Genomic DNA, 144,179 nt, shown 5'->3' on the forward strand with positions numbered 1-144,179 from the left:
ATCAAGCTTAGAATCAACATGTACCTTTCAATTACATTTAGACTGGATCTGTAGGAGGAATTTCAGGATTTTCAATGCTGAGCCAGAGAATGGAGTGGTTTGTACACAGATAAATTCTCTTTGCCACTCAGGATAAAGATTCCCACATGGGGTCAACATTCATTCCCTGTTAAAGGTACCAAGAAGAAAGCTGTAGAAGAGAGAGCTATCTTCCTGAAAATCAGCTTTAAAAAGTAAAGATAGAAAACTTCCAGTTCTCATCTCCTCGTCCTCCAAACTTCTTGAATCTAGCAGTATTCCCTATGATATGAACAACTGAATGAGGAACATTCCATATCAGCTTGGGGGTCAAACATCCCTGGTTTCTAGTCCTCACTTCACCACTACAAGCTTCACCACCACCTCACTTCACCACAGACAGAGCCAAGATCAAAGGGAAAACACCTTGGCTCTCATCTCCAGGGGGCTTGGTTGAGTAAAACTTGGCAGAATCCCAGCTATAGTTTTGAACCTGTGGATTTCTAGTGAGCTTCTAAGATCATATGATCTTGAGTAAATTACTTATGCTCTCTGTTTCTCTGTTGCATCATACTTACCAATAATTATTGTGAGATTTAATGCATTTTCAGTGAATGCATTTTCCAGTACCTGAAAATCACTAAGTGCTACCTAAATGTCAGATATATGAACTCTTAGCATCTTATCCTGTTGTGTGACCATCATTTTAACGTCTCTGGATTTGTTGAAGTCCGTGCTCTTCAGGATTGGAGTGGTTTCAATTATATCCCCTTTCAACCTCTTCTTTTTAATAGGAAAGCCCTAATCCTTTTAGAGAGTCCACATTTCTTTGAATGGAATAGTCGCTTGGCAGTTTTTCCTGTGGCTGCCTCGTCTCTCTTTCTGGAAACACTAAATAAGACCTTTCAAAGGTAGGCCTTTCATCTATCCTGCCAAATGCAGGGCCTTGTCCATAATAGGCACTTGATAAATATTTGTTGAATAGATGAATGAATAAAGGCAGCCAAGATATTCAAAAGTAATCGTGGCATTAAGCTAAAAATAAGGGTAGCTTTGTTCCTCTGTAGACATGCAATGGTGCTAAATTACCACATCCCTTTCATAGAATTGTTCCAAATCAGTCATTCATGAGGAACTGTACAAAGCCCTATTAATCATAATGCTGTCACAAAACACAAGGGTGGGAAATGGGACATCTCTGCATTAATCATCTTTTGATTTTTATTCTGGTCAAAAATCCACATCATCTAGACAGAGCCAAAGTACCTATCAGAGGGAAAGTACCTTGGCTCTCATCTCCAGGTGCCTTGGTTGAGAAAACTTGGCAGAATCCCAGCTATGGCTTTGAACCTGTGGACTTCTAGTAAGCTTTCTAAAAGATAAATTAGATTATTTACCTCCCCCCCCCAACCCCCCATTAAAACTGCCTGATGACATTCTGTAATACTTGAAACCTAAACTCTTGGCTGTGGTCTAAAAGGCCCTATGTCACCTGGGTCCTGACTATCTCTTTACTCAACTATCATTTTCTCAGAGAGCCATCTCCTCACCCCACCACCCAGACACTGTCATTTAAGACAGACTTTTTTCTGGACAGTAAATATGTTAGACTTTGGGGACCATATCATCTCTGTGACAACTACTCAACTCTTTCATTGTTGTATGAGAGCATGTATAGAACATGCATAAAATGATGGATATGCTTGTGTTCCAAAAAAATTTATTTACAATAACAGGTAGACATCTGGATTTGGCCCATGTTATATAATTTGTCAACCCCTTCTCTAAAATAAGACTCCTTCTTTAACTCCCTATCCCCATACCCGTCTTTAGTTTTTGTCACGTATTTTCACATTTGTTTGTTACTTGTCTGGCTCAGTCTCTAGAATGTGATCTTCATTTTAGAATGGGGCCTTTGTTTTGTGGACAGCCACATCTCCAGCACCTCGGACAGTTCCTACCACTGCCTGTTGTTCGGTGACTATTTGTGAGTAAGTGACCTCATCTCCTACTGCTTTTGCGGTCACACAGTACTCTGACTTTCCTTCAGTTTTCAGGACACTCTAGGCTCATTCTTCCCTCCTGGCTTTTGCACTTGCTTTTATCTTCTGCCTTAGTATTCTTCCCCCTTATCTTTACACATCTACTTCTTCCATTCATTTGGATCTCAGATCTTTGGAGTAGCCCTTCCCAGTCATGCTAAATAAAGTTTCACAGGAGGCTCAGCTACTCTTGTCTTATTTTCTTACTAAAACTTTTTAAGAACTGGAGTTATTTTTTTTTTTACTTAATTCTTATAAATTCCCTCCCATGAATCCAGAAAGTTTATTAGCTTCTTTAAAGCCTAAAACAATAAGAGTTTTTAAAATTTATTTATTAAAAAGTTTTCAATAAATATGTGTGTAGAACAGTGTTTTTGAAACTTAAATGTGTATATGAATCACCTGAGTGTCTTGCAAAGTGCCCAGTGCAAGTCGTTCAGTCTTTGCGACCCCATGGACTATACAGTCCATGGAATTCTCCCCCTGAGTATCTTATTAAAACGCAGATTCTGAGTTAGTAGGTCTAGGGGGGATATCTTAAATTTCTGCATGCTGAGAGCTTCAAGAAGATGCTGATCCTGATGGTCTATGGACCACTCTTTGAGCAGGGAGAGTCTGGTGAATATTTTTAACTGTTTCACCTATAGGGCAGGAAATGGAATTTAAGCTGAAGATCCTTGAAAAAGTATTAAAGATGTTTGCTAGCATGCCAAAGATCAAAGTAAAAGACCAATCCCATCCTTAAAAGGCACATCCAATGCAAAATGATAAGGATAGATTTTCCTGAGTCACTTAAGTGGTTTTGGCATCAGGCATCAAGTCTTCAGTGAATGGGAACTGGCAACATTTCCCATATTAAATTCACCTTGAAAATGCTGAATCACCCATGAGGAATCCAAATGAATCTATCTTCCTTCCCTGTTCAGTTATCTCTACCTTTCTTCGGACCATTCTGTTGCATGGCTTAGGGAGTTACCTGCTCAACACCTCAGTGTTTCTGCAAAGTGCAAAGTACAGAGACCTCAAGTTTCTGTAGAAGCATGGAAATACTGGTAGTGTAATATGGTGGTGTTTTGACATAAAAGAAAACTCCTCACCTCAAAAGTAAAATGACATGTGTCCAATAGGGGAACGTAATATGACAGAGTGATTAAGAGCTATTCGTCTGCAGTGTGATTACCATTTAATCCCTGTGTAACCTGGAGCAGGGTACCTACACTTTTAATGCCTCAATTTCTTGCTCTTAAATGGGATGTAATTGTCCCTGAGTGATAGCATTGTTGTGATAATTAAGGGAGGCAGTTCTTGTAAAGAAGCTTGGCATAGTTCATGGCATGTGTGCATATCAATGAATGTTAGCTAGAGTTCTTATTCTGGTCCTCCGTAAAATGTTGTTAATATATTTACTATAAGTTATGTTTTAGAATCCAACAATTCCAATTCTAGGTAAATATCAAAGGGAAATAAAAACAGGAGTTTGACTAGATATGTACATTCTCATGTTTATCACAGCATTATTCACAATATTCTAGAAATGAAAACAACTTAAAATGCCCATCAACAGACTAATGGATAAAAAAGATGAGCTATATACACACAATGGAAGATCATTCAGCTGTGAGAAAGGAGGACATCTTGCCGCATGCAATAACATGGATGCACTGTATGATATCACTTATATGTGGAATCTAAAAAGTCAAAAGCAGAGTAAAATGGTGGTTACTAAGGGTTAGAGGATAAGACTGATGGTATTTAAGGGTACAGACTTGCAGCAAACACTAAATAAGGGATAGAGATCTAATGCGCAGTATATTGAATATAGACAGTAATGTTGCTCTATAAGTATGTAATGTGATAAATATCATTATTACAGCAACCATATTGCAATATATAAATACATCAAAGTAACATGGTGTACACCTAACATTTACAGAATTCTGCATGTTGAATATATTAAAAAAATTTGCAAGTGGCTTTGAATACAACATTCAACACAGTGGGTATAACATTAATAGTTAAGACTTGGTATGTTTACTATGTACATAGCAATATATTAAGTGCTTCTTTTTCTCATTTAATGCTGAAAATAAGTCTATGAAGTATATATGGTTTTCTGCTTCCCTGATAGCTCAGTTAGTAAAGAATCTGCCTGCAGTACAGGAGACCCCGGTTCAGTTCCTGGGTCAGGAAGATCCTCTGGAGAAGGGATAGGCTACCCACTCCAGTATTCTTGGGCTTCCCTGGTGACTCAGCTGGTAAAGAATCCACCTGCAATGCGGGAGACCTGAGTTAAATCCCTGGTTTGGGAAGATCCCCTGGAGAAGGAAAAGGCTACCCACTTCTAGCCTAGAGAATTCCATGGACTGTATAGTCCATGGGGTTGCAGAGTTGGACATGACTGAGTGACTTTCACTTCCACTTTGCACATAGGGGAAACTGGAGTATAATGAAAAGGTATAGTGAATGAATTAGTATAATGAAAAGGTTTCTAACAGATCACTCAGCTACTAGGGTGGGAATAAATATTTGAACCCAGGTTTGACTGAGCTCAGGGCTCTGGCGATACTCTACCATCTGCTAGTTAAGTCATTCATTTAAGTATAGACTTGCATGTCTTGCTCCTGAACAGGAAATACTTCCATCACAACACCAGTTCTTGGGGAGAGTCTCTCATAAATGAAAGAGTTCTGGTGGTTGATCATCAGAAGTACTAACAGTTCTAACAACCTAATGTTCTGAGTTCTATTCTGATGGATTTTGTTAGTTTCTTTATCATTCGTTTAATGTTTTCCACTATAGATATATGCCCTATTTGACAGAGCTTTGGTCCAGTGAGTATCATCATGAACATCATCATATCTTCAAGGTAAAGGGTGCTCCTTGACGGCTATGCTGTCCCTGATGTTCTAGTTATCTACTGCTAAGGAATAGCAGTCATCTCACATTTTAGTGGTATAAACAAACGGCAGATTACGAGTCTAGAATTTGGAAAGGGGATAACAGGGACAGCTCTTTTGTGCTTACAACATTGGCAGCCATAGTTGAAAGTACTTTGGGGCTAGGAGATGACTGCATTGTCTAGAGACTGAAGGCATCTAGAACTATCTTCACTCATGTGCCTAGCACTTGGACCAGAATGATTCAAAGGCTGGGACCATGCACTGCACCTACATGGTAGGCTTTCCATGTGGCATGGGCTTCTCCCAGCATGGCAGCTCAGTTCTGTAAGATACTGTCCCAAGTGGGAGCACCTGGAAAACAAGTGCTCACTTGAGACTTCAGATTCAGCTTCAGTGTCACTTCTTTTGTATTCTGTGGTAAAAGTAGATCCCTAAGAAATGCCCAGATTGAAGGGGAGAGGAATTAGATTATACATCTTGATGGAGGCAAGCAAGTTCACAAGGCTGAAGAACATGTATAATGAGAGATATTGCTGTGTCAATCTTTGGAAAGTACAGTCTGCTACAACCTTCACATTTACACTTTCCTCATTTCATCATATTGAACATCAGACACCTTGCAGGAGTCCAGTAGATTCCCTGCCAGCCTCAAATGATCTGGCAATGAGGAGAAAAAGAGCTTAGCCAGTCTCTTGAATACTCTCAGAAAAAAATTTCCCTCCCTATGGAACATGACTTGATTCATGATTAATACTATTTAATGGAGGCTTTTGGAATTATCAGGAGGTCTTAGGTAACTGAAGGTGGTCAAGAATGTCCAAAAGTGATAAAAATTCCTATAAAAGAACTTTAGTAACTCTACCATTCATTTGCACTTTCATGGCTACTGTTAATGTGTGTATAATCCTCACAACCCAATGAGGGAAATAATATCCCAAGTTCTCTATAATAAGATGAAATTGAGGATTGAAGACCTTAAGTAACAGTTCAGATTTCACCCAGATAAGAAGTAGTAGGGCATGGGTTCAGACCTAACTCTTTCAGACAACTTTAGACATTCAGTGACAATCTGGTGATACTCCTTTGGATATCAGTTCATCTCAAACTCTTTTCAGTAAGGAATTTTTGTTTGTTTCAGGTGTCAAGAACATAACCACCATTGGCTCATGTGAGTGGCAAGTCACACTAATTGCAAGAGCTTCAGGCATGGCTGGATCCAGGAGCTCCAGCTATATACTTGTGAGTCTGACCCTCTCCAACTCTTGGTTCTCTTTCCTTTGCTTTTGGTTTCATTCTGAAGTAGCATCTCCCAGGTGATGGTAAACATGGCCAACACCAGTTACAGGCCTACATCCTACCATTTGAGCAAAGCCAACAGGTATTTAATTTCCCTTCTCTATAAATTAAGAAAGCCTCTTTGAAATTAAAGGGGCAATTTGGATTAAAATCTAACTGATCTCAGTTGAATCACAAATCAGTTCCTGAATCAATCATTTGTGATCTGGGAGATGAATAAAGGTGGTTGACCATAATGAAGACAGACCTTCATAATCACCATGGACTATATATGGAAGAGGAGTAGTTTCCCAAAGGAATATCAGGGTAAAGGATCAAGTAGCAAAGGAATGGACATCAGACAGACAAGAATATCAGATGCTGACAATATCCTCATTTTGCAGATGGATAATCTTATAGCTAGAAAACTAATCCTTATTCTGTTTTTATCAATTCCTTCCCTCTGGCTCTCAGTGTTCTATTATAGCATCTGTTCCTCCTTCCTTAGAGGAAAAGAGTTGACAAATTTATACACATTGAGGTGTGAGTCACTCAATCACCAAGAATGCTTGCATTCTAGTTTCTATTATAGGAATTCACTTATTTGACTAGTATCTGTAGCGTATTCACTATGTGACAAGCTTGTGCTAGGTAAGGATTGCAGATGCAGAAGTGAAATAAGACAGGTCTGACATATATATATATATGGTTTGAGTATGTATTAATATTTTAAGGGAAAAAATAAACTGTATTTTCATTTTTTCAATGCTAAGGTCATTAGGCAAAGGGGAAATACTCAGGTATTTTCAAACTGGAGGAGTTCATAAATATCGCTTGGAGCTGCTTTCTGTTCTCCAACACCCAGAGATGTGATTCAGTCTGGAAGTTAAGAACCAGGAATCTGGATTTCTATAAAGCATTCCCAGGAAAATTTGAAGATGGTTCAGGGAACTTACTTTGAGTCCCACTGGCTTAACCTGAAAGAATTATTCTCTAATGGCTGTAGGTCTAGAATATTGAAACCTCTGAATTTATCTGGAGAAACAGAAATTTTGGAGCAAGAATGAATGCCTTTCCCTTCAAAGCATACTGCATAAGCAGTATGAAATCCAGTCTTTTCATAAAGCATCCACCCTGACCTCCTTTGCATTGAGCTTTGCAAGGTGGGTAAATGATGCTATCAAGGCCCTGCCCATAGTACCTATCTCTTCACAGTGAAGGCTGCTCACTGTGATGCATGCTGCTGCTGCTGCTAAGTCACTTCAGTCATGTCCAACTCTGTGTGACCCCATAGATGGCAGCCCACCAGGCTCCTCCATCTCTGGGATTCTCCAGGCAAGAACACTGTAGTGGGTTGCCACTTCCTTCTCCAGTGCATGAAAGTGAAAAGTGAAAGTGAAGTCGCTCAGTTGTGTTTGACTCTTTGTGACCCCATAGACTGTATCCCACTAGGCTCCTCCGTCCATGGGATTCTCCATGGACGGAGTACTGGAGTAAGAGTACAAGAGTACTGGAGTGGCTTGCCATTTCCTTCTCCACGTGATGCATGAGACTCTCTCATTGTTGTGTTGGTTTCTGCTGTACAGCAGGTGACTCAGTTATGCACATATATACATATTTTGTATTCTTTTCCATTATGGTTTAACCCCAGGATTTTAGTTCCCTGTGCCATACAGTAGTACCTTGTCGCTTATCCATTCTATATACAGTAGTCTGCATGTACTAACCCCAAACTCCAGTTCATCCCTCCTGCACAGCTCCTCCTCTTTGGCAACCACTAGTCTGTTCTATATAACTCTGAGTCTGTCATAGATAGGTTTATTTGTGCCATATTTTAAATTCCATGTATAAATGATATCATATGGCATTTGTCTTTTACTTTCTGACTTACTTCACTTACTATGGAAATCTCTAGTTGCACCCACGTTGCTGCAGATGGCCTTATTTCATTCATTTTATGACTGAGTAGTATTCCATTCTATATGCATACTGTATCTTCTTTATCCATTCATCTGTTTATGGACATCTAGGTTGTTCCTATATCTTGGCTATTGTGAATAGTGCTGCTATGAACGCAGGGGTGCATGTATCTCTTTGAATTATAGTGTTTTCTGGATGTCTAAGGGGTTTTGCCTGGCCATGGGAACATACTTCACTCAGGTTTGTCCAGGTACGAGACTGGAGAATGAATGCTCCTAAGACTGCCCTCAACCAGTGTAAGTTGGGGAATTGTAAATACATACCCCAGCTTCCTTCTTCTTCATTGTTCTACACCATCTCTCAGGATCCTTCCCAAAGTATCAAAATTCCAGTTGTCCACCAAGGTAACTGGCTTTTGAAAGTTTCCTCCAGTGGCTTTCTTTCCCATTCCTCTGTTTCCTGTGATCACTTTCCTTATAAATGGGCAGAACTCTAATCCTTATATCAGAGTCATCCTCCTGGGAAACCCTAAGCAAACACTTAAGTATGTCTAATTCTAAAATTCCTGTGTTGTCCTTTCATTGTTGTTAGAGATACTAATTTCTAGTAGTTGCCTTCAGATTACATCAAGGAAGGGGTTCCAGTCAAGTGTCTGAAGGAATCAAGCCAAGCCTTAAATTACAATGGATTCCTCAACATGTGACATGGAAATGATTACACATGCACTCATCTATAAAGCAGAGGATGGAGACCTTATTACTCTTATTACTACTTTTACCATTAACTTTGAAAACAGCATTTAGCCCAAATCATGCTATATGGTTATTCCAAAGAAGGATGTGGAGAAGGAACAGACTGATATTAAAATGTTATTGTACTAAAATAGTCGTTGAAAGTGCAAAGAGTATGTTTATTATGCAGGATGCATCTCAGCATGATTAGATGTTTGGCAGAGAAGAAATGAGGAAGAAGTAGAAAAAAAATGAGAAAAAACCACCCAGACCCAATGATTTACTCAAAATTGAATGCATAGAAAACTGTTTCTTGGGATTTGAATGTGATGAATAACTGGCATCTCTGTTCTTCATCTACTTTCAAATGGTAACAAGTCATTCTGATGATAATTGCAGAATGTGTCTATTTTTGGCAATCTGATGGCCCAATAGAGATGATCCCATTTTGTGTTCTATTCATTACCACCCCCCAAACTGATCCATGGACTTTTAGAAGAATCCAAGATAAACAGTAGCATCATAATTTGTTCCCTGACATAAAGAGAAAAAAGAAAACTACTTGTTGAATAATGAACATATAGTAAGAACACAAAACCTTAGGTTTGGAGGCTATATTAATATATAACAAATATATACACATATATAGCAGGGGAGGGGTTCAGAGTGCTCTTCTTAAACATTCAGAGTATCTGATTCTATTCTTGCTAGAACCCCACCAGGGAGAGATCAATTTAGAAATGTGTTTTCAGTTCTAGAATCTAGGCATCCATTGGATTGCAGAGGAACGTATACAGTTGAAAAGCTCCTGAAAACAATTGTGCTGCATTTTTTCCCCCTGAGAATTTGCTAATGCTATTCTTCTGAAACCATTGATTAGCTATTTTAAGAAAGCATATCATTAAATCCCTTCTTCTACATCTAAATTATAGTAAAACCAACAATTTCAGTTAGGAGTCTTCGTTTGCAAGCAACAGAAATTGACGGATCTGTCTAACTTGAGCACAAAGTAAGCCATTGAGAGTTCTGAGGAAAATATTCAGACTTAAGGGAAAGGCTGAGGAACCAGACAGAGAAAAGGCTGTCAGGAACTAGTGATGGTCTGAGAATCCTGGCAGCAGGAACAAATGGACAAACTCATCAGTTGAAGAAGCTGGAATGAACCATCTCCAGCTGCTTTTGTAGCCTTTCTGTCATGCCATTAAAGATTTAGAACATTTGGGCTACAGGTCTGCCTCCTGACAAGGAGAGAGTGGTGTACCTGCAATGACAGTTGCGCCAACTGGCATGCAGTGGAAGAAAACTCATTCCCCAGAAGAAAATTAGGTATTGGAATCAGAAGAAGGGGGCTGTAGAGCAAGAGCTAGAGGTATCGATAAATGTTCAATGAGATAACAAGTTTGTATAAAGAAAGAACAAAGATCAGTATTAGAGTTTTGTCTGACTATTTCATGGTCTTGCTATTTTTCTGCCTTGTCCAATACTTCCTTTATAGCCCTAACAATTATCACAGCAACACTAGAGTTTTTTGGAGAGGCATCACTTTTGGAAACACTCCCTTTTTTATCACTAGCTGTCTTTAACCCTCAAGCTCTGAATCGTCACTGTTCTTTTTCATTTATCCCTCCAAATTCTAAACACGGGGTAGCCCTGCCTGTCTGTTCAACTTCTGCATGCTGTGGTCTTAAAGATTCACATTTGAGGCACAAACTGTGAATCTCTGAGTTCAAATACATGACCAACTGCTATGTGCTAGAAATTTGACATTATATTCCCTGTGCTAAGTAAAATACAAATACAAATTTTACATTTATATTTACCATTGTGTGGGAAAACTCTATAGTGTAAAACAAACAAACAAAAAATAATGATGCTAATACAACAGCCCTTGAAAGTCCAGTGGGATATATTCTGAGGCCTTTGAAAACCACCAAATTCTCAAGCATATCTCTATGAATTATATTTTTGCCCACAAAATGCAATAAAGCATAGCACAGAAACTATAAATAATCCCCACAGTCTTTAATGATTCTATAAATATGGGACTAAAGTCATTTGCACAGCCATTAAAATAAATACTGGCTGGAGCACTCACTGAAACAAATCACTCGATTTTGCTTTCCTAATAGTGGAGAGATCTGCCTCACTGCCAAATATAACACCTCCTCTTAAATACCTTCAATACATGGAATTTCCAGAGAAGAACTCTGAATTGTGTAAACCTCTTCCTTCCTACCACAAATGCTAGAAGGAGGAGGGCTCCAGAGTTTGACTTCCCAGGTTCAGATCCAGGCTTCACCACTTAGTACGTGTGAACTTGACAAGACCTCTCTTGAGTAAGTCTTGTTTCCCCCACCTGGGAAATTATGTCATGACAATTCATTTTGAGTACCTAGATTAAGTGTCTGGCACTTTGTAAATGCTCAATATACATTAGCTACTACCTTTTAAAAAGGCTTTAAAAATTATCTTAGGAAAGCAATTGCTTTCTGCAACACCAAATAGAGAATAGCAAAGCCCCTTAAATTGTATATGCTGGGTTTTCAATGAGGTTCATTTACCAGCTAGGTAACTCATTCCATATTCAACTCATATTTGTTGTCCTAGGAAAATTAAAAATTCCTTTATAGTATCATTCTTCAGGGTCACTTACAAATAACTGAACTCCTAAATCCATATGCACCCAGGGTCTAATGCAGAGTTGACAAATATCTGGGGAGTAAAATAGTAAACGTTTAGGAGGAAAACCCCTGAAATACTGTCTGGCTTTGTAACAAAGACAAAAAAATATTCATGCCTGTGACCAAATAATTTAAAACATACCTGAGCTACAGAATACGGTGCTGTGAAACTGTATAATCCTCTGAGTGACTTATGAGAACTTCAGGATTAATATCAGACCAAGTAGATGGTTCAGCTCACTGAAGCAAGCATCTCATAATGATAATGTAGTGTTCCCCAGAAAACACATCAGAGATGCCAAAACAGAGTCAGAGCATAAAAATAAGTCAAAGTTCCATGATTTTTTTCATCATGTGATTTTAAAATATCATATGAACCATATTCGTTGTAAAGCGTACATTACTACTAATTCCACAGTAAAAGCACTAACTGGTGACAGCTATTTGGCAAGAATTTCCCATTAATTTCCATGGAAAGTATTCTCCTGAATTTATAATAGAAAAGTATAAATGTGAACTCAAACACAGAACTTGTCTCTGTACAGAATTTGCATCAGTAGAATGTGGTACAGTTTATAAATGGCTTTAGAGAAGATATGTGACTCCAATTAAATAAGAAACCAAAAGATGACAAATAAATATTCTTCTCAAGGACTCCTCTCAGCCCAAGAAGCCCAGGAGATTTATCTTAGTAAGCAGTTTACCTCTTTGGCAACACTACAGAGGAATAGCTTTCCAGCAGTGGAGCTTTGTATGATCTATTGCTGGGCCTTGCCACACTGCCTTGGGTCTCACTAATCCACAGATATCTCTGCTCCTACATCCAGGTGTTATAGCAACAAAACTTACCAGCATCACCCCTTCACTCCTTGGGATTACCCCTTCTCCTTGCACGGCTGCTGCTGCTGCTACTAAGTCGCTTCAGTCGTGTCCGACTCTGTGTGACCCCATAGACGGCAGCTCACCGTCCCTGGGATTCTCCAGGCAAGAACACTGGAGTGGGTTGCCATTTCCCTCTCCAATGCATCAAAGTGAAAAGTGAAAGTGAAGTCGCTCAGTCGTGTCCAACTCTTAGCGACCCCACGGACTGCAGCCCACCAGGCTCCTCCATCCATGGGATTTTCCAGGCAAGAGTACTGGAGTGGAGTGCCATTGCCTTTTCCTTGCACTAGATCTTACTTAAAATGCAAATACTCCTGGGAGGAGGTAACACATTATTACTATTGCCTTTATTGTCTGTTGTTCAGTTGCTAAGTCATGCCTGACTCTTTTGCAACCCCATAGACTGTAGCCCGCCATGCTCCTCTGTCCGTGGGACTCCCCAGGCAAGAATACTAGAGTAGGTTGCCATTTCCTTCTCCAGGGGATCTTCCTGACCCAGGATCGAAGTCACATCTCCTGCACTGGCAGGCAGATTCTTTACTGCTGAGCCACCAGGAAGCCCCTAGTGTGAATTAATTCAAAGTAACCAAATCCCATTAACACATTCAGAAAAGGCATAAAATGTCTGTTTGTGCTATAGAAGGGATAGTGGTGCCATTGTGAAGCAAACAAGGATACAGCAAAGATAGTTAGGTGGACACTTAAAGAAAGTGCTGTTTTACTTGGATGCCAGATTTCCAAATTATAATTGGTGGGATTATTTTCAGCAAATATTACTTCCCTGCTTTGAGTGGAACACTTCATCCCCCACTGACTTTGACCTGGCCATGCGACTCATTTTATCCAATAGAAAGTGGATATACAGTTAGTATCTTATATGATATCATGCTTTGGTTTGCTTTCTTACACTCCTGTAATTCATCATAAGAAGAAACATCTCCAGGTAGGCACTGATCCAGTGAGGATAAGCAGAACTGAACACAAACCATCACCTTGAGGGTCCCAAGCCCAGTCAACCGACAGCATAACACAGAACCATTCTAACTAACCCTAAGGCCTGTGAGCCAGTAAAAGAAATGCTTAGTATTATAAGCCATTGAGTTGGGTGACTTTTTATGCAGCATTATTGCACAATAGTTGATAGACTATTAGTTAGTTAGTTCAGTCACTCAGTCTGTCCGACTCTTTGCAGGCCCATGAATCGCAGCATGCCAGGCCTCCCTATGCATCACCAACTTCCAAAGTTTACTCAAACTCATGTCCATCGAGTTGGTGATGCCATCCAGCCATCTCATCCTCTGTCGTCCCCTTCTCCTCCTGCCCCCAATCCCTCCCAGCATCAGAGTCTTTTCCAATGAGTCAACTCTTCGTATGAGGCGGCCAAAGTACTGGAGTTTCAGCTTTAGCATCAGTCCTTCCAAAGAAATCCCAGGGCTGATCTCCTTCAGAGTGGACTGGTTGGATCTCCTTGCAGTCCAAGGGACTCTCAAGAGTCTTCTCCAACACCACAGTTCAAAAGCATCAATTCTTCGGCACTCAGCTTTCTTCACAGTCCAACTCTCACATCCATACATGACCACTGGAAAAACCATAGCCTTGACTAGATGGACCTTTGTTGGCAATGTCTCTGCTTTTTAATATGCTATCTAGGTTGGTCATAACTTTCCTTCCAAGGAGTAAGCGTCTTTTAATTTCATGGCTACAATCACCATCTTGCAATGATTTTGGAGCCCAAAAACATAAAGTCTGACACTGTTTCCACTGTTTCCCCATCTATTTCCCATGAAGTGATGGGACCAGATGCCATGATCTTCATTTTCTGAATGTTGAGCTTTAAGCCAACTTTTTCACTCTCCTCTTTCACCTTCATCAAGAGGCCTTTTAGTTCCTCTTCACTGTCTGCCATAACGGTGGTGTCATCTGCATATCTGAGGTTATTGATATTTCTCCTGGCAATCTTGATTCCAGCTTGTGCTTCTTCCAGCCCAGCGTTTCTCATGATGTACTCTGCATAGAAGTTAAATAAGCAAGGTGACAATATACAGCCTTGACATACTCCTTTTCCTATTTGGAACCAGTCTGTTGTTCCATGTCCAGTTCTAACTGTTGCTTCCTGACCTGCATACAGATTTCTCAAGAGGCAGGTCAGGTGGTCTGGTATTCCCATCTCTTTCAGAATTTTCCACAGTTTATTGTGATCCACACAGTCAAAGGCTTTGGCATAGTCAAGAAAGCAGAAATAGATGTTTTTCTGGAACTCTCTTGCTTTTTCAATGATCCATCGGATGTTGGCAATTTGATCTCTGGTTCCTCTGCCTTTTCTAAAACCAGCTTGAACATCTGGAAGTTCACGGTTCATGTATTGCTGAAGCCTGGCTTGGAGAATTTTGAGCATTACTTTAGTAGCGTGTGTGAGATGAGTGCAACTGTATGGTAGTTTGAGCATTCTTTGGCGTTGCCTTTCTTTTAGCAACAGCTAATACCAATTGAGCTCTCCCACTGTGCCAGGCATTGAACTAAGGACTTAACATTCATGATTTTTTTTTAAATTCTTAAACAATCTGGTGGGATAGGAATGATTCTCCTATTTAAACAGTTAAGGAAGTGGAAAGATACCAGAAAGATAGCATTGTTAAAGCTCTTGAATAAAACCCCCAAAGCTCTTCAGATGCCTTAAGCAAACAATAGATGTCCCTGTGGTTTAAGCTTCAATTACTTGCAGCAGGATGCATCCCTAAGTGCTCTATGTCCCAACTATAGAGGCAGCTGCCATTCGGCTTCTGCTGACTACTGATTACGGGAATGTGGACCTGCTGTTGCCACATCTTCTATTAAGTAGAAATCTGGATTTTTAAAAACTGTGAAATCATCTACTTTTAAAATATTGGCAACTACATCAAATTAATAAAACATTTTGCATTCCAAACAAAATATACCTTCAAAGCCAGGTCTAAGAGCTACAATTCTGCAGTTCTTGAGCACTGTGGGTATCAAAGTTATAAACACTGTCTTAAATTAACTACCTAGTTTTTCAGGCTAGTTTTGTAAGAAACCCAGATAAGAAGTATCAAAAGGCAATTATTATGTGAACACTAAATCCTCCAGATAAAAGAAATCTGTTTTGCCTTCCTAGACTGAAGTGGAAAAGCAGCAACTTCTCCCCACAATTCTAGTCTTGGATTTGAAAAGAAAGTTGAATTATTAGGTCATAGAGAAGACTGAATCTGTTCAGACATTTCAGTGGGTCTGTTTTCCAGATTGATTTGTCATCCTTTTGATAAGATTTCAGAAACTGATTGCAGAGCTGCTTGGAGCTCAGGCTTCATGTAACTCGTCAAAAGAGGAAGAAAAGAAAACCCTCTTTGTGTCAGTAATCAAACCAGGACTGACTGCTAATCTCAGGTTTATTGTGTGGCTTTGAATATTGCCCTGGAGCTGGAATAAAAATAGCAGTGGTACTAGTAACCACAACAGTAACTGCAATGGCCTCCATCCAATCTAAGTGCTGAAATAGATCTCTGTTGTTTTCATGTTGGGAAACTGCCCTCCCCTGCCCCATATGGTACCAATGGAAATGTAAATCTCAGAAGCTTTCCTACCTTACACTTGCAAGGGAAAGCACATGATCTGGACATGGCCAGTTGTCTTCCAGTCCATGACAACACCATGTAATCCCCAAACCCAATGGTACCTTAAAGACTGAACATTCCATTTAGGTAAGTCAATGAATTCCCAGAGAGATATTGCTAAAGAATCAGAGCAAGAAGTAGCCATGTGCTGAGATGATGCTGCAATTACATGTGGACTATATTTGACTGCCTAGGATGGGTGGAAGGAAAATTTTAGTCCAAATGCCTATCAGAGAATTCTCAGTGGAAGGACAGGGAGCATTGCTAGGAACAAAAACAAAAAGTAGTTACACAATACATAGAGATGACATATGATAATAATAATAATAATAAATCTCAGCTCCCTATTCTTAACAAACAACTCTATCTTGAATTGTTGTCTTCTTTTTACTTTTTTCCCCACTCCCTCTGAATGTGGTTTGTATTCTGCAGACAAAAAGAGTATGATCTCCAGTGGATGATGATCTGTGGACAGGCATTCTGCAGGCCTTGGGAAATCTTTGTCTTTCTGATGCTTTACTGGTTGTTAACAAAGTATTGCATTGACAAGGAGTCTTAGTCATACTGAATCTAGGCATTAGGGTCAGGGAGATTTTGTTCAAAGTCTCAGCTCTGCCCCATAACTAGCTATGATTCTTAGGTAAGTTAAATAAATTCTATGAGTCTTGGTCTTCTCAGCAGTAATACAGATTTTGGTGAGCATTATATAAGCTATTGTGTGTAAAAACACGCAACATAATGCCTTGTACATTGTCTGAGCTCAAATCAAATCAATCTTTTTCTCTCCATTATTTCTTTTTTGTCCTCAGACTCTAAATCTTTTTTGTCCTCAGACTCTAAATCTCTTGGCTTTCTCTTCCTGTTATTTCTCTCTTGATCAAACTTTCTGTGACCATATTTCTTTGTTTCTCTCCCAGAATAGAGCATAATGGAGAACAGAGTGGTGTTCCATAAACCCCTGCCCCAACACATGCCTTGAGCAAACATGTTCTATCTTCAACTACATCCTTGATGTGTCTCCACTTAGATCTCCAGTGAAAGTGAAGTCGCTCAGTCATGTCTGAGTCTTTGCAACCCCATGGACAGTAGCCTACCAGGCTCCATGATCCATGGGATTTTCCAGGCAAGAATACTGGAGTGGGCTGCCATTTCCTTCTCCAGGGGATCTTCCCAACCCAGGGATTGAACTCGGGTCTCCTGCATTGCAGAAAGACGCTTTACCATCTGAGCCACTAGGGAAGCCCTAGATCTCCAGTAGCTAAGTCACTTCAGTCGTGTCCGACTCTGTGTGACTCTATAGACGTCAGCCCACCAGGCTCCCCCACCCCTGGGATTCTCCAGGCAAGAACACTGGAGTGGGTTGCCATTTCCTTCTCCAGATCTCCAGTAGGCCACCTCAAATTTAATACAGCCATAATAGGACTCTAGATTTACTTCCGGTTCCAAGATTTGCCTTCCCTCAGTCTTCCCCAGCTGAGAAAATGGCACCACCATTTACTCCATGCCCAACTGAGTTGGCTCTCCTCTTCATCCCCCATATTCGAATGAGCAGCAAGTCTTACTGGTCCTACCTCCTAGATACATAATGATGACACCTTATTCCATTATTGTCAATGCTATCACCCTAGTTCAAATCACCATCACCTCTTGCCTGGTCTTCTAGCACCCCAACTAGTCTTATAAGTGAGCTCCAAGTTGACCTACATTGATTATCATGTGACAGTTCTGATAAGGACAGAGTGACTTCCAACATCACAACAGTTTTCTTTGGACACCTTGAAGATCATACTCAACCAAGGATTATTCACTGCAAGCTATAGGTCAAAGCATTGTGTAATGATTTTTTCTCATGTAGGACAAAGTTTGGGAATTCTTGAGAATCAGGAACCTGAGTGTCATGCTGAAGAAACTTGAGTTGACATAAACTGGTGCCAGGTCACATATATTCTTTCCAGCTTAGCCATTCTTTCTAGGGTTTTTTTTTTCCCACTCCCATAACACTAGGAGGGAGACCTGGCTTCTTAAGCTCTTGAGAAGTTCACCAGAACCTGGTGAATTAATTAGACTCTCGTGAAGTTCAATCAATTGCTTCCCAAAGTATTGAAAACAAAAGTAGTAATTAACCCCAGGTTTCTACTGCTGAAACACAACAAGAGCATATAAGCTACCAGGTTCAGTTCGGTCACTCAGTCCTGTCCTATTCTTTGTGACCCCATGAACTGCAGCACACCAGGCTTCCCTATTCATCACCAACTCCTGGAGCTTGCTCAAACTCATGTCCATCATGTCGGTGATACCCTCCAACCATCTCATCCTCTGTCATCCCCTTCTCCTCCTGCCTTCAATCTTTCCCAGCATCAGGGTCCTTTCCAATGAGTCAGTTCTACGCATCAGGTGGCCAAAGTAGTGTAGCTTCAGTTTTAGCATCAGTCCTTTCAGTGAATATTCAGGACTGATTTCCTTCAGGACTGACTGGTTGGATCTCCTTGCAGTCCAAGGGACTCTCAAGAGTCTTCTCCAACACCACAGTTCAAAAACATCAATTCTTCAGCACTCAGCTTTCTTTATAGTCAAACTCTCACATCCATACATGACTACTGGAAAAAAACCATAGCTTTGACTAGACAGACCTTTGTTGGCAAAGTAATGTCTCTGCTTTTTAATATGCTGTTTCAGTTGGTCATAGTTTTTCTTCCAAGGGTCAAGCGTCTTTTAATTTCATGGCTGCGGTTACCATCTGCAGTGATTTTGGCTACCAGGTTATTAGACACAGAATCTTGGAAATTACAGCTACCCTTTAGGAATAATATTCAGTGGAGCCATGTGAAATTGCCATCTTTGTAGGTCAAAATGGTTGAATAATAGCAATTTATATTATTTAACCTAATAATAACTAATGTTTATTCATTGCTTACTATGTGGTAGGAAATATATCAAGTGCTTTATATGCATTATATGAAAGGGCTTAACACAATTAAAGAGATTTATAATTACTGGCAGTAATTACAGTAGTTAATAATGCATCACTCAATCCACTAATAATCTTACAGAGTGTTATTACCTCATTTTGTAGACTAGGAAACTGAGACTGAGAGAAGGTGAAAGAACTTGTCCAAATCTAACCTACTGATAAGTGACTGAGTTAGAAATACTCACAGGTCTCTGAGAAGCTAAATGCCATGAGCTGCTGCTTTCTTAAGATTCTACTATGTACTGGGTACTTAAAGTATACTATTTCTAATGTCCACAAAAGTACATGACACGTAAAGATCATCCCCATTTTAAAGAAAAGGGAAGCTGAGCCTCCAAGAGTTTAAGCAGTCTAAATCCAGATAATACATGACAGAGCTGTGATTTAAATTCAGAAGTGTCTGATTCTAAAGCACTTACTTTTTTCAGTATGCCAAACTGCCTTTCTGTTTTGGGGATGGGAGATCCAGACACACACACACACACACACACCCGTTTTTCATTCGCTGCTGCTGCTGCTAAGTCACTTCAGTTGTGTCCGACTCTGTGTGACCCCATAGACGGCAGCCCACCAGGCTCCCCTGTCCCTGGGATTCTCCAGGCAAGAACACTGGAGTGGGTTGCCATTTCCTTCTCCAATGCGTGAAAGTGAAAAGTGAAAGTGAAGGTGCTCAGTCGTGTCCGACTCTTAGCGACCCCATGGACTGGAGCCTACCAGGCTCGTCCGTGAGATTTTCCAGGCAAGAGTACTGGAGTGGGGTGCCATTGCCTTCTCTTTTCATTGGCTAGTCATGTTCAATCTTTGCGACCCCACAGACTCCAGCACACCAGTCCTCCCTGTCCCTTACTGTCTCCCGGAGTTTGCCCAAGTTCATGTCCATTGACTCAGTGATGCCATTCAACCATCTCTTCCTTTGCTGCCCTCTTCTCATTTTGGCTTCAATCTTTCCCAGTATCAAGGTCTTTTCCAATGTGTGTGTGTATGGTTTGTTAAGATGAATCAGCTGGATTTTTAACAAAAGAAACCCACTTCCTTTCATTTTTGGAGACTGTATGATTTGTATGATTGTTCCAAGAGTACAATGTCCAAACTAATAAACATGGTGATCAGTATTGAAAGGCAGGACCCTGTGCCCCAAGTTTGTTCTGGATAAGAGTGCAGCTGGTGGTTTTCTGTTCCCCAGTGAATTTCCAAGCCCTTCACTCTAGCTTGGAAACCTTCCTTCTCCACCTCCCCTCAGGAATCAGTACTGACAGTGTGTGTGGAATGACTCACTGAAATGTTGTAAAAAAAAAAAAAAAAAGAAGAAGAAGAAGAAGAAGAACAGATCTTTCTGAGGCTGTCAGCCAACACTGAGAAATTTGGTACAGACCGTCAACCACATGGAACTCAATTCATCTAATATTAGGATGATGAGAATGAGTCAACTCTCAGGAGCCTTGAACTTTTTATTTCAATTAGTCCCAATAATGTAAAGCAAATGCTTTTAAACCACTAGAATTCAACAAGCTGCCCACATCTTCCCATAAATACTCCACCTCTTCTCTCCCCATGCTTCCTTTTTCACAGACACAAGAGAATGCTGAAGTTTAAGCATGGCCTTTAACTAGAATCAGTTTTTCTTTGCTCACATGATGACCAAAGTCTAGAATTGCCAGCATTCTCATCCTATTAGCCACAAGACCACCCCAGGTTAAAAAACTCAGAAGATTAGAATTAGGAATTTCCCCTGAAATCAAAAGAATGTGGTTTGGAGTAATTCTTTACATCCTGGATATATTATCCATTATGTGAAGGTATTTGCACATTTGTTCCTTTTACTAACCATAATGTTGAGGTAAATATCATGATTCTGAAATCAGACAGACCTGGGTTCAAATTCTGCCTCTATTACATACCATATAGACATGGGTGGTTTTCCTAAAGACACCTCACCTTGATTCTCTCTCACCTGGGATATGGGACTTAATAATAGTTTCTAGTTCATAGGTCTTTTGTAAAGAATAAATGAAATATAAAACTTGGGAAGTGTTTAGAACTATATCACATAAAAAGTGCTCGACAGGTATTTCATAGTATCTTTATTATCATCCAGATGTTAGACAGTAATCTCTGTGTAAGAAAGAGAAACCAAGCTTAAATGAATTAAAGCCCTTTAAGGTCTGAGAGTGATGAGTCTCCAAAATACAATTGAGATGCCTTCACCAGATTGCAGGAGGCATGGGGCCAGAAAGGCAAAAGTAGCAGATGGTCACTCAGGTCCCCAGGAGTTAAAACAGGCTTGAGATGTAAAGTCAAGTCAGGCAAATTTCTTGTGACTCATCATGTAGAAATCAGAGAAATTTTCTATAGGATGATGAGAAGAATCTTTTCTTCTCCATAAGCCATTCTCCATTTTGAATCCTTTTTTAATGTACTAGATCAGATAAACTGTCTTTAATCAATTCTTTTCAAGGCTGCTGTAATATGACTGGCCACATACAGAATGGCATGTTCAGACCAGTTATTAATAAAATCTCTCATAAATATATAAAAATCTGGAGACAGCTTCCCTCGTGGACAGAAAGGTTATAGCCTGTATCACTAAGTAGGTATCGTTATCAGCATTTTACAGATGAGGAAATTGACATTTGGCATCTTTGAGAGAATTGCCAAAGCAATGCAGATGTAAATATGACCCGGTTGTTCTTCAAGTTCAAATTCATCAGATGACAAAGTTTATATTTTCTGTACAATAATTAGCCAACACACTCCTTGGCAGCCACCATGAATACATCCTTCCCTTTTTGGCTTCTTGTTCCATACTTGAAATGCTTTGTAAAAGGGATGGCATAAACTCGAATGAATCTGAGACTCTCCACACACAAGCAATCTTTGTGTATTGACACCAAACATAGGTGAAAAAGCCTTTTCATGATAGCTGAGGCTCTGCCACTTCTGAAAAAAGACAGCTACCCTCTTCAAACTGGAATGTCTCATTCTCCATCTCAGCTCAAGGATGGATGCTCTTTAAACCTGGCAGGAAAATCCTTTCAGCCATGTTGAGTCAGGCAAGTGGAAGAGAGCAGACATTCTCCATTACACAAAGAGCCTGTTACGGTGGAAATTCCAACTCTCAAAACAACTAGCTTGACATAGGCATACATTGAGCTGAAAGGAAATACATCTCGCTTTAAGAATTGTTTTGAGTAGTTGTTGAAGGATTTCAGTTTTATTTATCGTCTTTTGAGTGGACAAGCGCAATGGTCACAGGCACCTCTTGCGTTGATGAATAGGGGTAGGATGTTTCTGGGAGATTTTACAAATGAGGAATTCCTGATTGAGGAGATTGTTTGTTGGTGATGATAGTTTATCTGAGACAACTGCTTTCCTTGATATGTGACTCAGATCATTATCTGTTACTCAGGAAGATCCCTGCCACTTAATACCTCATTGACATTCTCCATTAAGATGTAGGAAGCTTTAAAGCCAGATTTCCTGCCTACAGAAGAACTGAAGAGCATTCTAGCATGTGTCACTCATCCTGTGAGGCTGAGACCAGGCACCATCCATCCATCTCTTTTTTTTGAACTTTTTGTTTTGTATTGGAGTATAGCTGATTAACAGTGTTGTGATAGTTTCTGGTGAACAGAAAAGGGACTCAGCCATACTTATGCATGTATCTGTATCATATATACAGATTATGTATATTTAGGGGAGAATATACCTAAACTCCACTCCCATTCAGGCCATCCATTTCTTTATTCACTTTATTTCTAGCGCTCCCAGCGGCACGACTATACATAACCAGCTCTCCGCTGGTGACAGATGTGGCAGAAAGGTTGCTGAGCATGGTGACCCTAATGGTTACCTTGATTACTTTTTTCCAAAAACTCTTCAGAAGTGAAATGGATTGGACCTTGGGGAGTACACACATGAAAGCTGAGATTAACAAATAACTGTTTGAAAAAATGCTACATGTATTTCCTGCAACGTGTGTGTTAGGTGGCACAAAGATATATACACATACCTATCAGATACATAGATAGTCCACCAAGTTAGTGAATATAAACACTATCAGGCTATAGATTTTTCTCTCAAGCCTATAATTAACACAAGAACTAAAAATAAATGATAATTTCCCTTTTTTTGTCATTTTGAAGCAGGCCATGAAGTGCAGGAACTGACTTTTTAAAATTGGGGGTGCTCAATTGTACGTGTTGTGTGTGTGTGGTAGTTGCTCAACAAATAAATACTAAATGGAAGAAAGAACAGCTTAAATAGCTGTGTGATTCCTGTTTTAGTGATTTCTTCTGGTATTTCTGAAATGTGTAAGAAAAGTTTAACGTTTAAGATTTTCTTAATGCTATTAGCAGTAGTGCGAGACACAAGGACTAGAATTAAGTAACTTGAGAGGTGACTGCAGAGGTACCAGGAAGGAGAGATAGTTAAATAGGTCTGTGGGTGATGAGGGGTGAGACGATGGCTGGAAGCTAGTAAAGGGTGCTTTCACAAACAGGTTACCACCCTGGGGAATTAGAGCTCGGTGCTTCCAGGGCATCGAAGAAGCCATGTAACCAGTTTCCTGGGATATTTATTCAATGACTCCCATCCTTTACTGGTTGCAGTCTGTTCCTGGAGGCATTATCTCCCCAGCACTCTGGTCTGTCCCATCTGTGAGCCAGGCTTGCTCCTGTGGCCAGAGAAGGACCTTGGAGTGGTTAAAGTTCTTGAGGTTGTTTGCCATCACATATGCTAGAAATGTGCATGCAATTGTACCTGCGATGTATTCACAGCCAATAGCCTCCAAAATGACTCCCTGTACTGCTGCCCTTCCTGGTATTCATACTCTTGTGTAACCCTCTTCCCTTGAGTGTGGACTAGACCTAATGGCTCACGTTTAAGGAATAGAATATGGCTAAGTGACAGGAGGCTATATATGGGGTGAAGTTATAAAAAAAAAAAAAAAAAAATTGTCTTGCTCACTCTGTCTCACTCTCACGGGAAAAGTGAACAGCCTTGCTGTGAGCCATCCCAGGGGGAGGCCCATGTGACCAGCCTTCAGACCAATTGCCCTCAAGGGATGAAGCCTGCTGACAACAGTGGGAGTGAGCATAGATGTGGATCCAGTCTTGAGACAACCATAGCCCAGATTGGCAGTTTGACTACAAACTGGGAGGGAGGGACCTTGGACCAGAGGCACACAATTCAGTCACACCCTGATTTCTGACCTACAGAAGCTGTGAGATAATAAATATTTGTTGGTTTTAGCTGACAAATTCCGGGATTGTTTGTTATACCTGTAACTCATAGTGCTGCACTATAAAGAAAAGTGCTGCACTACTATAGCTTTTGAAAGACTTTCAAAGAAAGAATTTAAGTAGATCAGTGGAATACTTACCCAGCTTTTCGTATTTTTTAAATTGATTTAATTGGGCCTGACTTACCATCTAGAACAATGACTCATTTATTGGACACAAAAACTGCAGTTATAAACCGAGCAAATGTATTAGTGTTACAGTCAAACAAGACTCAATTAACTTTACACAAGTGATTCCTGACTTACATTTAGTGTGTGTTTGTCAAAGCTATTGAGTGATACCCTGAGCCCTTCTACTGTTATTCGTGAAAAACTGAAGCTAGGAAAAGAGCCTTTAAATGACATAAAGTCAGGGTATATACAATATTGAAATACAGTTTTGTTGTTGTTCAGTCGCTAAGTCATGTCTGACTTTTTGCAACACCATGAACTGCAGCACGCCAGGCTTCCCTGTCCTTCACCATCTCGGCAAAGTGATGTCTCTGCTTTTTAATATGCTATCTAGAGGAGAAGGCAATGGCACCCCACTCCAGTACTCTTGCCTGGAAAATCCCATGGACGGGGGAGCCTGGTAGGCTGCAGTCCATGGGGTCTCGAAGAGTCGGACACAACCGAGCAACTTCACTTTCACTTTCACTTTCATGCATTGGAGAAGGAAATGGCAACCCACTCCAGTATTCTTGCCTGGAAAATCCCAGGGACGGGGGAGCCTGGTGGGCTGCCGTCTGTGGGGTCACACAGAGCCAGACATTGACGGAAATGATTAGCAGCAGCAGCAGCAGCAGATTTGTCATAGCTTTCCTTCTAAGGAGCAAGCATCTTTTAATTTCGTGAATATAGTTTAGAAAGTCATAAATTTGAGAGCCTAGGAATTTGTTTCTTAACTCGGGGCAAAGCCATCATGTAACACTTCTTCATTTCACACTTGAACAACCTACCTTGTCCTTAAAGGCAGTTAGTAAGACAAGTTATTTTATCATGAAATATACCTGTTTTGTGTACCTTCTTTTGATTCCATTGGTGAAAGAAAGGTTATGGTGGTAACCAAAGACGTGACACCCTACACTGGACAGATGAGACTGACCGCAGTTTAGGCTCCTATGTTCATAGTCTTGGGGTGGAGGATACCATATGCCAAACAGGCCACGTGGGGGCTGTGCTTGCGGGAGGCAGGCTTTGTAGTGTCAAGAAGATGGAGTGACCCTGGTTCCTATGAGAAGATGTAATTGTCCAGTTGGAGTAATTCCATGGGCTGGCAGGAAACTGAAACCTACCATTCAGGAGAAGCAGGAACTGCATTTGGTCCATTTAATCCACTTTCGGAAGTTGAAGAGGACCTTTTCCCTGTAGCAAAGTGAGGCCATTAGAGACTCTCCTTATTTCATCAGATTTGAAGGAAGGGCATTATGTTCATTTTAAGTCTCACACTACAGGACCTGTGGTACATGTCTCCACAGAGGACCCAGGAGCCTCTGTTCACAGTTCCTCTTGAGATGCCAATGGGATAGACTTACAAGCTGTTAAGTTTAAGCAAGACATAATGAGATTTACTTGAAACAAGCCCAAGTACCAAAGGACATACATGTTCTTTTTACAAATCTCTTATTCACATCTCTTTTTGGTTTACAAAATTTACTTACTTGATTTTTATGACTTTACAAAGAAGTTCAGACTTGCAAAGTCATCCTTCAAGGTTGCAGATGACATTAAAGACTATTATTTTATAAGGCCTAGGCCCACAGTTTAAGCCATGCAGGGAACAAGGCAGAAGGTTGCGTTTGCCTGGTCACGTCCACAGTCACAACTGCAGAGTTGCAGGCAACCCCTCTGCTGTCTGCCCCCAACAGTGAGACAGCATGGCTTGATCTGGTGTCCAAGACCAACTGGGAAAATAAAGAATTCACAAAGAGCAGTCCTGGAAATTCTCTGGATATTGCCAAGCACTAGATTTGATGGGAAACAGAGACATAGTCAATCCTTTTGACAAGTTTCTCTCCCTTCTTAGTCCTGATAATGAATAATAGTTATAAACTTGCCCTAAGAAATGAGGTGTTCTTAATTGGGTTAAATCACCCCTGATTATATAGTCAAGAAAACAGACCCAGAACAGTAAAAATTGCTTGAAGATTCCACAGCTGGTCAGTTCTCTAGGACACTGGGTGACATGTTTAGAGGAACAAGGAATGAGTGCTGAAGTAAATGTCATCTGAGTTTGAATCCCAGCTCTTCTGTCTATACATAATAAGCACACTGAGCTTGCAGTTTGAAGTCTGAGCCTCAGTTTCCTCAGTGTGAAAACTTTGACATAGTACCATGCATGACACAGGGATTGTGTATATATTCACATACTTATATTTTCACTGAGGTAAAATGACAGTAAAATGCCTGAGATCAGCACAGTTGAGGCAGAATTTGATGCCTGGTGTATGTGACTCTGAATTCCTAAGCTCTTTGTCCTGTGTACATACTTTCTCATGGAAGAGCAACCATGCCAACAATCAAACCTCTTAGAATGTTTTATCATCTCCAGAGTCACAGACAGCAACAGCATCACCAGAAAAAGTACTGGGGCTGTATATTAGGACCTGGAAATTGGTGCTTCTTTCACCAGTAACACTGACACTCTCTTTCTGACGCTTTGAGGAACTCTCTCAAGGTGATAAGTGAGTATTTATTTTTATTATAAAATATAAAGTGGAAGTTGCTCAGTCATGTCTGACTCTTTCCAACTCCATCGAGTATACAGTCCATGGGATTCTCAAGGCCAGAATACTGGAGTGGGTAGCCTTTCCCTTCTCCAGGAGATCATCCCAACCCAGGGATCAAACCCAGGTCTCCCGCATTGCAGGCAGATTCTTTACCAACTGAGCCACAAAGGGAACAGCAACCTATTCAAGTATTCTGGCCTGGAGAAGTCTATGGACTGTATAGTCCATGGGGTCACAAAGAATCAGACATGACTGAGCGACTTTCACTCACACTGTTTTTATTATAAATGTATCTAAAGCTGGAAAGCAAAGATAGATGATAGGTTAATGGGCAGATAAGTTGTATAGATCTGGAATCATCTGAATTCAAGTCTTTTGCACGTGTAATAGCACTTTATGCTTTGCAATGTATCTTCATAGAGTTTAAAAAGTTTATTCCAGGGATAATCATTGCATGTCTGCTACGCCTGCTACGTGCCAGGCACTGTTCCAGGTGCCAAGAATATGGCAGTAGACAAAATAAGACAAAACGCCCTACCCTCATTCAGCTTAAATCTCAGTGGACATGTAGAGAGGCTATAAATAAGGGAATAAATTCTCATTTGTAAATAGAGAGGCTATAAATAAATTAGGAAATAAATTCATTATCCAACAGATGGTGGTTAGTGCTATGTTGGAAACCGAAGCAGGAAAAGAAAGTAAGGGGTGTTGAGGGTGGGGGCTGCAATTTGAAATATGGTGATTTGAGAAGAATGATCTGGGAAGACATATGAGTAAAGGCTGGAAAGGGTTAAAAGATCAAGGGTGTTTCTGAGAGAGGCAGAAGCAAATGGAGAGGTCCTAGAGCCAAAGCTAAGCTGTGCTATTGTTGTGTTCCAGGAAGAGCAAGGAGGTCCATGTGACTGAGGGAAGTAAGCAGCTGAGGGTAATAGAAGAGGCCGTAGACGGAAGGCTGGGCCAGACTGTGAAGAACTTATAGGTCATGGTGAAGACTAGCTCCTGGTCCAATCAAAATAGGAGGATTAGGACATGAAAATGGCATGGTCTGATATGTGTTTTAAAGGATCACTGTGGTTGCTGGGTTGGGAGTAGATTAGGAGATGCAGGATAGAGGGAGGAAGAAATGGGATAGGGGACGAGGGCAGAATCCAAGTGAGATATGCTGTTGGTTTTGATCACAATGGGAAAAGTGGAGTTGAAAAAAAGTAATGAAATTCTAGAAAAGTTTTAAAGGTAGAACCAACAAGACGTGCTGAGATGAGAAGACAAAAAGGGATAGAAGGAAGTTTTCTGTCAGAGCAACTAGACAAAGCAAGCAACATACCTAAGCATGATGAGAGGAAGGTTTCCATGAGGTGGGCCGAGGAATTAGGAGGTGGTGGTCTTGTTAAGTTTGAAACGCCTTTTAGACGATCCAGTGGAGGATTCAAGGAGACGGCTGTTAGGAGTCTGGATTTCAGGCAAGAGGGCCAGGCAAGAGATTTCAATTTGAAGATGAGGGCCTGAGCACTGGGGCTTCGAGTCTTCATGAGGGAGATGAGAACCTCACTCACATCTTCTTCATGACCTACAAGGGCTTATATTCTTAGCAGAGCATGTTCTTCCCAGAGCTCCCATTTCTCTGCAGGGGCCAGGAGAGGACTGGATAGGAAGCCTGGCTGGTGAATGATGCTTCTCAGGCAAGACTGAGACAAATTTGGAGGCACCTGTGTTGGTGCCCTGTAGCCTGGAGCCAAGCCACCGCAGACCTGGCTCCCCTTCACTTCAGGTATAGCAAAGGGAAAGGGACTTATTTATTTGGGGCTTGGGGACAAGAAGGAAGCCACCACCATCACTCAAGCCCCCGCTCTCCCACCCCTGCACTCAGGACTGCTGCAGAAAGCACTGGGTATTTTTCCACTGGAGGAAGGCTTAGAGTGTATGTGGTGATAAAACTCCTCCTTGAAGATGACTCAGCTGTTCTGATCTTCTGCCAAAGTCCTATTCAAGAGAGTTGAAGGAGGCTCCAGACAGGGAAGGTAGACTGCCTGCAGCGGGAAAGTTCTCTGGTAAGGAAGTCTACCTTTTACACACACCCCGTATCCCTGGGCATCCGTGTAAACACTACTCCTGTTTCTCCAGTGCACACTGGGGCCAGATACACAAAATGCCATCTTAGAGGTGAGAAAAGATGGCTTGGAGAAGTTGTCAGCTGAGCCATCCACGGTCCTTCTGAGCCTGTGCTCTGGACCTCTGTGCTTTTGGCCTTTCTGAGCATAACCGATATCTCCTGGTCCGCTGGCACCTTCCCTCAAGGGTCCTGATATAAGTAACTCAGACCTCTTTCTCTTTCTCTTCTCAGAGCATAACCAAGCTTTTTACTAATGGCTCAGCAGATAACTCTTTTCTAGGGAAACAAGTTGCAGGGTAGGATGGGGGTGGAGGTGCAAAGCACACTTCTAGATAAATCATTTCTGGATAAATCATTTGCAACACTTTCTGTGATATAGAACAGACTTAGATCCCCAAAACCTACCTGAGTTTTGAACTCAAAACATTGGTAGCATGACATTGTTTGTTTGCCTAAAAAAGAAAAAACAAAGTATAATATCACCTAGAAAATCCCTCTGTTTGGCTTGATACTTGGTTCACCATTTGACCTCAGTTCTCCAGTGTATATCATTGCCACCATAAATAAAGAGGTTCTCGCAAGTAAGAGTGTCTGTCATTGGAAGCTGCAGGGAATGAACAGGTCTCTTAGCTATGTCTCCCTACCTGCTCTGTCCCTGCCAGGGCCCTGAGCTGCACTGTTCTCATATTCAGAGTGAAGAATGATTTTTTACCCCAAAATGGAACAATGTTTCTGTATTTATAAATCCCAGAGACTCAGACACATCTGCTCATATTTATATCCATTCTGCTGCTGCTGTAAAATTGCATATGCTATTTTGATGAAACTTTATCTTAATTTCATTACCAGCCTGAGCAATGATGTGATAATTGCCTGATTTCCAAGTAACTGGGCAAAAATGATATTTTGGGTTTTTTTCTGTTTTTAAACTCATAACTTTATAAAATATTAGGCTATTTTACTTTCCTAGAAGGAAGTCAAAATAATACATTTTCACACTGCTCATGACTCTACTTTGAAGGGAAAATTGTCGACTTTACCTTTAAGAGGGAGTCATTGCTGGTCTTAGTGATGGTCCAATCCAGGCACAGAGAGCATATCAAAGTCCATTTAAAGTGAGAAAATTACAAAAAAGAGCTCAAGATTTTGCACATCTGGGGCAGCACTCAAGTGCTTTCGCTAACTAATTGGTCATGTTATCTTAGGAAAATAAATCTATTAACTTCTGAGCCTTACTTTTATCATCTATAAAAATGGACTGAAAATTCACACCTTCTGTGAATCTTAGTGATTACAGATATCAGGTGGTTTGGATGATATCTGCCTGTTGTAGGTGCTTGATAAATGGTAGCTCTTAATTTTATTATCGCCTTTCAAACCAGTGCATCTTCCATTGTATCCAAACTGCTTGGTTTGTTGTGGTGAGAAATTTCACTCAGTTCTTCTGGGTGAGACAGTATGTTGCTTTGCTGATTGCTCTGCACTTCACTTGCTGAAATAGGAGCCAGGGCCACCATGCAGCACAATGCGCTCCAGACCATGCCAAGGCTTCCAGATGAGAATACTAAAAGACAGTCTTGAACTGCCAGCAATAATAGTGGCATCTAATGTTTATTAAGCTTCTACTGTGTGCCGAACAATGTGCCAAGACCCTGCAGCATCATCTCCCTGGTGCATCTCAATAACTGCATGAGATGGGTACATTAATTATCCCCATTTAGTGGATGGAAGAAGTGGCTTCCTGAGGTGGAAGTAGCTTACCAGGAGTCACGTAGCTAGTGAGTGGCAGAGCCAGGCAGGCTACCCATAGACCTGATTCCCCCATTCCACTGTGCCATACAACCTCCTGATGATGCCACTGTTAAAGCAAAGGAAACACAAACACAACTTCCTGAAAGACATTCTTCTGGAACACAGCAACCACGACAGAATATTAAATCCAATTTAAAAAGCCATGCAAAGAGAAAAAAAAAATAGAATTAAGCTCTGGTTCTTTCCTCTTACATTTTCTTATCAAAATCCACAGTCCCATTATGTGTCCGGCTCCCTTTGTTCCAGTTTCTTCTTACAACAAAGTTTTGATTGACAACTTCTTGGAAGTCACTATAATTTAATCTACTTACCTTCTCTTTAATCATTTTGCTTTGTTTCCTCTCTCAACTGTCTCTATACAAAAGGAAAAAAATATCCGTTTTCTTTTGCTTTTTCTGCTTTCTTCTTTTTTTTTTAATCCTGGACAGCTTTGTATATATTTCTTTACTTTTCCAAATTCCACCATTTCCAGGAAGAAAGTCATGTATTCAAGAGGATGAAAAGCAGGGGAGCTTGGCTCCAATTATTTGTTTTTCAAGTGAGAATGAAAAAACCACTAAAGGCGGAGGAATATTCCCACTCACTTGTGCATTTGACACATATTAATACTTATTACAAAGGGCTTGGTCCTTTGATAGGTTTATTGGAACATTTGGTCTGTTGAAGGACAGAGACATAAGTTATATAAATTGATAAATTGACAGTTGCTTTGAGAATGTAAAGGAGAGTTTCAAGGTCCAGTAAAAACTTAAAACAGGGGAGTTGACCTCATCAGGAAGATCAGAGAAGCTTTCTGAGGTAGAGAGACTTGAGCTAAGTTAACTAAAAGAAGGAAATCTAGGGGCAAGAATGTGCTAGGCAGAGAGAATTACTCATGTAAGGGCCCTGTGGGGAAAAGGGTTTAAAAGAAGCCCAGAGTGGCTACCACAGAAAATGAGGAGGTGAGTGTGCTGTGAAGGAGAGCCAGACAGCCTTGCTGAACATGGAGATCAGAATGTGGACTTTGGATTTTATCTTCAAAACAAGGAACACACTGAAGGATAATAATCCGGGGGATGGTGTACCCAGATTTGCATTGTGCCAAGATTACTCTAGTTATAGTGATGTATAAAACAGTTCCCCATAGAAAGACCTTACTCATCATCATGTCTTGACACACAAAGCCATGTCTCAGACAACTTTTTTTTTTTTTTCCCCAGTAGACAGAGATCTTGGCTTAAGTGGAATGATCTCAGGAACCTTAGTTCTTTGCTACTGAGTTGAGTGGTGAGGAATATCCCCAAATACCACATCATTAACAAAGAAGACAGCATCTGAAGCTCCCAGGAGCTAAGATGACCTTAGCCTGAATTTGTTTCTCAATTTCTTGCAGTCATCAGGCCTTTTGGAAATCATCGTGATCATCAGCAGCATATCTACATTTAAATGGCTCTCACAGAGTTTCTGAAACACTTTCACAAACATTACTTGAAAGTAATAATTACAATCTACACTTGTGAGAACTAATCAGGTACTTCAAACTGCCCTTTTTTAATCTTTAGGTAAGGAACACACGCTCATTTTAGAGATGAGGATTCTGAAATGCAGAGACATGCAGGAATGTTGAAGATAGCTTACAGCTAACCAGCCCAGGGCTTGACCCTAAGCCTGCTGACTTCTAGTCTGAAACTTCACAACTCTGTATGTCAGCAGTTTATAGGTTGCCTGGACTTAATTCTTTACCATTTACTACCCATGTGAACATGGGCAAGTTTTTAACTTTTTTGAGGTTCACTTTCCTGATCTATAAGTGTAGTAATAATAGAACTTAAGAATCATAAAAATTAGATAAGTTAATAACACATAACACACTTAGAACAGCTTAATACATAGTAAAAGCTCAATGAATGTTATTATCATTATTATTATTTATTCCCCTATATGGTGCTATTTTAGGTGGAGCAGGTAAATGCCTCAAAATAATAAAACTTATCTTAAAATGGCTGAAATTCATCAGTCAGATATTTTTAGTCTTTAAAGTGTTTACAGTGAGGTAAACTTAAACTGAGGAAGAAATTGAAGCACAGAGATTAAAAGTAGCTTATTCAGAGCCTCTGAGCTGAAATGTGGCAGGACCAATATCTGAAACCAGATTAATCTAACTTCCAAGGCAGCAGGCCTGGAAATCTTCCTGGTCTGCCGGAAAGCTAGTGGATCTGTTGAGAGCACCACTAATGTGAGAAAACCCAGGTAGCGAAGACAGCATAAGGGGTACCAGGAACTGAGAGCTGGGCTGAGGTGGGGAGGGGCCGTGGGAAAGAAACTTATTGGAAATGTCTTTTCCTTCTGGCTGGTTGAGTAACCTGAGAAAGTGTTTTAAAGGCTGAGAATTTTAAGGACATACACACCTATAAAGAAGAACAGATTGATAATGAAAACAGAAAACATCTTTGTCAACGAGAGATTAGTCACTTTTAGATGAAATGTACTATAAGCTATAACTTATAAACTAAGGTCTATAATACTTCCCAGCTAGGAAAAACAAAAAAGAATATGTTTTCCATTGAAGGAATTATCTTGTGATTTAATATGGAATTGATTTTGTTTCCAATCCTTCTTAAAACCTTTTCTTGCTGTTTACCCTGGCTCCATGTCTCAGGTTCAGTTCAGTTCAGTTCAGTCACTCAGTCGTGTCTCAGGTTAAAAAGGTTTAATTAATTACCATTACTTGTTCAGTAAGGTAGCTTTTGTTCCCAAGTTTGTGTCAAGCAATGCTAGTCCCACTTTTTTAAATGACTAGGTAATAGAAATATCTTTGATGAGCAAACTGCATATTCATTTGACTGAAGAATGAAAGTCTGATGTCTCACACTGAAGTCTATCTGTTCTCTGGGCCATCTGAAGCTGAAAGATGGTTTTATGGAATTACTCTCCATGCCACCCAATTTTAGGATCATTTCCATTTTGCTCTCCATAATGCTACCAAATTTGAGATTTAGTCACAGACATGTGAGCCTCTGTTTATGGTGGGAAATAATCACTGTCAATACTGAGTAAAATAATTAGATGAGAATCAACAAGGGAGCAACTGTCCTTGTTGGAAAAAAAGCATTTATGAAATTTTAATACAGTTTGCCCATGTGATCAAGATTGATTTATTTTCAAATACTTGGGATTGGAATACAAAAGTATATATTTTTCCATTTAGAGCTTTCATGAAGACTTTGTTATATTCAGGCAATATTATCATGTCCCATTTCCTTTATTTGACCATTAATCATATTTTGTCCTTAAATGTTAACTTACCTTACCATGAAGTATAAATGAGTTGAATAAATATGCAGTCATTTCATAAAGCAGTTTAAATAATTCTAAATTATACTCTTACTGTAGTAGGAAATGCTTTGTTCTTTCAAAAAGATCTTATTTTATATGTCCATGTCTGAGTATATTTGCCATCTATTCTGTAATTGATAGAAGTTAAGACCATCTCAGTTTTACCTAAAATACATGATCTTTCTTTTGTTTAATTTAAATTTGTTTATTTTAATTAGAGGCTAATTACTTTACAATATTGTATTGGTTTTGCCATACATCAACATGAATCCGCCACGGGTGTACACATGATCCCAATCCTGAACTCCCCTCCCACCTCCCTCCCCATACCATCCCTCTGGGTCATTCCAGTGCACCAGCCCCAAGCATCCTGTATCCTGCATCGAACCTGGACTGGCGATTCATTTCTTATATGATATTATACATGTTTCAGATCTTTCTTATATAAAGGCAAAGCTAAAGACCCATTGGTTCATCAAGACACATGCATTAAATTTTCTCCCACTAGTAATTATAGGTCACAAAAATATTTTTAAATTCCCACTAAGGTATTTTATTCCCTCTAAAAAGAATGTGAACTACCATGAGAAACAGCGTGAATTTCAAGATGGTGGATCAAGGTTAAGGGGGAAGTGAATGATCATAAAGGCTCAGTCTTTTTGCACTGTGAACCTTATCAGCTATGTAAAGTATCAAGTTTTGACTTCATTTAGAACGCATTAGCTGAAAATCAAAATTGTATAGACGAAGCCCTTCTTGCAATCTAAGAAAAACCCTGTTATGTCTCTTATCCTACCCAGTAATTACTGGTTGCTAAGCTGGGTTGTATGCTTGTAAAAATAAAAAAGAATGTATTTGAGTGTGGCTAAATATAGAAGAAAAGATCCAGATTCTATTGTATTAGAATTTCACATGACTCAACCAGTTCCCATAGGTTAACAACCAGTCTAATTTTAAAACCAGAGAATTTATAGCTGTAAAAAGTATTTCCTAATTAGGTAAGGAATTCTCCTGTCATTCTCCACTCTTGGTAGTTACTCTAAGGAAATCATTTATATTTTGAATTTAACATTCAAATGGAAACTCCAAGAGTTTTCAGTTTTGTTCCAAGCCCCATTTGACTTCCAAGAAATGTGCCTAATTATTTTAGCTGTGATGTAGTCACTAGATCAGGGTGGAACTAAAGTGGAATTTTTGGTAAGCAGAGATGTAGCTACAATAACAAGACTTAACTGTCACTCATGCTGACCAAATCTCAAAAGCATGATAAATGATAGAACCTCATTTAATTACCATTTGTTCTTTCAAGACAGTAAAAATTATTATAAATTATGCAGATAAGTAATTCATTATGGGAATGTGCCAAAACAATCTAAGCCTGTGATGTTAAATAATGTTGACTCAAGGCTTTGAGAAAATTAAAATTATAGAACAAGAGGATAAAATTTGCCCTAACAATACAGAGGAAGTCACCTTTCTTGTTTGAATATCTCTAGTCTTATCTGCTCGACAATCATTATTCAATTGTGCAGTGCAAAGAGACACTAAAACATTCACAGAAATGTACTTTAAACCAGATGATGAGGTATTTGCTCAGTGTGTGCTGTGCATAAAGCCTTGCAATTAAGCTCTAGCTTATAGGGCCATTTTGGTCTCACTGGTATTCAAGGTTATGCTGCCTGTCCATTGTCTAGAGTGGTAAGAGTGGTAAATGGGCTTCCCGTGTGGCTCAGTTGGTAAAGAATCCTCCTGCAATGCGGGAGACCTGGGTTTGATCCCTGGGTTGGGAAGATCCCCTGGAGAAGGGAAAGGCTATCCACTCCAGTATTCTGGCCTAGAAAATTCCATGGACTGTATAGTCCATGGGATCGAAAAGAGTCAGACATGACTGAGCGACTTTCACTTCACTTCAAAATGGTAAATAATAGCTCTTCCCTTATCCAAACAAAATTTCTCCTAAATTCTTAATATTTCAGCTTTCCAAATTCGGAAGGATTTATTAAATTTTTTTATTTTTGCTTATCAAAATTTGAAGTCCCAGCTCATGTGTGAGTGAACGAGATGTTTGCCTTCAAGTTCAGTGCATTTTCCCTTACACAAAATGTGCTGTGCTTAGTCACTCAGTCATGTCCAACTCTTTGCAGCTTCAAGGACTGCAGTCTGCCAGGCTCCTCTTTCCATGGGGCTTCTCCAGGCAAGGATACTGGAGTGGGTTTGCGTGGGACAAGCAAACTCTGATAAGGAGTAACAAAGCATTGTGAAGGGGAGAGAAGTCTAGGGGTGACACCACTAGGGACTATAGGAGAACCAGAGAGGCAGCAGTAGCATGGAAAGGCCTAAGAAGGGGGATGCTCCTTCAAGGAAAGAACGCTGCCCAAGGAATGATGACACCAACGACTGGTACTACCGGCATTTTTGAATACCTAATGCCCCAAGATTGTACTCAGCCTTTTCCGTTCATCATCTCACTAAATCCTCAAATTAACAGGCATTCTCTAATGCTTGGTTTTCAGGTGAGAAAACTGGGCCTTAGAGAGATCAATAAACTTGCCAAAGGACACACATTGAGAAGTGGCAGAGCCAGGATGCAAACCTAAGTGTGCCTCCAGAGTTCAAATTCTTATTCACCACATTCAAATCCCTCACAAATACAGATTTCACAAATCCGAGGATTGGCAAGATCTGGAGAAGACAAAGACTACCCAATGCAGTACTCTGGCCTAGAGAATTTCATGGACTATACCCATGGGGTCACAAAGAGTTGACACAACTGAGCAACTTTCACTTTCACAACTTTCAGGGTTGCCTCTGCTTAGATTGTGACAGTACAGGGTGTGGGTTTAGTCTCTCCCTGGTAAATGACACCTCATGCATGTAGCCCAAGTCAAAATCTAGGAGCAATCCCTGAATGACTCTATTCTATCTTTTACTCGCTGCAGTTTCCAGTCCATCTTGTCAGTTCTACCTGCAAAGAGTATCCCAAATCTGACTATCAGTCTCCAGCTCCACTGTGTTGTCCTGGACCCCTGAAGCCATCGTCCTAGACTACTAAGTCGTCTCCATGCTTTCACACTCAACTTCCTATTCATCCTGCCAGAGCAATAATTTTTTTTTAAGTAAAGCATATTATGACAGTACTCTGTTTAGAATTCTCCAATAGCTTTCCATTACTCATAGAATAAGAGTACTATTTTCCAGTTTGCCAGGTCCTTCAGCATCTGCTCTGTCTACTTCATATTCATCTCCAATAACTCATCCTAATTCCCTTTAATCCAGTTACAGTCATCCTTCTGTTCCTTGGCAGTGCCAAAATGGGTTCCATACTGGAGCTACTGTTCCTCCCTCTGCTAAGTGTGCTTTTCCGCCACATCTTTGTCAGACAGGCTCTTGTTTGTCACTCAGATTCCAGTTAAAACATCATTTCCTTCATGAATTCTTCTTTGGACCTCCAGTCTCATGGTCCCCATCCTCCTAGACACCTTGTTTTTGTTTCCTCATAAAACTTATCACTACTGATAGTGTGCCATTATGACATATTTCTTATCTGCCCCTCCCATTTTCAAGTATAATTTCTATGACAGTGGGTCCTAGTCTGTCTCCACACCACCACCACGACCCCACCACCCCGCCCCGCCACAACCATTTTCCAACACTAGTAACACTACCTGGAAAACATTAGTTTCTCACAAAATACCAAAGATTGTATGAATGAAAGAATAAATGAATGGAGAAACTAAGGCTTAGAGAAATTAAGTGGCACTTAATCTGTGGTTTCTTGGCCAGTACAGGGTAAAGCCGGGACCAGCAAGCTAAGGCCCTGAGATCTGGAAGTGCTAGGAAACACAGAGTTCAAAGGATCAGCAGAAAGTTGGTATTTAAGTCTTAAGAGAGTAGGATTTTGAAGCGAAATCATTGAGTGTGGGACCATCTAAGATGAGGGAACAGCATGGGCAAAAGCAGAGACATAGAGAGGTTTACCACTAGCATTTTCCCCGCCAAGAACAAAATATCAAATAGGCTGAGATAAGCAAGGAAGAGAAAGAGGCTGATGCGACAGCCTCCTACTCTATAGCCTTCAAGCTTGTGGGAGAGTTTTTGCAACTGACACTTAAGAGTTTAGAGATTCTTAATTGTACCTTTTTATTTCTTAGCTCATCTATTGCCTTGCCTAGCCTACTTCTGTTCTGCCTCCATGATGAAGCTCTCATGCAACTCAATTTAATTACCACTACTTTGCTTTAGACTCTGACAATACAGTTCCATTAAAACCTGATGGTGGGTGGGACGGAGTGGGCATCAAGAGATGTAGGTTCTTAATTTACTTTGGGGCATCAAGCAGATGTTTTCACCTCTATATATCTCAGTGTATTCACCTAGTGAGATCTAGCTACATGTTAAATTTCTAAAACTCTGTGGTTTGGTGTAGAAAATTGGTTACCCAACACTGAGTCCTCAGGTCATTTATTTATCTGTTCATGCATGCCATGTTTAGTGGTTCTCTGCTTTTATGGGGAATGTATTCACTTCTTAGAACTGCCATAACACACCACCACAAATTGGGTGGCTTAAAACAGTAGGAATTTACTTTCGCATAATTTTGGAGACCAGCAGTCCTGAATCAAGGTTTTGGTGGGACTACACTTCCTCCAGTGCTCTAAAGGAGAATCCTTTTTGCCTCTTGTAATTTCTGATGGCTCCAGGCATTCCTGGGCTTGAGAAAGTAGAATTCCAGTCTCTGCCTCTATGTCCATATGACCTTTTACTCTGTGTGTTTTTCTGTGCCTTTTCTTGGCTCAAAACCTGCTGCCACCACTTCCTCAGTGTGTGACTATTGAACATGGTACTCAACGTGATAATCTAGTGTTGTTCAGAGGATTAAATGTGACCATATACATATATATGTGTGAAAAGTGAAAGTGAAGTCGCTCAGTTGTTTCCGACTCTTTGTGACCCCATGGACTGTAGCCTGCTGCTGCTGCTGCTGCTAAATCGCTTCAGTCGTGTCCGACTCGGTGCAACCCCATAGACGGCAGCCCATTAGGCTCCTCTGTCCCTGGGATTCTCCAGGCAAGAATACTGGCGTGGGTTGCCATTTCCTTCTCCGGGGGCCTTCCGGACTCAGGGATCAAACCTGGGTCTCCTGCACTGTTGGCAGACTCTTTACCGTCTGAGCCACCAGGGTAGCTGTGTGTGTGTGTGTGTGTGTGTGTGTGTGTGTATTCGAAAGTGAAAAAGTGTCAGTCACTCAGTCGTGTCTGAGTCTTTGTGATTCCATGAAGTGTAGCCCACCAGGCTCCTCTGTCTATGGAATTCTCCAGACAAGAATACTGGAGTGGATTGCCATTCCCTTCTCCAAGGGATCGACCCAGGGATCAAACCCAGGTCTCCTGCACTGCAGGCAGATTCTCTACCGTCTGAGCCACCAGGTGTGTATTTCAAAAAGAAGAGTGAAAATAGTTAACTGGGAAATTAAAACCCAAAAAACTTAAAATGGATAAAATGGGCTTGAAGTACCCAGACCTTATTCTCTACCTTGATCGTGTGATCCAGATCAATGTTCAGTTGCCAACTTAATGACATCCAAATAGAAAAAGGCAGGATTTGAGATTCATTCAATACCCTTTACTCTCTAATGGGCAGTTTCAGATTCACCCAGAACTGTTAGAAAGATGGTTAATATAGTAGATTTCTTAGTGTAAGAAGCTTATTATGCTTAAAACAATCATTTTTATTCCTTAAAATTTTGACAGTGGAAATCAGAATCAAATTTGTAGAGATATTGGCTCCTAAGCTTGCATGGTTTATACACAGAACCTCAAAGAAGGCTTACCCTGATCACCATAGCCCAGAGGATTTCTATAGCTGAAGAAGCTGCAGTTTCCTTCTAAGATACAGGACCTGGTGTCTGCTTGCTTCTCTAGCCGTGTTTTTTGTGCATTCATTCAGTACCTATCCTGGAGCAACAAGGCTGATGTACTTTGTGCCATGCAATCTTTTAGACACTGAGCACACTTCCAGTAACTCATCAGTGTTTTCAAATAAAGATTTTTCTAGAAGTTTTGAACTCTGTCACAGAATCCCAAGGAATGGATCATGGCCTCTTTAGGCTAATATATGACATGATCTCTCAAGATACAGCCCTAACATGACAGACATGTTCTGTCTCTTCTAGAAAATTACACATTCACAGTATTGCATCAAGAGGAGGAAGAGTAGTGTGTGAATTCTGAGAGTGGACCGGAGAAGGCTATTGATTTGGAGCTTATCAATCATTACCCAGGTGTTCAGATTTGGTCTGTGTCACTGTCCTTGTGTAGCCATTAAGATCCTGACATTGAAGCAAACGCCTTAATTTGTATTACCCAAGCGCTCCGGAGACCAAGGTTAGAGCACGGCCCTGGGACTTTTCCATTACCTTCATTTGACTTAAACCTCCATAATGATGGCAGCAACTGTGTCTGTCTTGTTTATCATCATATCTGCCTCCTGGGATATAGTCAGTGTTCAGCAGCAAGTGTTCCTTGTGAAAAGAAGAGATGAGCAAGAAAGTAAAAATGGAAGGAAGAAAAGAAAGGGGAAAAGGAGAGGATTATGTAAGATACTCATGACTGAGCTATAGGCCTTGCTCAACTGTGACTTCCTGGCTGTCTGCTCTGTTGCTATTATCCTCATCTTCTAGCTAATAGTTTGTTCTGGTTTTAGATTTAGCTGCAGCTCACTCCAGTCTAGCCCTGCTTAACCTACAGCCTTAACTCCTACTAATTACCTCCTACCTTCTCTGTCTCCCAGTTTAAACTCCCAAGAGAAAATTACATTGGCTCATTTTCTCTCTCTCTCTCTCTTTTTTTTTAAATCCTACCATGTCACCAGTCATTAGTCATTAATGGCTTGACTAAATTTGTGTCAGATGCTCACCGTTAGGGCAATCAGATGTGGTTAGATTTATTAGGCAGTTTACAAGATACTTACTTTATGAACATTTTCCAAAGAGAAACATAAAGCTTCCAAGATGAGTCCACTCAATGGCATACCAGTTTTTAGCAGCAGTAGCTCATTGCCATGTTGGCCAATATATTTTAAAAAGACAGATACATCTGAGACCAAAATGATCTTATTAGAATGACAGAGAAGCCAAGAAAATACATCATCCATATAGCTTAGGAGACTAAGCCTGACTCATTCCAAGAAAACTGGCCCAGTGGGAACACCTATAAAATCCTTTTCTGTTCCTCCACTAGCCACTCTGCACTGTGTCTACATTAGTGAATTATAGTATTTTCACATAGTGAAAGTACCTCCAAATGTAAATATAATCACCCCCATCTGAAGAGAACTTTATTGGCTTATTTCTCAAAGCACAACTTATACCATTTTCCCTGTTGCTCTGGCCACTGGCACCAGTGGAGAGAACCAGGCATGAAATAAATTGTCAGTTCCAAAGGTGTCATTGCCCTTTGGATAATAAAAAGGCCTAATGTTGGGGCAAACTTGAAAACAATGAATTTTTCTAATTTTAAATACTGATATGTGTGTCTTAAGTGATGAATTTGTGACAATTAAGGGAGCAGCAAAGCTGAAATTATGCAGTGTGGTCCTTTTGTAATGATACCAGAATCTGTGCTCAGCATGGACTGAATTCAACTCTCCAAACCTCCCTTAAACTTACAAATGATATTTCATTTATTTTAAATCAATAAAGTGTCTCCAGAGGATTTCACCAGAAACCCAAATATAATTACATAAACACACAGGCTTCTTAACTATGCACATGTTATGCCAACAGAAAAATATATCTTAAGAGCAATGCAGGAAAAATAAAGGCTTATAAAATGCATTTTAGTGTCTTACGAAGAGCAGTATTAGAATTAAAGTTGCATGTTACATACACATACCTTAGCAAAACACACACACACACACACACACACACAACAAAAACAAAGAATATGCAGACAGGATACGAGTAGATCCTTAGTGTAGTTGGAATTACCCAAGAGTACCCTCTTTTCATTTAAATGAAGTTCACTATTTCGCTTAGTCTTTGTTTCAGTAACATTCAAACGTCTAGAAAATGTCTAACTTCATCAGCACTAGGCAATACAAGGGCCTGAGGATATAGTTAGTCTTTTATTTATTCATTAGATTTATATAGCATCTCTTTCCCAAAGAGCTCCAGGCACTGTAGAGAATGTTTAGCTGATGTTGTCCAAGGTCTTACAGAAATGAGAAGTAGAACTGTGTCTCTAAGGAGAGGTGGCAAAAGAGAAGAGAAAACCAGAAGGAAGAGGGAAAGGAAACGGAGAAGCCTACGATGAGGGGAGGACAGAGCCATTTTTAAAATCCCATCATGAAAATGTAATGTTCCAATGGCAGCTCTCTGTGGTGGGTCCAAAAACAATATGATGATAGAAGTTCTCCTATGAAGGAACACATTAGAATCTTTCTTAGAATGACACATGTAGATTAAACTTCTAGGAATCTCATCTTTAACAGACATGTCAAATTCACAAGCTATATGCTAATAAACGTTATTGGCTTTAAACATGCAATTTTATGTCAGCACATTTTAATATGTCCTTATTTAATGAATGGGCTTCCCTGGTGGCTCAGCTGGTAAAGAATCTGCCTGCAATGTGGGAGACCCGGGTTTGATCCCTCGGTTGGGAAGATCCCCTGGAGAAGGGAACAGCTATCCACTCCAGTATTCTGGCCTGGAGAATTCCATGGACTGTATAGTTTCAAAGAATCTCATCTAGGAATTCTAGGAATCTCATCTTTAACAGACATGTCAAATTCAGAAGCTATATGCTAATAAACATTATTGGATTTAAACATGAAATTTTATGTCAGCACATTTTAATATGCCCTTATTTAATGAATAAATTTTCACCCCACTTCTCCTGGGTCTGATGTGATTGGTTTTTTTTTTTTTTTTCTCCACACCATTTAGGAAGTTCTGAAAGTCAGAAAGGAGAATGGATAGACAGTGGCAGAGTTGGTATTTATTAGACTGTAGTAGTCTGTAATTAACTGGAAACTCTACTGTGGCATGCTTCTCCCATGTGGCATGCCCTTTCCCTGGGCAGACAAATGTAGGGGGGACTTGGGGTGAGATTCTTCACATAGAACTCTTCCCTGGTGGTTCAGACTGTAAAGAATCTGCCTGCAATTTGGGAGACAAATCCAGATGATCCCTGGGTCAGGAAGATTCCTTGGAGAAGAGAATGGCTATGCATTCTAGTATTCTTGCCTGGAGAATTCCATAGACAGAGGAGCCTGGTGAGCTGCAGTCCATGTTGTCACAGAGTCAGACATAACTGAGCAACCAACACTTTCACTTCTTCACAAAGAAGAGCTTTGAACATCCTATAGTGACATTTAATCTCAGCAAAACTTGGTGAATATTGGCTCCAGCCAAGCTCATGCCAGTTTCAACAGTAAAGATACAGTAAAGGAGAGGATTTTGATGAGATGATGGGAAATAGCTAGCATTTTAAAACTTTTATTTGTGAGAAAAACAGGAGATTAAATGGTTTACACATTTTACATCCCTGTTGATATTAAACATTATTTATTAAAGCACTGATAATCACTTGCTTTAAAAAATTGAACACTGACATTTCAACAAATTACATGGAAATAATTAGATCTAGTACTGTTGAGGTGGAATCAGAAAGAATAGATGCTGGGACTTTTACTTTGAGAGCCTGGCTTCTGGAAGATAAAGTACGAGGATGTGCTTACTCTCAGACAAATGTTTCTTTCAGAACCACTTTTGGGAATCATGGAGAGACCAGTGCTTTTCTCTTGGACTAGCATACTGAGTCAATTTAATTTAGTGCTCAGTTCACTATTTGTTGGATGGCTTCCGTGTGCTTGGAGCTAAGGCATGTCCCCAGCTCACATTGCTTGAAGTATGAGTGGTGCTAAAAAGACGTTTGAAATGCCACACGATAAAATGTCTTCAGGTTTTCTCTCTCGTTCTCTCTCTCTCTCTCTCTTTTTTTTTTTTTTGTCTTTTCAAGCCAGCCCTATTATCAGGACATTATGAGAAACCAGTAAAATAAGAATCTTCATTTTCCATGAACATTTTTTGAATGCTTGAACAAATTGTGTGACAAATTTTTATTCCCTTCTTTTATAAAACAAATTTATCTTTAGTGACTCTCTAGATAAAACTCATGTTTTAATTCATAGATCAATTAATGAATTCCAAATCAGAAGAATTAATTAGTAATGGTTTATTTCATTTAATAAAATTGAAAACTTTTCCAATCCATTATCTACCAATATATTGACCCAACAAAATATTTAAGAATATCAATGGCAAAGGGGATTCAGCTAACTGAAATTAAAGACAGAAACTTTAGCTGTTTTCTATTCCTTAAAAAGAGACTTAAAATCGAGTCCTTATAAAGAAAAGAACCCATTAGAAAGCTGGATTGGGCTAAAGTTGGCTTCATATTACCTAAACTCAGGCATTTAGGCTCTCTCTTCCAGGTATGTGAATCTTGAGTCAGTAGTAGAAAAGCAGAACAAATGACTGATGAGGACTTACCTCAACAAGTGTCCTGTGACGGATTCTCTCTGCCCCAGCAATCATGTCCTGGGTCCCTGCTCTCTGTAGTTGCCACAGAGCTTTCCTGGGCCCAGATCATGTCCCTGCAGCCTTCACAGGTTCCCCAACTTCTGGTGACCTTCCAGTACATTCCCTTTTGCTTAAGATAGGATGCCTAGATTTGGTTTCTTTTGCTTAAAACCAGGAAACATGGTTAAATCTGTGTGAAATGGTAACCTGACTTTTTGCTGATTTCCAAATGATGAGATGCTTTCATTTTATGGGCTTCCCTGTCATGCTTCTTGGGGTAGTATGAGTCAGAGGAAAAGAGGAGCTTGTCTATTTACTGACAAATGTTACTCTGCAGTGTGGTCAGTGAAGAGCATGAGAAGACCATTGGGTGTCCTTCACTCAAGCAGTCACCCTCCACCCACCTTCTTGGTGGTTTCTGACTGGCTTGCCCCTTTCAGTTCAAACTGCACCCAGGAAACTGAAGCCAGTGATCAAAGCTGCTGCTGCTGCTGCATCGCTTCAGTCGTGTCCGACTCTGTGCGACCCCAGAGACGGCAGCCCACCAGGCTTCCCCGTCCCTGGGATTCTCCAGGCAAGAACACTGGAGTGGGTTGCTAAAGAGATCAAAACTTACCTCTAGGAAACTTTTACTCAGAAAGATCCAAATCTGGGTTAGGATGGGTAGATTGAGGACTAAGGAAAGGAGCTTCCTGATTTGTGCGCATTAAATTTGAAGAAAAAAAAGAGAGAGAGAGAGAAAGTGACAAAATGGCAGGCCTTAAATATAATTGTGATACTTCTGTATTTCTTGACAGTTGAAATGGTGTCATTTTACCCTCCTGTGATGTGTGGGGTAAAAAACGGAATGTTAAATTATATAACATGTAGTTAGAAATGTTTAACCCTAGTAAAATGGTTGATGTGTCTCCGGGGGATTTTAAGACATTTTACACACTTGTTTTTTTTTAAAAAAAAAGCAATCTTCAGAATATTTTCAGATCATGTGGTAATACAGTGTTTACACAGGTAATGCAGTCTATTTTAAATTTTAGCTGTTCTTATTTTCCCCCTTCCTTCCATTTTTAATTCACTGGTGAAAACTTTTTTTCTTAACTAGAATTCCACCTGGACCTTCCTTTCTTTTGAGCAGAGTCAGACTCAAAGGCAAACATTGCTTTCACATTCCTAGGTTGTTCCTTGTTTCCTCTTACCTGCAGTTGATCTCAATAGAGACTTAATTCTCCATTTACAAGCCAACATGCTAAGATTTCTAATTAATGGTGGCTTGCCTATCAAGTTAATGTCCTTGCAAATTATCTCCTTCTAGAGGTTATTGCCATTTGCAGATGCAGATCCGTTATTTATTATGTAGGGACCTTAACAGACATTTTAAACATCAAGCAGAGGTGTTTCTAACCAGGAGGACATGAGCTCCAAAGTCAGAATGTAAGATGAAAAATGTGTGTAGTCAAGCCCCTTGACAAGCCATTCAGTGGCACTGCGTGGGAAATCAACACTCGGGAGTCCATCAGGGCTGCCTGCCCACACAGACTACCCTTTTCTCTTGAGCAACAATGTATTTGCATTTACAAGACATGTTAAACGAAAAAAGATTATTTTTAAACATTGGAATCACATTCAGCATGGCAAGGTGCCCACCTTCTGAGATAAACACAGAAACAGTAGATTCCCATCACAGCTCAAGATCAATTCAGGGGAGGCACACTGATGGAATATGGCCTGAATTTCCTGCATTATTTAAGTTGTTCACTTTTTCTATCACCTCTTTCCCACTCACCACCCTTTTCTCTTTTTTGCTAAACTTTTACAGATGAATTTAAGTAAGTTGAATAGGTACAAGACATGATATCACTGTGATAATATTTTTAAGCAACAATAGTACTGATAGTTTCATGGCTTAATTTTAGCTTTCAGAGATTTCCCTATTTTTATATTTGTATTATTGTTTGTTTCATTAGTAAAACTTACACTCTAATTTCAAATTTCCCAGCAAGAGCCTGTGTATCAAAGTTTCAGAAGAAACCTAAGAATTTCAGTCAATTGGGATGAATGGATACCAGTGGATTGTCCATGATCTGAGATCCGGTAAATAGTCCATTTGGGAGAACCCCAAGGCTAGTTGAGAAAATTACTTTCAAAACTCATAAGTCATCTGCAGCTGAAAATGTTCCCCTCACCTCTTTCTCCCAGAGATTTATAAGACATTGGCATCCCTGTAGGTTCTCAGATGACATTAATTGAATGGGAAAGGAGGGAAGGGAGAGAGGGAGGGAAAGAAGAAGGAATGAAGGAAAGAGAAAGAAGGGAGAGAGTGAGGAGAGAAGGAAAGAAAGAAGGGAGGGAGTTAGTGAGTTTGAGGACTGGTTCTGCACTGTGGAATCTGTGATCCTGGGGAAGTTACATTTCCTCTTTGATTCTCAGTACGTAGACAGCAGTAAAATGCCTGCCTGCAGGGAGTCAGTAAATGGAAGTTCAACCTGCTGAGCCATTATCACTGGGTCATATTTAGCATTCTGACCATTAGGAAACCTCATGTATCTGCTCTATTCATAAAAAGTAAATTTATAAATGTTTATGTCTGCAGACTAAAGAGTTGGCCATTAAGTAGTGATGTAGTCATGAAGAGTCTGCCCCTCAAAGACCATCACAAAGCAGAAAAAAAACTGAAAGATGATCAAAAGACTCTGCCTTCGCAGGCAGAGCTGCTGCTGCTGCTAAGTCATTTCAGTCGTGTCCGACTCTGGAGTGGGTTGCCATTTCCTTCTCCAATGCATGAAAGTGAAAAGTGAAAGGGAAGTCGCTCAGTCGTGTCTGACTCTTCGAGACCCCATGGACTGCAGCCTACCAGGCTCCTCCGTCCATGGGATTTTCCAGGCAAGAGTAGTGGAGTAGGATGCCATTGCCTTCTCCTCGCAGGTAGAGCACGTAGTCAAAAACAGTGATGTAACAAAAACCTACTAATGTTACTGAATCATTCCTAACATTACTTATGTTAGATCGTTACACACAAGTGCACATGCCCAATACACAGTGAGGCCAAACAAACCAAAACATCAGAATTTAGAGCATAGCAAGTTTTACTGCAGAACCATGCAAGGAGATGGATGACTTGTGCGCCACAGGCCCAAACTCCTTGCAGGTTTTGGCAAAGCACTTTTAAAGGCAAGGTGAGGGAGGGGCATGGTTAGTTGCCAGCTTCTTGGTGTCAGATCCCTTGTTCTTGTATCTGTCCACATAGGTCAGGTCACAACATTCCTGTAAACCTCTGATAAATGTTTTTTTTCTCTTTTCTACAACTTTTTATCTCTGTATGAATGGACTCTTAAAGGTTAGAGCCTTGAGAATAGGCTATCCTTATATTTCAGGCCATAGGCAACGTTCTTTTACAAAAGATGCAGAGCCAGCATGACTAAGCACAGACACCAGAGCACAGTTTAAAGTAAAGAGGAATAGATCTAGTATGGAGTCAGATTTGTTCTTTCCTATTACACTAATAGGGCTGTCACTTGCTCCCATGGCCACACATGTAGTCATCATGCTCACATCACTCAGTGAGGGAAGTGTAACTATTCTCATTTTTCAGATAAGGGAATGGAGCTCAGAGAAGTTTAGTAACTTCCCCAAGATCAGTTTCACTTCCCCTGACAGCACCATTCCCAGGCTGCTTCTACACCATCCTCACACTCCTTATTGTAAACTAGCCATTTAACTTTATATAGAGTGTTCAGTCTTGAGAAGCAGACTATTGAAGAAGTAGCACTAATAAAGAGATTGAGTATAGTTATAGGCATTGAAAGAAAGAGCTAAACAGAATACAAGTGTATTCATGACTGGGTGTCATTGGAGGATTTCTGTGTTTTACAATATAAAGTGCTGGCAAGTAATACTGAAAGACCCTGAACACACGGGTCCTTGAGTACATATTATGTATCAGGCAGTATTCTACACAGTCTTCTAGGTAGTAACTGATTTCACCCTTACAGTTAACTATTTAGAGCAGGTTCTGAAACCCAGAATGTTGGTGTAACCTGTAAGTAAAAGATTAGAGTTGATATTGAAGCAAAAGCAATCTGGCCCCAATGACTTTACTCTTAGCAGCAATATGGGTTGGTCTGATGGTTGTTTTCGTGTACCAGGGCTGCCTCGAAGGGCTGGTAGGTAGATGGAACAGTACAACATAGGCGTTACTGCTTAGGCATGAGTCAGGACTTCCTGAGAATTCTGACATGGAAGTCAGAAAATCTGGGACCCATCATCTTCCCTTTGCTAAACCTTAATTATTTCATTGGTAAAGCATGACCGATCATGCCCAGCTACACTACTTCCATAGGATGGTCATACATATAAAAACTCAATAAGATACACAAAATGTAATTGTTAAAGCATAAGCGCCAAATCACACTGCCTGGGTTTGAATCCTGATTCTACAGTTTAGTATCTGTGCAAACCTTGCATAAGTTACTTAACGTCTCTGTGCCTCAGTTTCCTTATCTCCAAATAGTATCTGCCTCATAGGATTGTTTATAATATTATACATTCAGTGACTGGGGGGCAGGGATAGGAAATAAAACAACAATATGAGTATCATTAGTATTCATTTTGAAGGATTTATACATTTAGGAAGGGAGCACCATCATTATTTCATATATGTCAAGTTTAGATCAGCAGTGTAAGCAGTCCCTATTGTTACTTGAAGCCCTGTTGTTTTTTCCAAAAGCACTTGAAGCTGAGATAATGGAGAGAAATGGTATGAGGAGGAACAAAGTGTGTGAAGGTCTTGCCGAGATGGAAGTGGGAAGGGGTCTTTCATCTGCTCTCTGCTCTGATGTCAGAAAGAAAACCACTTCAAACTTGTCCTCTACTGCTTGACATCCACTGTTTTCAAAGCCAGGTTTATATCTTATCTGGCTATGTTAACACACTTGCGATGTCCCTCTCTGTGCAATAAAGAGATGGCAGCTGAATGCACTGAGAATGGTTTCCCTAATGCACTGAGCTGTTAGAGAACCGTTTGTAGTATAAGCACAGTAGGACATTATGAGAAAATGTGGGGGAGAGAAAGGGGGAGAAGGCTATACAATCTATACAGTCATCTCCTCTTTATTTAGAAACAGCACCCCAAATTTCTTCAACAAATAATCACCCTCCCACAGTCAGTATGGTTGGGGGAAGTTAACATTACTCAAGACTTCTTCCTTAACTAATGGGCAGGAATTGATGCAAGACTGATCACTCAGTATATTCCGTCCCCCTGGTGACCAAGAATGGTCTGGGGTACGCACTTGAGCCAGGGTAGGACACTGAGAAGCAACAACTCTAGAACACTTTTTGATAGAATTAGCAAAGAGATGTTCTTCTTTCTGCTGAGGTCACTAGCTGGATGAAATAGGAAGTTGGAGAGATGGGTAGCCATTGTGCTACCAGTCTGGGGACAACCTCATTGAAAATGAAGCCAAGCATGAAGAAGGTATAACTTAGAGAAAATGAGATGTCTTCATTTGAACCTCTGAATCAAACCACACCTGAACCAGACCTAACTCTGGACTTCTAGGTTACAAAATTAGTGTGTTCTCTTCTGCTTTTTCTTTCTCTCTTGGCCTTTCTCCCTCTATTCCTCTCCCTTTCTTTCTTGGTTGTGACAGGGATTCTTGTCCCAGTGGTGTGTGTTCTCAGTTTCACCTCCTGTCTGGCTCCAGCTTTCCCAAGATTATAGAAAGGCTGCATCTCTCTGTGGACTCTGCAGCTCTACTCAAAAAATCCAAGCACAAGACATCAGAATGATTGAAAGGCCAACCAATAGCTGAGGCAGAATTTCATTTTCCTGGGGAAATCAGTTCTTCACATTAATAAAAAAAAATATCCATGACTTCATTGCGGAACACAAACTCATTTTCCCAGGTTTATAAAACCCGACTCTATTAAAATGCTGCTGGCTTTTATGAAGCTACACTGAAAAGGGGGAAAACGAATGCCTCCCTATGCAATAAACTCGTGGGCCCCTTGAGTCCCATTCATCATTTCAGAGGCAAGGCCAAGAACAAGAGGGTGTTAGAGAAGTGAGGGGAACAACGTGGGGTCCTTTTCAAATCAGTTCACTGTTCAAGCTGAAGTAGGAAAACAAGAAACCCCATCTTCATGTTCTCCATCTTGCCTTTCAGATGGAGAACACAAACTAACTTAGATTTGAAACATGATCAAGGAGAGAAGAAACTGCACATAGCTTCCTGGAAGTCTGTGTCCTGTTGAGCATTCCTAATGAATGACCATAGCTGCTGGGTAGTATGCAGCATTGTGACTTTTATAGAAGACCAATGCCATTACTTATCTTTATAGATTATTTTTTAAGTTCTGGGGTGATTGGCACACAGTTAAAAACTTAAAAACAGAAAGGTTTTACTAAGAAAATTATTGAATTTTCTTCTTTGGCTTGATGTCAGGCATTGATTTCACTTTTTCATTCAATATGTATTTACCTGTTGAGCATTTATCACATGCCAAGCACAGTTCCAGGTGCTGGGGTACAGCAGAGGCCAATACAGTCAAGACCACTGTCCACATGGAATTCATTTTCTAGGTGGAGACACATCTGAAACAGGAAAGCCCTACAAATAATCACAAATGAAAGTAAAAGGTAACTTCAGAAAATGTTAGTGCTTTGATAAATAGAGTATAAAGATATAATGACTAGCGGGGGTGGCATCTTTAGAAAGGTGATTAGGTGATGCCTCCCTGAGCAAGTGAGAGAGGAGGGGGCCAGGCTGAGGAATAGCACAGTGTTAAGAGTCCAGATTTAGCCAACTAAAATCTAGGACACCCAGTTAAATATGATTTTTGGATAAAAAACTTGTCATACTTCTGTTAACAAAGGAGCTTTTTAAATGTAGCAACTCTAAAAGGACAAAGGCTCAGAGGCAGGACTAAGCATGATATAATCAGCAAGGCTAGTATGGCTAGAGTTAGAGGGGAGGAGGAGAGTGATGGGATATGAGGTTGAAAAATGGATGTAATCAAGGTTAGAGGCTGGGGTCTTAGTGTTAACATGATGGAAAGCCACTGAAGGACTTTAAAGGGTGAATGGCCTAATCTGACTTGCAATTTTAAATGATGAAGGAGGATAGATCAAGTGGGAACACAGAGGCACAGAGCCGGGGAGAGGCTACTATACCTGGTCCAGTTGTGAGATGGTGGGTCCTCAGTCCAAGGGGGAGGGAAGTGGGGAAGAGAAGTGACTTGCATCTGTCAGGGGTTATAGTTGTAAGTTCTAGAAACTGACTCTAGGACCTTGAGGACCAAAGGGAATTTTGGCAGGGGTTGAGAGGAGGGGGTATATATATGAAGGCTAAAGAAATAAACTCTATAGATACTTAGGAACTAAAGAAATAAAGGCAGCAAGAACCAGCCAAAGCCATGCCATGAAAACAGCACAGGTGCCAGCAGCTCGCCTTTGCCCTTCAAAGCTGCATTCTCCATGTCATCATCTCACTTTTTATATGTTTGCACTTTCCCCGCATCTCTATGTAGTTTTCTTAAGATTGTAAGGCCCCGGCAGGATCATCTGTGTGGCCAGCTCAGTCACAGGGCTGCACCTTGGCTTCCAGGAGAAGGGAGCAGAATTGTTTGCCACCTTTGGGTTCTGCAGAAAGAGGCTGGGGGCTCTGCTTCCCACCATGATTCAGGCTCATGATTTACCCTAAAGGAATTGAGTCCAAACTGAGTAGTTCCAAAAATGGCCAATATCCACTACATGGATGATTGTTTTTCAAGACAGAAAAGTGACCAACACATCATGCTTCTTGCAACTGTGTAGAGTTTATCAAAGAACAAAGACCATAACAATGAGATGGATATTTTTAATAAAGCTAAACATTAGGATTTATGTCCCAAAGTGTCACCTATGTGAACTGGAGGAGCCTGGTGGGCTACAGTCCATGGAGTTGCAGAGTCAGATACCACTGAGCGAGCAGCCAGTCATTTTGAGGGGAGGAAACAGTCCCAGCAAAGTTGAGATGCTCATCAAAGGCCCTAGAACTTTTGATGGCAGAGCCAGAACTATGGCTGAGGACTCCCCAGCTCCCAGGCCTCTTGATCTTGGCCTCTCTCACCAGATACGCCTGTGGAAACCTAGAATCTAAAATATGCCTGAGGTGGCTCAGTGGTAAAGAATCCCTGCCTGCCAATGCAGGGGATGCTAGTTCCATCCCTGGTCTGGGAGGATCCCACAGGGCACCAGAGCAGCTAAGCTCCTGTGCCACAACTACTGAGCCTCTGCTGTAGAGCCCTGGAGCCACTACTACCCACTACTACCAGTACCCACTTCTACCACGAAGCCCGAGCACCCGAGAGCCTGTGCTCCACAACAAGAGAAGCCACCACAGTGACAAGCCCACATACCACAACTGTAGAGTACCCCTGCTCGCTGCAACTACAGGAAAAAAATGTGAATAGATCAGGGAGAAAATAAGACTGCTCAGTAGAATGACCCTACCATGGCCCTGCCTGCCAGAGCAGAGCAAGACCTAGTTTTACCCACAGCCAGTCCCCTCCACCAGGAAGCTTCCACAAGCCTATTATCCTCATCCATCAGAGGACAGACAGAATGAAAATCACAATCACAGAAAACTAACCAAACTGACCACATGGATCATAACCTTGTCTAATTCAGTGAAACTATGAGCCATGCTCATAGATGGACAGGTCATGGTAGAGAGTTCTGAAAAAATGTGATCCACTGGAGAAGGGAATGGCAAACCACATCAGCGTTCTTGCCTTGACAACCCCATGAACAATATGAAAAGGCAAAAAGATATGACACCAAAAGATGACATCCCCAGGCCGGTAGGTGCCCAATATGCTACTGGAGATGAGCAGAGAAATAGCTCAAGAAGCAATGAAGAGGCTGAGCCAAAGAGGAAACAATGCCAAGTTGTGGATGTGTCTGGTGGTGAAAGTAAAGTCCAATTCTGTAAAGAACAATATTGCATAGGAACCTGGAATGTTAGGTCTATGAATCAAGGTAAACTGGATGTACTCAAACAGGAGATGGCAAGTGTGAACATCAACATTTTAGGAAATCAGTGAACTAAAATGGAGTGGAATGGGAAAATTTAATTCAGAGGACCATTGTATCTACTACTATGGGCAGGAATCTCTTAGAAGTAGCCATCATAGTCAATGAAAGGGTCCAAAGTGCAGTACTTGGGTGCAATCTCAAAAACGACAGAAGGATCTCTGTTTTCAAGGCAAACCATTCAATATCACAGTAATCCAAGTCTATGCCCCAACCATTAATGGCAAAGAAGCTGAAGTTGAACAGTTCTGTGAAGACCTACAAGACCTCCTAGAACTAACAGCAAAAAAAAAGGTGTCCTTTTCATCATAGGGAACTTGAATGCAAAAGTAGAAAGTCAAGAGATACCTGGAGTAACAGGCATGTTTGACCTTGGAGTACAAAATGAAGCAGGGAAAGGGCTAGCAGAGTTTTGTCAAGAGAAAGCAGTGGTCAGAGTAAGCACCCTCTTCCAACAACACAAGAGACAGCTCTACACATGGACATCACCAGATGGTTAATACCAAAATCAGATTGATTATATTCTTTGCAAAGATGGAGAAGCTGTATACAGTCATCAAAAACAAGACCAGAAGCTGACTATGGCTCAGATCATGAACTCCTTATTGCCAAATTCAGACTTAAGTTTAAAGAAAGTAGAGAAAACCACTAGACCATTCAGGTATGACCTAAATCAACCACCTTACGATTATACAGTGGAAGTGAAAAATAGATTCAAGGGATTAGATCTGATAGAGTGCCTGAAGAGCTATGGACTGAAGTTCGTGACATTGTATAGGAGGCTGTGACCAAGACCATCCTCAAGATAAGGAAATGCAAAAAGGCAAAATGGCTGTGTTAAGAGGCCTTACAAATAGCTGAGAAAAGAAGACAAGTGAAAGGCAAAGGAGAAAAGAAAAAATATATCCATCTGAAAGCAGAGTTCCAAAGAATATCAAGGAGAGATAAGAAAGCCTTCCTCAATGAACAATGCAAAGAAATAGAGGAAAACAATAGAATGGGAAAGACTAGAGACCTTTTCAAGAAAATTAGAGATGCCAAGGGAACATTACATGCAAAGATGGGCACGATAAAGGACAGAAATAGTATGGACCTAACAGAAGCAGAAGACATTAAGAAGAGGTGACAAGAATACATAGAAGAACTATACAAAAAAGATCTTAATGACCTGGATAATCACAATGATGTGTAATCACTCACATAGAGCCAGACATCTTGGAGTGCTAAGTCAGGTAGAACTTAGGAAGCATCATTACGAACAAAGCTAGTGGAGGTGATGGAATTCCAGTTGAGATATTTCAAATCCTAAAAGATTGTGCTGTTAAAGTGCTTCACTCAGTATGCCAGCAAATATGGAAAGCTCAGCAGTGGCCACAGGACTGGAAAAGGGCAGTTTTCATTCTGATCCCAAAGGAGGGCAATGCCAAAGAAGGTTCAAACTACTACACAATTGCACTCATCTCACACACTAGCAAAGTAATGCTGAAAATTCTGCAAGCCAGGTTTCAATAGTATGTGAACCAAGAACTTGCAGATGTTCAAGTTGGATTTAGAAAAGGCAGAGGAACCAGAGATCAAATTGCCAACACCACTGGATCATTGAAAAAGCAAGAGAGTTCCAGAAAAACAATTACTTTTGCTTTGTTTACTATGCTAAAGCTTTTATGTGGATCACAACAAACTAGGGAAAATTCTTAAAGAGTTGGGAATACCAGACCATCTGACCTGCCTCCCAAGAAACCTTGCTTCTTGGTCTGGTATGCAGACCAAGAAGCAACAGTTAGAACAGGAAATGGAACAACGGACTGGTTCCAAATTGGGAAAGGAGTATGTTAAAGCTGTATATTGTCACCCTGCTTATTTAACTTATATTCAGATTACATCATGGGAAATGCCAGAATGGATGAAGCACGAGCTGGAATTAAGATTGCCAGGAGAAATATTAATAAGCTTAGATATGCAGATGACACTACGCTTATGGCAGAAAGTGAAGAGGAACTAAAGAATCTCTTGATGAAAGTGAAAGAGGAGAGTGAAAAAGTTGGCTTAAAACTCAATATTCAAAATACTAAGATCATGGCATCCAGCCCCATCACCTCATGGTAAATAGATGGGGAAACAGTGGAAACAGTGACAGACTATTTTCTCGGGCTCCAAAATCACTGCCAATGGTGACTGCAACCATGAAATTAAAAGACGCTTGCTCCTTGGAAGAAAAGCTATGACCAACCTAGACAGCGTATTAAAAAGCAGAGACAGTACTTTGCCAACAAAGGTCCTTCTAGTCAAAGGTATAGTATTTCCAGGAGTCATCTATGGATGTGAGAGTTGGACCATAAAGAAGGCTAAACACTGAAGAACTAATCCTTTTGAACTGTGGTGTTGGAGAAGACTTCTGCGAGTCCCTTGGACTGCAAGGAGGTCAAACCAGTCAATCCTAAATGAAATTCATCCTGAACATTCATTGGAAGGACTGATGCTGAAGCTGAAGCTCCAATACTTGGGCCATCCGATGTGAAGAGCCAACTCATTAGAAAAGGCCCTGATTCTGGGAAAGATTGAAGGCAGGAGAAAAGGACGACAGAGGACGAGATGGTTGGATGGCATCACCGACTCAATAGACATGAGTTTGAGCAAGCTCTGGGAGATGGTGAAGGACGGGGAACTCTGGCATACTGCACTCCCTGGGGCTGCAAAGAGTCAGACACAACTGAGCAACTGAACAACAGCAACAATAACTCAGTAGAATGCATTAAAAAAGGATAGGGGATTTTAATAGCTGATCTGAATCAACAGTGACCTGTGGGTGAAAAAAACAGCATAAATCCCCATAGAAACAAAATCAAAAGAGTTTAGGAACCTAGAACAGAAAGCATACTTGAGGCTCTTGTCCAATTCATCGTTGACTCAGGTTTCTTCAGAGATGATTTTTATGGCTGAACTAAATCATCTTAATGCTCTGACCATCACTGAGCTCCCATTCTTTCTGGGATTATGAGGCTAAAGAATAAAGTTGAAACCTTTCAAGAAGTTAATATATAGTCAGATCTGAATTGGCCAACAAATTTAACCTCAGTCTTAGGGGTTTTTTTAACTGAACTATAGTTGACTTACAATATCACAATAGTTTCAGGTGTGCAACGTAGTGATTTGGCAGTTTTATAGATTATACACCATAAAAAGTTATTATAATATATTGTCTATATCTCCTGGACTGTATATTACAGTCGTGTGACTTATTTTATAACTGGTAGCTTATACCTCTTAATCCCCTTCACTTGTTCCACTCAGCCTGCCACTCCTCCTCTCTGGTAACTTCTAGTTTGTTCTCTGTGAGTCTGTTTCTGTTTTGGTGTGTGTCAACTTGTCTTGGTTTTTAGATTCCACATATAAGTGAAAGCATACAGTATTTGTCTCTCTCTGTCCAGTTTATTTCTCTAAGCATAATACCCTAAAGGTCCATCTGTGTTGTCACAAATGGCAAGATTTTTTTTTTTTTTCCTGATGAATGTTCCGATGTGTGTATATATGTAAATATCATACTTTTAATCCATTTTTTAACCCATTCATCTGTTGATTGGAAGCCCTTAGGTTGCACCCATATCTTGGCTATCATAAATAATGCTGCTGTGAACATTGGGGTGAATACATCTTTTCTAATTAGTGTTTTCTTTGGCAGCTAGGAGTGGAATTGCAGGATTGTATCCAATTTAAAAAGTGGGCAGAGGACCTGAAGAGTATTTTTCCAAAGAAGACGTGCAGAGAACCATGCATGTGCAGCCACATGAAAAGACGCTCAACCTCATGAATCATCAGGGGAAGCAAATCAAAACCATAATGTGACATCATCTCATACCTGTCAGGATAGTTATTGTGGAAAAAAAAGAAACAAGAAATAACAAGAATGGCAAGGATGTGGGAAAAAAGGGAACCTTAGAACAGTGTTGGTGGGAATGTAAATTAGTATAGACACTATGGAAAACAGTATGAAGGTTCCCCCAAAATTAAACATAGATCTATCTAAGTCTTAGGTTAAAGAGGACCCAAACTGGTAGTTATTATAAGACCTAAAGGAGATAATACACAGAAATTAAGGTCTAGTGCCTAGCATGTAGTAAGTTTTCAATAAATGTCAGTTGTTGCTTTCACAAAGAATGTTTTACGGTTGGTAATAGTTATTTGTGTCTCAGAATTTGACCAACATAGACCAATGAATACAGCCATTGAGTATGGGCATTTAACACATCCAATTAATGTGTTAATTGAGTTGAAATGTCTCCTTAGACTTGCCTAGGGAAAGAAATGGAGATTTGGAAAACAAATACATACACAAAGGAAAGAACCTGAATGACCCAATGGTAATGCATTTCTCACCTCAGTAGAAGGGTCTCTTTGAATTGACGGGTTATTACTCAAAATTTATTTATCAAAATCATTGTTTCTGTGATTCTAACACAACTGATAGAAATCCTGCAAACATCCCAATAGGATGTAGCCACAATTAAATGTATGTTGTATGCATGGGCATTGACCTTGGCTCTGGGTCATATCCTATCAATTTCCACCTGACCTTTTCAACCAGCTACCTAGAAATCTATAATGAAATAATCATAAACAAAATTCACAATATGCCCTTCCATGTTCTCTTCATACCGTATTTTATGAGAATTTTAGCAGACAAAATGGAAAAGCGATTGTTAAATTTGATGCAACAAGGAATATTTTATAGAGGGAAAATGTGCCTAATTATAGCAAAAGCAGAATATTGACAGCAGAATTCATCATATTCATTTACTGTCATGTATATTATTTATATATCCTGCTCTATACTTTATACAAATAAATCCTTAACTTTTGTAAGAGTTGGACAATACTTGTCTTACTCAATCTGGCACTTCAGTTTTTCATTAAAGAGAAAAATTAATCAATAGACTAACTGGAAAAGAAAGCAGTAGGCAAGTTTTTGAGCTTGAGAGCAGCAGGCATTCTAGGAGAATATGAAATAACAATGCATTAAATTGTAAGCCACAGCTCCAGAAAGTATATACATCTTCCCACAACAACAACAAAAAATGTTTTTTAATAAGCCACCAGCAAAGGCACACTTGACTTAGCTGTATTTTCTGTTGGCTATCATGTAAACTATCTTTAATATCAAGTTTCTTTTTATCGTCTACATTCAGACATTCAAGCAGGGCTTATACTCTTCTCTGCAGGGCACTTTGATGGAATCAATAAATTGGATTTCCAGCACTGGTAAGGAGAAATTAGATCTAGGAAAGAATGTTTTCCTATTCAGCTCCATGTCAGAGATTCAGCAGAAGGAAGCTTTTTGTTTTATTTTGTTTGTTTTAATGTTTCCAGTGAACAATAATGAGTTTTACCTGACTTTAGTTTATTTATCTCTGAACTATAGCTTTCCTCTATTATTTTGGTCACTGGCTTCTTAATGACTACTCTTTTGTCCTAAATATAATGATTGAGTTCTTTCTTTTTTCATTTACCCATTCATTCATTCAGTAAAGATTTGAGGACAAAATGATAAGGGAGTATGCTGTGGGCTGGAGAGGCATAGACTAGACCCTACCTTCCAACAGTTCTTAAAAAGTGAATTAAACAGTTTAAAATTAAACACTGTACTCATGATTTTATTCCTTCTGGACCTATTATTATTGTTTTAGTCATTGAGTGGTCCTGTGGGCTGGGAGTCTGAAGCCATGTTTGTAGTGTCAGATCTGTTATTGCTCTTCCCTAAGACCTTAGATAAATCAATGCACTCATCTAGACTTCAGCATTTCCATCTCTGAAATAAGTAGGTGGGATTAGAAAGTCTCAAAAATCTCTTACACTCCAAGATTTCAAATCCATTTATATTTCTAGTGCTAATCTTATATAGGACTTCTCCAAATCTTCCCAGCTGGGGAGTGGAAAGGTGAGACTGAAAAGTAAGCCTCCTGACATTACTTACCAAGCCAGAGGCAACATCTTGATAGGGAGCTGGTTAAATACAGCCACAGACCTAAGTTATTGATGTGGAAGGTTATCTTGCTGGCTTGTTTGTTTAGTTGCATTGATAGTATGTAAATATGGGATATTTAATAAAACATGGATTCATGGCTTCTCATGCAAAATAAGAATCTAGAAACACTGAGTTACATTCCCATGTGTCAATAATTATCAGGAGATAATCAGCAATGACCCCTTCAAGTGATCTATTTGGGCAAGTTTGCTGTAGTCCTCACTACTCTATATTCTTACACAGAGCTTTTGTTCCTCTCTTGTTACGTACCTTGTCTTTAAGGCAATGAGTCTGGCAAACCCTATGCTGCTGCTACTGCTGCTAAGTCTCTTCAGTCGTGTCCGACTCTGTGCAACCCCGTAGACGGCAGCCCACCAGGCTCCCCCGTCCCTGGGATTCTCCAGGCAAGAATACTGGAGTGGGTTGCCATTTCCTTCTCCAATGCATGAAAGTGAAAAGTGAAAGTGAAGTCTCTCAGTCATGTCCGACTCTTAGCGACCCCATGGACTGCAGCCTTCCAGGCTCCTCCGTCCATGGGATTTTCCAGGCAAGAGTACTGGAGTGGGGTGCCCTTGCCTTCTCCATGGCAAACCCTATACTAAACCATAAATGGATACGTGAGTTTGTGTGTGTGTGAGTGTGTGGGAGTGAGGAGGAAGGGCATATATTTTCATATGGGATTTACAACTAAGTCTGAAATAAGAAAAGAACTAGAGGGGGAAAGCACAGATAGGTTTTATCTCCACCTAAAAAGTAATTAACGTTTTGGACTTAACATCTTTGAATCAACAGAACAGAAATGAAAATGCCATTCAGAACTTAGTTATCATTTAAATTACTCATCAGCTTAGCTTTATAGATGTTTCTGCTTTGTTTCATCCAATCCAATAACCACAATACATATACAGATATTTTCAGATAAAACCCACACTATAAAGGTAGACAACTTGATTTTGAGAAATGGTAGACTTCCCATTGTTTGAAATTGTTTTCTTTAATGTCTGCCTTTGTTACAATGATCACATAGCTACAGTGATCATTTTCAATCTCCTTAAATACTTCAAACAGATTATCTTGCTACCAGCTCAGGTTAGTAGTTAATTAAAGAAGGAAACAAAGAAAATGTTCTCATCTCATTTTAGTTTGACAATTCTTTTTTGTTGTTTTTTAAGTGCAAGCCATGTTCTTTATAGTTTTTATTAAGTATTTCACTACTGGTTGGTGTCAACGTAACTTAGTATTTGTTTTCTTTTGGACTTTTATCTTTTTTTTTCTCAGTAGAAAATAAAGTAGTTAATTAAGTGTTCATATGCATTTCCCTGATGGCTCAGTTGGTAAAAAGTCTGCCTGCAATACAGGAGACTGTAGGCAATGCAGGAGCCCATGTTTGATCCCTGGGTTGGGAAGATCCCCTGGAGGAGGGAATAGCAACCTACTTCAGTATTCTTGCCTGTGAAATCCCATGGGCAGAGGAACCTGGCAGGCTACAGTCCATGGGGTCACAGCAGATAGACACAACTTAGCAACTAAACCACCACCAACCATTAAAGATATAGAGTGTGTTTAGGAGAAGAAATCACTTTCTTCACATTGGAATTTGCTTCCTTCTGGACATTTTTCTTCATTGTTTGAATTAAACAGACAATCATTAATTACACTTTATTCTTCTTATGTATTTTTTGACCTCTCTCAATTAAAAAAAAAAGTATTTCTCACCTTATTCTCCACCACTGTACCCAATGTCCCAGTGATGTTTAGTCTTACCTGTCTTTGAGTCCACTAAACAGATTAAGATTAAAAGATTATCAGTTAGCAGACTGACTTTTTTGTTGTAACAATTTGTTTGATAAAGAACGGACATAGGGAAGGCACAAATAGTCCAGAGTTTCTTTCTATCCAAGGGGGAAAAAAATAAGGCAAGAAAACCCCACTATCCATGTGTAGATCAGTCATTTGAATTCAGTGTAATCTTTCTCAAGATTATGATTTCCACTCTGATGTTGAGAATTTCTACAAATATTATGTAAGGTCTTAAAATATCCTTGGTCTTTCCTCTGACAGCTTGTTGTTCTGCATCATTTACTGCTTTCAAACAATGTTTTTTAAAGAGACGGCAGTTTTTCCAAGGAAAAGTGACAGTACATGTAAGACTTTTTTCCCTTATCTGTAGATAAGAAAGGTATAATTTTGAGATTTTTTTTTTCCTCTAGCATCTGAAAGATGAGTTGCTCACAATACGCAATCATATGGCTCTAGACAAATAAAAAACGGAGAAGGCAATGAATGGCACCCCACTCCAGTACTTTTGCCTAGAAAATCCCATGGACGGAGGAGCCTGGTAGGCTACAGTCCATGGGGTCGCTAGAGTTGGACACGACTGAGCGACTTCACTTTCACTTTTCACTTTCATGCATTGGAGAAGGAAATGGCAACCCACTCCAGTGTTCTTGCCTGGAGAATCCCAGGGATGGGAAGCCTGGTGGGCTGCCGTCTATGGGGTTGCACAGAGTTGGACACGACTGAAGCGATGCAGCAGTAGCAGCAGCAGCAGCAGCAGACAAATAATTTCACACACATAGGAGACTCAAGCTGACTGGAGAAAAGACATTGGTGACATCTCAGGAAAAAGTGTATGATGCATAATTCAAGCATATGAGGACATTGAAAAGAATTCTGGAAAATATGACTATTTCTATTCAACTGTTACTGAGCAATCCTGCTTTTCCTCTCTTTAACATTTTGTTTGCTCTTCTCTTCACCATCATGAAGAAAAATTTCTGAACAAATCAAGATGTACTGGCCATGGGGGAGGGGTGGGGAATGTTCTCAGGCCTTCATTTCTGACCATTCTGGTATTTAAATTCAAAGGATACTTTTTTCTTTCAAAGTAAAACTGAAAAAAAAAAAGTACCAAAAGCCCCCCAAATCATCAAGATAATTGATAAAAATATAATGTATAAGAAAAGTAAATAAATGCATAGAATCAATATGATTTCCAACATATTAAGTATTGAGAGTTTCATTTGGTACAAAGGACCTATGTTTAGACCTAATTTTTATATAATATTCTGTCTAGTTAATTAATGGTATTAGCTTTTTCACTGTATTATTCAACAAGCTAGATTATATAAGTGAATATTTGTTAAAGTCATGTTTTTAAGTTAAATTCTGACAATTCCTATCGATTCTGTTTCCAAAACCATCAAACATTTTTTATTTATTTATTTATTTATTTGAATGTGGCAGTGCTGGTATTGATGCAAGATCGGTATGACTGCAAAATACATTCTTTTAACTACTTAATTTCAGTGACTCTCGAGCTGTTTTGTCAAGTTGTTTCTTTTTTTAAATTTCAGCTTTATCAAGGTATACAAATTGTAAGACATTTGAAGTGTACATATTGGTGACTTGATATACATATCAAGTTGATTAACACACCCATCTCCCTACATATTTATCTTTGTGTGTGTGTGTGAGAACATTTAAGTTCCACTATCTTAGCTAATTTCAATTACACAGTTCAGTGCTATCAACTATAGTCACCATGCTTTGCATTAGATCCTCACACCTTATTTATCTTATAGCTGACAGTTTGTACCCTTTTACCAACCTCTATCTCCCCTACACCCAGCCCCTGGCAACCTCTTTTCTACTCTGTGTTTTTATGAGTTTGACTTTTCTAAAGATTCCACAGATGAGTGATACCAGGCAGCATTTGTCTTTCTCCGTCTGGCTTATTTAACTTGGCATAATACCCTCAAGCTTTGTCCATGTTGTCACAAATGGCAAGATTTCCTTCCTTCTCACAGTTGAATTTTATAAATATATAATATATATATGTATATACATATATATAATCTTTATCCAGTCATTTGTAAAGCTTTCTGATTTTAATGGGTACATATTTTATTTATATTTTCTTGTCTATAGATAGATATTATGAAATAATCTTTGGAATTTGATTGATGAAGACAGTGACTGCATGTAACTGAGAATGGTCTCTATTCTGGATATCAGTGTGGATCAGATACACTCACTAAAGGCAAGCTTCCAGCTTCTTTAGTACCTACCAACCTTTCAGATCCCTGTGAATTGTACTCTATCTGTCTACCTGGCTTCCTTCCTACCAATATTTATTGAGCACCTACTGTGAGCTAGGATGTGAACAAAACAAAGCCCTTACATTCATGAAACTCAGTCCAGTGGAGAGAGAGACTTAAAATACATAAATACATATATGATGCCTCGTAAGATGTTTGATTTTTTTTTAATGAAGCTTAATGATAAAAATAATGAGAGGAGTTGTTAGTCAGATAACTTATGAAAGATTTCTTATTGGTCATAAAAAGGGAAAATAGAGATTGATACCAGGAAATGTAAAAAGATGAGGGAAAGAAAACACCTTTTCTCAACTGTATAAAAATGTCAAAATGAAGGAAAATATTGCATTGTAGATGGTATGGAAAAGTACCTCCAGAGCATCTTTTTCATGAATGTGGATTCAAGCAAAATTATAAGTAGTGTATGTTCAACAGTTCATTTAACAAAATTACTAAGGACCTATTTTGTATCAGGCACTGTCAAAGGCCCTGGAAACACAGCCATAAACAAAACTGAGCCCTTTGCTTTAGTGCAGATTACTGTGCACAGCTGCTCAGGCTGTGGAGTGCACAATTTTCAGGGGCACATCCACATAGACCATGATGTGCACTCCCTAGGGCTGTGAACCCCAGCAGTTCTGATCTAACTGAAGCAAATATGCTAGTGAGAGGAAGACAAAGCATAAACAAACAATATCACATGGAAGTGCTTTGGGGAAAAAATAAAGCAAGACAAGAGAGATAAAAAGATTTAGGAGCTATTTCAGATTTTGTGATCAGAGCAAGCATCTCTGATAAGATGGTATTTGGGAGGAGCCACTAGGATGTCTGGGGGTGGGGGCAAGTACTCTAGGGAGAAGGCACAGATTTTCAAGGCAAAAAGGTTTGTTCCAGGAATGTCCAGGAACCTGGCGTGGCTCAACCAAAGTCAGTGAGGAGGATCAAGGTAGGAGGCAAAGATGGAGTTGTACAGGAAGCTGGGGCCAAGGGAAAGACTTTGTGAGGCCAATGGAAAGACTTTGTGTTCTTTTCTGAAAATGATGGAAAGCAATTAGCAACCTTTGAACAGAGGCATGATTTGATCTGATTCATGTACTGTCAGAATTATTCTGGCTTCTCCTCTAGCAAAGACTGCAGAGGTACCAGAGCAGAAACCAAGAGACCATAACAATAGCAGACCATTGAAACAATACCTATGAGAGATGTCCATGGCTAGGACCACAAGAGATCATGAATGGTTGAATTCTCAAACATTTGAAGGGAACAGTAGGATTTGCTAATGTGTTAGAGATCGAACGTAAGAGACAGGGAGGAGCCAAGCATGACTATAAGGTTTTTCTCTTGAGCAACTCAAAAATATGAAGCTTTATTTACTGAGATGTCTGAAGGAAGTCAGAAGTCCTGATTCAGATGTAGTGATTTTGAGATGCCTGTTAGAAGTTCAAGTGCCAGTGTCAAATAAGCAGTTGGAAATGTGAATATTGGAACTGAAGATACAAGTTTAGAGTTGCTGTCATATAGTTAATATAAAGTCTGGAGACTAGACAAAATCAACTAAAGTAATTGTTCCCAATGCTGGCTGTGCATTGCAGTCACCTGGGGAGCTTTCAGAAAGTATGCGGACTGAGTCCTGTCCCAGACTAATTAAATCAAAACCTCTCAGGGTGACGCCAAGGCATCATTATTTTTAAAAAGCTTCCCAAGTGATTCTAAAAACCAGCTGAGGCTGAGAACCACTGACCCACAGAGCCAATGAAGAGAGGAAGGGATGCATAGGAACTAAGCCTGGAAGGACTCTGAACTTCATAAATCAAGAACATGAGAAGGGACACAGCACAGGAGCCAAACACCAAGTGAAATATAGAGCAGAGGTCAGAAAGCTAAATTATTTGTAAAGAGATAGCAAAGTTTTGGTTTTTTGTGTGTGTGTTTTTTTTTTTTTTGGCTTTGTTGAAGACTTGTTACCCTTATGAATTCTGCTGGTGTAGCATGAGAGCAGTCTTAGTATGTAAATGAATGAAGATGTTTGTGTGCCAATAAAACTTTATTTACAAGAGCAGCTGTTGGGCCACATTTGGCCCATGGACAGTAGTTTGCCAGCCTCAGATGAAGGGCACCACAGGATTATTTTAGTGGTCTCCAAGTCAGATTACAACCATGTGCTGGTGAGGTGAGCATAAACAAGGAGCCCTTATGGCATGGATCTCCTCTTTAGGGACACTCGTGAACTTGTCAAAGCCATTGGAAGAGCCGTCTCTGGAGAATGTGGACACTCATTTAAATATTTCTGTCGCTTTTCATTGAATCTGTTATGTCTAATGTAATGCGTATAGGTTGGAATTCAATAATAGGTTTGCATTTTTATAGTCTTACAATAAGCTTTTTTTTCAAATAAGACAGAACAAAATGAGAAAATACATAATCCAAAGTGGATCTATGAACTCACTGGTTAGTTTTTTTCCCTTTAATGTTGGATATACTGATACTTTCAACATGGAGTGAGGGTGCATTATTCTCTCAAGAGCTCCCGTTTGGTGTTTCCCTGGAGAAGCTGAATTATTCTTCTCACTACACTTGCTAAAATGAGGCAGAATGTATTTCATCTTACAGTGGCTCAGATGGTAAAGAATCTGCCTGCAGTGCAGGAGACCTGGGTTTGATTCCTCAGTTGGGAAGATCCCTTGGTGAAGGTAACCCACTCCAGTATTCTAGCCTGGAGAGTTCCATAGACAGAGGAGCCTGGCAGGCTATAGTCCATGGGATCGCAAAGATTCAGACACAACTAAGTGACTTTTGCTTTCATAGCTTGTCCCAAACACACAGGGGTAAACATGTATTACCAATGTTGGAACCAGAAGTCTCTGGAAAATTGTGATGAACCCATTGAAAATAAAGCTTCCTACACAAGGAAAAAATCACAAAGGAAGTGATTTTTTTGGTGACCCAGAGTGCTGCTTTGACTTGGTTAGTGACGAAACCATAATGATAATCCTGGTAATTTATAGCTTCCTGGGACCTCTAACTCAAATACTTTAAAGGGTTTTGGAAACCCAAACAAGCTTTATCATACCTCTGTGGTTAAAAAGCATATGACCTACCAAGACATGAGGGAAACAGCAACAAGGCTAGCAAATAATGATAGTAAGTCATCAGAGAAAAGGACAGGCAGAAGCAAATTCTAGGAGCAGAATTTCAGATATCTGGCCAACCCTAGACACAACTGAGGTGCCATGTCCTTGTGAGTGCTAGAATTCCATAGGTGGTCTGGACTCCTGCACAATTGTGGTCATGAGAGGGATCCTTACATAGTAAGGCTACCACAACAATTGACTAAGTAAAAGTATGCAAAGCAGGTAATCTAGTCACCACTCTTCGAAAATGTGCAGGTGGATCACATCAAAGAAGGCTTGGATTCCAAATCAACCAGCATTTGTTGAGTACCTACTGTGTGTGCCAGCCTCAGTTGGGTTGTACTACTCAATGTTGGTATTAAAGCAAAATGGGGGAGAGGACTTCCTGTTCTGGGGAAGAGAGAGTAGCCCCACTCCATCCAGGCTCTCCCTGCAACTAAAAATCCCTGATATACATAATAAAGAGCATAAAAGACTCTGAAAAGTGGAAAGAAGAAGGCAGACTGCTTAGGAATCTTGACAATAGAGGAATGACAGAGCACTCAGTTCCCTAGGCTTCAGGGCTTTTCAGAAGTCTTCATCTCTGCACCACCAACTGGTATAGACAAAAAAGCTTCAAGAGAAGCCCGTGGTCCCCAACCAAAGGATGAGAGAAAGAGTAGACTAACAACAGAAAACTATTTTGGTAATGCCCACGTTACACCAACCAAAATCCAATTGAACAAATCCACCCTCCCCAAGCCCAACCCATCCCAGGGCCCAAGCAAGGGGCATCTGATTGCCCCACCCCAGTAGGGAAGGTAAGGACAAGTAGGAGGCTGTTTTGCCTTCCCTTGACTGGCATGGTGGAAGTAGGCTACTCAAATTCCTCTGCCAGGTGCTTTCAACAACCCAAGCAGGGAGCCTATTTCTGATCATTATCACTATAGACTATCTTTCCCATTCTTGAGCTTCATATAAATGGAACCATACAGAGTGTGTTCTTTTGTGTGGCAAAACGTTTTTGAGATTTATCTAAGTAGTTGTGTGTATCAGTACTTATCTCTGTGTTTTAGCGAATAGTATTTCATTATACGGATAGACAAAATTTGTTTATTCTCCTTCCTCTTGATGGACATTTGCTTTGTTTCCAGTTTGGGGCTACTATTAAAATCTACTATGAACATTCCTGTACAATCTTTGTATGGATGGGACTGACTTTGATTTGATCATATGCACAGCATTCCAGCTGTATATCAGTGTCCTGGGTGTTTGCACTTACAGTAACCATATCTGTTAACTATGACCAGATAATTCTTAAATTTTATATCATTTCATGCTGTTTAAAATCAAGCTTGAAAGGGAGAAAAAGAATGGGAGAATTACTCGCAACACGCCAGGCCTCCCTGTCCATCACCAACCCCTGGAGTTCACTCAGACTCACGTCCATCGAGTCAGTGATGCCATCCAGCCATCTCATCCTCTGTCTTCCCTTTCTCCTCCTGCCCCCAATCCCTCCCAGCATCAGAGTCTTTTCCAATGAGTCAACTCTTCGCATGAGATGGCCAAAGTACTGGAGTTTGAGCTTTAGCATCATTCCTTCCAAAGAAATCCCAGGGCTGATCTCGTTCAGAACGGACTTGTTTGATCTCCTTGCAGTCCAAGGGACTCTCAAGAGTTTTCTCCAACACCACAGTTCAAAAGCATCAATTCTTCAATTCTTCGGTGCTCAGCCTTCTTCACAATAGAGATTTATATTTCATTTAACCGACCCACTTACTAAATCTAATTAAGTAGCAACCTGTTATGATGAATGGAGTTCAACCCTTGCTGCTGATGTGCTCACAGCCAAGTTTCTTGATAGTATAAAACTTAATAATTTGATTTGAGGGAATTATTTAATTTGAGGGAGTTTGGGGATTGAAGAATTCTCAGTCTTTGCATATTCTTGTATGAAGCTTTTCTGAAGTTGGAAGTGATGAAATTTCATGCAGAGCAAGAAAATGGATAAGCTTTTAAGATCAACAAACCAGAGGGAATGATAAGAATTGACACAGTCTCCATTCTTGGAAAAGCACAAGTTGATGTAATGTGATGGGTAGAATGTCAATTCATCTTGATTTACTGGCAATTTGTAAGATTTCTCTTCTCTCCTCCATGATAGAAAGATAGAAAGTGGTAGGTGAGTCATTTTCAAAATAGACTCAGTGACATAGAGAACCTATTTCTCATAACAATTTAGCATCTACTGTACTTTGCCATAATTTAAAAGCTAATCCTTGCAAAAATGTCTTTTGAAAAGAAATGAGAATGCCTGGCAACTGTGATTCAAGAAGGAAAAAAGTCTTTTAAACACGTATTAGGGAAGTGAATCCCAGTAATAGCGTTATCCCAATTTCTGTCTTCATTCACAATTTTCAGTCACATCCCTGCACCCAACCCCTCCCTAGGAACCCGTTACACTTCCATTATGGCTAATGTACTAGATTCAGAGTTTGCCTAGCATTTCTCAGAGGCTTAGTACATATTTCCATCTACAGTGATACTGAAGGTCCTGCAGGAGACAGAAGGCCTCCTGCTAGATGCTGTTAAGTGCTAATCATTTTTATTACAGAAGATATGGTTCAGCAGTGAAAGTCCCACAGAAAGGAGCCTAAGCACAATGAGCAGCATCTCTAAAGCCTTCAGTCTGATTAGGCTGATTCTCAAGGGATCCCTGAAGGAAGAATTTGAATTATCTTGTTTCTGAGAAACTCTTGTGGACTCAAGTCCTCAACTGCTTTTTTCTGACCGTCACAATATGCTTTTCTGTTGATATTATGGATCTCTGTGTGGTACATTCACTTGAAGTACAATAAAGTCATGATCAACTAAATTAAATAGTGGTTGCTTCCTTCTCATACATCCTGCAAATTGCCTTTTGCCTATTAACTAGTAAGGTTTCCCTTTCCTTTTGCATGGCTTTGCAGTTTGGGAGATCTCTCTGGGTCCTCTCCGTACTCTGCTTCTTTATTCTGCTTCTGGACTATCACCTCACATGATTTTTTTGCTTCATTATTTGGTAGGAAAGAAAATTCCCCCATTGTCACAGTGGAAAAGGTATCTCATATCAGACAGGAATACAGATGCCATTTCTTCCTGTGTAAAACCTTTATATAACACTTGGCCAAACCCCTTAGAATCATAGCGATCTTTTTTATAACGTATGTTCAGTCATTTTTTAATCTACCCATGAAGGTATGACATGGTAGTAAGTTCCCAAAGCTCTCAAGTTGGTCACAGATACTGTAACTGATTCTTTCTTTGAAATCTAACGTACCTATCAAGTTTGTTGTTACTGGCGGTAGGACTTCTCTTAAAACCTCTTTTCTAAGCCAAGTGTAGTTTGCCTCTTTTCAAAGTCAAGTGTAGTTTAAAAGCCACTAGCCTGACATTCAATTCCAAGTGCCAAAGCCAGATACCGCTATTCTAGGCTGGAAGAATCTCCTACCTTCTTTTCACTTGTAACATCTAACAACAGATAGACCGATGCAAACCTCAAACAGAACCTAGAATTCAGAGAGCCCTACAATGTTCTGTCCTCTTCTGCCTACCAAGCTTGAGATCAGGACCTGCACGGCTCCTAAAGAGTGCAACTCAGGACCAAGCACTTCATTCCTGGCTCTGATTGGTGACTGTTTCTATTATATATCCATTGTTTTCCCAGATAGAAATGCATACTTTTATTTCTACCATGTGTCAGTTACTATTGATCTATTTATAAGACAAACACTATACCTGTCTTCACAGAGCTTACATTCTGGTGGGAGTGGAAGACTACAATAAATAATAATTCAACAATAAGACTTCTGGATTGCAATAAGTGCTATGACAAAAATAAACAGGGTGACCTGATAGAAGATATTGGCAGAGCCCCTACTATAAATAAAGTATGTGTTGTTTTGAGGAGCAAATTTAAAGGCTAACACTGTACAGGTAAGTGTCTATTGTTATGTTATTGACATAGTCTGATATTTGGGCACTCATCAAACAGTTACCAGGAAACAGATGATACAGTTAAATGGAGATATTGGGGAGAGACCACAGAGTTGTGAGTGGGATTCAGGAAAACCAAGGAGGGTTAGTGATGCTCCCTGTACCGCGTCTAGGTATGAAGGCACAAGGAGAGGGAGCAGGTCTTGGAACTTAGAATGAGTTGTGATAGTTGTAAGAGAGATGCTCAACAGAAGTTATGGCTTTAATATTTAATAAACAACCACAACTGGATCATGTCCAGGAAGATATAAAGACCCCAAACTCACTCTCCTCTTTTTCAGCTTTCCCCCATGTCCCATAATTAGTGAAATCCAGCCAGAAGTCAAAGGGGCAGGGCATCATAGATGTTGCAGTCCATGGAGATCAGCCTCCCAGAGCACAAAGCCAAGTGGAGAAGAATGGAAATATATATGGAGGACCAATGGAAAATAATCATGAGGTAGAACGAGCCTGTTGGATGTTGTTAGATTGCGATCCGACATTGTTGAAGCATCAATTAAAGGAAATAGCCAGCAGAAGAGGAAAGAAAACAAGCACAACTAATGCCCACCATAAAACTGTCCTGGGAAGTCAAAATTTTCATGCTGTAGGACCACCAAGACTGTCTGCCTTACAAGAAGATACAGTAATCTTTGTAACTCAGCAACTGAAGCCTTTCCCATGAAGTGTTATTCTACAGCAAATCCTGTTATAATGAGACTGCACTGTGCAATATTTTAGAAAAATCAAGGCATCCTGACAATTACCATAACAGCAAGAATTCTAAATAAGAGGGCACCAACCATTGAATGACTGAAACATTCAAGATGACAAGCTTTGGTGGCTTAAGCTCTGGTTTATCTCGGATAAAATGAAAATTGCTTCCTGACTGGTCTTGCATAAATTTGGATTGCAGATAATAAGTGACAAGATGAATTTTCCTTTCCAATCAAATCACTTGTCACCCTTTAGTCCCTCTTCAATTACTTGTTCTATCTTTAGCATTCAAGAAATATTTCTATTTATATACCAAATTGTGGGAAACTATTTTGGGACTAGGTTAGAATTTTCTTTTCCTGACCTTTTGGTATCCTCTGAATTTCAAAGTCATACATTTATGGCTTGCGTGCATGTATGCTCAGTCACTCAGTCGTGTCTGACTCTTTGCGACCCCCTGGACTGTAGCCTGCCAGGCTCCTACATCCATGGGTTTTCCCAGGGAAGAATACTGAAGTGGGTTGCTATTTACTCCTGCAGGGGACATTTATGGCTCATTTCAATTCAAATAAAATCCACTGCTTGTAAACATTTATTGAATGTTTATTCTGTTTAGACAGGAAAAATTGCTCCTAATTCATCCAACACAGATCATACTTCTGTGAATTTTGTGTTTATAGCCCTATATCAGTTTACGTATATTTCTCTTTATTCACTGTTACTCTAACAATTAATACTTGAATTTCTTTCCTTGTGTATATTGGTATAGCATCACCACCTATTTGCCTGGCTTCTTGATTAATGTGTTTCTCTTGGTCACTAGCTGGAGCACCTTAGAGTCATCCATACACTTTTTCCATAGGTTTCCCAGAGGTTTTGCCAACATACATTGACTGTGACTGGCTTACTCACAGTGATTATTAAAAATAATAAGAGTGATGGTGGCATTGCAGACTAGCATGGTTGAGATCTTGCAAGTTGGATCTGCCCATGTTATGACTCCACTGTGCTAGGTACCATGGAGACACAAAGATGAGCCTCATGCAGTTCCCAAATTCAAGAAGATCCCACTTGATGCAGGAGGGAAATGGTGCAGAATAAGGCGCAAGAAACAAGGTAGTGAATGTCTGAAGCAGAGCAGGGGAAAGGGTTAAGTCCAAGGACAATCCTAAGGCTAAAGGGAGGAGGTGGCATTTGAGTAGGGCCTGAAAAGATAGTTAGGATGTCAAGGGGTGGGATGTTAAGGGGTGGGATGTTAAGGGGAATTTTTTTTTAATGTCTGACTATAGTCAAGGTCTATTGAGCATTCAGTGTATGCCAGACACTGTACTAAGTATTCCATCTGCATTCTCTCCATGAGCTATGTTCTGCTATCACACCCGTTTTGCAGATGAGGAAGTGGGGTCTTGTCCCAAGCTCCCATTAATGAATGTCCCAAGACTATTAAGCAGTAGGGCAGGAATTTGGAGCTGGGAAGAATGGCTCCATGGTCACTTTTCTTTAACAGTACACCGACTTCTGCCCTGTTAAAGTCCATCCATTTATTGAACAGAAATCCATTCAATGCATAGTATATGTCAGGCCCTTTCAGTAAACCCAAGAGACAGAGATCTCTGGCCTCACGAAGCTCTGGTCTTTAGAGGAAGAAGGCCAATAAACAAATAAGCAACTTGCATGTTATTTTGGAAGATGGTAAGTGCTATGGAGCAAGAGGAAACAGGAGTAAATAGTAGGGAGTGTAGAGGGGGCTACAGTGTTCAGATATGGTGGTCTCAGGGAAGGTTACTGAACCAAGGTGACTCTGAACAAAGGAAGTCAAGGAGGCCCTTGAGGATGCCTGGAGACCACCTGAAAGGGTGCTGAGGGGTGAACAGCCTGGGCGCTTTGTAGAAAGAGCAGGGGGGTCAGTGTGGGTGGAGTGGGGTATACAGGGAAGAGAGAGGCCAACCAAACCTTGCAATGTCTTGTAGACCCTGAAAGGACTTTGGCTTTTCTGAGTATGAGCTGGGAGCCATGGGTGGGTTTTGAGCAGAGAAAGGGCATGATCTCATATTGCAACAGCATCCATCTGCCTGTGCTTTTGAGGTTTGGGTAGCCATTTACAGGTACTGCAGCCACTCAGGCAAAATGAAAATGGATAGATGAAAATAGCAGCAGAAAAGGTGATCAGGGTCACATGATGTATCATGAATGTGGAACCAGTAAGGTTTGCTGATGGGTTACATGTGGAGTACAAGGGAAAAGTGGAGTCTGCTGATGAAGCCAAGGTTTTTTTGAACCTCCATCACCAGACTGCTCCCTGGCACTTCAGTCATCATGTGTTCACCCCCACTAACCAGCTTACTCCTCCAAGAAAAGGAAATCTGCTCTCCTGGGACTCTCACTTTGGGGTAATAAACTGAGTTGAAAATAAGGCTCAGAGGTGCCAGTGTAGAGAGCCGACTGCAAAGTACTGAAGTTTTGCTGCTAATCGAGCAGCTAAATAGAGCAATAGAATTGTGTCTTCAGGTTCCCTGGCATAACACAAAGCTATTCAGTCTGAGAGGGAAGTTGGGGCCACTGATAGAACATGGAATATCTATCTGAGGAGTTTTGCTACCAGTTTTGCTTTAATTACTCCACATTTTTTTAAGCTGCAGAAAATAATCAAGGCTTACCTATTCAGCCTAGCTTTCCCTCTGTGTCTGGGAAAAAAACATTGCCTTCCACGTAATCTTTTTCTCTACCCAAATGTGTGCATATTCTCCTTGGGGAGGCCTGTGGTCTCATATTCTTAGTACCCACACATATCAAAGAAGGAGTAATGCTGTTTTTGGACCGGGTGCTTTCACACAGATCATTAAAGGAAACTGTATATATCATTAGCCCTGGATATCCACAGGCGCATTGAGTCCAGAACCCTGCTGCAAACCAATATCCCTGGATGCTCAGCCCTCTGTATCTGCAGTTCCGTTTCTGCTGACACAGAGGCCAGCTGTATATGGATTGGTTCTCCCAGTTACCTGCTGTTTGCTCTAAGCCAAGTTCCTTTACCTGGAAGTACTCTTGGCCTTATTTGTATCATTGGGCCACTGACAACACCAACCTCCTAGGGTTTTTATATGAAATAAAACATGTAAATCCTTTAACTCAGGACCTGGCACCTAAAAAGTCTTCAAGTCTTTGCCATTTTATTATGATTATGCTTATGTGTGTGGTTAGCCTTAATAATAAGCTTAATTAGATGCCTGAAATTAAGTAGGTGCTAAATAAACATGCATCCATTCTCTTTCTCTCTCAACAGTATTGGGATCAGAATCTTCTGAAACACACAGGACTCTTGAGGCCTAGACTAGGAGCTTGCCCACCATGTCTCCTACCGCATTCTATTGGCCACAGCCAGTCACTGACAATGATTGGCCTTGCTGGGGCATGGAAATGGGGGCAAGGAGGTATGAAGGACTGAGGCCATTTTGCAATCAATTGCAGTTATTTACACATCAACTTGTGCCAGTAAATGCCTGCACAGAAAGGAGAGGACATCAGGCCATAACCCCAGTCTCAGTTGTGCTCAACTGAGTCACCTTGCTACAAACAGGACAGACTTACGGCCAAGCCTGAGAATTGTTTCCTTCCTAGTCACAGAAAAGTGGAGTTTTCAGCTCCTTTCAGGTAGGATCCCTGTCCAACCTTCACCACCATCTCAGAGAATTCCACTCTGCAGAGGCAGTCTTGGAAAGTTAGATGCAGATCCCACTGTTGCAAATTGATCCTGTTTCCCTGGAGTCCTGTTGTACTGTTCTCATCATTTCCATTGATCTTGGCAGGATCTGAATCTCTGCTATCTCTGCTATTCACTTAGCTACAGATTTTTTTGATCCCAGCCTCTGACAAGCTCATCTATAAGTGATTTGTAAACAGACACTTCCATTTATTTATTGAAGGTATTTATTTGTAAAGCAACTTGGTGACAAATGCTTTCTTAAGACACTTGTCTAGATTTTGGAAAAATAGGATTTTTTTTTTAAATGAAGGCAGCCCTAGACATATTCCTTGGTAGATTCAGAAATCCCCGAGTAACTGCCTGGACAGTGTTTCCACTGAGGTTTCACCTAAAATAAAAATGTCATCCTTAAACCAACAAACTACTGCTTGGTGATTGACTGATTGAATGGCCCCCTAAGTAAGTGTGCAGAAACCACCTTCCAAGTAGACTACTAGACAGCCTCCTTACAAACTAATTTCAGGCCTATGGAAAATACATCCATCCGTCTTCTCAGTGATAGCTGAAATTGACAGAACAAGCTCTTTTACCAATCTTAGGCTTAAATTGCAAATACCTTGTTGCCTCTAAAACAGAGTCTTGCATTCATATTAATGATATAATACAATTAAATCAGAAGATAATTTGATAGATACTGATATTCTATCATCTAGGGCTTCCTGGAGAGCACTAGTGGTGAAGAAACCACCTGGAATTAAGAGACATGGGTTCAATCCCTGGTCAGGAAGATCCCCTAGCAGAGGACATGGCAACCCACTCCAGCATTCTTGTTTGGAGAATCTCATGGACAAAGGAGCCTGGTGGGCTACAGTCCATAGAGTCTCAAAGAATTGGACACAATTGCAGCAACTCAGCATGCACACATACAATCTATCATAGGTTTCTTTATTCACCAAATGTATTCTGAGCACCTACTATATGCTCAGCTCCTTTATTTCCTCTACCTTTTTTATTTTAAAAACAAAAAGTCTTTTCTTTCTTGCTTCCTTTCCTCCTTTTTTTCTTTCCTTTATTTTTTTTTCTTTTCAATCCAAGGTGTCATTATGATGTTAGTTCAGTCCTCAGTGCAGAACTCTTATCCTTTAAGAAGGACAAATAAGGATGTCATCTGGTGAGCTAGTTAGCCCTAATGTAGAAAGTATGTCTTTTTATTCTAATGCTTTCATATCTTTGGGACTTTGCTGACACTGGAAAGGACTGCCCCTCCCAGAGTTAGTTAATTCCTAGAGAAAGCAAACAAGCCCCTAAGACTGCACCTTTTATATGGAAACCAACCATCCAGCACCCTGACTCCCCAACCACCTCCTTTATCAACCTTTCTTGTTCTAGGCCAATACCCACCTGTCCTAATAACCCCAGACCAGGTAACAGACAGCTAAGGTCAGTACCTATGTCACAGAGTCTACTAAAATTATTCAAACCAGCCAGTCCTAAACCTGTTTACCCTGCCTCATATGTTTCTTCCTGCAGCAACTACAGTAAAGGGTCTCGCCACGTTCCCCCCACTCCACCTTCTGCCTCCTTGGTGCTTCCCTCTGCAGCCCTTTGTGGGTATGGTGTGCTTCCTGCTTCTAGGTATCTGTGAAATTTTAAAACTTCTTCCTTCATGACTGTCATTTTTGTGCCTGAATGTCTTACCACATCAAATTCCAGCTTTGTCTTTAAAAATCTTAACATTTGGAGTCAAACAGAAGATGAGAAGTGTCCATTTTTCCATCTCCCAGATTCTCTTCCCAGGCCCACGCGTGAGTCAGCTCTGATCACTACAATATGAAAAAGATGGATCCAAACGATACCTGTAAGTGACAATAAGCATAACCAAAGCAAGAGATGCAGTAATAGATCCTTAGTACCCAGCACCTGAGATGCCTAAGTTTCCTGCCTTGGGGGAGGAAGAGTATCTCCATTTCTATGCCAGACATGAAACAGTGATATGCCAAGTGTCATTTCATATTCTCTCTTCAGTGAAAGGTTTGGAGCTAGAAAATTGAACAAGACACGTCCCTGCCCTGAAGGGGATTACCTGGTGAGGGAGAGGGGCAGTTCACGAGATAACCCTGTAAGCACATTACTGCTCCACACAGCTCCCAGGGAATCTGCTGGTACAGATGGAATTTGCACTGGATCTTGAAGGAGAAGCAGAAGATTACTTGAAGAAGGTCAGGTTGCAGATCTTAGATAGAGGAGCATGATTTCTTTGCAAGCATACAAAGTGTGGGAAAGAGTTTGTTTTGAGAAACCTGAGAGCGTTGCTGGGGTTTTACATTTTTCCTTAGCTTGTGTTTTCTCCATCGCCACTCTGCCTTGTCAGCAAATTGCAAAAGTAGAACAGAATCTCGGCATTGCAGTGTGTCAGTCTCAGGAGATAAATCACCCCTTGGGATTGTAAATTTGCAGATATAGGGGAAGATCACTCCCTCACTACAGAGCTCAGACCCTGTCTCAAGTGTCTAGGGTGTGTGTTGGGGGGTGTTGGGGCGGGGGGTGATGGATAAACAAGAAGGATAAAGCAAGTTTGTTTGCATGTGTCTGTCTGGACCTTTAAGAGCCACTTGAAATAATACCAAGACAAGAAAAATGAGCTGGTGAATTTTTAGCAGCAGATTTACACTCCACCATTACTACCCTTGATTCCTTAGCAAACGGTTATGTGTCCAACCCAAAATATTGGAAAATGAGGGTGGGAGTACGGAGGTAACATTCTCAAGATGCCAGCTATTAAGCACAGCAGTCATGTTTTTGCAGTGTGCCCGACATTGATGGGCTTCACAAGTGTCTCAGTGGTAAAGAATCTGCCTGCCAATGCAAGAGACACAGGTTCAACCCTTGGGTCAGGAAGATCCCCTGGTGGAGGAAATGGCAACCCATACCAGTAATCCTGCCTGTAAAATCCCATGGATGGAGGAGCCTGGCAGGCTATAGTTCATGGAGTCAAAAAGAATCAGACATGACTGAATGTCTAAGCATGCACTCAGATCATTGATACCCACTGATGTTTGCCAATTCCCAGACTCCAAAGGTTTGCAAAATGTAGCCCTCTTAACAAACTTAAGCCACTCCATTACTTTCAAATTGCTCTACTCTGTCCAGACCCAAAGTGTACTCATTTTGAAAAGAAATGACTCTTGAAAATGTGAAGAGCCTCAATTATTGTAAATCACTCTGCAAGGCAAGCACAAGACAGTCGGGGCTCCTGTGTTTGGCATCAGTCAGGCATGCAGTAGAGAATGCCGTAAACAAAAACACCGAGTCTGACTGTTGGCCAAACCTTGGGGAAGTCTGTTTTCAACTGGGTAAAAGAAAGCCATGCCAACCTTTCAACACATTCTTCTATGAGAGGAAAAACTAGAAAATATCTCAGATAAATAAAACCCTGATTAGTGAAGGAGTTACCCCTTCACTGTTAATCATTAATAGAGATATTGGCTTATTTTCTTAAAATGTTAAACAACCATCCTTATTTCCTTCTATTGGGTCAGCAGTGCTTCCAGCTAAACCACAGTCAAAGTTTAAGGCCTTTTCATGCACATGACCACCGCAGGGGCTAAAATGCCTTCGGTCCTTTGCTGGCACTTGTTTCCTTATTGATGTTTTAGAATTTGAGGATGTTTTAACTGGAAGAGACCTTGGATATCTCCTTTGCAGAGGAGAAAGACACACACGTGGAAAAAAAAAAAAAACAACCATTCAGAAGGTAAATCATCAACTTAAGCTTTTATCAAGTATTTATTACATGTGAGACACTGATAAAAGTTTTACGTATCAACTCTTAAATTCTCACAACAAGCCTATGAGAAAAGACCTTTAATTGCCCCCATTTTGTATATGGGAAACCTATGTGGGCTAAGTATTCCATCCAGGATGACCCCGCTCAGAAGGGGAGCAGCAGAAACTCAAGCCAAGTTCATATGCTCTCCAACCACAGGGCTGAACCACACAGGGGGATGTGATAGGACAGATGATAGAACCAGGATGCGTGGTGCACCACAGTGAGGACCTAGCCCTTCCAAGTCCCTTTACTTCTCATACAAGGATGAGAAGTCACAGGACAAGAATATGCATCCTTTACTTTCAACCCAGCTCAGATTATGAGCTTCTGGGGAAAGATACTATGTTCCTTTCAGTTGTATGCTGCTGCTAAGTCGCTTCAGTCGTGTCCGACTCTGTGCGACCCCATAGACGGCAGCCCACCAGGCTCCCCCGTCTCTGGGATTCTCCAGGCAAGAACACTGGAGTGGGTTGCCATTTCCTTCCTCAGTGCATGAAAGTGAAAGGTGAAAGAGTGAAAGTGAAGTCGCTCAGTCGTGTCTGACTCTTCGCGACCCATGGACTGAAGCCTACCAGGCTCCTCCGTCCATGGGATATTCCAGGCAAGAGTACTGGAGTGGGGTGCCATACCCAGCACCTACTACAGTCAGCCCTTTGGTTATGGATCAGTTAGTTCTCTGAATAAGGGCATGAATGAACTTAACCAAAGTCATGTTCCCTTTGATGCCTTTCAAGTTTCAGATAAACAACACAGCCAACTTCTAGTGATAAACATCCCAGATACAACTTGGATTCCAAAAGTATTCATGCATCCACTTAAAAAGAGGAGTTATTTCAGGAGATATTTAGCAAAATCTTAAAACAAAATGAATGGCCCAGTTTCTTTTAAAAAAAAAGGTGAAGTGATCCTTCCTAACACCATACACAAACATAAACTCAAAATGGATTAAAGACATAAATGTAAGACCAGAAACTATAAAACTCTTAGAGGAAAACATAGGCAGAATACTCAATGACATAAGTCAAAGCAAAATCCTCTATGACTCACCTCCTAGAGTAATGGAAATAAAAACAAAAGTAAACAAGTGGGACCTGATTAAACTTAAAAGCTTTTGCACAGCAAAGGAAACTATAAGCAAGGTGAAAAGACAAACCTCAGAATGAGAGAAAATAATAGCAAACTAAACAACTGACAAAGGATTAATTTCCAAAATATACAAGCAGCTCATGCAACTCAAGGACAGAAAAACAAACAACCCAATCAAAAAGTGGAAAAAGACTTAAACAGACATTTCTCCAAAGACATACAGATGGCTAACAAACACGTGAAAGGATGCTCAACATCGCTCCTTATTAGAGAAATGCAAATCAAAACTACAATGAGATATCACCTCACACCAGTCAGAATGGCCATCATCAAAAAGTCTACAAACAATAAATGCTGGAGAGGGTGTGGAGAAAAGGGAACGCTTGCACTGTTGGTGGGAATGTAAACTGATATGGCCACCATGGAAGACAGTATGGAGATTCCTTAAAAAACTAGGAATAAAACCCATATGACCCAGCAATCCCACTCCTAGGCATATACCCTGAGGAAACTGAAATTGAAAAAGACACATGTATCCCATTGTTTACTGCAGCGCTATTTACAATAGCTAGAACATGGAAGCAACCTAGAAGTCCATTGACAGATGAATGGATAAAGAAGTTGTGGTACATTTACACAATGGAATATTACTCAGCCATAAAAAGGAATGCATTTGAGAACCTATTATACAGAGTGAAGTAAGTCAGAAAGAGAAAGATAAATATCATATTCTAATACATATATATGGAATCTAGAAAAATGATACTGAAGAATTTACTTACAGGGCAGCAATGGAGAAACAGACATAGAGAAGAGACTATGGACATGGGAGAGGGGAGGAGAGGGTGAGATGCATGGAAAGAGTAACATGGAAACTTACATTACCATATGTAAAATAGATAGTCAACGGGAATTTGCTGTATGGCTCAGGAAATTCAAACAGGGGCTCTGTATCAACATAAGGGGTGGGATAGGGAGGAGGTTCAAAAGAGAGGGGGATATATGTGTACCAATGGCTGATTCATGTTGAGATTTGACAGGAAACAACAAAATTCTGTAAAGCAATTATCCTTCAATTAAAAAAAAAACTAAATTTTAAAAAATGTGAAGTGATCAATGTAGAGGCTGGGACAATTATAAGTTAAGGGAATTTCAAGAGAAATATAAATGGCAAGTTACCAGCTTTTCTTGTTGTGGTTTATTGATTGAAATAAATTGTAAAAGCAATTATAAGGCATAAGAAAACTGTGAAAATGCAAACACTGACAGGTTATTGATATTAGAATTATTGCTAATTTTTAGGTGTGACAATGGTTTGGAGTGTGTGTATATTTTAATTAAAAAGCTTCTGTCTTAGAAATTATTAATTGATAAACACTAAAAAAAAAAAAATCCTTCCAAACTATCATCAATGTTCCACCCATCCTAACATGTATGTTAGGCAGCAGGTGGACCAAAGGCACTCAGGGTAATTACAGGACTGTCCTGGACAAGACGCTTGAATTTAAATGAGACACAACCCCACTGGGGACAGATTCCTGGCCTCTGTCTCAGACATAATTCTATCAAGGGATACAGGGGAGAATTGCAGTTGAAAATACAAGAAAATTGTTTTTAAAAATCTCTTATTTCTCAAGGAAAACTGCCAGTAAAAATACTGAAATGTAAAGTTGATTATTCAATATATAAATTTCAAAAATAATTTCATGCTAAGTGGGAGTTCTCATGAATTCTATATACTCAGTCCATTTTGTTTGTTTTCAAAACCATAGCCACTCAGTTCCCAAACACATATTATGTCAGACTAAGTGTCATTTCCCTCACCCAGTCCTGTAGATATATTCATAAAGGGCTATCTTCTAGAAGAAAGTGATAGGGCTGGAAGAATTAAGAACCCAACAACTGAAATTAGTCTTTGAATCTTTGCACTACCACTTTACCAAATGTGGGACATGAACAAGTTATTTTATATCTTTGTACCTTCTTTTCCTTAATTGTAAATGTGGATAATAATGACAGTACCAAAGTACCCAGTCCCATAGGGATGCTCTGAGGATTGAATGAAATAATACATTCAGGGCTTGTAAATGCAATGTATGGCCCATGGTGATTTCTTCAGAAAGATTAATAATTACGGATTCTGTTATTATTGTATTTTATTCCTTTAAATCTCATTTGGAAAAATGTGAATTGAGAGGGGGCTAACCATTCAAACGTTAGCTTTGATAATAAAGCTGTCACCTTATTTGCCAGTTTAGTCTCTTAGAGAGGCAGAGACCATTTCCACAGCCAAGAGGCTATCATCTTAGGCTTTATATAAACATACATGAGTTGTCTGGAACTAAACTGAAGAACGGAGAAGGAAATGGCAACCCACTCCAGCATTCTTGCCTGGAGGATCCCAGCAACGGAGGAGCCTGTTGGGCTGCCATCTATGGGGTCGCACAGAGTTGAACACAACTGAAGTGACTTAGCAGCAGCAGCAAACTGAAGAAAGCAAATTGTCTTACCTAAATATAGAAACAAAGTACATGATCAATTATGAAGACCTACTTGATATTGGAATTTTGTTTAATTTCAAATCCTCACCACTTTACAGGGTAGATATTATTATTTTATATTATAACTGTAAACTCTGGAGCTGGGACAGGTTCAGTAATCTACACCAGGTCACATAGCTAGAAAGTTACTGAGATGAATTTTGAATCCAATTTTTTTTCTGAGCAAAACCCACATTATATTATATAAACTTAAAAAAATCTTAAGACAGAGGTTCTCAGCCCTGACAGACCTGGGGAGACTTTAAAACTATCAATACACAGGACCCACCCAAAACAGTTGAATCACTGCCACAGAGGGGTGGAAGGAAAACCCAGCCACCTGTAATTTACAAATCTACTGTGCTCTCAGGACTGAGAACCACTTAACTAGACTCTTCCATAATGTGTAAAATAAAGATTAACCTAGAGCAGCATCTTTCCCATTATCTATTCCATTAATTAGCTTTGAGTAGCTAAAATGAAGACTCATTTGCATCATTTACTCACTGAATTAATTTTCCCTGTTTAGAAAGTCATCCATCCCAATTTGGATGAAAAATCTCACATTGCTTACTGTTTCTAGATTATGAGCCATACAATTGTTTCTGGTGATTTTTTCATTCAAAATTGTTTCTGAGAGTGCCCTTTGTGTCCTTATTGTTACTTCTGAGAGACATAAAGAAAAAATGAGCCACTGTTGTTCTCAAGGAGGTGATGATCTTTATGGCAACATACACCTATGGAACATTTTATTGATACCAAGCATTGTAAAAGCCAGCAGGTATATAGAGGCAAACAGTGTACATGTAACTACTATCCTCTTGGAATTTATAGGTTAGTACAGAGGTAAACATGTCAACTGATAAGTATTCAATTACAAATTATGGCAAATGTTATGAAGAAATAAACAGAGAGGGTCTCCTTTAGATTGGGTGGTTGGGGATAGTTTCCATACAATAACCTCAAAATCATGAGTCTTTTGAGAGTTGTCATGTATATTCCTAAAAGACGCTTACTGCTTGGAAGGAAAGTTATGACCAACCTAGATAGCATATTCAAAAGCAGAGACATTACTTTGCCAACAAAGGTCCGTTTAGTCAAGGCTATGGTTTTTCCTGTGGTCATGTATGGATGTGAGAGTTGGACTGTGAAGAAGGCTGAGCACCGAAGAATTGATAGTTTTGAACTGTGGTGTTGGAGAAGACTCTTGAGAGTCCCTTGGACTGCAAGGCGATCCAACCAGTCCATTCTAAAGGAGATCAGTCCTGGGTGTTCTTTGGAAGGAATGATGCTAAAGCTGAAACTCCAGTCCTTTGGCCACCTCATGAGAAGAGTTGACTCATTGGAAAAGACTCTGATGCTGGGAGGGATTGGGGGCAGGAGGAGAAGGGGACGACAGAGGATGAGATAGCTGGATGGCATCACTGACTCGATGGCCGTGAGTCTGAGTGAACTCCGGGAGTTGGTGCTGGACAGGGAGGCCTGGCGTGCTGCGATTCATGGGGTCGCAAAGAGTCGGACACGACTGAGCGACTGGACTGAACTGAACTGAACAGTTGATTTTATAACTATAATGTATATACCCAGTTTATTCCTCTCTTATGTCTGACTTCTTTCCCTCAGCATAATGTTTTTGGGATGCATCATGTTGCTGAGTGCATCAACAGTCCATTTCTTATCATTGCTAAGCAGAATTCCATGGGATGAATGTACTCTTGGTGATGTCTGTGCACATGAAAGTTTAAGAATCACTGAACTCGATTGTTACTTCTTTAAGGGCAGGAACAATGCCTAATATATGTACTGCATTTTCAAAAACATTTGGCACAATATTGCACTCAGTAGGTATTCAATACACATTATCTGACTGGATGAATTCTGATGCTTGAGCTTAATAACTTTTGTTCCCTCTCTAGTGTTCCTACCCACAATATTCATGTGATTTTTAAAATTTTTTATTGGAGTATAGTAGCTTTACAGTGTTGTGTTACCTTCTAGTGTACAGCAGAGTGAATCAGCTATCAGTTCAGTTCAGTTCAGTTCAGTCGCTCAGTCGTGTCTGACTCTTTGCGACCCCATGAATCACAGCACGCCAGGCCTCCCTGACCATTACCAGCTCCTGGAGTTCAGACTCACGTCCATCGAGTCAGTGATGCCATCCAGCCATCTCATCCTCTGTCATCCCCTTCTCCTCCTGCACACAATCCCTCCCAGCATCAGGGTCTTTTCAATGAGTCAACTCTTCACATGAGGTGGCCAAAGGACTGGAGTTTCAGCTTTAGCATCATTCCTTCCAAAGAAATCCCAGGGCTGATCTCCTTTAGAATGGACTGGTTGGATCGCCTTGCAGTCCAAGGGACTCTCAAGAGTCTTCTCCAACACCACAGTTCAAAACCATCAATACTTCGGCGCTCAGCCTTCTTCACAGTCCAACTCTCACATCCATACATGACCACAGGAAAAACCATAGCCTTGACTAGACGGACCTTTGTTGGCAAAGTAATGTCTCTGCTTTTCAATATGCTATCTAGGTTGGTCATAACTTTCCTTCCAAGGAGTAAGCGTCTTTTAATTTCATGGCACAGTCACCATCTGTAGTGATTTTGGAGCCCCAAAAAATAAAGTCTAACACTGTTTCCACTGTTTCCCCATCTATTTGCCATGAAGTGATGGGACCAGATGCCATGATCTTCGTTTTCTGAATGTTGAGCTTTAAGCCAACTTTTTCACTCTCCACTTTCACTTTCATCAAGAGGCTTTTGAGTTCCTCTTCACTTTCTGCCATAAGGGTGGTGTCATCTGCATATCTGAGGTTATTGATATTTCTCCCAGCAATCTTAATTCCAGCTTGTGCGTCTTCCAGCCCAGCATTTCTCATGATGCATTCTGCATATAAGTTAAATAAGCAGGGTGACAATGTACAGCCTTGATGTACTCCTTTTCCTATTTGGAACCAGTCTGTTGTTCCATGTCCAGTTCTAACTGTTGCTTCCTGACCTGCATACAAATTTCTCAAGAGTCAGATCAGGTGGTCTGGTATTCCCATCTCTTTCAGAATTTTCCACAGTTTATTGTGATCCACACAGTCAAAGGCTTTGGCATAGTCAATAAAGCAGAAATAGATGTTTTTCTGGAACTCTCTTGCTTTTTCCATGATCCAGCAGATGTTGGCAGTTTGGTCTCTGGTTCCTCTGCCTTTTCTAAAACCAGTCTGAACATCTGGAAGTTCACAGTTCATGTATTGCTGAAGCCTGGCTTGGAGAATTTTGAGCATTACTTTACTAGCGTGTGAGATGAGTGCAATTGTGCAGTAGTTTGAGCATTCTTTGGCATTGCTTTTCTTTGGGATTGGAATAAAAACTGACCTTTTCCAGTCCTGTGGCCACTGCTGAGTTTTCCAAATGTGCTGGCATATTGAGTGCAGCACTTTCACAGCATCATCTTTTAGGATTTGAAATAGCTCAACTGGAATTCCATCACCTCTACTAGCTTTGTTCATAGTGTTGCTTTCTAAGGCCCACTTGACTTCACATTCCAGGATGTCTGGCTCTAGGTCAGTGATCACACCATCGTGATTATCTGGGTCATGAAGATCTTTTTTGTACAGTTCTTCTGTGTATTCTTGACAACTCTTTTAATATCTTCTGCTTCTATTAGGTCCATACCATTTCTGTCCTTTATCGAGCCCATGTTTGCATGAAATGTTCCCTTGGTATCTCTAATTTTCTTGAAGAGATCTTTAGTCTTTCCCATTCTGTTGTTTTCCTCTATTTCTTTGCAGTGATCGCTGAAGAAGGCTTTCTTATCTCTTCTTGCTATTCTTTGGAACTCTGCATTCAGATGCTTATATCTTTCCTTTTCTCTTTTGCTTTTTGCTTCTCTTCTTTTCACAGATATTTGTAAGGCCTCCGCAGACAGCCATTTTGCTTTTTTGCATTTCTTTTCCATGGGGATGGTCTTGATCCCTGTGTCCTGTACAATGTCACGAACCTCAGTCCATAGTTCATCAGACACTCTATCAGATCTAGGCCCTTAAATCTATTTCTCACTTCTACTGTATAATCATAAGGGATTTGATTTAGGTCATACCTGAATGGTCTAGTGGTTTCTCTACTTTCTTCAATTTCAGTCTGAATTTGGCAATAAGGAGTTCATGATCTGAGCCACAGTCAGCTCCTGGTCTTGTTTTTGTTGACTGTATAGAGCTTCTCCATCTTTGGCTGCAAAGAATATAATCAATCTGATTTCGGTGTTGACCATCTGGTGACGTCCATGTGTAGAGTCTTCTCTTGTGTTGTTGGAAGAGGGTTTTTGCTATGACCAGTGCATTTTCTTGGCAAAACTCTATTAGTCTTTGCCCTGCTTCATTTCGTATTCCAAGGCCAAATTTGCCTGTTACTGCAGGTGTTTCTTGACTTCCTTCTTTTGCATTCCAGTCCCCTATAATGAAAAGGACATCTTTTTTGGGTGTTAGTTCTAAAAGGTCTTGTAGGTCTTCATAGAACTGTTCAACTTCAGCTTCTTCAGCGTTACTGGTTGGGGCATAGACTTTGATTACTGTGATATTGAATGGTTTGCCTTGGAAACGAACAGAGATCATTCTGTCGTTTTTGAGATTGCATCCAGGTACTGCATTTCGAACTCTTTTGTTGACCATGATGGCTACTCCATTTCTTCTGAGGGATTCCTGCCCGCAATAGTAGATATAATGGTCATCTGAATTAAATTCACCCATTCCAGTCCATTTCACTTCGCTGATTCCTAGAATGTCAATGTTTACTCTTGCCATCTCTTGTTTGACCACTTCCAATTTGCCTGGATTCATGGACCTGTCATTCCAGATTCCTATGCAATATTGCTCTTTACAGCATCGGACCTTGCTTCTATCACCAGTCACATCCACAGCTGGGTATTCTTTTTGCTTTGGCTCCACCCCTTCATTCTTTCTGGAATTATCTCTCCACTGATTTCCAGTAGCATATTGGGCACCTACTGACCTGGGGAGTTCCTCTTTCAGGATCCTATCATTTTGCCTTTTCATACTGTTCATGGGGTTCTCAGGGCAAGAATACTGAAGTGGTTTGCCATTCCCTTCTCCCATGGACCACATTCTGTCAGACTTCTCCATCGGCATGGCTTAGTTTCATTAAGTTAGAGAAGGCTGTGGTCCTAGTGTGATTAGATTGACTAGTTTTCTGTGAGTATGGTTTCAGTGTGTCGCCCTCTGATGCCCTCTTCCAACACTTACCGTCTTACTTGGGCTTCTCTTACCTTGGACGTGGGGTATATCTTCACGGCTGCTCCAGCAAAGCGCAACCGCTGCTCCTTACCTTGGACGAGGGGTATCTCCTCACCGCCTCCCCTTCTGACCTTGAACGTGGAATAGCTCCTCTAGGCTTTCCTGCGCCCGCGCAGCTTCCCCTCCTTGGGGGTGGGGCTGCTCCTCCCTCTTGGCCGCCGCCCCTGATCTCAGACGTGGGGTAGCCCCTCTCTGCCGTTCCTGCGCCGTCGCAGCCTGGCACTCTCGGCCACTTGCCCCTGACCTCGGATGTTGGGTAACTCCTCTTGGCCGCCTCCTCTAGGGCATGGGGTCCTCCCGGCTTCTGCCCCTGACCTCAGACTTGGGGTAGCCGCCTCACAGCCGCCCACGGTAAATGAATCAGCCATGTGTATACATATATCTGCTTTTTAAAATTTTCTTCCCATTTAGGTCACCACAGAGCATTGAGTAGAGTTCCCTGTGTTATACAGTAGATTCTCATCAGTTATCTATTTTATACATAGTATCAACACTGTATATATGTCAATCCTAACCTCCCAATTCATCCCCCCTTTGCCCCTTGGTATTCATACATGTGACTTTTGAAAAAAAATTAAAGTAGATATTATTTTGAGTCAATAAAAGACAGGAATGATTGAGCATTTTCACACAAGGCAAATGATTCATTTGACGGTAAGGCAAGGAATCACATCAATGGCAGTGAACCTGTTTATATTCAAGATTCTTTAAAATCATCTATGTCTAATGCAGGCAGACATTGCCTCATTCATAAATGTGTCCAGGGTTGGTTCTGACACTTTAGCTGTGATGTTAATTAATTACACAAAATTTAGATGCAGTTGAGAGGTGAGGATAAGACTGTAAGCTCCTAGGAAAAGGGACTAACCTTTATTCCTCTCCACCTCCACTAGAGCCTGAGTCACAGCATCTAAAATTTAGTAGGTGCTCAAGAAAGACTTCTAGAGTTGAACTGAATGTAGACCACTTGCTGTAATACAAAATATGAATGTTTACAGTGCGCTTTTCCATAATAATTACTCTGGGAACGTTCAAAGAAACTCTTACTGAGCCTACATTTTAATGCAGGGCACATTTCTGAGATGAGACTGATGTTCTCCATAATGACTCCCCTGAAACCAGACTAACATTTAAAACAGTTAGTATGCCAGAAGCAGTCTGGGAAATGTCAGTGTGGTTTGCGATCACGAGCTGGTCTAAATGAAGAAAACAGCTCCCTTTAATAAACTGAGCTTTATACAGACTGCAGAATTTTATTGAAATGAAGACAGACGGACTTGACTAAACTAAAAGGCTTAGACATATTATTGCTTATTAAAATGTATTCATTAATTGCTTATTAAAATGCATTCATTCGTTATTGCTACATTAAAAATATAGACTCATCAAGATTGATTCTATTATAATAGGAGGCAGTTGGAAGATATTTGTTGAGTATTTGAGCTCTAAAGTCAGAATGAGGTCTGCCATGTCCTACCTGAAACCAAGGTTCAATCCGCCTAACCTTGCTGACTCTTAGTTCTCTGACCTACAAAAAGGCGATAATGTTAACAGCCTCACTGGCTGTGCTCTGATTGAATTATATAGCATGTTGTATAAGACACATCATCGAGGGAAGGTTAGCACATCCATGTCACCTAAGAGCTTATTAGAATGCAGACTCCTAAGTCCAACTGCCGACATACTGAATCAGAAACTCCATCTTAGCAAGATCCCCAGCTGACTCTCACGCACATTAAAGTGTGAGAAAAGCGGATCTTAGGCATTTACACATGTCAGGCACACAGCAAATGCTTCATAAATACTTGCTGTTATTATTGTATGGAAAATTTTAGAAATACAAATAAAATCTTTGTCCTCTCCCCAAAGATAGTCAGGTCCATTTCTTTACCATATTGTACATGGCTTTCATCTTCTTAGAACTGTTTCACCTTTGCAAAGATCAATATACAGCATTTTAATGTACAGCATTCAGTGTAAACACCGACTCATTTAATTTGGTTGATCATTTGTAAAACCAGGATTGAATAGTTCACATTGATCATCTAAAGCTAGATGTCTTTGTGGACTACAAACATACAGCTTTATCAGAACCGGCGGGCTAATGTTAACATGAAATTACTAATTGACCTTTCTACTTCCTCATAGGCACAGACAGATATATTGGTTTTAAATGGATTCTTCACACTCTGGTAGCTTGGTTCTCACTTCCCATATCTATGATTGACTGAATAAGATGAAACATAAGGGAACAAATGGTAAAATTTCAAGAGGTAATCATTTCTAGTTTCATTGAGCCTATTTTCAGAAAGATTAGAGACAGTGGTTTTGGATAGGAGACAGCAGGGCTTTCTTCATGGTTTTTTCCCCCTCTGCATCGATACTCTTGTGTGTGCTGTCTGAAAATCTCTAAAAGAAATAAGTAGTTCACCATTTGTCTTTAAGAATCCGCCATCTCCCCTGAGTAGGTGTTGGGAGAATAGGAAAGACAATGCATTTCTTATGAACAAACCACTGAAATTTTTCAGAGCAGGAAGTTGGCCCCCAAGCGAATGGACTGAAGGTAGTATCAGGCTGGAAGAAGTTAATCTACTAGAGTCTTTTCTAAGAACAGTCAACTCATTTTAAATTCTAAGGCAGTATTTCTTTACAGTTCTTCCACAACCGTAGCTGAACCAAAATAAAATGGAAGCTTTGTAAAAGTGGGCCCAGAGGTTTATCCTCCTGGTCATGTGCTGGCCTGAGCTGTTACCCTTCTCTGCCTTCACTGAGAATGCTCTCTGGTTTCCTAAATGTTGTACAACCTGCTGCCTGGAGATGAAATCTCCTGCACGTGTTTTGTAGACTGCTATCTGACTATCAAAATAGAAAAAGTACAATTTGTTTTCAGCGACCACTCCCTATACACAGATACACACACACACTCATGGGTGCACACATATTCCCTTCTTGGGTCCTTTTACCTCACATTCAACAAATTTACCTTCATGGGGCCCTCGAGTTGCCCTGAGCCCCTCTTACCATAGAGATGATGAATTGAATAAAATAATTCACATTGCAATACCTATATCAGATAACCACCTTAAAAAAAATATTTTGAGATACTGAAAGAATATACAAAAGGCACAAGTATAGAGCTTTTATATAAACATACTCCAAAGATTTCCTATCTCACAGAGAATAAACCCAGATTGCTGATATGGCCTTCCGTGCGATGGTGTCTCCCTCTCCCACCACTCTGGTCCTCCTCTCTCTATTCAGCCACCCCTGCTTGCCTGGATTAGGGCCCAGAACACTGGCATACTGTGTTCCCTTTGCCTTCAAGACTTTCCTGCTAAATATCTCTTTAACTTCTTCCCCACATTTGTTTGGGTCTCTCTGAAATGTCTCCTTATCAGAAAGGCCGGTCCTGACAACCCTGAATGAAACAGCTCGCATGCCCCCAACCCAGGCTCAGCATCTCATATCCCCTCACCCTGCTTTGGTTTTTCCCAGAGCACTGATCATGTACAGTCTGTATTTAGTTGTATACTTATATATTGTCTTGTTGTCCTGACTAAAATGTTAGTTCCATGAGGTCAGGGTTTTTGTCTGTATTTTCCCTGCTATATTCCCCAAGTCTAGAAAAGAACCTGAGACATGGTAGTACAATATATAAATCATCATTGTGTGTCCTGATCAATTTTCACAAATAGAACACACGCACAACCTGTACCTAGACCAAGAAACAATATTCCCAGCCCCCAGGGTCTCCTCTGGGGTCTCTTCTAGGCTCTACCCTCCCAAGAGGGTAGTAACTCACTTGCCATCAAAGAATGGACTAATTTCCCCTGTTTTTGATAAATACATGCTCTTTTCCTGTTTTTTTCATTTGATATAATACAAAATATATTACTTCATGATATCCTCTAGATTAAAAAAAGTTCTGAAAAAGGAAAACCAAGCAGGAAAGAAAGCAAAAGACACTAATTATAAATAATGTATCTGATTCACTACCTAGAAAAACTGGAGAAACAATTTATTTCTTCAAATACAGTTATCCATCTTTCTTTAAAGTATAGAGAAACTTTTCGATTGCATATTTTACTAACTCATTCATCCACCTGTCAGTGTGCCTTTGCATAATGTATGTTTCTTAGAAAATAGCATGAATATAGATTGTGTGTAAAAGGCATTACTAAAAAGGCAGGTGAGGCCAACTTTTATGCCCTGTTATTCAATTATAATTAATTCATAGTCTAAAATTTATATTTATTTCATCTGGGGAGTATATGCTTTCAGGAATAAATGTGATCATTTTAAGCTAACATATTGATCAATTTAAGCTAACAAAAATATGTCTGAAATATCTTGATTCATGTATTCAATGCATTTTGAATGCAAGTAATATAATGCTGATCAAATACAAACTTGACCCTTCCCCTATTGGATCGTATAATCTGATGAGAGACAGATATTAATCAAAGAATCACATAAATAAATTTAAATGTAATGTTAATGGCTGAGTGTAGTAGGCAGGCAGGCTGTGAGAGTATATCAAAAGGGTGGACTGACTTGATTGGGAGAGTCACAGATGGTTTTCCTAAGGAAGTGATGGTGGAGCTGATAATTCAGACAGAATGTGTGTGTGCTGTGCTGTGCTCCATTGTTTTTGAAGCTGTTGCAATCCCCTGGACTGTAGCCTACCAGGCTCCTCTGTCCATGGGATTTCCTAGGCAAGAATACTAGAAAAGTTTGCCATTTTCTTCAGGAGATCTTCCCAACCCAGGGATTGAACCCACATCTTTTGCATCTCCTGCATTGGCAGGCAGATTCTTTACCACTGTAGTACTTGGGAAGTCCCAAAAACAGAATGCTAGAACTTAATTAAAATAGCTTTGAAAATTTACCAACCACATATATAAAAATGGAATGAAACATCTCTAGGTTCTGTTTGTCTACAATATTCTCCATTATTCTCACTAGTATTCACCAAAAACACACTCAGACAAACACAGTCTTTTGCTGTCTAACTCTAAGGCAGCCTCAGGTGTCGGCTACAATTTTTCTCTCTGAGACAAGAAGTTCCTGGATGTTCTTCATGTACCTGAAGTAGGTCAAAGTCCTTAGTTTTATGCTATTATTCTTCACGTCTTATCTGTACCATTTGTGATAGATTGCCTCCCCACTTTGTTTGTAAGGAATAACATGAGATTATCTGTGCTTCCCAGAATGCCTTGCACAACATGAACATACAGCAAACAGTAGCTCTCAGTGTGTTTAAAGTGTATAATCTACAAAAATACTCTAAGCTCTATGAGGGCAGGGAACACACGTCATGTTTTCTCCAGGAACACAAGCACTTATCACAGAGCACAGTGTTAAGTTAGATCTAGACTCAGACTGTCTGGGTTTGAATTCAGGACTAGCAGCATGACCTTGTTCATGTTCTACACATCTAATTTGTTCATGCCTGCATGCCTCACTAGAAAGGAGACTCTGTAATAAAGCTTATCTCATAAGCTTGTGTCAAATACTCATGTGTATAAGTTGGAAGGAACAGTGCCTGGCTCATAGTAAGGAATTTATACATTCACTATTATTATCCATATGGATTCAATAACTATTACCATTCCACTCTGCCTCCTTTAATGCTATATTAATATACTGTCAGAATCCAAGAAAACGGGGATTGAATCCTACACCAGTTCATGCAGGGCTGCTTCATGCCTCCTGGGCTTTCCTCAGCTGAGTCAACTAGGCCTTGGGATTGGCCCGTGAACCTTGGCAGGACTCATCTGGAAAAACACTTCAATTTAGAGCCTCATGGGAAAAACTTTTTTGAAGTATACTTGAGCCCTGCCCATCAACAGGGAATTGGATTAAAGATTTACTGAGCATGGCCCCACCCATCAGAACAAGACCTAGTTTTCCCCCTCAGTCAGTCTCTCCCATCAGGAAGCTTCCATAAGCCTCTTATCCTTATCCATCAGAGGGCAGACAGAATGAAAACCACAATCACAGAAAATTAACCAAACTGATCACATGGACCACAGCCTTGTCTAACTCAAAGAAACTATGAGCCATTCCGTGTAGGTCCACCCAAGATGGATGGGTCATGGTGGAGAGTTCTGACAAAACGTGGTCCAGTGGTGAAGGGAATGGCAAACCACTTAAGTATTCTTGCCTTGAGAACACCATGAATAGCATGAAAAGGCAAAAAGATACGACACTGAAAGATGAACTCCCCAGGTAGGTAGGTGAATAATATGCTACGGGAGATCGGTGAAGAAATAACTCCAGAAAGAATGAAGAGACGGAGCCAAAGCAAAAACAACACCCAGCAGTAGATGTGACTGGTAACAGAAGTAAAGTCCGATGCTGTAAAGAGCAATATTGTGCAGGAACCTGAAATGTTAGGTCCGTGAATCAAGGCAAATTGGAAGTGGTCAAACAGGAGATGGCAAGAGTAAACATTGAAATTTTAGCAATCAGTGAACTAAAATAGACTAGAATGGGTGAATTTAACTCAGATGACCATTATATCTACTACTGTGGGCAAGAATCCCTTAGAAGAAATGGAGTAGCCCTCATAGTAAACAAAAGAGTCTTAAATGCAGTACTTGGATGCAATTTCAAAAAAGAAGGATCTCTGTCCATGTCTCAGGCAAACCATTCTATATCACACTAATCCAAGTCTATGTCCTGACAGGAATGCTGAAGAAGCTGAAGATGAACAGTTCTAGGAAGACCTACAAGATCTTCTAGAACTTGTAGAAAGGCACCCAAAAAAGATGCCTTTTTCATTATAGCGGACAGGAATGCAAAAGTAGGAAGTCAAGAGAGACCAAAGGCACCAAAAAAGGCACTCAAAAAAGATGTCTTTTTCATTATAGCGGACAGGAATGCAAAAGTAGGAAGTCAAGAGATACCTGGAGTAACAGGTAAATTTGGCCTTGGAGTACAAAACGAAGCAGGTCAAAGGCTAACAGAGCTTTGCCAACAGAATGCACTGGTCATAGCAAACACCCTCTTGCAACAACACAAGAGAAGACTCTACACATGGACATCACCAGATGATCAACACCGAAATCAGACTGATTATATTCTTTGCTTTCAAAGATGGAGAAACTCTATACAGTAGGCAAAAACAAGACCGGGAGCTGACTATGACTCAGTTCATGAACTCCTTATTGCCAAATTCAGACTGAAATTGCAGAAAGTAGGGAAAACCCCTAGACCATTCAGGTATGACATAAATCAAACAATTATACAGTGAAAGTGACAAATAGATTCAAGGGATTAGATCTGATAGACAGAGTGCCTGAAGAACTATGGATGGAGGTTCATGACATTGTATAGGAGGCAGTGATCAAGACCATCCCCAAGAAAAATAAATGCAAAAAGGCAAAATGGTTGTTTGAGGAGGCCTTAAAATAGCTGTGAAAAGAAGAGAAGTGAAAGGCAAAGAAGAAAAGGAAAGATATACACATTTGAATGCAGACTTCCAAAGAATAGCAAGGCGAGATAAGAAAGCTTTCCTCAGTGATCAATGCAAAGAAATAGAGGAAAATAATAGAATGGGAAAGACTAGAGATCCCTTCAAGAAAATTAGAGATACCAAGAGAACATTTTATGCAATCATGGGCACAATAAAGGACAGAAATGGTATGGACCTAACAGAAACAGAAGATATTAAGAAGAGGTGCCAAGAATACACAGAAGAACTGTACAAAAAAGATCTACATGACCCAGATAATCACGATGGTGTGACCACTCACCTAGAGCCAGACATCCTAGAATGCGAAGTCAAGTGGGCCTTAGGAAGCATCACTATGAACAAAGCTAGTGGAGATGATAGAATTCCAGTTGAGTTATTTCAAATCCTAAAAGATGATGCTGATAAAGTGTTGCACTCAATATGCCAGCAAATTTGGAAAACTCAGCAGTGGCCACAGAACTGGAAAAGGTCAGTTTTCACTCCAATCCCAAAGAAAAGCAATGCTAAAGAATGTTCAAACTACTGCACAATTGCACTCATCTCACACACTAGCAAAGTAATGCTGAAAATTCTCCAAGCCAGGCTTCAACAGTATGTGAATCATGAACTTCCAGATGTTCACACTGGATTTAGAAAAGGCAAAGGAACCAGAGATCAAATTTCCAACATCTGTTGGATCATTGAAAAAGCAAGAGAGTTTCAGAAACACATATACTTATGCTTTATTGACTATGCTAAAGCCTTTGACTATGTGGATCACAATAAACTTTGGAAAATTCTTCAAGAGATGGGAATAGCAGACGACCTGACCTGCCTCCTGAGCAATCTGTATGCAGGTAAAGAAGCAACAGTTAGAACTGGACATGGAACAAAAGATGGTTTCCAAATAGGAAAAGGAGTACATCAAGGCTGTATACTGTCACCCTGCTTATTTAAGTTATATGCAGAGTACATCATGAGAAATGCTGGGCTGGAAGAAGCACAGGCTGGAATCAAGATTGCTGGAAGAAATATCAATAACCTCCGATATGCAGATGACACCACCCTTATGGGAGAAAGTGAAGAGTTAAAGAGTCTCTTGATGAAAGTGAAAGAGGAGAGTGAAAAAGTTGGCTTGAAACAGCATTCAGAAAACTAAGATCATGGCATCCAGTCCCATCACTTCACAGCAAATAGATGGGGAAACAATGCAAACTGTGGCAGACTTTATTTTTTTGGGCTCCCAGATCATTGCAGATGGTGACTGCATCCATGAAATTAAAAGATGCTTGCTCCTTGGAAGAAAATCTATGACCAACCTAGACAGAATATTAAAAAGCAGAGATACTACTTTGCCAACAAAGGTCCATCTAGTCAAAGCTATGTTTTTTCCAGTAGTCATGTGTGGATCTGAGAGTTGGACTCTAAAGAAAGCTCAGCACCGAAGAATTGATGCTTTTGAACTGTGGTGTTAGAGAAGACTCTTGAGAGTCCCTTGGACAGCAAGAGGTCCAACCAGTCCATCCTAAAGGAAATCAGTCCTGAATATTCATTGGAAGGACTGATGATGAAGCTGAAGCTCCAATACTTTGGCTGCCTGATGCGAAGAGCTGACTCATTAGAAAGCACCCTGATGCTGGGATAGATTGAAGGCAGGAGGAGAAGGGGACGACAGAGGATGAGATGGTTGGATGGTATCACTGACTCGATGCACATGAGTTTGAGTAAGCTCTGGGAGTTGGTGATAGATAGGGAAGCCTGGTGTGCTGCAGTCCATGGGATCGCAAAGAGTCAGACACGACTGAGCGACTGAACTGAGCTAAACTGATTTATGTTTCTAGCATACAGCGAATTGATTCAGTTTTGTGTGTGTATGTATGTGTATGTGTACACACACATTGCTTTTCATATTCTTTCCCATTATGTTTTATCACAGGATATTGAATATAGTTCTCTGTGCTGTACAGTAGGGCCTTCTTGTTTATCCACTCTACACATGAGAATTTTAATAAGAACTTTTGCTTTTAAACACTTACTCTTCTTTATCTCTTTTCACTTTACCAGGTGGGTTCCTTTCCACCTTACACATGGCTTTATGCTCATCAGTTTCAGAAATAGTCTGTGACACTGTGGTTGGTTATTCAATGGCCCAATAAATGGCAGAGGGAATGAAGAAGAGGCACAAACCAAAGGGAAAATCGGTTGGATGTGGTTTGTCACTTGTACTAATCGGGAGAAGAAATTCATCAATCTCCCCTCAAAATTGTAACCATGGCCAAAGGAAATGTTTCATCCTTTTCATCATTGTAATTGGTTGGCCCTTTTCTACTGACAGGAGCAACCTCTGTGTTGAGAACTCATGGCAAAATGAACTACCATTCTCAGCTCTTATAAGGAGCAATACATTTCAACAGGAAAAAAAGAATATTTTTTATAAAACAAAACCAGCAAATATCTCTAACTATGAAAGTTAGCTTTGAAACAAAACTAGAGAAATTAAAGTTTGAGTTTCAAACTGTGAATTACATATTTTATTTTCTAGGACTGAATTTTGCTGGTTAATTAGAATGATTCCTTATTAAATCAAACAATTCCCCCAAGGGATTTGGTAAATCTTTACTGTCCTTTTTAATCTTTCTCAAGAAATCAATTGTATTTCCTTGTGTTATTATTTCTACTTTTATGCCCTAACTTTTTTTGTAACAGATGCAGATGCTTATAGACACTGGTAGTTAATAAAACAGATTCAAATTAAATCTTGACACAACAGTTTCTAGAGGATCCAAATTCTCGTGGATTGAGAAATTTAAAAGAAAACAATAAAACTTTTATAACAAAGCTGTTTTATTAACTTTTACAGTCCTGATAGTTTAGTTTCTGCCCTTGTGATAAAATACAGGAATCAGATACAAGGGTAAAATAAACAGATTCCACCATATTTTATTACACCTTAATGTTAAGAACAAAGCTAGTGGAGGTGGTGGAATTCCAGTTGAGCTATTCCAAATCCTGAAAGATGATGCTGTGAAAGTGCTGCACTTAGTATGCCAGCAAATTTGGAAAACGCAGCAGTGGCCACAGGACTGGAAAAGGTCAGTTTTCATTCCCATCCCAAAGAAAAGCAATGCCAAAGAATGCTCAAACTACCACACAATTGCACTAATCTCACGCGCTAGTAAAGTAATGCTCAAAATTCTCCAAGCCAGGCTTCAGCAATATGTGAACTGTGAACTTCCTGATATTCAAGCTGGTTTTAGAAAAGGCAGAGGAACCAGAGATCAAATTGTCAACATCCACTGGATCATGGAAAAAGCAAAAGAGTTTCAGAAAAGCATCTATTTCCGCTTTATTGACTATGCCAAAGCCTTTGACTGTGTGGATCACAATAAACTGTGGAAAATTCTGAAAGAGATGGAAATACCAGACCACCTGATCTGCCTCTTGAGAAATCTGTATGCAGGTCAGGAAGCAACAGTTAGAACTGGACATGAAACAACAGACTGGTTCCAAATAGGAAAAGGAGTACATCAAGGCTGTATATTGTCACCTTGTTTATTTAACTTCTATGTAGAGTACATCATGAGAAACGCTGGGCTGGAAGAAACACAAGGTGGAATCAAGATTGCTGGGAGAAATATCAATCACCTCAGATATGCAGATGACACCATCCTTATGGCAGAAAGTGAAGAGGAACTCAAAAGCCTCTTGATGAAAGTGAAAGTGGAGAGTGAAAAAGTGGGCTTAAAGCTCAACATTCAGAAAACGAAGATCATGGCATCCGGTCCCATCACTTCATGGGAAATAGATGGGGAAACAGTGCAAACAGTGTCAGACTTTATCTCTCTGGGCTCCAAAATCACTACAGATGGTGACTGCAGCCATGAAATTAAAAGACGCTTACTCCTTGGAAGGAAAGTCATGACCAACCTAGATAGCATATTAAAAAGCAGAGACATTACTTTGCCAACAAAGGTCCGTCTAGTCAAGGCTATGGTTTTTCCTGTGGTCATGTATGGATGTGAGAGTTGGACTTTGAAGAAGGCTGAGCGCCGAAGAATTGATGCTTTTGAACTGTGGTGTTGGAGAAGACTCTTGAGAGTCCCTTGGACTGCAAGGAGATCCAACCAGTCCATTCTGAAGGAGATCAGCCCTGGGATTTCTTTGGAAGGAATGATGCTAAAGCTGAAACTCCAGTACTTTGGCCACCTCATGCAAAGAGTTGACTCATTGGAAAAGACTCTGATGCTGGGAGGGATTGGGGACAAAAGGAGAAGGGGATGACAGACAATGAGATGGCTGGATGGCATCACTGACTCGATGGATGTGAATCTCAGTGAACTCCGGGAGTTGGTGATGGACAGGGAGGCCTGGCGTGCTGTGATTCATGGGGTCGCAAAGAGTCGGACACTACTGAGCGACTGATCTGATCTGAATGTTAAGAACATCTGTTCAATAAAGTGATAAAATTCATATTTAAATCCCACTAGACTAGAGAATTAGCCTGATGAGGACAGGGATGGTTCTGCTTGTTTCCACTGTGTCAATGTCTTGCCCATAATAGAAGTTTAGGAAATTTGTTGAACAAATAAATTTAAGAGGAAAATTATTTATATGGGTCAGTTGATTATGCTAGTCTTAGATGAGATGATGTGATGAGATCACAGTTATGACATAGATCTCTTAACTTACCCCAACCCAATGTTCTTTTATCTAATTAGGATAAGTTTAATAAAGGATAACATGCCTGGACATACTGCTGTATCTACCCAGCATCATTTCCTTTTCCACTTTTCCATTAGCTCTCAATTTTCACTGGAGAGCCACAAGATCTTTCAATATCTAACTGCATTCCCAACTCTAGTAGCACATGACCTAAGTAAAGCCAAGTGCACCCCACTTTTTAGTTGCAGTGGATTGGTTCAGAATAGGCATATGACCTATGCCAACCCAATTAAATTGACTCTCAGAATCTCAGCAAAAAATGTTCTTGAATGTGCTTTTTTTCTCTAGATGGAACAGTGTCTGTGTGAGTCCTAGAACTCCTGCAGGGATGTGCAGAAGAAGGCTTATGGCTGATGCTATCAGCTTTGTCATCCTGTTGGAAGCCAGTCAGATGAAAAAGCAGATTCACCTGGAGGGTATAACTAAGAGAATTAATGAAAAAGAAACAGAGTCCATTTTAAGTTTATAGATCAAACCACACCTAAAAGTTTGACTTGTCTTAGAATGCTCAGCCATTGTCAGAGTTGAATTTTAGAGGGAAAGGGAAGTATGATCAACTCAATGATATCTGTAGAGCTCTTAAGTTCAGATATGGTGATAAGCACTTAACATACAATGTTTTATTTAGTCTTTATAACATGATTATGAGGTAGTAGTTAAATTATCCCATTTTATAGATGAAGAAACTAAGGCACCAAGAAGGTTAAGTGATGTGCCCAAGGTCACAGAGCTATAAGTGGTTAATTCTGGCTCCAGAACCTACCCAATTAACCACTGTCCTAAACTCTCTAAAACCAGATTGACGCCTTTCAGACCCTCCTTCCTACTTAAGGCCTTTTAATTTGTATTTCTGCATGCTTAATTAAGAAGATTGTTCTTGTCCTTCATGTCTCAGGCCAGTTAACCACTCTGAAGTGGCCTGCCCTGACCGACTGATCTAAAGTAGGACCCTCCCAGGAGCTCTGTATCCCATCATCCTGTTTGTTTCCTTCAATATATGCCTCTCATGCTGTGTTTATTCCACTAGAATGTAAACTCCATGAAGGCAGAAATCATGAAATTCGTTCACTCCTATATTTTCAGCGCCTTGCCTAGAGCTTGGCATGGGGTAGGCACTCACTGCTACTGCTGCTAAGTCACTTCACTCGTGTCCAACTCTGTGCGACCCCATAGACGGCAGCCCACCAGGCTCCGCCATCCCTGGGATTCTCCAGGCAAGAACACTTGAGTGGGTTGCCATTTCCTTCTCCAATGCATGAAAGTGAAAAGTGAAAGGGAAGCCGCTCAGTCGTGTCCGACCCTCAGCGACCCCATGGACTGCAGCCTTCCAGGCTCCTCCATCCATGGGATTTTCCAGGCAAGAGTACTGGAGTGGGGTGCCATTGCCTTCTCCGGTAGGCACTCAATAAGTGCCTATATTTTTGAATGAACAAACATCTCAATTAATTAGAAATGATTATGCTTGTTTAGATAATAATCACTCCCATTAATATATGTTAATGAAATAAAATAGGGAAGGAGAGAAATAGAGAAATGCTTTAGAGCCCTTGGAGACTATAATCGCTGGTAGATTTGTTTTGCTGTGGTACTTAAGTGACTTGATGAATCAGCCAGTCTACATTACATTCATCTGTGAATAGCCAAGTTATCATTTTAAATGTCCTCTGTATCCAGTCATATGCCTGACTGCCCAAACAGCTATTTAAGGGAAGATGGGCAGGATTTGACTCTAGGCTCTGTGTGATTCATGGGCATAAGGAGACTGAGGGAAGGAAAATGGAATGAAAATTAGAGCTGAACAAGATCAGCTCTTGGCCAGTCTGGGTAAAGTTTGAGGACCTCTCTTGAGCATGCTTCTTCCTCAAACCCACTTCTGCTAGAGAACTTTGGGAAAAACTTCCAGCCTACAGCTGTGCCCTGCCACACATCCCCTAACTACACCTAACTTCAGAACCTCTGTGTGGACAGTTCCATGTATATTGCCAACATCTCACCTTAAGGGCTCTTCTGGAGAAGTCAATCCACTTTCCTGCCCCAGAAGGAGAAATGGCCCCGATATGTGGGGAAGTTAGTGTCTGAGGTGCAATCCTCAACCAGAATAGGGTAGACGTCCGAACTCCTCCAGTCTCCTTTTATTTGATTGACAGTTTGTCCAGATCTTCCTTAGAGTCCTCACTGAAATTGAACTCTAGGTGCCAACACTGCAAAGCAACTTAATTAGGTAAACTTTATTGGCTTTTTACCTCCCTGTGTCACTGTTTCTTTTTTACTGTGCTTTTTGGTATCTCTTCCCAAATAAACTATTTGTTTCTAAGTCCTTATCACAGGATTTGATTTCAGGGAAGAGGTTGAGCAAATTACAAAAAAAAAAAAAAAAGTCTCCCAGAGGTGTGTGAATGCAAATGGGAGCCCTCTCTGGTTGAAATGTTACAAAAAGGAAAAAGACATCTTTTCCTTTAGGCTAATATAGACCCTCCACACCATAAATGTAACTTGTATTTTAGCCCACCCACTCTTTCTCCCAAGACAGGTGATTTTGTGCAGCCCAGAAGTGCACAACTGTGTATGGCCTTCTTACCCCAGTCTCTTTCTGTATATCCTCATATATAGCAAAACATTTCTAAGGTTTATCAACCTTTATCAAATTTTATCAAATTCCAAAGTAACAACATTCTTCCCCCTGACCAAATCCATTTTTTCCCATATTAAGTCTACTATGTGTGAATATGTAGATTTAAATCTCCTCTAGTAGATAACAACAATGTTTATATAGTTACACATGTTTAGGTTTTGTTTCCAAATTGCTATACTATGTACTACTTGATAAATTCAACACATGGATATTATTCCCATTGTACATATGAGAATATTGAGACTCAGAGAGAATAACTAATTTGCCCAAAGCAAAACTTGCTAGTAATCTAGGATTTGATTAATGCAACATTTTAACCTAGTTTTATAATTCTAAATCTTAAAAACTTTTCACCAACCCAGGAAGTCATAGCAAGCAACTCATGAAACAGTCAGAGATTTTTAGAACCTGAATATTGTTTTTCTTACTCTACTGATTTCTATAAATTTCCTACTGATTGGCAAAGTAGTTATAACAGACAAGTATATGGCATGTAAAACTCAGGATACAAAAAACAAAAAAAAACAAAAAAACTCAGGATACATTTTTTCACTGGATGGATGATTGAAAGGATAATTAAGGGTAGAATGAAAGCTCTTCCTTGTTGATTCCCTAATACTGAAAAGTAAAACCCAAATGATTAATTTATGACAACAACTACCATTTATCAAGGAACTCAAATATCAGGTATCCATTTTTCTTAACGTATTTTGGATACTTATATGGGTATAACTGAATCACTTTGCTATACGCTTGTAACTAACATATCATTGTTAATCATCTATACTCCAATATACAGTAAAAATTAAAAAGATTCCAACCAGAACAGGAATCTTGCCACTTATTAAAATCGAGATTTTGAGCACAACTCACCTCACAGGGTTGCATTGAGAATTAAATGCAATAATATTTTCCCCAATGCCGGGAGCAATTTCTGGAACATAGTAGACTCTCAACAGTGAGATGTTTTAATTAGTTAACATGTATGAAGTGCCTGCTCTATGCTAGTCCCTGTGTGAGCCACAGCGGGAGTCAGTAAAAGACAGTCCCTGCCCTCCATGAGCCCTAGTCTGTGCTGGACCAAATCAGAAGGTAGACTTGAAATGCTCTTGAGTTCTGAATGTCCCAGCTGTGTGTTACAGTAAATGTGCCCCTCATTGCCTTGTCACTCTCTGATGAGCTCAGCTACTGTTTTATTCAGGGTTGTGTGTGAATCATGGTTTGTGCTAGGTTTATCTGTCCCTTTCTCAGTTTGAGTCAGTCTGTATTTATCAAAGCCAACTGACTCAGGAAAGAACAGGAGCAAAGAATCAAACAGTTGGAGAATTTCCCATACATCCCAGCTCTGGACTCTCAGAATAGGAATGTGGATTCTCAGAATAGGAATGAACCAGAGATCCTCAGTTGTGGCATGGAAGATCATCCAACATCCCATCCATGAAGCGCATGGGATCTAATTCCCTGAACAGGGATCGAACCTGGGCCTCTGCATTGGAAGCACCGAGTCTTAGCCACTGGACCACCAGGGAAGCCTACAGAGGTCCTTAGTTTTCACTAGTTCCTGTCCTGTGGCTAATGTAGACAGCAAGTATGGTTTCCAGTCCATAAGCATAGCTGTGCCCCAAAAAAGAGAAAGAGAAACCACAAAGCAAAACAAACAAAACCAAAACAAACAAAAAAAGTCCTTCTGTTTCTTTATCTTCCTTAAATCTGCTTGGTTCTAATTCAGGGGCCACAACTCCTGGCTAACCAATGGAGGATGAGCTATTAGACAGTCTTCTTCCTAAAGATGATGGATGTCCCAGAGGCTATGAAGCATCACAGCTTAAAGAAGCGTGCTCAATTATGAACTTGAACCTGTACTAGTTACTACTGAGAGTCCACAGTGCCTCCAGCCCACACCATCCCTCCAGTTCTGATGGCATGTCTTCTTCAGAGTCATGCTTGGGGCCTGGGGTCTTTGAGAAAACGGGATTCTGGTGTCTCCAGTGATCCCAAGCATTCAGTCCTCCTGGCAGTCTGGACATCTTCCAAGGCTGCTTCCAGGGATAGCTCAAATCTCTACTGCTTAGGGCAGACACACACACACACAGAGCTCTGTATTCAAAAATCACTTTTTTAATCCAAAGTAAAAGTTTTCTTCCTTTCTATTCTTGTTTCCAATAGTGGTTCCACTCCCTCTTCTCTCCCTGCCAGAAAGAAGTCTAGCATCATCTCTTCAGTGGATAAAACTTTTGAGATTAGAACCTCATAAATATAACTGCCCTGTCCACTTTCTTATTTGCTGCTAGCCTTCCCAGAGGCAAGAGAGCAAGCCTTGCTACCTGCTTGAGTGAGGGAAGGGAAAAGAAAAATGTATGGGAAAACTATGCAAATTAATGTGTCTGTAGAAGATTCTACCACAGCTCTGAGCTACTTGAGTTTCAGTGTAACAGACAGGGTAGTCAAGTAGTGTTTTGACTAGCTAAATGTTTGATATCATATATCAAAAGAAGAGAACTGCTTCATAATAGTGTGTGTTTTTAGATAATTAGAAGTTAGACATAAAAGGAAATTGCTGCTGCAGTGTTTGTGTTTGAGCAGCATTGATTATGATGAGGTGTGAGAGAGAAAGGATGCAAGAAAGTATCACAAGCCATCCTTTCTTGAATACTAGAAAGTATCTACAGCCTTTCCCTACAGAGCCTGATGGGGTATTGGACAACACCAAAGAGGAAGAAATACAGTTACAATAGCCATCATTCACTGGGCATGATGGACTGGGCATGATGGAGTTGTGGCCCCTGAATTAGAACCAAGCAGATTTAAGGAAGATAAAGAAACAGAAGGACTTTTTTTGTTTGTTTTGGTTTTGTTGTTTGTTTTGCTTTGTGGTTTCTCTTTCTCTTTTTTGGGGCACAGCTATGCTTATGGACTGGAAACCATACTTGCTGTCTACATTAGCCACAGGACAGGAACTAGTGAAAACTAAGGACCTCTGTAGGCTTCCCTGGTGGTCCAGTGGCTAAGACTCGGTGCTTCCAAGTCCAAATTGGGCATGTACTATATGCCAGTAGCTCTACAATATTATCATATTTAAACTTCACAAAAGAAGTGTGAGTTCCATGTGGGAAAGGAATTTTGTTTCTTACACTGCTGTGCTCCACAGCTATAAACAGTGCCTGGCACATTAATGTTCCATGTGTATTTATGAAAAGAATGAATGTTTTGAACTATCTCCATTTTATAGATTAAAACCTGAGATTTGCTGGGATATGGTGATCACATAGGAATAGAAATAGAATCTGGACCTAGATTAGTTTAGCACCAGATATCCTATTCTTTATAATCTAACCCTGAGAATTGACCAAGAAAAATAATTCAAATTATGAAAATCCAAAATGGAAGAGAAGATATATTTACAGAAATAAAAAGAATTGTAACAAATTAGTATTAAAAAAAAAAAAGCTATCTGCCAACAAATCAGATAATGTAGGTGAAATGGACAAATTCCTAGAAAGATAAAAACTACTGAAAAAGACTGGTTCAAAAAGAAATGGAAAATTTAAACAGACATATAACAAGTAAAGAGATTGAACTAGTAATTTTTAAAATTCCTCAAAAAAGAAGCTCAGGCCAAGATGGTTTTACTGGTGGAGTCTTCTAAACTTTTAAAGAATTGGAAATAATTCATCACAAACTCTTCCAAAAAATAGGAGATGAGGAAACACATCAAAAACAGGATAGCCTATGATATGAGACTATATACACAACTCCACAGAACACAAGAACCCAAAATATTTATTAATACAGTCTTCTAGCTACTCCAAACTTCAGGCAAAGGAAAACTGAAGTGGGTTTTTATGATCTGGAACAGACATGGTGTTTCAACACAGAGCATTCACTCAGACACTTCATAACAGGATAAGAGGGAAAACAAATATGTTTTCCAACAAATTTGTACAATTCAGCAATGGCCATAGGACTGGAAAAGGTCAGTTTTCATTCCAATCCTAAAGAAGAGCAATGCCAAAGAATGTTTAAACTACTGCACAATTGCAGTCATCTCACATGCTACAAAGTCATGCTCAAAAGCCTCCAAGCCAGGCTTCAACAATACATAAACCAAGAACTCCCAGATGTTCAAGCTGGTTTTAGAAAAGGCAGAGGAACCAGAGATCAAATTGCCAACATATGTTGGATCATCGAAAAAGCAAGAGAATTATAGAAAAACATCTGCTTCATTGACTATGCTAGAGCCTTTGATTGTGGATCACAATAAGCTGTGAAAAATTCTTCAAGAGATGGGAATAGCAGACCACCTTACCTGCCTCCTGAGAAACCTGTAGGCAGGTCAATAAGCAACAGTTAGAACTGGACATGGAACAACAGACTGGTTCCAAATTGGGAAAAGAGTGCATCAAGGCAGTATATTGTCACCCTGTTTATTTTACTTATATGCAGAGTGCATCATGTGAAATGCCAGGCTGGATGAATCACAAGCTGGAATCAATACTGACAGGAGAGATAATAATAACCTCAGATATGCCGATGATAACATCCTTATGGCAGAAATTGAAGAGGAACTAAAGAGTTTCTTGATGAAGGTGAAAGAGGAGAGTGAAAAAGCTGGCTTAAAACTCAAATGTCAGAGAACTAAGATCATGGCATCTGGTCCCATCACTTCATCGCATATAGATGGGGAAGACGTGGAAAAAGGGAAAGATTTTAATTTCTTGGGCTCCAAAATCACTGCAGATGGTGGCTGCAGCCATGAAATTAAAAGATGCTTACACCTTGGAAGAAAATCTATTATAAACCTAGGCAGCATATTAAAAAGCACAGATATCACTTTGCTGACAAAGGTCCATCTAGTCAGAGCTATGGTTTTTCCAGTAGTCATGTATGGATGTGAGAGTTGGACCATAAAGAAAGCTGAGCACCGAAGAATTGATGCTTTTGAACTGTGGTGCTGGATATGACTCTTGAGTGTCCCTTGGACTACAAGGAGATCAAACCAGTTAATCCTAAAGGAAATCAATCCTGAATATTCGTTGGAAAGACTGATGCTGAAGCTGAAGCTCCAATATTTTGGCCACCTGATGAGAAGAACTGACTCTTTAGAAAAGACTCTGGTGCTGGAAAAAGATTGAAGACAGGAGGAGAAGGAGATGAGAAAGGATGAGATGGTTGGATGGCATCACTGACTTAGTGGACTTGAGTTTGAGCAAGCTCTGGGAGTTGATAGACAGGGAAGCCTGGCGTGCTGCAGTCCATGGTATTGCAAAGAGTTGGACACAAATGAACAACTGAACTAACTGAACTACATGGACATCAGATCAGATCAGTTGCTCAGTAGTGTCTGACTCTTTGCGACCCCATGAATCACAGCACGCCAGGCCTCCCTGTCCATCACCAACTCCCGGAGTTCACTCAGACTCACGGCCATCGAGTCAGTGATGCCATCCAGCCATCTCATCCTCTGTCGTCCCCTTCTCCTCCTGCCCCCAATCCCTCCCAGCATCAGAGTCTTTTCCAATGAGTCAACTCTTCGCATCAGGTGGCCAAAGTACTGGAGTTTCAGCTTTAGCATCATTCCTTCCAAAGAAATCCCAGGGCTGATCTCCTTCAGAATGGACTGGTTGGATCTCCTTGCAGTCCAAGGGACTCTCAAGAGTCTTCTCCAACACCACAGTTCAAAGGCATCAATTCTTCAGCACTCAGCCTTCTTCACAGTCCAACTCTCACATCCATACATGACCACAGGAAAAACCATAGCCTTGACTAGACGGACCTTTGTTGGCAAAGTAATGTCTCTGCTTTTGAATATGCTATCTAGGTTGGTCATGACTTTCCTTCCAAGGAGTAAGCGTCTTTTGATTTCATGGCTGTAGTCACCATCTGTAGTGATTTTGGAGCCCAGAAAAATAAAGTCTGACACTGTTTCCCCATCTATTTCCCATGAAGTGGTGGGACCAGATGCCATGATCTTCGTTTTCTGAATGTTGAGCTTTAAGCCAACTTTTTCACACTCCATTTTCACTTTCATCAAGAGGCCTGAAGAAACAGTCAACCTGAGAATTTTTATGCTAGGTGTGGTTAAGAGACAGCAGTGGTGGATAAATGGAACAGGTCAGAGAGTATGAACTAAGTGGAGTAAGCTGGGAGAAACTTAGCAAGGCCTGTTATGAATCTTCTTAGCATCCCTTTGTCTATGGAGATATGGAAGCTCAATGAAGTGTTTTATGACCTACTTCAGTAGGGGAAAGGTCAGAGGGGCCTTCCTACTGCTGCCATTTTCTCAAACTACTTCATCTTATGACGTTCCATATGCCAAAGCACCGTCTTTGGGGTGCCTTGATGTTGACGGGGCAGCATGTCAGAACCCCATCAACATCAAGGTAACTTTATTCTTTCTCTTCAGAATTCTTATAGCATGAAGCATTCTTTGTCATTCACTTTCCCACAATTCACTCAAACACTTTGAGCCCTGTTCCTCCCCTCCTGCCCCCCAGTTTGGTTTATATACATCTAGATTCATGCAAAATACAAGTCAGCAGCTCAGAAGCACCTAGAGTGTGTGCACACTGCAGGCATAGGAAGTAGAAACTGCTACGCCATCCAGAGGCTCTCAGTCCCTTGTGACTACCCTCGGATCTTACCATCTCCCTGCTTGGTTCCAGCAGACAGCTGTGGCTTCTATTTAGTCTGAAATACCAGAAAATTAATGCCTACATGAGCCCTTAACCAATGACTAAGTAACAGTAGTTGGTGTATAGTGGGTGGAATCACAGGCACCCATAGCTGTCAGTGGGATAATTCTAAGGCACATTTCCTATAGCATTTTCCAGAGTCCTACAGCAGGATTCAACTCCAGGAGCTCTCTAGTGGTAGCTAGATGCTACCTATCTCATGATAACATAAGACGTCTCTTCCTTCTCTCCCGTGTCTTCTTTCCTTGGTGCTCTACTGGTTTATATACCTCACCTCCCAAATTAACTATGAACACTGGAATCTTTGTTTAGAGATCTGCTTCCTAGGAAACAAAATTAAGGCATACGTTGTTCCCATCTATGTCGAATTTATAATCCATTAAAGATTCAACATAGACACAAAATAGCATAAACATGTGTGCAGGTCTCCACTGACCCAGAGAGAATGTGGGGGGTTGTCCAGTCTTTCTCTGAAATCAAATTAATAATGAATTAAAAATCCAACTTAGCTGTTGAGTGTAAAGGCTGTCTGTTTCTCCCATAGGGGGTTGTTAGCTAACCCCATCAAAGGCTGTAACTCTTGCTGAGAGAGCACTGCTCTCCTCTCATCCTTTCTACCCTTCCCCACCAGGAGTCATGTCACCATTAGCACCTCATGGATGGCAGATTCAGCAGCTAGAGAAACACAGAAAGGCTCCTTCTGAGAGCCAAGAACACTGTTCTTGCTTTGGTTTCAGAATCAAAGAGAAGTTTCAGTGTCAGAAGCTATGATGGAATTGATAAACCTTTCTTCTAAAGTTTAAGGAAAAGTCACTTTCAGCTCCTGTTTTTCTGAATAGCCAGGAAGGAAACACACAGTCACACACACACACACACACACGCACACACAGTGTAACGAAGGTGTTTATTGTCCAAAAACCTGGAGAGTAAGAAAAATAATCAAATCAATACAATAAGAACCTTTTTTTGACTATTTACCTATATTTTTGACTATTTGCATTTTTTGACTATTTACTGTACCTACTACTCTCCTTATGGCAACCCTAAGCATTAGGAATTTTTAACCCCATTTTACAGATGAGAAAACTGAGTCTTAGAGAATGTAGTCACTTAACTATTGAGAGAGAAAATACATATAAGCTCCATGGGGAATAGGGATGGTATCTTGTTCATGATTGAACCCTTTTAGCACATTGTTTCGGAGAAGGCAATGGCACCCCACTCCAGTGTTCTTGCCTGGAGAATCCCGTGGACGGAGGAGCCTGGTGGGCTGCAGTCCATGAGGTCGCTAAGAGTTGGACACAACTGAGCGACTTCACTTTCACTTTTCACTTTCATGTATTGGAGAAGGAAATGGCAACCCAGTCCAGTGTTCTTGCCTGGAGAATTCCAGGGACGGGGGAGCCTGGTGGGCTGCCGTCTATGGGGTCGCACAGAGTCGGACACGACTAAAGCGACTTAGCAGCAGCAGCAGCAGCACATTGTTTAGTGCATAATTATTGTTAGATAAATGTTTATTGGATGTTGGATGAATGTTGAAACTCTGTCCTAAAGACTAAGTATTCAATATCCAAGAACTCATAGAGAGTAGGGGCAGCAAATGTTTTCTGTAAAGGACCAGAGCACAGATATTCCAGGCTTTGCAAGTCGTAAGGTCTTCATTATCTACTTGGCTCTACCACTGCAGTGGGAATGCAGCCATAGACAATACAAAAGGAAATGTGCATGGCTGTGTGCCAATAAAACTTTATTTACAAAACTGATAGGAGGCCAGATTTGGCCCACTGGCTGTAGTTTGCTGACTACTTATGTAGGAACTTGTTCCTCAAAAGTGAGGTCTATGACCAGCAGCATAGGCTGGGCCAGAAACCCAGTGTAAGTCCTTCCCTAGATCTGCTAAACTAGGATCTAAATTCTAAAATTAATAAGAGCCCTAAGGATTCATATGTTCAGTAACATTTGAGAAGCACCACTTTAGGAGATTTGCATAATGTAGCCTATCAACCAGAATAATTATACAGGATTTCAAAATAACTTTTATTTCCATTCAACATTGTCTGAGTGTAGTTACAGCAGAAATTTGCTTAGTTTGATGTGACCAGGTTTGCAGTGGTTATTTTTCCTGATGGGTGAAGAAAGGAGTGTGAAAAGCTGAGGAGGATCTCTTTTAAGGTCTACAAAATTGGAATAGATCACAAAATCTGGACAATCCAATTCTGTGCAACTTAAAAATCATCATGCCACCCCACAGAAGCAAGAAACTCCCAACTCCTTCATTTCCTTTGTTTCCACAAAATAGAAACAGTTTCTACTAAACCAGACCAATCAATGCTAAATCTGTTTGCTCAGACCTGTGTACAAATAATTTAGGTGTCTTTGCCATCACAGGTTATTAAATGCCCCCCAAGTACACAGCTATTCCCATAAATGTCATGCTTAGATCCTTGAAAAAAATGAATGCCTCTCTCCAAGGACTGAAGTGCCTTCTCATTAAACTTACTAATCATTTTACACTCTGTCAAAGATGAAACCACAGTAGAAAAGAGTCCTGTCCTAATCCAAAAGCAATTGGCAAAATGGTCCATGTCTTAGTAACATGTGAATCTGAATGAGGCACTTGGCTTCTCAGAACCAGTGTTTTCTACTGCAAAGTGGGCATTCAGATCACCAGATACTATTTAGTAACTGTAAACAGTTTACTGGCTTAGAACTTCTAACCCAACAGTTACTAGGAATACATTCTATAAAATTTTCATAAAAGTATACAAAGGTTTATGCTGACATATAGCCATCCAGTGTTATTTTAATAGTAAACTTAGAAGCAGTCTAAATATTTAAAACTATGTGAGAACTGTTCATTAAATGTTCAATAAATTGTGGAAGAGATATGCAACAGTTTAAAAAGAAGTGGATCCATTTGTCCAGACGTGAGACTATAGCTGTGCTGTACTATTTTTTAACCATATATATTTATTTTAATTGGAGGATAATTATTTTACAATATTGTGATGGTTTTTGCCGTACATCAACATGAATTGGCCACAGGTATACATGTGTCCCCCCATCCTGAACTCCCCTCCCATCTCCCTCCCCAACCTATCTCTCTGGCTTGTCCCAGAGTACCACCTTTGTCTGCTTTGCTTCATGCATCAAACTTGTACTGGTCATCTATTTAACATGTGGTAATGTGCATGTTTCAATGCTGTTCTCTCAAATCATCCCACCCTCACCTTCTCCCATTGAGTCCAAAAGTCTGTTCTTTACATCTGTGTCTTCTTTGCTGCCCTGCATGTAGTACTATTAATTGAAAAAATTAATTGCAAAAAATTGACATGTTTCATTGATTTAAAAATGTACATTCTTTATATTTTGACATTATTATAAGATGTCTTATAATTGATAATGTCTTATAGTTGTTATTGGCCAGGGAACAGTCTTGATGGTGGTATATACTATACGACAGACTGCATAATCAGTGGCATCTTAGATTTAATGCAGTATGCAAAAAGAACCACATACATATGTGAGTGGATGTGTTCATATATGTTTCTTTTACACTATGTGTATATATATATTTTTCAATTTATGTATGTATGTGGATATATATATATATGTATATGTTAAGAGGTATATATCAAAATATTGAGAAATGCCTGGAAATTTGCATACCAAATGAGCAGCAATCACTTTTAAGAGGGAGTATTAAGCAAATAGGACTAGAAGTGAGATGAGAGTGGTAGTTTTGCTTTTCAGATTTTATACTTTTTATTCTTTTTGTATTGTTTTGACAGAGAATGTATTTTACTTTTCAAATCACACAAAAAATTATGATGTTGATAATGTTTTCTTTCTTATTTCATGAGACTGGAGTAACACATGTTATAATGCAAAAGTAACAACTATACAGCTGTGTGACCCTTCTGCCTTACTTTCTCATCTACAGAGACTGAGACATAAGAGACAGAAAGAGACATTCAGTACTGTCACCTTTTTTTTTTTTTTTTTTGGACTTTGCAACATGTATTCTGTGCAAAAATGAGATGAGATGGCCCCTGGCAACAGGAGAAGCCAATCTTTGGCTTGTTGGGATATCGCTTCCGATTGCAAATGTGTCATGAGGCGTTCATTCATGAGGCAAATCAGCAAGGAAATGTCAAAACATCAGGAAATTGTGAGTAAATAGACTCAGACGCTTTGGTGCAAACTTGCTGAGAATGGAGGCTGTGGTTTCCATATGCCTCTACAGACTCCACTGGTAGATGCCCTCATGAATATTAACCACTCATACACTGCAGGGTGAAAAATGGTGGCACAGCCAAGCATTCCAGGTCAATTTTGGGTGGGTAGGATTGAAGGGGGGACAGTCCAGTTTAACAGTTGGAAGGCTTTCTCTGGAAGCTAGAGAAACAATGGCCCTGTGCCGAGCAGTTTTCTCATTTATGATGAAACTTAAGACAATGTGTGGCAGACTCTGTAGTATCCTGTAGCTCCCTGGGACCTCATGATTCACTGTAACTAGCACTGAGCCCACGATAATAGGCACCAAACACATTTTCTTTCTTTAGGCAAAATGCACAGAGTCAACTTACCTCTCTTTTTTAAAGTATGGGACTATCTCAGAATTGCCCTTGAAGATTAACCTTGAGGTTAAGATTAACCTTGAAGTTAACCTTGAGATTAACTTGAGTTAACCTCAAGTGATCTACAGATAGGGAAGTCCAGAGGGAAAACTGGAGCCCAAAGGCATGAGCAAAAAGTGGTTGCAGTTAATGAAACAAGACTAATAAGTATTGATAATTGTTGAAGCTGGGTGATGAGTGTATGGATACTTCTCACACTACTTTTGTGTGTATTTGACTTTTCCATAATTAAAGGTTAATAAAGGAAAATTAACTGGAGGACTCCTGAAGAGGAGTGCTCAATTTCTATATCAGCGGGCAGAGAGGGGGGCTAATATGTCAGCAACATTCCTGTCATTATATTCTCAACTTTCTTACCTAAAAAAAATGGAGGTAATGTCAACTCACCAGGTCATGACAATCAAAGGGAGAAATGAACTTAAAATTCCCAGCACTGAGCCTGAAAGTGTGCTACTATTACTAAAAGATAAAATAAGATTAAAATACATTTAAAATACCAACTATTGACAATGATTGTGTTTCAACAATGGAAACATTTTTTACTTGCTTGCTTTTAATTTTGTTTTTCCCAATTTCTATTTTGAGCATATATGCAGCACTACAGTTAGGACCAAGTGAAATACTATTTACTTAAAATTAATGTTGGCTCATCTCTGCCTGTATACAAAGGTGTCTGAAAAATTTGGACCACAAGACATTCAAAAACTTTCCTAATATTATAGTTTCAATTCCTCCCTTTAAAGGCTCTTTGAACAATAACTTTGGGTTTAAAGTTCCTTAAAGATTAATGGACAAATCCCTGAGTTATAACATATACATGTCTTCTACCTGTTGGTTCCCAAAAGCATTTAAATTAGCTGCTAGCTATTTCTGGGTAACATTAGTTTGTAATTTTACCTGACAAGTGATAGGTTACAGTAGCTCACCCTGCAGTTCTCCAGGGATAAATATGAAATTTTCTACTTTTGTCAAAGAAGCTAGATTGCTGATCAGTTTTTTACCTAAAAAGTATGTATCATGTACCTGTTTCTTCTGCTTTTATTTGGAGCATAAAATAAATAGAAGGCTCTGACTTCCAGGAGTTTTCCATGTTGAAGCTGTTATGATTTGTTCTTGTACACTCTATCAAGTGTCAGCTGTCACAATGATGCTCATAGCCAGGTGAAATTGACACAGCAACATCACTTCCTTGAGAGTAGTAGAATATATCGTGGTTTTCCCCTAGGGTAACTTTGAGGTCAGCTACTATAAACTTCAAGCTATCTATAGATACAGAAAATTTAAATGGAAAACTGCAGCCTACAGTAATAAACATTGATTTAGCTCCTCAGTCTGCAGGTATGCTTGGTTAGGCTGGGCTTGGCTACTCTGAGTTGGTCTTGCTCTCACTCACATGTCTAGGGTTGCTTACTGTGGTCTGCTTCAGGGTAGCCTTCTTTGAAATAAAGGGTCCAGGGCTCCACTCGAAATGGTTTTTGTCCTCCAGACAATCCTAGATGTAGTCTTCTGATGTGAGAAGACCTAGCTCAAGCAAAATGCCCAAGTTCTTTTTTCCCTCATCATTTTGTTCAAAACATGTCTTATGTTTACCAATTTTTTTCCAAGTGCTTTTTAAAACTTTTTAAAGCACTTTTCCAAGTGCTTTTTAAAGTTGTGTTGTGTCTGCTAACAACCTTATGGCTAAAGCAATAACAAAGGCAGCCCAGGTTCAAGGGTGAGGAAGTAGACTCTGTCTCTTTAGTGAAAGGGATTGCAAATTCACATGGCAAAAGTTGAGGCTACAAGAGAGGGTAAAGAATTGAGGCCAGTAGAAAAATCAACATGCCATATAAAGTTACATGATAAGAACTAGCATTTCTCTGTGATATTGAGTTTTACAAACCATTTTAAGTACTTTCTTGTATCTAAACACATCCCTAAGGACTGAAGAGGGTTCATTCTTTTAGGAAGGCAGATATAAGTTGTTTCAGTGCTGAAATTTACTTTTACTTCTGGCATTTTACCCCCTGATTTGAACACATATGCTATGATAGTTTGAAATTAAATTTTAGAAGTCAGTGAGTGAAATTGCTTCTTTGCTTTTGGCACATGCAGTGTGTGGTGGTTGCCTGATAAAACACCTATTCACCTTTCAAAACCCACCTACTCTATTACCTCTTCTAGTAAGCCTCTCTGGTCTCTCCAGATAAAATTAATTATGCCCTCCTCTGATCTACCTTTACCTGGAGCCTACTTTCACCTTTATTTACTGGTTTGAGCTATGATCTGCCTCTCAAAGTAGCTGAGCCCTTTGAGGGTCACGGGTTCTAGGATCAGACCGGGTGTGCATGCTAAGTCTCTTCAGTCATGTCTCTTTGCAACCCTATGGACTATAGCCTGCCAGGCTCCTCTGTCTATGAGATTCTCCAGGCAAAAGTACTGGAGAGGGTTGCCAAGCCCTCCTCCAGGGTACCTTCCCGATCCAGGGATAGAACCTGTGTCTCTTATCTCTCCTGCATTGGTGGACAGGCTCTTTGCCACCAGTACCGCCTCAGAAGCCTGGGATCAGGCCACCACAGTTCAAATCCCAGGATTCTCATTTTTAACATGGGGAACCTTGGGTAGTTTGGACAACTTATACAACTTGGGCTAATGCGCCTCATTTTTTTTTCCTCATCTGAACAATGGGAATAATAATTATATCAATACTTACTTAAAAGGAATATTGAGAGAAATGAGTATTAAACTTGTTGTAAAATATCTGACATAGGCTACTAAATAATAGTAGCTATGATTAATTATAGTCTTATCCTAAATGTTATTTAGTTTACTTTATACTACCTTGGAATAAATTTATAACACTGGGTATCAATTGCCAAAGTACCCCTAGATCCTTGAATCCAAAAAGGGTCTTTACAACTCTATTGTCCTGATCAAAAGTGCAAATAATATTGTAGTCAGTACCTGAAGGAGAAGGGGACAGAAAATTAATAGCTTGGCCACAGAAGCAGCCTCTCAAGACCACTTGGTTCTGACCATGATACAAAATTCCATGAAGATAAAGAAAATAAAATACAGGAGGATCAAAATGTACCCAGTTAATATTCATCTTCACAGTCTCATTTCTGAGTATTGTTTTTCTGTTCCTCTGAGCAGAAGGTTCACTTCAGTCATTTCAATAAGCTCTGTTCACCAAAAACCAAATAATAAGATGACGTAAGGACAATGGAAAATCAAATGGCATAACCCGTCCCTGAGGGTAAACAAAGTAATGAAATAGAATCATATAAGCTGCCCCTAAGTCCACAGTTTTAATGATGCATTTACTTTGAGATGTCTCATCTTCAAAATGGGCAAGCTGAGGATTAAAGGAAGTGAACAGATGGCATCTTGATAAATTAAGTTAATGGAAATGAGAGAGGTGACACATTGTCTACAAGGTTCAGAGAGTACTTCTAGATGAAGAAAGCATGTTCTACACTTTGGTGAATCTGAAGATTTTTAAATGCTTGTGTCACCGTCAGTGTTGTAGCATATTTGGGGGGAAATGAATCTTAACACAGACAGACACGACTGAGAGACTGAACTGAACTGAACTAAATCTTAACAAATGGAAAAATACATTTTAGCATTTATTCACTATATGTTCAGTTGTGTCCGACTCTTTGCAACACCATGGCCCGTAACCTGCCAGGCTCCTCTGTCTATGGGATTCTCCAGGCAAAATTACTGGAGTGGGTTGCCATACCCTCCTCCAGAGGATCTTCTCATCCAGGGATTGAACCCACATCTCTTAAGTCTCCTGCATTGATACAGGGTTTTTTTTTTTTCTTTTTACCACTAATTCCACCTGGGAGAACAAGGCAATGGCACCCCACTCCAGTACTCTTGCCTGGAAAATTCCATGGACGGAGGAGCCTGGTAGGCTGCAGTCCATGGGGTCGCTAGGAGTCAGACACGACTGAGTGACTTCACTTTCTCTTTTCACTTTCATGCATTGGAGAAGGAAATGGCAACCCACTCCAGTGTTCTTGCTTGGAGAATCCCAGGGACGAGGGAGCCTGGTGGGCTGTCATCTCTGGGGTCGCACAGAGTCGGACACGACTGAAGCGACTTAGCAACAGCAGCAGCAGCAGCCACCTGGGAAGCCCTACAATCTTAGTGCTACACATAGTAAATGGAAAAGATGTACTTGGTACATAAACAATGTACATGCTACTGCTTATCAAAGAAACTGACTTTGCGGAAGCATGTAATTGGGATTTTCAGTAGGTACAATGTATACAAAATAAAAGTTAAAAAAGACAAATAGTACAAAAGGATCTACAGTGAAAACCCAGTGTCCCTCCTAATTCTAATTCTTTCTTCAGGGGAAACACTGTTACTAGTTTCTTATATAGCCTTTCTTTTCTTATATATACTTATATGTTCTAATAACTATATTACAGTTTGACAGAATTAAGGTTTTGTTTTTTTTCTTTTAATGTATACCTTAAAAGCTATGTATCTTAAAGAACTTATATGTGCAAATCACACTTTGGCCAATTGTTTAGTTAATCAGTTTGGTTTAGTTTGGTTTCAAATGACCAAAAGAAAGCTGGTTTAGACTCACAGACTTGAAAACAAGCTTATAGTTACCGAAGGGGAAAGGTTGAGGGGAGGGATAAATTTGGAGTTTGAGATTGATATATATACCTACTATATTTAAAATAGTTAACCAACAAGGACCTAGTGTATAGCACAGGGAACTCTGCTCAATATTCTGTAATAACCTAAATGGGGAGAGTGAAAATCTGGCTTAAAACTAAGTATTAAACTAAGATCATGGCCTCCGGCCACATCACTTCACAGCATATAGAAGAGGAAAAGGTGGAAGCAGTGACAGATTTCCTCTTCTTGAGCTCTAAAATCACTGTGGATAGTGACTGCAGCCATGAAATTAGAAGATGATTGCTTCTTGGCAGATGAAAGCTCTGACAAGCCTAGACAGTGTGTTAAAAGGCAAAAACATCACTTTGCTGAAAAACGTCCATATAATCCAGGCTATGGTCTTTCCAGTAGTCAAGTATGGTTGTGAGACTGGACCATAAAGAAGGCAGAGCACCAAAGAATTGATACTCTCAAACTGTGGTGTTGGAGAAGACTCTTGAGAATCCTTTGGACAGGAGGAAGATCAAATCAGTCAATTTTAAAAGTCATCAACTTTGAATACTCATTGGAAGGACTGATGCTGAAGCTCAAGTTCCAATACTTTGGCCACATGATGTGAAGACCCAACTCACTAGCAAAGACTCTGATGCTGGGGAAGATTGAAGGCAGAAGGAGAAGAGGGCGACAGAGGATGAGATGGTTGGATAGCATCACTGATTCAATGGACATGAACTTGGGCAAACTCTGGGAGATGGTGAGGGACAGGGAAGCCTTGAATGTTGCCATGGGGTTGCAAAGAATCAGACACGACTTGGTGACTGAATAACAACAACCTAAATGGGAAAATAAATTTGAAAAAAAATAGATATGTGTATAACTGAATCACTTTGCTGTACACCTGAAACTAACACAATATTGTTAATCAACTATACTCCAATATAAAATAAAAATTAATATATATATATAAACACCAATATCACATAATAAAAATAGAAACTTATCAGCTCATGGGAATATATCCAGGGGATAGACCTAACAGCTTCAAACACAGCTTGAAGTTCTTGGCTCTTCATTCTCTCACTCATTTTGGGGTTCTGTTCTCCACTGGTTGCTTCCAATTTTAGATTCTCTGGAGTGAGAAAATAGTGGTCAACATCTCCAGCTTCACATTCAGCCTAACTTCAAATCTAGCTAAATGCAAAAGAGGTTCTTCTCCAGCTATTCAAGGAAAATCTGAAGCTTAATTCTTACTCATCAAAACTGCCTCATACCCATCCCTGAACCAGTCACTGTGCCAAGAGGAATATCCTTTCACCCTGGAAGCACACAGATCCCTCCAGTCCACCCCCGCTCCGTGTGCTCAGAGAATGAAGGAAGCTGCCCTGCCAGAAGGAAAACGAGGCTGCCATGACCAGAAGAGGAATGAACTGGGGCAGGCAGATGGAGATCACAGAGGTGTACAGCACTTAACCAATTAGGAGAAAGACAGGAGTAACATATCTTTTGCTTTGCTGTAGAAAGTAGTTGTATCAAAGATCGAGAGACTGTATCCTTCTAAGACCCCATCGTTGTGTATTTTCAAACTGCATTTCTTATTACAAGATAAACATCAGTTGGACAAGGAGTATAAGTTATCTGCCTAAAAGCCAGTCCGGTATTGCTGTTTTCTGCAATACTGACTTGGATTCAATAATACAATAATTCAGATTTTGGTCACTTTCCAATTGCTTTCAGAATCATTCCCAGCAAACACATGGTGATATCTTTTTTTTTTTTTTTTTCCCCTTTCGGGAAATGCATTATTGGAATGCTTCTTAGCCACTTAAACTAGCAGTTAAATTTTTCCATCACCCAGATAGCATAAACATACACATTGAAGCCTATCAGAAATAAAAAAGATAAAAGGCTACCAATGACTTTTATCAAATTAGGGGAAATAACAGGCAAGACTCAAATAGAAGATGTAAACCAGCAGGTAATACAAGGCAAAATATGTCTTTCTTAAATGTACATTTCAAGTGACATTTAAGATTGCTATTTACAATCAAAAAACTGTTCACTAACACATTGCCTTTAACCTCAAGACTGCAGCAGATTTAGGAATCAAGATCACTTAAGTCTAGTGATATGGATGTGACAGAGCAGATCATTGGGAAGAGAATTAACCCAGATGGTGGCTTAAAATGCAAATTATTGGGCATGACCAAGAGCTATGAGCGGCATATCTGCAGGTGGGATCTGAGAACCTGAATATTGATTAACTCAATTGGTGATGCTTATGAAGTCTATACTTGAAAAAAAATGTTGATAGTCTAACTCCTTCATTTTATAAACAGGGCCACTGAGTGCAGAAAGGGGAAATGACTTGTCAGTAAATGGCAGAGTTGGGTCTAAATCCATGTGTCTTGATTGCCTTACTCTTCTCTTGCTTTCTACCTTTCTGTACATATATTTCCACTGGACATTGAGAATGAATCTGGCCGACCAGACTGATCAAGCTGGTGTGACATTCTGATAGAAAGATATCTGGTGGGGAAATAACCATATCAGTGGGTTTTAACTGTTCCTTACAGGATTCATCTTCTTGACTGTAAAAAGCATCTGTCTGGATTAATGCTTAGTTAACTGGTTCTGAAAGAAAAGTGGCCCAGATAAGGAATGATGTTTCCCTTGGTCAAAAAGCTATATATTCTAAAGATACAAGGTGGGACTCATTCAGGGTCAAGGAACACTGTACCTGAAATGGGGCCACCTTGCCATACAGTTGATTCCTTTTGTGTTCTCCACAATAAAAATGAAGAGAGGCTGAGGAAATTACTATATCAAAGCCTAGATTATATTTTTCCTGGGTGTCTTAAGTCTTATTTCCCATACATACAATTATACCTGGATAGTCTATTTGATGTGATGTTTCAAACTGGAATGAAGCAGCCTCCACAGTCTTTTAATTTCCAGTGGATGAGATTTTTCTCTTCCTTCTTTCTACTATGACTCATCCAATTTTGTACTCCCCACATGCAGCATAATGCCTCGTACATTATATCATGGTATTAAACAGAGGTTATATACCCTAGTAGATATGCAGATGACACCACCCTTATGGCAGAAAGTGAAGAGGAACTCAAAAGCCTCTTGATGAAAGTGAAAGAGGAGAGTGAAAAAGGTGAGTTAAAGCTCAACATTCAGAAAACGAAGATCATGGCATCCGGTCCCATCACGTCATGGGAAATAGATGGGGAAACAGTGGAAACAGTGTCAGACTTTATTTTTGGGGGCTCCAAAATCACTGCAGATGGTGACTGCAGCCATGAAATTAAAAGACGCTTACTCCTTGGAAGGAAAGTTATGACCAACCTAGATAGCATATTCAAAAGCAGAGACATTACTTTGCCAACAAAGGTCCATCTAGTCAAGGCTATGGTTTTTCCAGTGGTCATGTATGGATGTGAGAGTTGGACTGTGAAGAAAGCTGAGCGCCCAAGAATTGATGCGTTTGAACTGTGGTGTTGGAGAAGATTCTTGAGAGTCCCTTGGACTGCAAGGAGATCTCCAACAAGTCCATTCTAAGGGAGATCAGTCCTGGGTGTTCTTTGGAAGGAATGATGCTAAAGCTGAAACTTCAGTACTTTGGCCACCTCATGTGAAGAGTTGACTCATTGGAAAAGACTCTGATGCTGGGAGGGATTGGGGGCAGGAGGAGAAGGGGACGACAGAGGATGAGATGGCTGGATGGCATCACTGACTTGATGGACGTTTGAGTGAACTCTGGAAGTTGGTGATGGACAGAGAGGCCTGCAGTGCTGCAATTCGTGGGGTTGCAAAGAGTCGGACATGACTGAGCGACTGAACTGAACTGAACTGAACTTAACAGAAAGGGCTACTGGTGTACTGGTGTTTAATAACTGGTTCCTTAGGAGAAAAAAAGTACCCCCTAGTAAGTAGCTTTTGTTTATTTCCATGATGTAGATAGCCAACCATGGACAAATTCAAGCTACCAATGTGATGTCTTTGAATGCAGAGTCACAAAAAGATATGCTGTAACAAACCATTATATAGTAATTCCACCATAGAGATTCAAAAGACAAAAATGACTTCAAGAGCAAGGATAAAGTAGACTGTAGTAAAATAATTAGAAAGTGATGAGTTTCAGTACTTGTTAACTTTGTTGTATTGCAGTTTATTTAGTCAAAAATTTGTGTACTTGAATGTTTCATAACAGCCAGTTGCATTTAACAACCAGTGCTCAAAATTCCTGAACATTTAATGGTTGACTCTTGTGAACTATTTGACTTCAGTTGCCACTGGAAAGGGCTCTGGATCCAACAGATTAGGGTTTGAGTCTTGACTCCTTCAACTACTAGCTCTGAGACTGTGAGCAAATCGACTTCACCTCCTCGTGCCTCACGTTTATTATCTGTATAACAGAATAATAGCAGTATTTCATAGGTGGTGTGAAGGATAGGTTAGAAAGTATGTGTAAAATTACTGAAATTTTGTAAGAGTTAAACTAATGTTAGCTTTTAGTAATGATAATTTGTATTATTATAATAAATGCTGACTCAGTGGTGAATGGATGGATGCTACAGAATCTGTGAATGGACAGATACTTTTCAAGTGGAAGTGGAAAAGCCTTTTTGAGTGCAAAAGTATATATAATACAAGTGAGTTGCGTTCACCCACAAAATGTCTCTGAGGAGTAAATGAAATCCTCCACTCTGAAGTGCTGGGTGGATTTAATCAGCTCCTCTGCTTTCTGTGAAGCTACAGGCCTACTATTACACAGTAAGAGACACAACATGACTGCTATTAGTAGTGTCAGCAGCCACGGGAAAAGCAGGAAAAGGAGTGCCTGTTATTCGCTCCTATCCTCCCCTGGGAGCACAGGTGTTATATCCCGTCCTTCAGACCTCATTTCTGCATGTCCAGGGCCTCTTCTCCCTGGAAAAGGGCTGCGTCTGTCTCTTTCACATCACACCTCAGCTAACATCAAGTGGCATTGTCTTCCCCCAGCTACTGACTCCTCTCCCAAGACTACCTAAGGTTCTCTCTCCTGCTCATAGTGAGTTGATCCCAGCACCCCGTGCAGTTGTCTCTCACTCAGATGGAAAGTCTGACATACTAAGAACTGTGTTTCCTCTCAGACTGAGCAAAGCCCATTTCCTTCAGAATAACCTCTTTATCCTTGCTCCAGTTAAAGCTTTAGTTTACCTTCACGTGCCAAGAGACAGGAGAAAAGAGAGACCTAACGACTATGGCTCCTGGAATGTCCATGCAATAACGTTTCAGAAAAACCAAAAGTGGAAGCCCTGTTATCATCAAACTCAACTTTAAATCATTCAAACAGATGCCCAAGTGGTGGGGCAAAAGCATAGAAAATAGGTGTTCTGCAAAAAGGCCTTTGACAGAAATTGGCATCAGTTAGGTTGAGAACGGAGAAGGCAATGGCACCCCACTCCAGTACTCTTGCCTGGAGAATCCCAGGGACGGCGGAGCCTGGTGGGCTGCCATCTATGGGGTCGCACAGAGTCAGACATGACTGAAGCGACTTAGCAGCAGCAGGTTGAGAATACTGACCTTCTCACTCTAAGTCTAGAGCTTTTTTCCATTGAACCATGCTGCCTTTGGGTGAGAGGGGGGCGTTGGGGAGGGATTTCTTGACATATAAATAATGCCCGTGATGTTTTCACCTTTCAAAAGTTAAACACTCAGAATATCTATGTGTTTAAGGAAACAAATATAGTTCTACTGTTTTAAATAGTTAAAAACAAAGAAAAAATATTTTGGAAATAGTAGGAACATCTTTAACCTGAAAAAGTTTACCTCTAAAGACTAAAGCAAGCCCCACACATAATGGTGCTGCATTCCTCTTAAAATCAAAGAAAACCCCTGCATATTCACTTTAAATTCTTCTATTATCCTGGAGATTGCAGGAGTTTGGAGTAAGATAAGAAAAAATAAATCACAAGTGTTAAGACTTAGAAAGGAAGAAATGAAACTGTCAGTCACAAGTGATAAAACTCAGAAAGTTCAAAATCATCTTCACATTGTTTGAATGAAGAAGAGAGTTTAAGAAAGTTAATTGAATATTAAATCAGTACATAATAACTCTATACACCTGCATCAGAGATTTAGGAAATTGACTTTAAAAGTCTTCATTTATAACATTTTATGATCCTGGGGAATAAAGCTAAAAAGATTGCCTCCGTGTTAACAGATAGGACTGTTCTACATTGGAAGTTAATTGATTCTCTCCAGAAATTACCTGTAAGCTAAATACTATTTCAGTCTGAAGTCTTTATTAAAATCATTTGATATTTGAAAGCAAATGTCTGTATCAGGAAATATGACTGGAAGCTCCTGTGATGGCAGTGAAGCAATTAGGAGAATAAGCTTTGGAGTCAGAACAAACCTGCTGTATGTTCTGGGACCAGTTGCTTCTCTCTGAGTCTCAAATTGGGGGATATAGTGACTAGTGGTAGATTTGGGGGTTGGGAGAGCATCATGAAATCATGAATGTCAATTGCTAGTCTAAAAATAATAGCTATTATAAATAATATATTATCATTACCATAAATTGACTCCTGTATTGCACCAATCATGCTGTGTGCATAGTTCATTTAATCCTCCTAACAACCATATAAGTGCTTGCTGTGTACCAGTCCAGGCATTTTTCATGGTATGTGTGCCGGGAAACACATGGTGCGCGTATAGGAACGAGAGGGCACATTCAAAATTGAAGAGACGTTAATACAGATGCTATTTACAAACAGGGAAGTAAGCCTCAAGCAGCCAAGGGAAGGAGTTCACCAGAATGTGGAGAAAACTATAAAGAGAGTCAACTTAGAGGAGCCGTGCTGTTTCTGAGAGGCGACCTAGAAGGGTAGGGACTGGAGAAATCAGTGTCCTGACCTCATGCTCCTTTTACCCTCAGATCTTCTGCTGGTGCTCACATTGGTTGAACAGAATCCATAGGGTGAGGGAGTCCATTGATGTAGTCTATACTGGTCAGACTTCCAGGCACAGAACAGGGTAGAAAAGGATGAAAGGAAGCTTTGAGAGGAATTATGTTTACATAAATCTTTGCAGCCGCCCCAAGGGATGTGGACTACTGTCATCCCACTTCACATGGGGCAACTAGACCCTAGAGAGATTGGCAGCTGGCATGTGATGGAGATGGGGTTCTGGGTCTAGACAGTTCCAGTCCTGAGCCATGTAGAATCAGCACTAGAGTGAAGCTGATGGCTTCCTCAGAGGAGAAGAGATTGTCTGAGATCAGATGAAAATCTGGACCAATGTCAAAAGAAAGGGCTAGCAGTTCTCCGTCCTGCCTGGTTCCAAATGCCACATTCCACCCATGGCACCTTAAGAGCACCCATGACATAGCAACCCAGGAGAGGTGAACACTTGGGACTTTTCCTCACGATAGCAAAGTGGAGAAATGAAAGACACCAACAGTACCAATTGAAGTTTTCAACCAGTTGTTTCCTGAGGCTAGCGGGCAGCCATCCTGAGAAAGCAACAGTCTTCATGGAATGAAGAGTAAACCGGGAAAGAGCAAAGAGTGGGCCGGCATTTGCCAACCTGCATTCTGCAGACTCCCAGGAGTCACTGAGGATATTCTGAGGGTTTACATTGTTAGAGGTATTGGAGTATCTGCATTCATTTTAATTTTTTTAAGGCCATGAAATCAAAGAATTAGGTAAAGGTTTTTTTCCATTAAAGAAATAAAGCAAAATACTCTGAGGACTTCCAACTCTTATCATGGGCAGTTTTAAGGTATGTGGTCATTTTTCACTCAGCTAAATGCTGTTGACCCACTTAGGGGCTTTACAGTTACACAACTTTCTTTGGTTTTTATTATTATTGCTTATTCACACATTGCTGAATTTATACTCTTAGAATAAACAGAGAAGCTAGAGAAAATCAAGAAATTAATGATCATACAAATGATAACAAATCTACAATTTCCACTCAAATTGGTATTAATACCCTCTAGATACCTTGATTTATCTGATCAGAATTTTTAAACCGTACATGTCAGGACAATTCTGTTGCCTTAACATGCCTTGCTTATTTATCAACAATTATATGCCAATAAAATGGACAACGAGGAAGAAATGGACAAATTCTTAGAAAAGTACAACTTTCCAAAACTTGACCAGGAAGAAATAGAAAATCTTAACAGACCCATCACAAGCACGGAAGTTGAAACTGTAAACAAAAATCTTCCAGCAAACAAAAGCCCAGGTCCAGACGGCTTCACAGCTGAATTCTACCAAAAATTTAGAGAAGAGCTAACACCTGCTCAAACTCTTCCAGAACATTGCAGAGGAAGGTAAACTTCCAAACCCATTCTATGAGGCCACCATCACCCTGATACCAAAACCTGACAAAGATCCCACAAAAAAAGAAAACTACAGGCCAATATCACTGATGAACATAGATGCAAAAATCCTTAACAAAATTCTAGCAATCAGAATCCAACAACACATTAAAAAGATCATACACCATGACCAAGTGGGCTTTATCCCAGGGATGCAAGGATTCTTCAATATCCGCAAATCAATTAATGTAATACACCACATTAACAAATTGAAAAATAAAAACCATATGATTATCTCAATAGATGCAGAGAAAGCCTTTGACAAAATTCAACACCTATTTATGATAAAAACTCTCCAGAAAGCAGGAATAGAAGGAACATACCTCAACATAATAAAAGCTATTTATGACAAACCCACAGCAAACATTATCCTCAATGGTGAAAAATTGAAAGCATTTCCTCTAAAGTCAGGAACAAGACAAGGGTGCCCACTTTCACCATTACTATTCAACATAGTTTTGGAAGTTTTGGCCACAGCAATCAGAGCAGAAAAAGAAATAAAAGGAATCCAAACTGGAAAAGAAGAAGTAAAACTCTCACTATTTGCAGATGACATGATCCTCTACATAGGAAACCCTAAAGACTCCACCAGAAAATTACTAGAGCTAATCAATGACTACAGTAAAGTTGCAGGATATAAAATCAACACACAGAAATCCCTTGCATTCCTATACACTAATAATGAGAAAACAGAAAGAGAAATTAAGGAAACCATTCCATTCACCATTGCAACGAAGAGAATAAAATACTTAGGAATATATCTACCTAAAGAAACTAAAGACCTATATATAGAAAACTATAAAACACTGGTGAAAGAAATCAAAAAGGACACTAATAGATGGAGAAATATACCATGTTCATGGATTGGAAGAATCAATATAGTGAAAATGAGTATACTACCCAAAGCAATTTATAGATTCAATGCAATCCCTATCAAGCTACCAACAGTATTCTTCACAGAGCTAGAACAAATAATTTCACAATTTGTATGGAAATACAAAAAACCTTGAATAGCCAAAGCGATCTTGAGAAAGAAGAATGGAACTGGAGGAATCAACCTACCTGACTTCAGGCTCTACTACAAAGCCACAGTTATCAAGACAGTATGGTACTGGCACAAAGACAGAAATATAGATCAATGGAACAAAATAGAAAGCCCAGAGATAAATCCACGCACATATGGACACCTTATCTTTGACAAAGGAGGAAAGAATATACAATGGATTAAAGACAATCTCTTTAACAAGTGGTGCTGGGAAATCTGGTCAACCACTTGTAAAAGAATGAAACTAGAACACTTTCTAACACCATACACAAAAATAAACTCAAAATGGATTAAAGATCTCAATGTAAGACCAGAAACTATAGAACTCCTAGAGGAGAACATAGGCAAAACACTCTCTGACATACATCACAGCAGGATCCTCTATGACCCATCTCCCAGAATATTGGAAATAAAACAAAAATAAATGGGACCTAATTAACCTTAAAAGCTTCTGCACATCAAAGGAAACTATTAGCAAGGTGAAAAGACAGCCTTCAGAATGGGAGAAAATAATAGCAAGTGAAGCAACTGACAAACAACTAATCTCAAAAATATACAAGCAACTCCTCCAGCTCAACTACAGAAAAATAAATGACCCAATCAAAAAATGGGCCAAAGAACTAAATAGACATTTCTCCAAAGAAGACATACAGATGGCTAACAAACACATGAAAAGATGCTCAACATCACTCATTATCAGAGAAATGCAAATCAAAACCACTATGAGGTACCATTTCACACCAGTCAGAATGGCTGCGATCCAAAAGTCTACAAATAATAAATGCTGGAGAGGGTGTGGAGAAAAGGGAACCCTCTAACACTGTTGGTGGGAATGCAAACTAGTACAGCCACTATGGAGAACAGTGTGGAGATTTCTTAAAAAACTGGAAATAGAACTGCCTTATGATCCAGCAATCCCACTGCTGGGCATACACACTGAGGAAACCAGAAGGGAAAGAGACACGTGTACCCCAATGTTCATCGCAGCACTGTTTATAATAGCCAGGACATGGAAGCAACCTAGATGTCCATCAGCAGATGAATGGATAAGAAAGCTATGGTACATATACACAATGGAGTATTACTCAGCCATTAAAAAGAATTCATTTGAATCAGTTCTAATGAGGTGGATGAAACTGGAGCCTATTATACAGAGTGAAGTAAGCCAGAAGGAAAAACACCAATACAGTATACTAACGCATACATATGGAATTTAGAAAGATGGTAACAATAACCCTGTGTACGAGACAGCAAAAGAGACACTGATGTATAGAACAGTCTTATGGACTCTGTGGGAGAGGGAGAGGGTGGGAAGATTTGGGAGAATGGCATTGAAACATGTAAAATATCATGTATGAAACGAGATGCCAGTCCAGGTTCGATGCACGATACTGGATGCTTGGGGCTGGAGCACTGGGAAGACCCAGAGGGATGGTATGGGGAGGGAGGAGGGAGGAGGGTTTAGGATGGGGAACACATGTATACCGGTGGTGGATTCATTTTGATATTTGGCAAAACTAATACAATTATGTAAAGTTTAAAAGTAAAATAAAATTAAAAAAAAAATTTTTTTTTCAAAATGAAAAAAATAAAAGAATTTCAGTGATTATTAGAGTTAATTTGGCTTTTGATTTATTGAGAACAATAATAACTACCCATATGATGATTTATTTACAGAGAAACATTGGAAATAGAAGTCTTGAAATTTATTAACTTGCCACTTGGAAACAAAACAGAAAAGCATTCAAAATAAACTAGTTAACTTTAAAGTGAAAAATTCAAGCCTTCTAAACAATCAAAATGAAGTCATTTTTACAAATCTATTTTTGATGCTGTAACACCTGCTAAATCCCAATCTCTATTTTAATAACTTTTCAGTCCTCAAACTAAATAAGATACAATGTTCTTTTAAAATGTATTTTTGTTCCAGAATTAATTCAAAGTAGATTAGTGTCTGTCCTTTTCTTAAAGGAGAAAAGTTGCATTTCTTTTCACATATAAAGTGACTGTTAATGATGATCATTTAAAATTTACTATAAACCATATACAATACAGATCTAAATTTAAAAATAAAATTACTTCTTTGTGATATTCCATGAAATGAATAATGAAGTTATTTATTAACGTGACAAGGAGATTTAAAAAGCAAATTGCTATGAGTGGTAGACATATGTTGCTTTTTTCCCATTCAGCATCATCCCCTCATCTCATAGTGTTGCCCAGAATCTCCTTTGAGAACTACTATCTCCCAGTCACAGCCCCATATGGGTTAGGTGACACTGATCTGACTTTCTGCTTTGTTGATGGGCATCTTGACCCAGACCAAGAAAATCAGAATGTACAATGGCCCTGGCAAGTGAGTGGTTCAGAACTAGGCTATGACCCAAACTGTGCTAATGACTTTTATGTGAACCAGTAGAATAAAGAAGTTTGCTTTAGGTTGGAGCCACTGAGATGAAAGAACCTAAGACTGGAATTATCTTATCATTGCATGAGAAGAAAGCAACACTGAGAAAAGCAGAGCCAAGTGATGGATGAAGATAGATTCCTGATGACATTTGAGCCCCTGACATTCATATGTCAAGTTATTGTTTGATAAAACTAAGAAGTCTAGGAGTGAGAGTCTGAGTAGTTAACAGTTGGACTCTCACACCTAGACTTCTCAGTTTTATCAAACAATAACTTGATAGATGAAAGTGAGCAAATCACTTTGTTTCTCTGGACTTCACTGTCCTCATCAATAAAACAAAGGCATTAGACTAGATGACTGCCTAAGATCTCTTTCGAATCTTCCATCTTTTATACTGTGGTTGACTATGTATTAGTGACTTTTTGGATATAATTCTTTTCTTAAATTTCATTTATTTATTTTTGGCTGCACTGGGTCTTTGTCGCTGCCCACGGGCTTTCTCTAGTTTGAATGAGCGGGGGATGCTGTAGTTGTAGTGTGTGGACTTCTCATTGCAATGGCTTCTCTTCTTATGGAGCATAGGCTCCAGGGCATGTGGGCTCAGTGGTTGTGGCTCGTGGGCTCTAGAGCACGGGGTAGGTAGTTGTGGCACACAGGCTTAGTTGCCCGGCAGCATGTGGAATCTTCCTTGATGACGGATCGAACCCATATTCCCTCCATTAGCAGGCGAATTGTAAACCACTGCACCATCAGGGAAATCTCAATATAATTCTTGCTGCTGCTGCTGCTGCTGCTAAGTTGCTTCAGTCATGTCCGACTCTGTGAGACCCCATAGACGGCAGCCCACCAGGCTCCCCCATCCCTGGGATTCTCCAGGCAAGAACACTGGAGTGGGTTGCCATTTCCTTCTCCAATGCATGAAAGTGAAAAGTGAAAGTGAATTCACTCAGTCGTGTCCAACCCTCAGCAACTCCATGGACTGCAGCCTTCCAGGCTCCTCCGTCCATGGGATTTTCCAGGCAAGAGTACTGGAGTGGGGTGCCATTGCCTTCTGCGAATATAACTCTTAAATAGACCCAATTTCAATTGACAGAATAAATGGTGCTGACCATCTCTGCCTTCTTCATATATTTCTTTAAAAAAAAGGGTAACTCATACAGTAGTGATCATTGTAGGAGCCTTGAGAAGTCAGCTAGTCCTTCTGAGTCTCTGATAGAAATTGAAAATATACAAAAATTGTTTTATACATGGTATCTTCATTTTGATGGGGTCAAGGGCAAATGTCTGATTTAACCTAATCACAGATGTCATTCACAATCTGTGTCATGATCCTAAGTATTCCTGCCCCCATTTAAAAAAAAAAAAAAAAATATATATATATATATATTTGGCTGTGTCAGGTCTTAGTCATGGCACGGGGGATCTTTCACCGTGGTGCACAGGTTCCAGAGCACAAGGGCTCAGGAGCTGTGGCACACAGGCCCTCTAGTTGTGGCACTTGGGCTTAATTGCCCTGCAGCATGTGGGGTCTTAGTTCCCTGGCTAGGAATCAAACCCACGTCCCCTGCACTGGAAGGTGGATTCTAAAGCACTGGACCACCATGGACGTTCCCCCACCCTCCTTTTGATGAGTAAATCTGACAGTTATCCATTTTAGTTTCACAAGTACTTGCTGAAATTCTCCTCATACAATTTAGCAAATGCAGTGAAAAAGCCCTCATATAATCCACATAGTTTAATAATACTTTGATAGATAGCATCCATATACCCCGATAATTATTTTCCCCATAAGGCAGGGTATTACCTTCCATAAGATGTTATACAGGTAAGAAAGCTTTTGAAAATATATAATATTTTGACCTTTTGAGATGAGAGATTTGTTGTGAAACTAGTCCTTTTTATTACTAAAGTGTCATTCAAAATAAAGTAATACGTTTAGACGTGTTGCATCAATTTACTTGCTATTACTCAAATCTTACCCTCTAATTAGAAGGAGAAATATGAAGCCTACCCAGTGCATAATTTAACAAACTCAATGTCATGAAATTACCGTATTTTATTCTTGCCTAGCACCAAAATTTGTGGGCATGGAGGGAAGCTGTGCACTTGTAAAATGCAAGATATGACTTACAACAAAAGAATGCTCCAGAGGTGAGAGTAAAGATTCAGGCTAATCAAAGGTTTTTGGGTGAGTTCCAAAAAACAGATTTTAAAATACAACTCAATCTCCATATCCTGTCTGCTTTGGGGTGCAGTAGAAAAAGATAGGAAGTCATTGCAGGAGGAAAACTCTGAAAACCAGGACTTTTTAAAGCACTGACGGAAATGATAATGAAGCCATGGAGATTCCAGGAACAATTCTCCAGGGGATTAGAATTTCACCTCCAGGTAGAAAACTCCATACACGTGAAAGTGGCATTGGATTCTCTACATTAGAATTCAAGTTTGCTTTGCTCTGTCATCATCAATCTACCATCTATCTGTCGTTATACCCATATTAGGGAGGATTACAGGCTTTACAAGACAACCCTAAAATTATATCAGTATAACAAAATCAAGTTTGTTTCTCATTCACATCACAATCCCATCTGTTTGTTCCTGTTCAGGAAACATTCTACTTGTTTCATCATGACCCTCCTCTAGGACCTCAGGGTCCTCTTCATTCAGCAATCAGTGGGGAAAGGAAAGGAAAACACACCACATCTTAATTACTTTGACTTAGAAATGACACACCTTACTTCTGTACACATTCTCTTGGCCAGAACTCACTCATATGTCTACACTGAAGTGAGAAGGCGGCAGGGAGGTGTAATCTCACTGTGAGCCAGGAGGAAAGGGGAAAGGTTTTGGTGAACACGGCATAGTCTCTGCCACACTCCTTCCCTCCTTTTCTTCCTTGCCCTCTCCCTCCCTCTATCATCTTCACAGAAGTAATATTGCAAAACAGTTAGAAATCCAGAGTTAAATATGCCCTCCAGTCAGACTACCAGAATTCAAATGCAAGTTCTGCTTTCAGTAGCTATGTGATCTTGAGAAATTATGTAGGCTTTCTGTGTTTACTCTTCTGGAAAACAGGAATAAATGAGAGTACTTACTCATAGCATCCTTGCGAATATCAAATAAATTAATGCCTGTAAAGAACTTAGAATATGCCTGACACTTAGTTACTTCTCGGTATCTGTTCTTAATCAGACTTCCAGTTTGTAATGGAACAAAAATCTTGGTGACTTAAGTAAAAAAGACTTTATGAGAGGACCAGGTAGGCTGCAGAAACACTTAGGAAACAAGCCCAAAGCAAACACTTTCTGGAAGGGCTAGGCATCTGGAACCAGAGTGGTTCCCCCAGCAGGAACAGGTCCATTCAGAGATCTCCAGGCCACCCCTGCTGCTAAGAAGATCATTTCGTCTAAAAGCACCACACCTTCAGTTCAGTTCAGTTCAGTCGCTCAGTCGTGTCTGACTCTTTGTGACCCCATGAATGGCAGCACGCCAGGCCTCCCTGTCTATCACCAACTCCCAGAGTTCACTCAGACTCACGTCCATCGAGTCAGCGATGCCATCCAGCTATCTCATCCTCTGTTGTCTCCTTCTCCTCCTGCCCCCAATCCCTCCCAGCATCAGAGTCTTTTCCAATGAGTCAACTCTTCGCATCAGGTGGCCAAAGTACTGGAGTTTCAGCTTTAGCATCATTCCTTCCAAAGAAATCCCAGGGCTTATCTCCTTCAGAATGGACTAGATGGATCTCCTTGCAGTCCAAGGGACTCTCAAGAGTCTTCTCCAACACCACAGTTCAAAAGCATCAATTCTTCGGCGCTCAGCCTTCTTCACAGTCCAACTCTCACATCCATACATGACCACAGGAAAAACCATAGCCTTGACTAGATGGACCTTTGTTGGCAAAGTAATGTCTCTGCTTTTGAATATGCTATCTAGGTTGGTCATAACTTTCCTTCCAAGGAGTAAGCGTCTTTTAATTTCATGGCTGCAGTCACCATCTGCAGTGATTTTGGAGCCCAAAAATATAAAGTCTGACACTGTTTCCACTTTTCCCCATCTATTGTCCATGAAGTGATGGGACCAGATGCCATGATCTTCATTTTCTGAATGTTGAGCTTTAAGCCACCTTTTTCACTCCCCACTTTCACTTTCATCAAGAGGCTTTTGAGTTCCTCTTCACTTTCTGCCATAAGGGTGGTGTCATCTGCATATCTGAGGTGATTGATATTTCTCCGGGCAATCTTGATTCCAGCTTGTGCTTCTTCTAGCCCAATGTTTCTCATGATGTACTCTGCATAGAAGTTAAATAAGCAGGGTGACAATATACAGCCTTGATGTACTCCTTTTCCTATTTGGAACCAGTCTGTTGCTCCATGTCCAGTTCTAACTGTTGCTTCCTGACCTGCATACAGATTTCTCAAGAGGCAGGTCAGGTGGTCTAGTATTCCCATCTCTTTCAGAATTTTCCACAGTTTATTGTGATCCATACAGTCAAAGGCTTTGGCATAGTCAATAAAGCAGAAATAGATGTTTTTCTGAAACTCTCTTGCTTTTTTGATGATCCAGTGGATGTTGGCAATTTGGTCTCTGCTTCCTCTGCCTTTTCTAAAACCAGCTTGAACATCAGGAAGTTCACGGTTCACGTATTGTTGAAGCCTGGCTTGGAGAATTTTGAGCATTACTTTACTAGCATGTGAGATGAGTGCAATTGTGCGGTAGTTTGAGCATTACTTGGCATTGCCTTTCTTTGGGACTGGAATGAAAACTGACCTTTTCCAGTCCTGTGGCCACTGCTGAGTTTTCCAAATTTGCTGGCATATTGAGTGCAGCACTTTCACAGCATCATCTTTCAGGATTTGAAATAGCTCAACTGGAATTCCATCATCTCTACTAGCTTTGTTCATAGTGATGCTTTCTAAGGCCCTCTTGACTTCACATTCCAGGATGTCTAGCTCTAGGTGAGTGATCACACCATCGTGATTATCTAGGTCATGAAGATCTTTTTTGTACAGTTCTTCTGTGTGTTCCTGCCACCTCTTCTTAATATCTTCTGCTTCTGTTATGTCCATACCATTTCTGTCCTTTATCAAGCCCATCTTTGCATGAAATGTTCCCTTGGTATCTCTAATTTTCTTGAAGAGATCTCTAGTCTTTCCCATTCTGTTGTTTTCCTCTATTCTTTGCATTGATCGCTGAGGAAGGCTTTCTTATCTCTTCTTGCTATTCTTTGGAACTCTGCATTCAGATGCTTATATCTTTCCTTTTCTACTTTGTTTTTCAATTCTCTTCTTTCCCAGCTATTTGTAAGGCCTCCCCAGACAGCCATTTTGCTTTTTCCAGGTGCTATCAAGGATTGTCTGTTTGGCTAAGCTGAAGTCAAATACCTGCTTGTGAACTCACCAAAATGGAAGTAAAGGGAATTTGGTCCTACTTGCATTCCAGTTCCTAGGAATGCACACTATGACACATTTCTAAGAGGAGAAGAAATTTTAATAGTTATAGTACCTTCCCAAGATGAATGCTGCCCAATCAAATAAATAAAGTATGTATTATATGACTTATCTCTCCATCCATCCATCCACCTATTCATCCATCCACTAACCTACCTACCCAGTCAAACACCCAGCCATCCACCTATCCAGACATTTGTTCACCCACCCAACTACCCGTCTAGTCATCCATTCTTTAACCCAGCCAGCCAGCCAGCCATGGATCCATCTAGCCACACATAGATATGTATATATTTGACAAACACACATCCTCAGATTTCAGTCCCGTTCTTTATATCCAAGTGCCTGTAAAAAATGAGTCTTTCAGCAGAAACTTTTATGGACCTAATTCTCCCCAAGGCTTACGTCTCTCTGAGCAGTAGATGAAAAATATTGCTGACTGAAAATAATTGACTTGAAAGAATTAGGGCCCCTGTCTAAATGCCTAACATAGTATAAAAGAGTGACTCTAGCCCCAGGGTGAATGGAATCTTATGTTTCATAAGGCGAGATATTTGCTATAATGGCAGGACAAAATGGCCTCAGTCAAATCTTAAGTCCAGGATGCATCTAAAACAAGAATGTCACTTTCAAATTCAGAGCCAAAATTCACATTAAAGTCAAAGAGTGCTTATCAATTCTATTTAAAATTCTCTTTACAGAACTGGATTAGACTCGCCATCAATACCAAGCTTCTATTCTACCTGAGATGTATTTAATGTTTTGAGCAGAGTTTAAGGCTTTCTTCTGGAACTAATAACCTCATTTAATTTGCAATTTCTATGTTAGAATTGACGTACTCAAAAGGAAAAATTACATTATTTTCTTCAGTGAAATTCTAAATTAGCCCTTGGGATCTCCAACTATGACAACCACCACAAAAGAGTCTGTATTTTAAGGGAGTTAATAGTCTTGGCATTTTAATGCCATGTTTTTGAGGAATTAAAATTTATTAATGCCTGTAAAGAACTTAGAATGTGCCTGACACTTTGTTACTTCTTGGTATCTGTTCTTAATCAGACTTCCAGTCTGTAATGGAACAAAAATCTTGGTGACTTAAGTAAAAAAGACTTTATGAGAGGACCAGGCAGGCTGCAGAAACAGACTTAGGAAACAAGCCCAAAGCAAACACCTTCTAGAAGGGCCAGGCATCATGACCCAAAATGTGCTGTAATGCAATCCAATAGACACCGTCTTGCAGCTGTCTCCTACATACTAGTGGTTGGGTTCAGGGCACCATACTAGGATACGTACATTTGTTGTTGTTGAGTCACTAACTGGTGTCCAACTTTCTGCAACCCCATGGGCTGTAGCCCTCCAGACTCCTCTGTCCATGGGATTTTCCAGGCAAGAATAGTGGAGTGAGTTGCCATTTCCTTCTCCAGGGGATTTTTCTGACCCAGGGATCAAACCATATCTGCTGCATTGACAGGCAGATTCTTTACTGCCGAGCCACCAGGGAGACCCTAAGATACTTACATAGACCAGTTCATTGAGCCCTCTCAACAACCTATGATGTAGGCTTCATTGTTTCTATTTTATATGTGGGAAAATTAAGGCGTGCACCATCAAGTGGCTTTCCCAAATGTAAATAATGAAACTGAAAGTCAAACCCAGTGTTTTGATTCTAGAACCCAGGTTCCACCACCCCATAGCCTTGCAGATTGATTTTCTCCCATATCTTTCATTCAGACTGGCCCAATGGCAGCAATGTGTGGTAGATGTGACCCCACCATCTTGATTACTACTGTTCAGGGTACAGGCCTCATCCGAGAAGGACCAACTTGGGTAATTGTGGAAATCTGGAGCTGAGATCAAGGAACTGGTGTTTAGTCTGTGTTAACTTCAAAAAATGAAAGAGACACAATCTGGGAAGGACTGGGTGGATGTATTCTCCACATGATATGGGGCTTAGTAGCAGGAAAACTTGGATGGCAGAGGACAGAAGAATTAAGAAGATATGCCAAGAGAAATGTTGATATTTCTGAAGCCGTTTTTTAGTTTGGTGAAATAACATTTGGTAAAATAAGAATTTAATGGCAGTCTTGATTGTAACAGCAATATTAGAGCCATCCCTTGCCAGATTGTTTTAATAAATACAATTATTTCAGCACTTAAAATCTGTAGAATCTGATAAAGAAGACAATGCTGCTGAAACCTGTATCTGTTATTTGCTTCACTATTATGCTTGTAATTGACATTTTTAGTACTTCCTTAACGCATGCTAGCAGTCCCAATGTCATGCTATGTGTAGTTTATTATTCTAAGTAAAACACTGGTCCTTAACTCATTGTTTTCTCTTAGTTGGTGGTTTTTGTGGTTTAGTTGCTAAGTCGTATCTGACTCTTTGCAGCCCCGTGGACTGTAGCCTGCCAGGCTCCTCTGTCCATGGGATTTCCCAACAAGAATACTGGAATAGGTTGCCATTTCCTTCTCCAGGGGATCTTCCCAACCCAGAGATTGAACTCACATCTCCTGCATTGCAGGCAGATTCTTTATCTGGGAAGCCCCCTCTTGGTGTGCCTTTTTCTTTCTTGTAGATTGTCTGAATGACTTTTTAATCATTATAAATTATGTTTAAATATTGTAAGCATTATGCCAGCCAAATACTACCCACTTTCTTTTTGGCTTTTCAGGAGTGCAAATCCCTCTTGAGCCCAGTTGCATCTCTTCCTTTGAGTTCTAGAATGTGCCCCAATCTTCACTGATTCAATGGACATGAGTTTGAGCAAACTCCAGAAGTAGATGAAAGACAGGGAAGTGTGGCATGCTGCAGTCCATGGGGTCGCAAAGAGTTGGACATGACTGAGTGACTAAAAAACAACTATACAATGCATTTCCCAGTTTTTTTTTTTAAGATGGTTAATTGCTTTCTGTTGTTTGCAACCCCAAGTGTCCTGATCTAGTAAGAATTATGGGAGGAGTTCAGTATTTACCAAATCTTTCCTACCCGCTAGGATGTTAACATAGTTTTACTAATTTAATTCTCATGACAAACTTGGGAGTAGTCAATTCAAAGCATTTAAGTGATATAAAGTGGTCAAGATTTTGTCTGTGAGTTCCTGAACTCCAGAGCCCAGGCACTTTCTCCTATATGATGTTGTAACCTACCTAAGAATTAAGAGAGGAAAAAAAAAACTCTTTTGAAATTCAGAAATGTTATTCAAAAGCTGAACTTCAACATTTGTAAACTATGAGGGTACAAGTAAAACATGATGGCAGTTGTTTGCTTCTAAAATATACTACTGCCCCCTCTAAAGCATTGAATAGTAAGTACCTATTTCTTTATGAGCCTCTGTACCCAAGGATTATAAAAGCCTACACAGTTACTGTCATAACTTGTACAAAGCAAGAACAAAGAGCATCCTTTTGAAAAATGTAGGCAATGAACAAGAAATGAACAAAGAATAAAGAAAAGAAGCCTTAACTACAGGCAAAACTACAATACATATGAAGTTGCACAGTTATATTGGTGCTCACTTTACATTAACTGTTTGCCCATAAGAAACAGTCAGACCAAATTATGGAAAGAAATTTGATGGCCAGTCAGGTATCAGGGATCTGAAACAGAAAGACCAGAAGGGAAGCCATAGCAACTCAAAAGACCTTGGCAGTAGACTTGGGCAGATCTTCCCATCAGTGCTCTATCCAGAAGGTGGATGGACTTGACTACTCTTGGTCCCAGCTTTGTGTATTTTTGCTTTTCTCACTGCTGACTAGCTTCCTTGCTCACTATTCTGTGTTTCTCTCTGCCTTTCTCACCTCTTGTTCATGGCTTTTGCTCTCTTGTGATTTCTACCTACTTACAACTTTTCCTGTATACTTGGTTTCATCATGACCTGGGCTCCTCTGCTGGTACCTTTCAGCTTTGCCCAGGACAGTTACACCCTGGTGGGCTCCATGCTTCCCTCTTCAAAGTCCTGGAGCTAGAATCTGACTGCCTGAGCTCATTTTTACTTGGACAGAAGTTTTGTTTGTCTGCGTATGGGCTTTTTTGCAGGTCCTCTCATACAGAGCTGCATAGGCTATGGATTGGCTGCTATGCTTATCCCTCATGTGAAGAACTCTGGGTAGTATGTGCATGTGTGAGGAGGGGTGCGGGGAGGGGGAAACGGTGAAGACAAGACACAGTACAAAATTCATCCTGGTTTAAGGCTACTGCCGTGTCAGTGGCAATGATGGGAAAGGCTGTGGCAGCTACTGCGGCAGATGTGCTTAATCTGGGCTTTGCCTGAAGTCTCTGTGTATTAATAAAGCAACAGGTAATACGTGTCAGCCCTTCTATGTTCTTGGCACTTTTCTAAATGCCTTCTGCACACAATCCTTTGAACATCTAATCAAAACTTTGTGAAGTCAGCCCCTGTTTTGAAATACCATCCCATTTAGAAGATAGAGAAACTGAGACACGGATAGTTTACACTCTTAGCTTGTACATAGATTAGGAGTTATTATGGGAGATGACATTCAGAAAGTGAAACAGGGCAACGTGATCACTTGTTTGGGGTATTTCTAATCCCTGACAAGACTTGAAGAATTTTTAAGTCCCTAAACAAACAAATGATCAAAAAGCAAAAAATGGAGGGAGTTCCCCAGTTGGCCTAGTGGTGCCCTCAGCATGCTATTCAAGATCCAAATAAACTACCTGATCCTTGGGATCATATGGAGAAGGATCTTCTCCAAAAGGAGGGTCAACCTCCAAAAGGATGTTGGGAAAATGGACTCAGGAAATCATTGGAGGTGTAATTGACAAGAACACTCAGATCCTCCTCTTCTAATCTGGATCCTTGATAATAAAAGAGGAACAACAGGAAAAGCCAATTCAGATTGCCCTTGCCCTTAAGATGTGCCAAGTTCCACCTCCTCCAAGAAGCTTTCCCAGATTATTGCAGGATGTCTCCTGCCTTGAAACATTCATTGCAGTTATTCTATGGCTTGCACAGTAATATTCCTCACAAAATAGAAAAGGAAGAAATAATTGTGGGCCCAACATCTGAGCTACCTGGTAGCAGCTTCAGCTGTGGCAGCAGCAGGGGAGCCCAGCAGCTGCTGCTGACATCTTAGCATTAGCAGTTTGGACAGATGCCCTAAGCCAAAAGCAGACATGTGTCTGGGGCTTTTTTTAGTCCTTGCTGCAGTAGCTGCTGTGTTCTCTTCCTCCCGGTCCTCTCATCTCTCTTTTCTCTTTGGAGGGCCCAGTCCTGGGTTCTGAGGATGCCGGCAGATCTGCGTGACCTGGTCAAACACCATTATGTCTGGGTGAGCCCACTGAGTGATCAGAGGGAAGGGAAGACAAACACAGCCAGGAAACAAGCTGCCAAATGAACTGAAACCAAACAGAAGGGCACCATAAGACTGCTGCAGTCTCGGTCACTGTGTGTTTGGCAATGTACCTACCACAGAGGGAAGGGTTAAAGGAGATAGCCTGCCTCTCACGCCTCAGCAGATGCCTCCTGTGGCGAATGGGCTGTGTCTCCCATCCTCTCAAACACAGTCTGCTGCTGGCTTTCAGGCGGCACTAAAGCCTTGACTAAACAAAATGTGCAATTACGTTCAGAATCCATCCTCTTTGCCTGCCAGCAAATAGTTACTACTCTATTTCCATCAACTGCAATTCTTTTATCAGGGAGATGCCTGGGGGGCTTTTTTTTCTTTCTCTCAAGCTTCAGAGTTTTTTTTTTTTTTTTTTTTTAATGTATTTGCGTGCCTGTGTTTTCAAGGAACAAATTCCCCGTAGAAGCAAAGTCACATACCTTATCATGTCTGTTGAACACTTGACTATCAGAGAACTGAAAAATGTGAAGACTTCAGTGTGGAGCCATTCTGTGTATATGTGAGTATGTGTGTGTGTGTGTTTTATTATGACTGAATTCTCTTTCTGAGCCAGAAAATTTCTGTATTTTAGAGAAGAACTGCTGAGAGCCAGTGTTTTTGTTTGTGTTTTGCTTTAACAACACAGTGGTATTCTCTTTGCAGGAAAACATTTTTTAGGTTTTTAAAAAATAGACACTTACACATCTCTCCTTTGTTTCATCCGGGGTTTCTCAGCCTCAGCACGTTACTGCTTTGGACCGGATAACTCTCTGAGTGACGGTCTTATGTGCTGTATAATATTTAACAGCATCCAGGACTCTACCTGCTAGAGGTCAGTTCAACTCCTCCCCAACCCCCTAACAAATTGTGACAATGCAAAGAATATCTCCAGACATGAGTAAATGTTCCCAAGGGGACAAAATAACCCCTGATTGAGGACCATTGACTTAATATAAAGGTACAGAGCTTTTGCACAAGAGGCACTAAATACAGGAACTTTATTACGGGCGAACAAAAGCATTTCCCTGTGCTCCTGAGGAGAAGGCAGAGCATCTGAACTTGGCCTTTTGGGCTAACCTGCTCTGGCCACAGCTTACTTGTGAATTCAGATCTTAAAGCACACACTCCCTGCTGTTTTCACTCCACTCCGGCCACATTTCCCCCTGCATGGGGTTTAGCGCAAGCTGATGCCTGGATGTGGAAGGACCTTCCCTCACCTACTTGGTGAATCTCCTGATGAATCAGGTTTGGGAAACACTGCGCTGGCTTTACTTCCCTCCTCCCACTCAGAGACATGCTCTGGGGCCGGGACTTCCTCCAGAACCATCTTCCTTCAGAGCCGCCCCCAGCCTGTTCGATCACTCAGCTGTGACACCAAGCAACCTACTTGGTACTTTTTCAGCTGGGATCTCTCCAGAGATAAGCAAGAGTGTGTGGGAGTTATGCAAAGCTACAAGGTAAAGGGGGCCATTATAATTTGTGTAAACATCAAGTTTTATTCCTTGGTGAGCAGTTTAAGACGTTAAAAACAGAGCTGTTATAGACCATGACAATAAATGTGTGTGTGTGTGTGTGTGTGTGTGTGTGTGTGTGTGTGTGTGTGGTTGCGCGCGCATGCGCACCTGCAGTGGGCTCACTCCCAGTCATACAACCCTTCTTCTCTGCTGTCAGAGTGATTTCTTTTCTGCTGTTAGGATAATTTGGTGACAAGCTTGAATGCTTTCTGTCTCAATACATAAGACGAAATAGCATCTAGGAAAACATCAAGGACATCCAAGGATAATTTACTCCTAATCAGGGCCTTGTAAGCCACCTTCATTCTGTAGCTCAGCTGGTAAATAATCCTCCAATATGGGAGACCTGGGTTCGCTCCCTGGGTTGGGAAGATCCCCTGGAGAAGGGAAAGGCTACCTACTCCAGTATTCTGGCCGAGAGAATTCCATGGACTTTATAGTCCATGGGGGTCACAAAGAGTTAGACACAAGTGAGCAACTTTCACTTTCATTCCTGAAAAGCAGATAGAATGCAAATAAGACATAATACTTTTTTTAAATGTATTTATTTATTTGGCTGCTCCAGGTCTTTGTTGCAGCACAGGGAATCTTTTAGTTGTAGCTTGAACACTATTAGTTGCAGCATGTGGGATCTAGTTCTCTGACCAGAGATTGAACCTAGGCCCTGTGCATTGGGAACATGGAGTCTTAGCCACTGGGCCACCAGGGAAGTCCCCAGACATAATACTTAATTTCAAGAAGTTACTGTCCAGTGGGACTTGGGTTGCTAGATAAAATACAAGAAGGCCAGTTAAATTTTAATGTCAGATAAGTATAATATATCCTGGGCTTCCCAGGTGACTCAGTGATAAAGAATCCTCCTGCCAACGCAGGAGACATGGATTTGATCCTT

General features: G+C 40.2%; 1 long non-coding RNA gene across 1 annotated transcript; it reads left to right on the forward strand.

The window, feature by feature from the left end:
* Positions 1–6,096: 6,096 nt before the first annotated feature.
* LOC147348311 (uncharacterized) lies at positions 6,097–71,641 on the forward strand. The gene is made up of 3 exons (XR_015151436.1): positions 6,097–6,199; positions 70,967–71,152; positions 71,494–71,641. It is a non-coding gene; the product is annotated as an uncharacterized LOC147348311 (long non-coding RNA).
* Positions 71,642–144,179: the final 72,538 nt, after the last annotated feature.

The sequence above is a fragment of the Bos grunniens genome, chromosome 22, assembly GCF_055505025.1.
Source record: "Bos grunniens cultivar Pamir isolate PY7600 chromosome 22, Bosgru_T2T1.0, whole genome shotgun sequence".
Classification (NCBI taxonomy): domain Eukaryota; kingdom Metazoa; phylum Chordata; class Mammalia; order Artiodactyla; family Bovidae; genus Bos; species Bos grunniens.